Raw genomic sequence first — 115,643 nt, forward strand, 5'->3', positions numbered from 1 at the left:
TCCTTCCCGTCTATGTGTGTAAAATATACTGACACCTAATGGGAGTGTTGAGCACTGCAGCCAATCATCCCATCCCCCAATGTGCAGGGTAGTCAGTCCCAGAAAGAGAGGAGCCGTGCTTTGTGGATAGAGAGGAGCGGTGCTCTTGGGGGGGGGGGGGGAGAGGAGCGTTGCAGAACAGCTGACATATTCATCAAAGGGGTGAAGTCTCCCAGGTGATGTATTTAACTCTTTATGGTCATATTCTGGTGACAACTCAACATTCGGCAATATTCCTTTACTGTCACTCTACCTGATAACACTAAACAGGACAAAGACCGAAGATGGAGCGCAGAGAGCAGAAAAAAACGCTGCAATCCTCTTTTTTTCCGAAACAGAAACTTTTTTTTAATTGTTTTGTTTTCGTTTGTTCTGTGCGCGTTTTTTTTCTGTACTTCACATAATTTGTACAATTTTATTTTTGCCCTCAATGCCACATAACAAACAAACAAAAACAGTATTTTAGGTTTGTTTGAGAACGGAGATGTGTATGGGGGGGGGGGGGGGTAAGTATCAGGGTCAGTAGACGTGTTTGTCAGTATTTGGCTGTCAATGTCCATTTGTGATGATGATCCAATAATGACCCCTAGGCCATGACACCTGACACCCTGTAATGGGCGGAGCCCTTTGTATGTGTCCCAATGTCTGCCATGACAGGACACAAGGATCTCCTGTGATCGGCCGATGTTTTTATTCCCGGCTCCTTGTAGTCAGCTAGAGATGAGCCGAGTTGTGTATTAGAGGGAAATGTTTGGCGATCTCCCCTCTTCCCTCGTGTAATGTGAAGCGGATTGTAGTGGGGGATGGGAGCAGATTGTTTTGTGGGTAGAATGTGTCCCCCCAAGCAGGTAGAAGGCAGAATGGGCCCCCCACTCCGGAGGATGGTTGTGTTTGCAGCCTCTGTGTTCAGCCTCGTGAGCAGCTCCTGACAGCTGGAAGTGACCCCCGATAAGTGACAGTCCAGGGAGCAGATCGGCTCCCCGGTGCACATCGGACATCGTTCTATTTCGGAATAAAATCGGTTTTATATCTACCGGGAAACACATGAAGGGAGAGAATATACTCCAACACTGGAATGACAGCCAGTGGGCGTGTCTGATGTGTAACCAATAGCAGTGCAGGCAGCTTGCTGTGTACCGACCAATAGCAGCGCAGGACGTTTAACATATAACCTCCGGCCAGCACAGGAGGGAAACGTATTTGTCCGATAGACTTTGTGGAGTCATGACGGAGACTGAGAGCGCCCCAGCCGCCGCTCCTCCAGCGGAGGCCGCCGCCAAGAAGAAGCCGGCTAAGAAGGCGTCAGCCGGAGGAGGAGCCAAGAAAGGCATCAAGAAGGCGTCCGGTCCCGGCGTGTCCGAACTCCTCGTCCAAGCCGTGTCCGCTTCCAAGGAGCGCAGCGGGGTGTCCCTGGCCGCCCTGAAGAAGGTCCTGTCCGCCGGAGGATACGATGTGGACAAGAACAAGAGCCGCCTGAAGATCGCCCTCAAGGCGCTGGTGACTAAGGGGAGCCTCGTCCAGGTCAAAGGCCATGGGGCCTCCGGATCGTTCAAGATCAACAAGAAGCCCGACGGCGCCAAGGCGAAGCCCAAGAAATCGGCCGCCGCCAAGAAGAGCAACAAGAAGCCATCGGCTGCGGCCAAGCCCAAGAAACCGGCCGCCAAGTCCCCCAAGAAGAAGGCGGCCGGCAAAGCCCCCACCGCAGCCAAGAGCCCCAAGAAGAAGCCGGCCGCCAAGAGACCGGCAAAGGCTGCAGCCAAGAAGGTGACCAAGAGCCCCAAGAAGAGCAAAGCTGCAGCCAAGCCGAAAAAAGGCGCCAAGAGTCCCGCTAAGGCCAAGCCGGCAGCTAAGAAGGCGGCTAAGCCCAAGAAGGCCGCTCCGAAGAAGAAATAATGGGCGGCGACCTCCTTCATCTCCACCCCCCAAAGGCTCTTCTCAGAGCCCCCCACCTCCTCCCAACAGAGCTCTCCATACATACACCGACCACGAGCCGCATCCTCCCTCCTCCAGTCTCCATCCTCCTCACATTATACACTTGTCCCTTTTAGGTCATCCAATGATTCCTCCGATCCTACAAATGATTACTGGTTGGCCAAAGGAGAGATTTTCCCCCCCCCCCCCCCATACATTTCACAGGCCCGACCCCCCTCCACACACACCTACATCGGTCATATGAGGATTGGAGAACTGTCATTTCCCGCACGCTGTCTATGGGATGGGGGGGGGTAACAATGAACATTTCCCGCACGCTGTCTGTGGGATGGGGGGGGGGTAACAATGAACATTTCCCGCACGCTGTCTGTGGGATGGGGGGGGGGTAACAATGAACATTTCCCGCACGCTGTCTGTGGGATGGGGGGGGGGGGTAACAATGAACATTTCCCGATCGTTCTACAAGGAATTCCCAGCCTTCATTATTATTGCGGCCATTGTGGAAGTTGTACGGAAACGCCATGTAATGATCGGGGACACATCATCCTCTGGACGGGATCTAATGATCGCACCGAGAACATCGTGTTGTGCGGACAATGGACTCCTTCCTATGGATGGATCGCCTCTACAACACAATACAACACGGGGAGCGGCTTCCAGGTGCCATTTGGAGGAAAACAACCGATCTTCGGGCTCTGCGAAAGTTCCGCTACAGTCTGTTATTGGCTGACGGATAAAACGCCGAATGTTCTGATTGGTGGAGAGGAATATTTTTAAATGTCCCGCCCAAATTTCCAGAATGAATTATTTTCTATAGAAAACCGTCCGGGGCGGCACACGGAGAGCAGAAGGAAGAATCCTCCCGGTGTGTCCGTGTGTGCCGCCCCGGCAGAGCGATGTGATCTGTGATGACCCCGATGTAGTATCGGAGGAGGTAATAGAGGACATGACTGACCCCCCCCATAATCACATCTCCGTGTGGAAGGGGCCCATTCGGATGGATCTCATTGTATGTCTCACATTCCATTAGTTATGAGTTGTAGAAACGAATAAAACCAGTAAAGGAATGGCGGTCCCGGGGCGCCGAGAGGAGGATTTCCCCGATAACTTGTATTATAGATTCCAGTCTATCCTATTCATTGTAGTCCGGTAGTGTAGAGCTCTGTGTGGGGGGAGGTTGTAGCTCTGAGAAGAGCCGTTGGTTGGCGGGTTGTGTGGAATGTCTGTTGCGGGGGGTCTAGGCCCTCTCTCCGCGGATGCGGCGTGCCAGCTGGATGTCTTTGGGCATGATGGTGACCCTCTTGGCGTGGATGGCGCAGAGGTTGGTGTCCTCGAAGAGTCCGACGAGATAAGCCTCTGCGGCCTCCTGCAGAGCCATGACGGCGGAGCTCTGGAAGCGCAGGTCGGTCTTGAAGTCCTGGGCGATCTCTCGGACGAGGCGCTGGAAGGGCAGCTTGCGGATGAGCAGCTCGGTGGATTTCTGGTAGCGGCGGATCTCTCGGAGAGCCACGGTGCCGGGCCTGTAGCGGTGAGGCTTCTTCACTCCGCCGGTGGCCGGGGCGCTCTTGCGCGGCGGCTTTGGTGGCCAGCTGCTTGCGGGGAGCTTTCCCTCCGGTGGACTTACGGGCGGTCTGCTTGGTACGAGCCATCTCTACTCCTCTCTTGCCGGGAACTGCGACTGTAACGTGCCTCCGCTCTGCAGAGCAATTTATACACATCTCTTCCCTCTGATTGGAGAACTACGCCACGCCCCTTCTAATGATTGGTTTACATAAAAAGAGCGGAATTTTCAAAAAGCCCGCCAGGATCTGCACGTTATCTCTGTAGGTAGAGAAGCCCGCTGTGTCAGGGGTGGGGGAGGGGAGTTCCTTCACATCATACAATGCTCGGAGCTCTCCTTACTACCAAAGAAGAGAAGATTAATCAGAGATCTGCTAATAATCAGAGATCAGAGACTCCCTGTACAATGTAACAATTACATCCATTGACATCGGACTGGATTCCTCCATAATACAGTGAATGGGATGACAGAAGATCCCCCTCCGATCTCACGGATCCGAGGATTCCTCTGTTCGGGACTAAGAAGCAGAACGTTTGTCGCCCATCTCGGTCCATCCAGCACAATTGTGGACTAACAGGGACAGTCAGAAGGGCTGCAATGTATTGTCTATAGAAGAGCGAGATGACAAGAGACATGACTTGTGTGCGGATCTGGGAGGAGATACAATGTGATTTCTGCCTTTTCTCTCCGAATCCCACTTCCAAGGACAATCCGATCCCGGCGATGACAGTGTGGACTTTGATGGCACAATGACAATCTATCGCTGAGGATGGGAGGAGGCGGACATCTAGTCTGCAGCAATTCATCCCATTCATTTTACAGTTACGAGTTTATTTGTAACAAACATTATTTTATTTATGTGTCTTATATTTTCAGAATGTTTTTTTTTTTTTTAATTCCCGCCAAGATCTGCAGGTTATCTCTGTTAGCAGAATATCCCGATCTCTCTGGGAGCTCCTTACTGCCAGATGGGAAAACATTGATAAGAAAGATGTTTATAATTATATATTCAAACGTCTTATCAATGTAAGAATTGCAATCTCCGAGAGAGGACTATTACTGTCCATAATTCAGTAAATTAGATGACAAAGTAAAAGGGGAGGGAAATAAATCGTCCCAATGCATCTAATCCTCCCCCTCATTTCTGATAACCTTTTTACAATTTATAACCTCCACTTTCCATTCTGTGTATTAATCTGATGCACCTAAAATTAACAGAATGCTGTAATGAAAAAGAGAAAGGAAAAAATAAAGATACATACATATACACAGTGGTGTATTTAGATTTTGTGCTGCCCTAGCCAACACAATATTTAAGCACCCCCCCCCCCCCAAAAAAAAAGAGAGAGAGAGATAAGTGTGTGTATGTATATATGATTCTCTCTCTCCCCTCCCCTTTTCTATATCTTCCCTCTCTTACATCATATGGGACAGCACACAAACACCTTCTCCGAGCCTATTTTTCTCCTCTCTCTGCTCCAGACTGTCCTCTGGTCCCGGCTCGTCAGCTGATGGAGGGAGAGGTACAGGAGCATCGCTCTGCAACTGTCCTCCCCCGCATTGATTCTTCTGCTTTCCAGGCCACTGCAAGGGTAACGGTGCGAACCCTCTGCTGGCAGCCCTGCATGGCTCTGTCTGCCGCTGCCCAAAAGGACCCTTTATCTGGGGGGCGGTGCAGCCCCCTAAAAATTGCCACCCTAAGCAAACGCCTTGTTTGCCTCACAGTAGATACGCCCCTGCATATACAATAGATTGCCAAAAGTATTGGTCTTACCCATCAATTGCTCGTCAATAAACACAAACCTTGGCTAGCCACCTGTTTAATGTCAGCCAGGAGAGTCATCCTAAAAAAGTGGACGTCGCTACCCCCACCGTCAATAGATTTGAAACAAGGCCTCAACAGCCTACTTTGCATAGAACATCTGGATCTTCAAGTCTCTACCTCTCAAACTTTTTAACGGTAAATGGATCAATGACATCACTAAATTGTATCCTACCCCTGCCCTCCCAGCCTACTGGACAGGTTGACAATGTTTCCCTTCAGCTCAGATGATACAAACCTGAGCTACACTACATCTGAGTCAGAGCTCCCTAGTATCTATTCAGACGCCTCGTCCCCATAGAGGGATATATATGCTTCCACTACCTGGTCCCCCTTCACACCAGGCAGGCTCTAGTGATAGGGTAACACTAGGAATGATTCTCTTTCAAATGCTACTGAGGGAACTAATGTCTTTCACACGTTTAACTTAACCAAACATAAGTCATCTGAGATCCTTCTATTCTCTGTGCTCTCTATTCTTTACTTAACTCTCCCTTTTAACACCCCCACCTTCCTTTCTACTCCCTCTTTTACTGCATCTTATCTCCTGTTCCACTAAACGTTCCCCCCCCCCCCCCTTTCCTGGATATTTTAATATCCATTGTCCAGACAGACAAGAGTTAGTTGTATCAACCTTGACTTTCTAAACGTCTCGATATTATATGAATGTTTTTGGTTTACAAAATAGTGGGATGTTAATAATGCTTCAATGATCCAGCACATGTATTATATACTGTCAAAACTCCAATAAAAATCCCCTTAAAAATAAATATTCCACCCATAATCCCCATGCAGATCCATAATAACCACTTATTAGAAATGCATTACGTTTGCTTGGTGTTTGTAATCTTTATTTTTTAAAGGTTCCCAATAAGACTGTTGAAATGTAATGCTTTCCACATCTCATACTATATGAAATCAGTAAATCTATTCCTAGTAATATATGGAGTAATGTTTCCATGATTTCTGTATAATTTCCTATGATGCCATGTTACAGCCGCACATATATCAGTGAAGAGTTAAACATTCGCCTCTACTACGTGTAACAATGTATCAAGCAGAGCAGAAAAGAGAAACAAGAAAATCCTTCCCGTCTATGTGTGTAATATAGTGACACCTAATGGGAGTGTTGAGCATTGCAGCCAATCCTCCCATCCCCCCAATGTGCAGGTTAGTCCGTCCCTAGAACGAATGTCCAGTGTAAGTGTGACGTGTGGGGGACCTCTAGCGGCAATACAATGTGATGACAGCTCAGTGATTGGAATGGTGGGCGGCTCTTAGAAGAGCCTTTGTGTCCTTGTTGGGATGATGGGGCCCCGGGGGGCGGGGGGATTACTTGGCGCTGGTGTACTTGGTGACGGCCTTGGTGCCCTCGGAGACGGCGTGCTTGGCCAGCTCTCCGGGCAGGAGGAGGCGGACGGCGGTCTGGATCTCCCGGGAGGTGATGGTGGAGCGCTTGTTGTAATGAGCCAGGCGGGAAGCTTCGCCGGCGATGCGCTCGAAGATGTCATTGACGAAGGAGTTCATGATGCTCATGGCCTTGGACGAGATGCCGGTGTCGGGGTGGACCTGCTTGAGCACCTTGTACACGTAGATGGCATAACTCTCCTTCCTAGTCTTCCTCCGCTTCTTGCCGTCCTTCTTCTGAGTCTTGGTCACGGATTTCTTGGAGCCCTTCTTGGGCGCCGGCGCAGACTTGGCTGGTTCAGGCATGATCAGGGTTCACCACTGCTTGGCTAGCTGCGGGGAAAGTGTGCTGGAGCCGCCCTCATGTGCTGCTTTTATAGGCGGCCTATGCAAAGGAGCCTCATCCCTCCTCACTCTTCTATTGGAGGAATCGGTCAGGTGATGGAAAGTGACGTCATGCTTCTTTTCCTCGTGCATAGATTGGTGTAGAAACAAGTCTTACCGCTATTAGTTGAATTCAAAAGCAACCAATCCCAGCGTGTGACGTCAGAGCACGGAGTGTATAAAGGAGAGGAAGCGGCTGCTGGGACCTATCTGTGTGTGATTCGTCAGTCATCCAATCATGTCTGGTCGCGGCAAACAAGGAGGCAAGGCTCGGGCTAAGGCCAAGACCCGATCGTCCCGGGCCGGTCTGCAGTTCCCCGTCGGTCGTGTTCACCGTATTCTCCGGAAGGGCAACTATGCCCAGCGGGTCGGGGCCGGAGCTCCCGTCTATCTGGCCGCCGTCCTGGAGTATCTGACGGCTGAGATCCTGGAGCTGGCCGGCAACGCCGCCCGAGACAACAAGAAGACCCGCATCATCCCCCGACACCTCCAGCTGGCTGTCCGCAACGACGAGGAGCTCAACAAGCTGCTGGGCGGCGTCACCATCGCCCAGGGAGGAGTCCTGCCCAACATCCAGGCCGTGCTGCTGCCCAAGAAGACCGAGAGCCACAAGGCCGCCAAGAGCAAGTAATCCCCCCACAGGATTCCCTTCTATCCGCCAACACAACGGCTCTTCTCAGAGCCCCCCACATCTCCATACAAAGGGCGGACATACGGCTTCTATGGACACCAATCCCACACTCCTCTCTATCTCCCGCTTCTATGGGATGGAGTCTCGAGGATAAGTCGGAGATAGGTCAGTGACTGGTTTCCTCCATTCCCTCCATACATATATGCTTCGTACACCAAGTCCTGTGGAGTGATGTCCCCCTCAAGTCGGAGATCCTTTCCTTACGTTGTCGCAACATCTAAAATAACGGATTTTATTTCTAAATATAATTTAATTATAAAATGATATAATGGATTTATCTTGTAGCTATAAAGTGTAATAGAAAATGCTTTCAGTGTGAGACTCTGGGGAAATGACATCTTATTGCAGGGACTGATCTTATCCGCCTTCCTTTAGTTGTGATGAGTTTCTCCTGAAGATCAGAGATCGTTCAATATATACCGAACAACGATCCTCCCGACTGAGGGAACAGATCTCATCACCTCCTTCACACTCCACGTAGAAAAAAAGATGTTTTACTATCTGAAGGAAACGTCTATAACTGTCATTGGATCAAACCTCCCACCGGAATTCTATGTGACGTCAGACAATCCGCCCTCTTACCGCCAAATCCGATACGGAGAACCGACCGCATCCATTTACCGGTTTATCTGGGAAGATCGATCAACCCTTCCATTCATTCCAGGCTCTGCGATCAGACAAAAATCATTATAGGAGCATTACGAATATTCATATATACATTTTTTTTATTTTCCCTCCAATCCCTCAGAATACAAAACCCGACAAGATCTAGTTATTAGTCTGTTGATTTAGTTGTAGAGAAGAGATCAATGAAAAGTCTACAGAACAAGAAAACACTTCCTGCACTAGAAACATCGACACCGAGATCTCCGGATACATTTCTATGGACTTCTCGTAAGACAAACATTACTGGCTGATGGAGACAACGCCCACAGCTGTGATTGGCTTAGAATCCGAATTCTGCCCACCGGGATTGTGTAGATCGTTCCAGAGAAATATTCCGCCCGATTATACCGCCAAATCCGAGCCGGAGAACAAAGGAGATCATCAGATGGGACATTTATCGGCGAACAATCACCAACACTTTCATTCCAAGCAGATTTATCGATTAGTCAGGAATGTCTACAAATGTATTCTGATGATTACTGAATCGCGTGAAACATTTTTGTTTCCATATAATCTCTTATTGGATCCACCACATACTATATGTATTTATTTTAATAATATATAGGATGGAGAAATAAAGTATTGTACTTTTTATTATCAGATCTATATACGATCATGTTTCTGACCGATATTTGTGTCCCTCCTTTAAACATATAATAGTTACAGATTCTTCTCCCCCCATAGCCAGAATATTCATAAAAACCAATGTGAAATGACTGGTAGAAATAAGGAGACTGCCAGAGAAATACGGACAATGTATCCAGAGAGAACATATGACATGTCTGAGGAAATGCAGAAATTCTCTGCAGATGAAGGAATTGCTGTGACCACGCCCCTTTCCGACAGTCTCCCATCAGGTCCACAAGACATATACAAATAAACATGAAGCATCAGGAAAATGTTTTCGTCTTCCTTTTCACAGTAATATTTTACACATGTGACATTATTATAAACAATAGTAACTGGTGATGATGGTTTGTGTTCTGAAATGTGAAAGATGAATGTTTCTGTGTAATCTCCGAGGAAGAAACAGAAAACCATTGAGAAGAATGAAGAGATTTCTCTCCTGGAGATGGATTTCTATTGTCATTAAGGGATCTGAAAAGGGCGGAACGTGGAGAAAGCTTCCAAATGAATCCAATTGTATTGTGTGTAAAGAATGGGTGTGACTCCGCCTCTTCCCAGGAAGGTTCCCATCAGGTCCGCTCATGCTCTATAAAAGGAAGGCGGGCCCAGCCCAGAGCTCAGTCGGTGTTTGTAGCAGAGAAGAATCGTCATGTCTGGTCGCGGTAAAGGAGGGAAGGGTCTGGGGAAAGGCGGCGCCAAGCGCCACAGGAAGGTGCTCCGGGACAACATCCAGGGCATCACCAAACCCGCCATCCGACGTTTGGCCCGCAGAGGGGGAGTCAAGCGCATCTCCGGCCTCATCTATGAGGAGACCCGCGGAGTGCTGAAAGTCTTCCTGGAGAATGTCATCCGCGATGCCGTCACCTACACCGAGCACGCCAAGAGGAAGACCGTCACCGCCATGGATGTCGTCTATGCTCTCAAACGGCAGGGACGCACTCTCTACGGATTCGGAGGATAAATCCTCACAACCCTCCCCCCCCCTTCATCGTCACAAAGGTCCTTCTCAGGGCCGCCCACCTTCTCATACAAAGGGCTGTCTATAGGAAACTATTCATTTCTTCTGTAGTTATACGGCGTTCTGGCAATTGTAGGCAAGGAAGACGTTTTTAGCTGGTTATACACGATACAATCTGATTGTACAATTTGGATGTAATGCGACAAATCTAACATGCTTATATATATTTTAGATATTGTTCTTTTATGTATTAGGTTGTTGGGTCACGAAAACACTTTCCTTGTTCAACAAAAATCGATAAGACTGATCGCAATGTTGTGGCGCTCTCATCTTTCTTAGGACATTGCTGGGGACCTCCAGGGACCCCCCCAGGTGACAGGGCTGCTTTGTAATTACAAACCTCAATCCCGACCTCCAATGTTTCCTCTCCTGCGCTTTCCTAATACATTAGTCTTGTCTCGGATGTTATTTTAGGGGTTCATTTTTTTTTTTTTTCTAGCAATTTCCTGTATTTGTCAGCAGGAGGGACCTAGAGAGTAGAAGAATTTCCCCCTGGCGCCATCTTGTGGTAACATGTAGGTAGATCATCGCCCTTTGGGAAAACATACCTCTGTCCCCATCCTGTGGTTAGGTTTGGCCATAACATCGCCTATTCAGTCATTTCACTGGCGCCACCCTCTGGACAAATACAAGTATAACATCGCTTATTAAGAAATCATTCAGCTCTCTAGCGCCATCCATTTACCCATGCAGGGTAGGTATGTTTCTATTATAATTCCTGGGGTTGGGCTGTAATAAAAAAAAAAAAGTTATCCCTTGTGACAGCAGTAGTCTGTGACAGGTCATCTTTATGGAGGTATCTGGGGTCTATTTGACACCAGACCAGTCCTCTAGTCTTCAATACAATTGATCAAACTCTGATCAGCTGCTTCACTGGCTGGTAAGCAGTCAGTAAACAAAAAGCCAGACCATTGCTTTCAGCAGCCCCTGAACTCTCCCTAATGTTTTCCTATGTGTCCATGTACACATCGTTGTTTACAGTCATTTTTTTTAACCCAGCAAACTTGTGTGCAGGAGTAGATTTTACCAGCCTTGTAAATGCGGTTAACAGCGTTTAGAAGCGTTTTTTGACTGTTCCATGTCCAGATGCTGTCCGGAGCCTTTTTTCATCATTAGAAATGCATTATCAAATCATTAGAAAGTCCCTAACCCTCAAGGGGCGTACAATCTAAGGTCCCTAACTTACATTCATATACAAGGGCCAATTTAGAAAGGATCCAATTAACCTACCAGCATGTCTTTGGGGTTTGGGAGGAAACCGGAGTACCCGGAGAAAACCCACGCAGGCACAGGGAGAACATGCAAACTCCAGGCAGAAGGTGACATGTCTGAGATTCAAACAAATGACCCTAGTACTGCCAGGTGGAAGTGCTAACCATTTAGCCTCTGTGCTGCCCCTGAAATTGTTAATTATTTAATATTATTATGGGCATTTGGGAAGGTCTCCTGAGTTTATCTTTTAAAAACGCTTCTAAACGTTGTATGCAAACGTGGCTAAACTGATGTTTTTTAACCTACGTTCTCCAGTCATTTTCCATCATTCAGAAGAGTTTTCCAAACCCCCCGTGTACATGAGCCATAAATCAGAGGATTATTCCTTATTTCAGATAGTGAAAGTTATTTCTATATACCTTCTGGCCCACTCTGCCAAAAATGGTGGTTCTGGATGGTTCATGTGACCACCTCCTGTTCTAAAAAGACTCCATTGTGTCATGCATCAGTTTAGTGGTGGGCCTTTGGATCCTGGGCCCCACCAACACGGGTTGTGTTATACTGTACCTTGAACTAACTGAGGAAATCTCCCACCATTCCTGCTAAATATAAATATTGTAAGCATCAGCATCGTGATCCATATCATGTGACATAAAACATTTAAACTACCACAATTTTTTCGCTAGGGTATCTGTTGGCATAAAATATATCATGTTTGGGGGGGTTTGTGTAGTCTTCAGGCCTAAAATCATTTTTTAAACATGCAAAAAAATGAAAAAAAACGTCTTGCAGCAAAAAGGTTGAAGAACGACATATTGTGCTGGATATCCGTGTCCTTTTCGCTTCTGCAGACTTCACTCCGCTGGGCAATCAATTTCTCCTCTTATATGTCCATGAATTTGCAAAAAAAAATAATCCCAATAGTGTGATGCCATCAAGTAATACGTTATATAAAAGAAATGCAGTCACATGGGACAAATACATAAAAGCACTTCTCAGCTACTGCCACTCAGCCACCAGTGGAACGCAGGCCATAGACGGGTCGAAAACTGGCCATTTTTTAATTTAAAAAAATATATATATCGGTCGTTTGGCCGACGTTTCCACCAAAGGTAAAAAAAATCGGCCAATTTTTATGTCCCGTCTACGACCGGCATTTAACCCTATAATTACTTCTGTCCCTGCAGAGAGCTCCGCTGTTATATTTTACATTAAAAAGTCTTGCAGTTGCAACAATGTATCAATTTTGGATACAGATGTTTTTATTTGGATACAAATAGATACATTGTTGCAACTGCAAGACTTTTTCATGTAAAATATAATAGCGGACTGGAATTTTTCTTTTTCTTCTTTTTCTTATTCTTTTTCTAGGTCACTGCTCATGCGCAGATTTTTTCCGGAAAAATGATCGGCCGATTTGCCCATCATTGCTGGGAAGATCGGCCACAAATTTTCCAACTTGACTGACAAAAAAAAGGGCCAAAACCTTGAGAAACGGCTGACCAATTAACCCACTAACGGTGCGAAAATCCGATGAATTTTTTTTTGCCAACAAATCAGCCGATTTTCAACCTGTCTATGGCCTGCATAAGGAAGCCGATTGTAGAGTTTAGAGCAGGGGTGGGCAAACTTTTTGACTTGAGGGCCGCAATGGGTTCATATATTGGACCCGGGGGCCGGACCAAGAGTAGATGAATGATGTGTATGTGTCATCCATAGTAAGTATAGTAATATTCCCCCATAGTAAGCATAGTAATTAATCCCCCATATAGTAATTCATCCCCCCTATAGTAATTCATCCCCCATATAGTAATTCATCCCCCATAGTAATTCATCCCCCATATAGTAATTTATCCCCATATAGTAATTTATCCCCCATATAGTAATTCATCCCCCATAGTATTTCATCCCCCATATAGTAATTCATCCCCCCTATAGTAATTCATCCCCCATAGTAATTCATCCCCCCTATAGTAATTCATCCCCCCTATAGTAATTCATCCCCCATATAGTAATTCATCCCCCCTATAGTAATTGATCCCCCATATAGTAATTCACCCCCCATAGTAATTCACCCCCATATAGTAATTCATCCCCCATATAGTAATTCATCCCCCATAGTAATTCACCCCCATATAGTAATTCATCCCCCATAGTATTTCATCCCCCATATAGTAATTCATCCCCCCTATAGTAATTCATCCCCCATATAGTAATTCATCCCCCCTATAGTAATTCATCCCCCATATTAAGTCCCCAAGTCCCCCCTGTGTCAATTCACTTACCTTTGCTCCGCGCATTCCTCTCGCCGTGTTCCCGCGCCGTTCCGGTGTAGCATGAAAATCTGTCTCCTATGAGGATCTGTCCCCCTCGACGTATCTGCGCATGTGCCAGTTTCAGGCATTAGCAGCCGATCGGCGATCTCCGGCACATGCGCAGATACGTCGAGGGGGACAGATCCTCATAGGAGACAGATTTTCATGCTACACCGGTCTTCAGGGCGGACTGTGAGAGGAGCCTAGCGGGAGCCTCGCTCCGCGGGCCGGATTAAAAGGTCCGCCGGGCCGTAGTTTGCCCATTGCTGGTTTAGAGCCAGCCACTCTCCAAGACTTTGTGTCCCAACACAAGCTCCTAGCAGCAAGGAATGCCCGCAGCCGTCTCCGCCCCTATGGGTTTCGTCATTGTAGACTTTGTCAAGGGGATGGCTCAGCGGTGGGTTTAAGCAACATCTATCCTGCAGCTCTCAAAAATATTAACCCTTGCAGCAGTAGAATATTGTAAAATTGACGCAACACGGCCCTGGTTCACATATGTGCGGGTGTTGCCGCTGTGGACCCGCACAAAAATTTGTGCAGCCGCCACACCTGCACAGAGGAATACAGACCCGCGGGTGGGTGCCATTAGTTCTAATGGCACTCCATTTGCACTGGAAAACGCAACCGTACTGGGTACCGAGATTCCCATGAGAGCTGTGTTTTCAGAACAAGTGCAGGGACTTCTTCCCTGCGTGTCACGGGGCACAGGAGTCCATTCAAATGAATGGGCTCTTGTGCCCACGCAAAACACAGCCCACAAGGATGCATATATGTGAACCGGGGATAAAACACAGGAAACCCCAGGAATGAACACTTCATCTAAAGCACATTACACCTCTGCAATTGGGTCATAAGACAAGCCATCAGCATAGTCTCACATCCATGATTGATCAGTGGTCCCTATACACAATTCAAATGTGTCCATCAATCAAGATGTCAATAACACAAATAATTAAAATTAATGGAAAATTACTGCTTTTCCCCATCTACTGCCCCATCCGAACTGACTCTCCCTACCATCAACTGCCTTCCTTCATACTACCTGTTTCCAGCATCAATTGCCCCCTCTGTACTCTCTGTCTTCACCATCAACTGCCTGTCTCCAGCATCAATTGCCCCCTCTGTACTCTGTCCCCTCACCATCAACTGCCTTCCTTTATACTGCCGGTTTCTTTCCTTCATCCAGCACAGCAGACATTGTTGCCCCCAATGTTAGCAGTACAAGGACTATGGTCTCTGGGTGCAGTGTACATGGGGAAAGGGTTCAGGTTCTGTTTAATCTTCCCCCTTTTAGCCCCTCCCACCGGTATGTGAACTCTTGCCACGCCCACTATTTGCTGTATTGTACTGTGCATGCTGCAGACCCTTCATTTATTTACTTTTATTTTCTATCCCACAATATGCCGGGACTTTGATAATCCCAATTATGTCCCATGATGTCACTTTTTAGCTGTAGCCCTGGGGAGATTACACTCTTGTGTGTTATTGAAAATTACATCCAGTATGTGACTGTGGGGGAGGGGACATTAGAGTGTAAGCTCCTCTGGTACAGAGACTGATGTGACTGTGGGGGAGGGGACATTAGAGTGTAAGCTCCTCTGGTACAGAGACTGATGTGACTGTGGGGGAGGGGACATTAGAGTGTAAGCTCCTCTGGTACAGAGACTGATGTGACTGTGGGGGAGGGGACATTAGAGTGTAAGCTCCTCTGGTACAGAGACTGATGTGACTGTGGGGGAGAAGACATTAGAGTGTAAGCTCCTCTGGTACAGAGACTGATGTGAGTGTGAGGAGTGTCTGACAAGAGAAGGGTTAATAGTGCAGCAATATAAATCTTCCCACTAGATGTCGCCATTGTCTGTATCTTGGGCCGGGAACCTTTCTTCTGCAGGAACCAGATATCAGTGTAGAGTTCCCGGGAGGACGGAGATTGGTGGTGAACGGTAAGTTGTGCCGTGTGTCATGGATATTATTATTATTATACAGGATTTATATAGCGCCAACAGTTTTCTCAGCACTTTACAGAATGAAGGCAGACATTCCAGTTACAATACAATTTGGTACAAGAGGAGACAGAGGGCCCGGCTCGTTAGAGCTTACAATCTAATGGGGGGGATACAAAGCATGAAAGGTAAAATCAGAGATTTATAGCTGTGATATTAAAGCAAGGAGCTGCATGGAGTATGTCTGGAAAGATTACCATCTCCATGCGGCTCCTGCTGGTTTGTCATGCTCTCAGCAGCCTTCTCCCTGATATGAGGTTCTATGACTGTTGGGGACTACAAGTCCCAGCATGCACCATCATGCTCCGGCGGTGTGTGGGGGATGCTGAGACCTGTACCTCTGTTAAATCTGGAGAGCCACACATTTGGGAGAAGGAACTACAACCCCCAGCATGTCCTCTCAGACTGTGCCATGCACTAAGGATGTGGCTTGCATGGAACTCTGAGAGTTGTAGTTCCACTGGGGTGCAGTTTTCCAGGTGTATGGATGGGACAGTGAGGTACAACTGACACTTCTAATTGCTGCTTCCACCAGAATATTATACAGGATTTATATTGCTCCAATGGTTTGCTCAGCGCTTTACAATATAACGGCAGACAGTACAGTAACAATACAGTTCAATACAAGAGGGATAGGAGGCCCTGATCCTCGGAGCTTACAATCTAACAGGGAGGGGCTAGTGGTACAAAAGGTAGTAACTGTGGGGGATGGATTGATAGAAGATAGAAGGATAGGCTTCCCTGAAGAGATAGGTTTTCAGAGATTGCGTAAAAGTGAGCAGAGTAGGTGATAAATTGGGGTAGAGAGTTCCAGAGAATTGGGGAAGCTCTGGAGGAGTCCTGGAGACGAGCATGGGAGGAGGAGACAAGGGAGCTAGAGAGCAGGAGGTCTTGCGAGGAGCGGAGAGTACGGTTTGGGTGATATTTAGAGACAAGATTGGTGATGTAATTTGGGGCAGAGTTATAAATGGCTTTATATGTTATTGTTAATGTTTTGAATTTTATTCATTGGGCAACGGGAAGCCAGTGGAGGGATTGGCAGAGAGGGGTGGAGGACACTGAATGGGGGCCAGTGGAGGGATTGGCAGAGAGGGGTGGAGGACACTGAATGGGGGCCAGTGGAGGGATTGGCAGAGAGGGGTGGAGACACTGAGTGGAGGGATTGGCAGAGAGGGGTGGAGGACACCGAGTGGAGGTCACCGAGTGGAGGTCAGTGGAGGGATTAGCAGAGAGGGATGGAGGACACTGAGTGGAGGGATTGGCAGAGAGGGGTGGAGGACACCGAGTGGAGGGATTGGCAGAGAGGGGTGGAGGACACCGAGTGGAGGGATTGGCAGAGAGGGGTGGAGGACACCGAGTGGAGACCAGTGGCGGGATTGGCAGAGAGGGGTGGAGGACACCGAGTGGAGGTCAGTGGAGGGATTAGCAGAGAGGGATGGAGGACACCGAGTGGAGGTCAGTGGAGGGATTAGCAGAGAGGGATGGAGGACACTGAGTGGAGGGTTGGGGGAATCTATGCTTCATTTCAGAATGTAAGTTCATAGGAACACAGACTGCACCCTGGCTGTAGGCAGTGGAACTGGATGCTACCACTGTGCCTCCCCGGGGCAATAAAGCTCCAGGATTGGACGCTCAACGCCTACTGTGCATGTGGCCATACGTTTACGTGGGTCTATGTGGATTTACGTGAGAGGCGGCTCTTGTCCACTGCATGAAGTACAAAACTAAAAGGGCTTTAAGGAGTCCCTGTGTTTCTTGTCCACCTCTCACACCCATTAAGCTCCTGGTCCCTTTGTTTAGCTGCAGGCGTCCGAGATCCCTATGGTCGGGGTCAGTGGCTCCTGAGGGGGAGTAGCCCAGGGAACACTGGTAACATGACATGTCCTCCCTTCCCTTTAGTGACCCCGTTAACACTTTAGTGGCTGGGTTCCCTTCTGTAAAAATCCAAGTTTCAGCGTCTGTAGGCGCAGGCCACATCTGGATCCCAGGTATGTTCCTGTGGTTGGGTGGTGGGTCAGGTTTGTGTCACATGACGTATTGGACTGTTGGGGGACACGGAAGGCTCCAGGGGGTGATGATGGCATGTAAACGTTTGAGCACAACTGTACATTGTAGTAATTTTCATAAAGAATGCAGAGCTGTTCAGTGTTGGGTCCAGGCACATTGATATCCCAGTGTTCAGTGTTGGGTCCAGGCACATTGATATCCCAGTGTTCAGTGTTGGGTCCAGGCACATTGATATCCCAGTGTTCAGTGTTGGGTCCAGGCACATTGATATCCCAGTGTTCAGTGTTGGGTCCAGGCACATTGATATCCCAGTGTTCAGTGTTGGGTCCAGGCACATTGATATCCCAGTGTTCAGTGTTGGGTCCAGGCACATTGATATCCCAGTGTTCAGTGTTGGGTCCAGGCACATTGATATCCCTGTGTTCATTGGATGGTGGAGAGTTATTTCTCAGGGCTTTATTGGTGAAATCTCTTTAGGACCCAGGAAATCTGAGTTCCCATATCTGTACACCCGCTATGCCCATTATGAGGGGTTCCCACCATCCCTGTGCTGAGTTCTCAATCCTGTACACCTGCTGTGCCCATTATGAGGGGTTCCCACCATCCCTGTGCTGAGTTCTCAATCATGTACACCTGCTGTGCCCATTATGAGGGGTCCCCACCATCCCTGTGCTGAGTTCTCAATCCTGTACACCTGCTGTTCCCATTATGAGGGGTTCCCACCATCTCTGTGCTGAGTTTCCGGGTCTGTATACCCGCTGTGCCCATTTTGAGGGGTTACCACCATCCATGTGCTGAGTTCTCAGGTCTGTACTAAGTTCCATCTATGCCTAAAAATCACATTGGGATGGACTGATTCTTTAACCACTCCTGGACCATCCAGTTGTGGGAGGGCGTCTATAGATGTCCTCCCAGAACCACGCCCCCCACAAGCCTGCTGGGATATGCATCTGGTGTGCTTTGATTACAATATGATCAGCTGTGATTGATTCTTTACTGCAAACAGACCGACCAGTTATTGGCTGTCCTTTCCTCACGCACTGTCACAGTGTGAGGAGAGCCGGTAACTGGCAATTTTGAAAGGAAGCAATGATTATCAGTGAACATGTGTCCTATCAGTGAAGTCTCATCAGCACACATCTGTGAAGGAGAAAAATGTATTTGCGTGACCGCGCAATTGTCATTCCAAACATGACAGCGCTGAAAGCTGGAAATTGACCTGGCAGGAAGGGGGTGAAAGTGGTTAAAGTGGTCGTACCCATATGGAAGAAAAGTATATTGAATATGACCAAAATTGTAGTATTTCAAATATATTTCAATAAATATATACAGTCATGGCCGAAATTGTTGGCACCCTTGATATTTTTCCTGAAAATCAAGTATTTCACACAAAAAAGGTATTGCATTAACACATGTTTTGCTATACACATGTTTATTCCCTTTGTATGTATTGGAACAAATATAAAACAGAGGCAGAAAAGCAAATATGACATAATGTCACACAAAACCCCAAAAATGGGCTGGACAAAAGTATTGGCACCCTAACTTAATATTTGGTTGCACACCCTTTGGAAAACATAACTGAAATCAGTCGCTTCCTATAACCATCAATAAGCTTCTGACACCTCTCACCCGGAATTTTGGACCACTCTTCCTTTGCAAACAGCTCCAGGTCTCTCTTATTGGAAGGACACCTTTTCCCAACAGCAATTTTAAGATCTCTCCACAGGTGTTCAATGGGATTTAGATCTGGGCTCATTGCTGGCCACTTCAGAACTCTCCAGCGCTTCTTTGCCATCCATTTCTGAGTGCTTTTTGACGTATGTTTGGGGTCATTGTCCTGCTGGAAGACCCAGGATCTTGGACGCAAACCCAGCTTTCTGACACTGGGCCCTACAGTGCGACCCAAAATCCTTTGGTAATCCTCAGATTTCATGATGCCTTGCACACAGTCAAGGCACCCAGTGCCAGAGGCAGCAAAACAACCCCAAAACATCATTGAACCTCCACCATATTTTACCGTAGGTACTGTGTTTTGTTCTTTGTAGGCCTCATTCCGTTTTCGGTAAACAGTAGAATGATGTGCTTTACCGAAAAGCTCTATCTTGGTCTCATCTGTCCACAAGACGTTTTCCCAGAAGGCTTTTGGCTTACTCAAGTACATTTTGGCAAACTGTAGTCTTGCTTTTTTATGTCTCTGTGTCAGCAGTGGGGTCCTCCTGGGTCTCCTGCCATAGCGTTTCATTTCATTTAAATGTCGACGGATAGTTCGCGCTGACACTGATGCTCCCTGAGCCTGCAGGACAGCTTGAATGTCTTTGGAACATGTTTGGGGCTGCTTATCCACCATCCGGACTATTCTGCGTTGCAATCTTTCATCAATTTTCCTCATCCGTCCACGACCAGGGAGATTAGCTACAGTGCCATGGGTTGCAAACTTCTTGATAATGTTGCGCACTGTGGACAAAGGCAAATCTAGTTCTCTGGAGATGGACTTGTAACCTTGAGATTGTTGATATTTTGCCACAATTTTGGTTCTCAGGTCCTCAGACAGTTCTCGTCTCCTCTTTCTGTTGTCCATGCTTAGTGTGGCACAGACAGACACACAATGCAAAGGTTAAGTGAACGTCTCTCCTTTTTATCTGCTTTCAGGTGTGATTTCTATATTGCCCACACCTGTTACTTGCCCCAGGTGAGTTTACAGGAGCATCACATGCTTGTAACATTCTTATTTATCCGCAGTTGTGAAAGGGTGCCAATACTTTTGTCCAGCCCATTTTTGGAGGTTTGTGTGACATTATGTCGAATTTGCTTTCTTTCCTCCCTTTTTTTGTTTTGTCCCAATACACACAAAGGGAATAAACATGTGTATAGCAAAACATGTGTTAATGCAATACGTTTCGTGAGAAATACATGATTTCCTGGAGAAATATCAAGGGTGCCAACAATTTCGGCCATGACTGTATGTGTGTGCTGCATGTTGAAATACATTTTTATTAAAATAGATGAAAAAAAAGTAAAAATATATTTCAAATATACTGAATGTCTTTAAAAATACAAATCTACATTTTTGGAATGCATTTACAAATATATGTAAAAATATATGTTAAAACAAATCTGAAGAATATATTTCAAAAAATATATATTTTTACAAATATATATTTTTTAATTATATTCTTCAGATTTTTTTTTTTACATATAAAAAAGCCATTTTAACATATATTTGTAAATGCATTCCAAAAATGTAGATTTTTATTTTTAAATATAAAAAAGTCATTTTAACATATATTTTTACATATATTTAAAAATACAAATCTACATTTTTTGAATGTATTTACAAATATATGTTAAAATGACTTTTTTATATGTAAAAAAAAATCTGAAGAATATATTTAAAAAATATATATTTGTAAAAATATATATTTTTTGAAATATATTCTTCAGATGTGTTTTAACATATATTTTTACATATAGTTGTAAATGCATTCCAAAAATGTAGATTTGTATTTTTAAAGACAGTATATTTGAAATGTATTTTTAAAATATTTTTCATATATTTTGTAATAAAAACGTATTTCAACATGCAGTGTATATATCTATTGAAATATATTGGATATGGCCAAAATTGTAGTACTTCAAATATATGGCAATATTATTTGAAGAAAAATATATTTGAAATAGATTTTAAAAATATTCTTCCCAATGTGGGTAAACTCTTCTTTAACCGCCTCCCGTCCACTGTATAAGGAAATGACAGATGGGCTGGAGCGTTTTTGTACTGGAAGGACGTCACATGAGTAGTCTTGTTAGAAATATTCCATGTTCCAGGGCTCCTATCTCCTGGCTGCATCACTCACTGATCCACTGACCTGGAACAGTCATGCAGAAAATCTGAAAAGTGTGAACATTTTTCCAGATTACTTTATCATAATATTGGCTTTACCACTCAGGGATGAAGTATGTAGATATGTATATACACCATGCTGCCAAAATGTGAATCAATGTGAATCAAAATTACTTAACAATTTATAAAAAAAATTAAGAAAAAAAAAATTAAATATATACAGTGGGGATCGAAAGTTTGGGCACCCCAGCTAAAAATTTGTATTAATGTGCATAAAGAAGCCAAGGAAAGATGGAAAAATCTCCAAAAGGCATCAAATTACAGATTAGACATTCTTATAATATGTCAACAAAAGTTAGATTTTATTTCCATCATTTACACTTTCAAAATAACAGAAAACAAAAAATGGCGTCTGCAAAAGTTTGGGCACCCTGCAGAGTTAATATCTTGTACTGCCCCCTTTGGCAAGTATCACAGCTTGTAAACGCTTTTTGTAGCCAGCCAAGAGTCTTTCAATTCTTGTTTGAGGTATCTTTGCCCATTCTTCCTTACAAAAGTCTTCCAGTTCTTTGAGATTTCTGGGCTGTCTGTCACGCACTGCTCTTTTAAGGTCTATCCATAGATTTTCAATTATGTTGAGGTCAGGAGATTGTGAAGGCCATGGCAAAACCTTCAGTTTATGCCTCTTGATGTAATCCCCCGTGGATTTCGAGGTGTGTTTAGGATCATTATCCATTTGTAGAAGCCATCCTCCCTTTAACTTCAGCTTTTTCACAGATGGCATCAAGTTACCATCCAAAATTTGCTGAAATGTTATTGAATCCATTTTTCCTTCTACTCGTGAGATGTTCCCTGTGCCACTGGCTGCAACACAACCCCAAAGCATGATTGATCCAACCCCATGCTTAACAGTTGGACAGAGGCTCTTTTCATTACTTTCTGTGCCCCTTCTTCTCCAAACGTACCTTTGCTCATTCCAGCCAAAAAGTTAAATTTTAACCTCATCAGTCCACAGAACTTGTTTCCAAAATGCATCAGGCTTGTCTGTATGTTCATTTGCAAAGTTCAAACGATGATTTTTGTGGTGAGGACGTAGAAGAGGTTTTCTTCTGATGACTCTTCCATGAAGACCATATTTGTACAAGTATCTCTTTATAGTGGAATAGTGTACCACAACTCCAGTGTCTGCCAGATTTTTCTGGAGGGATCGTGCACTCAAACGTGGGTTTTGAATTGTTTTTCTCACAATCCTGCGAGCTGTTCTGTCTGATATTTTTCTTGGTCTTCCAGATCTTGCTTTAACTTCCACTATTCCTGATGACTGCCATTTCTTAATTACATTCCGAACAGAGGATATTGACATCTGAAAACGCTTTGCTATCTTCTTATAGCCTTCTCCAGCTTTGTGAGCGTCAACTATTTTCAGTTTCAGTTTTCTAGACAACTGCTTAGAAGAACCCATGGTGCTGATTGTTGGGGCAAGGTCAGATGAGTCTGGGCATTTAAAACCTTTGAGATTGACATCATCTGGTCTTCCCAGACGATGATTGAGAACAATCCATGACACTGGCAGGTCTCAGCTTTGCAAAGGGGGCAGTGCATGCTATAAATTCTGCAGGGTGCCCAAACTTTTGCAGACGCCATTTTTTTGTTTTCTGTTATTTTGAAAGTGTAAATGATGGAAATAAAATCTAACTTTTGTTGACATATTATAAGAATGTCTAATCTGTACTTTGATGCCTTTTGGAGATTTTTCCATCTTTCCTTGGCTTCTTTATGCACAATAATACAAATTTTTAGCTGGGGTGCCCAAACTTTCGATCCCCACTGTATATATATATATATATATATATATATATATACACATGTAAGTAAATGAAAAACAAAAGAAATTACAAATAAAGTCTGATGTGTCCGTAAGTCCCATTGAAATAATAGTTGCTTGAAAGCCAAAGGATAGGTGTGCTGGTGCCATTAGTAACAGGAAAAACAGGAGACCACTTCCAGGTGACCCCAGAAGGAGGAGACCACTTCCAGGTGACCCCAGAAGGAGGAGACCACTTCCAGGTGACCCCAGAAGGAGGAGACCACTTCCAGGTGACCCCACATGGATTTACAGTTTTTTTTAGGTGGCGGTGTATTGCATGGAAAGAAATCTCATTCCTGGTAAATGTGAATGGTCAAGTTGGTGACAAGATGCACAGTGGGTCCAACCAAAAAAAGCGCAGTGAGACCTGTCTAGTAATAGAAGGTCCATCCATTGCGGTGAGGTTAAATCCATGCGGGGTCACCTGGAAGTGGTCTCCTGTTTTTTCTGTTACTAATGGCACCAGCACCTGTTCACTTCTCTTTTGGCTTTCAAGCAACTATTAGAATAGGACTTACTGATACATTAGACATAATTTTTGTTTTCTTGTGTTGTCCATTGATATCATTTTTTCTATTTTTTTTTTCCCATTTTCAGTTGTGGCAAATTAAATCATTTTGATTGCCATTTTTGGCAGCACAGTCTATATACACATGTACAGGGCTCACTAATGGGGAAGTTAGACGCATTTAGAAGACTGCAGGAACCGTAATCACTCATCTGTGTTTTTTCTTTATTTTTGGTTTCTTTTGCTTTTTTTTGGTTTTGCCTGTGGCACAGAGTTTTTATTGTTGTTTATTATGATATAGAGGTTTGTTCCACATGATGTTGGTTGTGTCTTCACTCATCTGTGTCTTGTCTTTTCTCTCCAGAGATCGGGCACAGAGACACTATTCCCAGAGCACAGCGGGATTACTGCAACCATCCCCAACTGCAGCGGATACAGGGATTCCATCTCTAGGAATTGGGCACACTGGCACTATACCCAGTGATTGAAGCACAGAGGAAACGGTTATACCGCATGCATGGTGATACGGCCCGCTGGGACTGGTTACATTGACACTATACCCAGTGCTTGGATGGCAACAGGCAAAGTATTATCTACAGGGACTGGTTACATTGCCACTATACCAAGTGATTGCAGCACAGAGGAAACGGAGATCCTGCATGCACGGTGATACTGCCCACTGGGACTGGTTACATTGTCACTATACCCAGTGATTGGAGTGCAGCAGGCAAAGTATTATCTGCAAGGACTGGTCACATTGGCATTATACCCAGCGATCAGAGTACAGCCGGCAGTGATACTACCTTCAGGGACCGGGCACACTGCCACTATACCCAGACAACAGAGCGGGCACAGTGATACTATTTGCAGGGAGCTCACACACTGCCACTATATCCAGGAATCAGAGTTCAGCAGGCAGTTTTCTTTCCTCCAGGGAGCGGACACACTGCCAATATACCCAGGGATTGGCGTACAGCAGGAACACTGATACTACCTCCACTGACTAGGCAAGCTGGCACTATCCCCAGGGACTGGAGTGTAATCAGCACACTGGAAGGATGAAGAGTGATGTGTGTGTATGTTGCCCCTTATTACATATCAGAGATTAGATGATTCAAAGATGGAGGGTGATGGAGATGTTGGGGATGAAATCTGACTAAATCACGGATAGGTGGAATGATCATAAATGTGTCACTTTGGAATTATTTGCCATCTGTGTGATAACCACCCATGGCATCAATAGGGCTTGTTCATATGGGTTTCAGTTGTCACAAGACTGGTGTGTACAGCAGACGTGTGTCTGAATTTCATTTTGCAACAAACTGAACCAAAGTTTTCATCATTTGGAGGTTTGGATGTATTTGAATTTCCAAATTACAGTAGTAACATATTTAAACAAATCTGAAATAACAAAGCAAACATTCATCTGAAATTCAAATTGAATTTGAATCGAATTCTAAAACAAATTTGAAATAGAAACATATTGCTGATTTTCTTTAAATACCATGTGTATTGGTGTTAGAATATAGCCATCTTCTGAAATTCACGTTTTGAAAAGAACAGAATAAAACAGAAAAGCATAGAAAATAAAGGAATAAAATAATAGAAAATATATATATATATAATCTCACAGCAGTGAGTGCCCCCCTCACATTTTTGTAAATATTTGATTCTATCTTTTCATGTGACAACACTGAAGAAATGACACTTTGCTACAATGTGACGTAGTCAGTGTACAGCTTGTATAACATATAAATTTGCTGTCCCCTCAAAATAACTCAACACACCGCCATTAATGTCTAAACCGCTGGCAACAAAAGTAAGTCCACCCCTAAGTGAAAATGTCCAAATTGGGCTCAAAGTGTCAATATTTTGTGTGGCCGCCATTGTTTTCCAGCACTGCCTTAACCCTCTTGGGCATGGAGTTCACCAGAGCTTCACAGGTTGTCACTGGAATCCTCTTCCACTCCTCCATGATAACATCACGGAGCTGGTGGATGTTAGAGATCTTGCGCTCCTCCACCTTCTGTTTGAGGATGTCCCACAGATGCTCAATAGGGTTTAGATCTGGAGACATGCTTGGCCAGCTCATCACCTTTACCCTCAGCTTCTTTAGCAAGGCAGTGGTGGTCTTGGAGGTGTGTTTGGGGTCGTTATCATGTTGGAATACTGCCATGCGGCCCAGTCTCTGAAGGGAGGGGATCATGCTCTGCTTCAGTATGTCACAGTACATGTTGGCATTCATGGTTCCCTCAATGAACTGTAGGTCCCCAGTGCCGGCAACACTCATGCAGCCCCAGACCATGACACTCCCACCACCATGCTTGACTGTAGGCAAGACACGCTTGTCTTTGTACTCCTCACCTGGTTGCCACCACACACGCTTGACACCATCTGAACCGAATCAGTATATCTTGGTGTCATCAGACCAGAGGACATGGTTCCAGCAATTCATGTACTTAGTCTGCTTGTCTTCAGCAAACTGTTTGTGGGCTTTCTTGTGCATCATCTTTAGAAGAGGCTTCCTTCTGGGACGACAGCCGTGCAGACCAATTTGATGCAGTGTGCGGCGTATGGTCTGAGCACTGATAGGCTGACCCCCACCCCTTCAATCTCTGCAATGCTGACAGCACTCATACGCCTATTTCTCAATGACAACCTCTGGATATGACTCTGAGCACATGCCCACAACTTTGGTGGACCATGGCGAGGTCTGTTCTGAGTGGAACCTGTCCTGCTAAACTGTTGTATGGCCTTGGCCACCATGCTGCAGCTCAGTTTCAGGGTCTTGGCAATCTTCTTATAGCCTAGGCCATCTTTATGTAGAGCAACATTTTTTTTTTTTTTTCTTCAGATCCTCAGAGTTCTTTGCCATGAGGTGCCATGTTGGACTTCCAGTGACCATTATTAGAGAGTGAGAGTGATAACACCAAATGTAACACACCTGCTCCCCATTCACATCTGAGACATTGTAACACTAATGAGTCACATGACACCAGGAAGGGAAAATGGCTAATTGGGCCCAATTTGGACCTTGTCACTTAGGGGTGTACTCACTTTTGTTGCCAGTGGCTTAGACATTAATGGCTGTGTGTTGAGTTATTTTGAGGGGACAGCAAATTTCCATGTTATACAAGCTGCACACTGACTACATCACATTGTAGCAAAGTGTCATTTCTTCAGTGTTGTCACATGAAAAGATAAAATATTTACAAAAATGTGAGAGGTGGATTCACTTCTGGGATATACTGTATATATAATGATATATATATTTAGTAAAGCATAGAATAGAAAATAAAAGAATAAAGTAAAACAGAAAAGAAAATAACAGACTAAAATAGAATATAGTTGTCTTCCGAAATTCGAAATAACTTTGTGTCCCCTATGTGATGGCAGGGGGGAGTTTCGGGACAAAAAAAAAAAAAGTTTAAAAAAAAAATTATTACACCCAAGCACATTAAATCCCCCCCCCCAAAAAAAAACAAAACATTTTTTAAGGCCCCCCCAACACATACGCATGTACAAACATAAACGCATTTGTTGGGGGTCCCTACGCATGAAAACTTTGATTGCGCACATGAGTGAGCAATAATTCCAGCACCAGACCTCCTTTGTATAGGCAGCTTATGAAGTGTTGCCTATAGAGAATATAAGGTACTGAAGTTTGTCACCATTTTCAGGGGCATGTACTAATTTAAGGTTTGACACGTTGGGTATCTATTTACTCGACTCAACCTCGTCTTTTATATTTTACCAAACATTTTGGTCATTTATAGGATTTGATTGCCCTATAATACACTTTAGTCTGACTTTTACTGAAATTTTGAATTTCCTAGACCTTTGCAGTAATATTGTGTGACATAAAAAATTGGAATTATCAATAGTTTATTCTCTAGGATGTCTGCTTTCAGAAAATATATCAAGTTTGAGAGTTTTGTGTAATATTTAGGCCTGAAATAATGTTTTTAAATGTGTGCCAAAAATGCCAAAACACGGCTCTAGCAGTGAAAAGGCTCATTAAATCTCAATCAAGTCTCATGGGACTAGCAGTCGATGCCTTAGATCTCACACTGCAGATATACAGCTCCGGGGCACGCCAGAAATTTAAATTGGTTGTGAATGCATTTGTTCATTGAAGAATTTAATTTTGTCGTATTCATTCTGTTGTCTTGAATTGTTTTCAGAATTTGTTTGTATCTTTTGGTATTCATTTCATATATTTGTTGGTCTGGGTGGACTCAAAAAAAACTTTGCAGAAGATTACTATATATTATCAAATAGGACGAATTCAATATTTCCGGGCACTAGTCCAACTTACTAAGAGACATGGCATGAGCTGATTGGACAAGATCGACTGGCGTCATGTGCATCCGAATTAATGATTGGAATGAAATTTAGATTAATTCATTATCCGAATCCAAATTATATATAAAAAAATTGAAAACTGAATTAGTTTCCCAATGGCGGCGAAACTACTATTGCATCATGTGACATCATCCGAATGAAATAAATGCTTTTGTTAATTCTGTTATAACTTCTTTCGGAATCATTGACTTTTTTTTATGATGTCCATTCTGAGATTCATATACATCCCAATCTCCAAAAATGAAATTCTCACCCAAAAAAAAAAACAATCAGAATAAAATATCTACCAGGAAGTGCACTGCTATTTTTCAGGAATCATTCAGACAAAAGGTAGATTTTTCAGAGCACTGTTTAGGCACAATTTCTAGGTGTTCCCTATAAGGAGAGGTTCACATCTATGCAAGGTGCGGTTGATGCATTTGCCAGGTTTTTTTTTGTTAGTTTTTTGGGGGGGGGTTTTGTGGGGGGGGAGGTGATTTATAGGAAAGTATGACAGTTTAGTTCATCTAGTGTGACTTTGATGTGACCAGTAGCATCAATGTAGTGCAAGAACTTTTATGTGTCCAAAGTTGCATTTTTTTTTTTTTTTTTTCTTTGGCTTTATAGGAAAGTATGACCGTTCTGTCATGTAGTGTGACATTGATGCTACTTGAGTGCCAGATATTGTAAAGTCGCATTACATGAAGAGAACTGTCATACTTATTATTAATATTATTATTTTTATTTATTTCAGGTACTTATATAGCGCCGTCAATTTACACAGCACTTTACATATATATTGTACATTCACATCAGTCCCTAACCCTCAAGGGGCGTACAATCTAAGGTCCCTAACTCAGTCATTCACACACATACTAGGGACAATTTAGACAGCAGACAATTAACTTACCAGCATGTCTTTGTAGTGTGGGAGGAAACCGGAGTACCAGGAGGAAACCCATGCAGGCACAGGGAGAACATGCAAACTCCAGGCAGGTGGTGCCATGGTTGGGATTCGAACCAGCGACCCTAGTACTGCCAGGCGGCTAACCATTTAGCCACTGTGCTGCCCTATTCCCATTCGCTAAAAAAAAAAAAAAACTTGTGTTTTTTGTGCGGGTCTATTGAAGTCTATTACATGCAAAATGTAATCTGCTGCAGGGAAAAAATGTTCCTGGCCCTTGCCAAAAAAAATGCTCAAAATGCACAGATGTGAACTAGATCCATTGGAAGCCATGTTAAATGGACTGTTGTGGGTTCCTGTAAAATGCAAAACATAGTAAAAAAAAAAACGCATAGGTGTGAACCAAGGCTAAACTCGCTTCTTGATTTCAGGTCCGCAATCGCTTTTGCACAGCCTCGCTGCACCCATTGCTGAAGGCCTTACAGTAACTGTGTGATACGCAGGCTGCTCAGAAGTCATGTGATCTCTGTGACTCTGGTAATAAGAAGATTTGGCTTTTTTTTTCGGCAGGTCCAGAACACGAATGATTTCAGCACCGTCAGTAAAGTGTCGGCGGCAGCGATGGGCTATTTTGCTGATGAATTCCAGAAATATTTTGTAAGCCGAACGAGCAGAAGATCCCCGCTTATCCACAGGTGAGACGATGAACAATGTACTGGGGAAGGGCGGGCGCTGTCAGCAAAGCGGCATACGGGTAGCTGCCTATGTACGGGTTTTGGGCACACACCCCCCCTTGCTGGCACCTGCAGTAATTGAACACAGAAAATGCCTGTTAGCAAGTCCCAGGCAATGATTCAGGGGCGGGATCCTGCCCATCAGCTATGTCCAATCACAGCCCAGAGCTTTGTATTGGTAAACAACACAGAGCTCTGTATAGAGGGAGCAATCCGTCAGTTTCTCATCCCTGCAAAGTAAATGTAAAACTGAGAGATCTGTTAGTAAAAGCAGCACACATTACACACATTGCACAAAGTTAGGCACATATTTAACCCCTTGATTGCCCTAGATGTTAACCCCTTCCCAGTCAGTGTCATTAGTAAAGTGACAGTGCCTAGTATTATCACCGATCACTGTATTAACCGCTTCCAGACCACCCTATAGTAGAAATCCTGCTACAGGGCGGCACAGGTGCGCAAAATCATGTGTGTATATATACATGAGTTTTCATTTCCAGGTAGGGAGTGCGCGTGCGCCCTACCCGCGCCACCATTTGCGGCTGTCAATCATGATTTGTGGAGCAAGCAGATATTCTGATAGATCTGCAGATGACTTGCATGGCATCAGCAGTCTACTGTTTGCTGGTGAAATGCTTTACAGGCTCCTTTTGGACAAAAATATTTTTTACCTGCAAAGAAATGCATTTATTATTTTTGTCCAAAAGGTGAACTTATCCTTTAATGAATAAAATTAATTCTCTGATTGGATGTATATAATTACGGTATCAACCTAAATAATAAATATACCCTATAGCATAAAGTCACCCCTTCACCCTTGAAAGTGTATCTATATATATATATATATCTTTCTCTAATATGCTACCTTTAACATACAAACTCCCAAAATGTGAAAAGTAATAAATATAAGATCACAAAATGTCCAAAATAAAGCAATAGTGTCCAAAATAAAGTCAATATACAAAAATCACGCACTTTTGTCCTCAAATATGTAGATGATGAGTTTCTGAGCTATCTGGGGCAGTGTGTAAGGGTATCTTGGCTGAGGGAAGCTGATATAGGAGCCGCCATATCTGCTATACATGTGCTACGAAGTACGAAACATTACTGGCAATATTCCCCACTTTAACATGGCGACTATGGTCTTGGCGCCATGTAGAGGAGGGGTATAAGTAGGACCATCCTGTCTGACGAACGCATCCCTTATGATGAAGTCCGACGAAACGCGTCAAGGGAAGTGATGTCAGACACACACGGCAGAACCGGAAGTGGCACAGCAGCCATTTTTGAAATTGGCAAAATCCTTACCAAATACTCATGGATGTTGCCTGGACTACATAGAGGTTTGGTTTATGGAAACATGGCGTTTTTAAAGCTGTTGTGATGTAAGCACAGTATTAAAGTATATTTTAAAGGTGTTTTGTGGTATTACACTATATCCTTCTTTATATGTTGTGTACATCGGTGGAGCTTGTTATCAGGAGGAGTGTGGAGTATTCAGGCTCAACTAACTCAGATGACATCAAGGAGTTACATTTATAAGGCTGTGATGACATCTTAAAGATCTTTTCTCAGGAGGGCGATCTTTGGAATTATATCATACCCTGGTGGTATTAAGGCATGATTCTTATTTTATTTCGGTAAGGGTATTCATTCCTTAGAAGTATACACTGATACTGACACTTGCTGTTTGCAGTTTTCTTTTGCACTGAGAGTGATCGCTGTCACGGTTGATACACAAGTTCACTTTTCACTGATAGTGGTCACGTGTGATTTTTCACACTCTATTATATTTTTACACAGTGTATTATTTATGTATTGTTTTGTTAAGGATAACGCACTACGTACATTTTTTCCTTTTTTGTTTTGTTTTGTTTTTTGAGGTTTACATTGTTCGTGGGAGCCATTTGGAAGGCTCAGGCACCTGGATTTATTTTGGAATCACCATTATATGATTTTTTTGAGGACACAAGTGCGTGATTTTTGTATATTGACTTTATTTTGGACACTATTGCTTTATTTTGGATATTTTGTGATATTTTATTTATTACTTTTCACATTTCGGGAGTTTGTATGTTAACCACTTCCATACCGGGCACTTTACCATCTTTTGGCCCAGGCCATTTTTCAGGTTTCAGCGCTCTCACACTGAATGACAATTGCGCGGTCATACAACATTGTACCCAAACTAAAATTTTATCATTTTCTTCACACAACTAGAACATTCTTTTGGTGGTATTTAATCACCACTGGGATTTTTATTTTTTGCTAAATTAACAAAAAAATACTGAAATAAAAAGTTTTTTTTGTTTCTGTTATAAAAGTTTGCAAATAAATAATTGTTCTTCATAAATTTAGGCTGAGATGTATTCTGCTACATGTCTTTGGTGAAAATAACCCAAATTAGGATGTATTATTTAGTCTGTAGGAAAGTTATAGAGTTCACAAACTATGGTATAGATCTGAGTATTGATCAATCCTGAAGTACTGACAGCCAATCTAAGTTCTTGAGGTCCAAGAATGTCAGAACAGTACAGATATCCCCCAAATGTCAGGACAGTACAGATATCCCCCAAATGTCAGGACGGTACAGATATCCCCCAAATGTCAGAACAGTACAGATATCCCCCAAATGTCAGGATGGTACAGATATCCCCCAAATGTCAGGACGGTACAGATATCCCCCAAATGTCAGGACGATACAGATATCCCCCAAATGTCAGGACGGTACAGATATCCCTCAAATGTCAGGACGATACAGATATCCCCCAAATGTCAGGACGGTACAGATATCCCCCAAATGTCAGGACGATACAGATATCCCCCAAATGTCAGGACGATACAGATATCCCCCAAATGTCAGGACGATACAGATATCCCCCAAATGTCAGGACAGTACAGATATCCCCCCAAATGTCAGGACAGTACAGATATCCCCCCAAATGTCAGGACAGTACAGATATCCCCCCAAATGTCAGGACAGTACAGATATCCCCCAAATGTCAGGACGGTACAGATATCCCCCAAATGTCAGGACAGGACAGATATCCCCCAAATGACCCCCTTTTGCAAAGTAGACAGTCCGACGTACTTCATAAGTGGCATGGTGAGTTTTTTGAAGTTGTATCTTTTTGTCATTTATTGGAAAATTAAAAAATTATTTTCACTATTTTTTTTTTTTTACATACTTTCACCAGTGCAGTACAGTGTCATCATATAACTGATATGGTGGTGATCAGGGACACTGGTGACAGTATTAAAAATATATATATATAAAAAAAATTTAAATTGTTTTTATTTGAATTTTTATTTTTATTTTTTTTCTTCATATTTTACTATGACCAAAGTAGTACAATGTTACCATAGTAACATTGTACTACTTTGGGGAAGTGATCAGTATTTTTTTTTTTTTACACAATTTGCTTATAGCAAAGAATTACTTTGCTATAAGCAAGCATTTTACCTGAATGACATCAATTCATTCAGGTTTTTTTTGGCCACGGCTAATCACATGACACAGCTGGGCTGTGATTGGCCAAGCCTGTGCATGTGATCGCTGTGACCATTCACAGCTAGACACACTAGTATACAATGGATGGCATGAATTAAGCCATCCATTGTATACAACTGTCATGTGACCTGCTGTGATTGGTCACATGGTACTAGCAACGGGGTCGGTACTCAGATCTGTCATTGGCCGTGTCCAAGGTACACGGCCGGTGACAGATCACGCAGCTCTGCAGGCGCGCAAACTGCACATGCCCGAAAGGACGCCATATGGCATCCACCCGGAAAGGTGAGGGTTTTTGTCGGCTGCCATTCGGCCATAGGCCGGGCGGGAAGTGGTTAAAGGTAGCATATTAGATAATTCTCTGATTGGATGAGGTGGAGAGGTGATATCACAATCTCCTCATCCAGTTAAAGACTGCCTTGTATTAATTTAAAAAAAAAAAATTACAATGGGGTTGATTTATTAAAACTGGAGAGTACACAATCTGGTGCATGTGCGCATGGCAGCCAATCTGCTTCTAACTTCAGCTTGTTCAATTAAAGTGGAACTTCACTCTCTCAATCAAATAATAGTAAAAATCATATCATATGTGCTTGTTTTAACCTTTTTTTTTTTTTTCCCTTTTATCTCTTAATTGACTTCCTGGTTGCCATGCCTAGGCAAATGATGTCATAGATTTCAGGAGGGGAGGGATGGTTTTCAGCTCAGCCAATGCCTGAGCTAAGTGCAGATGGATTTCAGGTAGCAACCGCTACATGAATCCTATGCCTTTACTCAATGGCCAGACATGCCAGGTAGTGTTTTTCAAAATAAATTCTTAGCAAAATAAATCATGGAGACACGGATGGATGAAGGAGTTTGCTTTGAATATTAAAAATGAATTCCGTAGCATTTTTGGTTTTTGGATGCAGTGCAGTTCCACTTTAGCTTTGACAAAAACCCTGGAAGCTGATTGGTTTCTATGCAGAGCTGCACCAGATTTTGCACTGATCAGGTTTAGTAAATCAAATCCAATGTGTTCTTCACACATTGATCAGATGTGCATACTTATATTGTGCCAAGCTGAACCAATGTGACTCTGTCATACAGATGATACCTGGAGTTCAGCTTTAAAAGCTTTCAGGATTCCATAGGAATCAGCATAAGGGCCAGTTCTAACTCCATGCGTTTCAGTTGCTTTTTTTTTCTGCATCCAAAACGCACAGAAAGTAGGTTATACGGTTGTCAATGTCATAGTTCACATCAGTGCGTTCCGGTTGCAGAAAAAAAAAGTAAAACATGCTGCATTTTTTTCTGCACAGAACTGCACTGGAACAAGGTAAAACGCACTGGGACGCACCAAAAGCTCACTAGAACACGCGTCCCTATTTATATTGAAAAAAAGAGAGGAAAAAACACACTGGAATGCATGAAAAACACACTGGAACGTGTCAAAACTTCATCAAAAACGCACCGGAATGCACCAAAAACGCATCCGGAACACATCTGGACTGTGTTTCTATAGTGTGAACTGGCCCTAATACATGTATAAAATGAAAGGGGGGGGCTTGGTAAACATGAAATGGTGTATACTATAATACACAGTACTCTAGAGGGCACAAAAGCCTATCACCATTGTCTGTGTCACTTCTCACGGACTTATTGCAAATGCTTCCCAGCATCCTGGAAAATCTGAGCGATTGCTTCAATCGCTCAATGTGCAAAACTGGACTGGGAGGGGCTCTGTAACTTCCACCTACAGGTTGATGGAGATCTAATAATAAAATGGAGTGATGGGCAGATGTCACCTTTTATCCCAACCCTATGACCAATTGCTGCTGTGAATTGTGTACGTGTGCTGAGAATCTGGAAATGTAACTGAACTGGCGGCCTTGTTGGTATGGGGGGATTGGGATTGGCTGGTTCCGTTCAAACACTATAATCTGCTGTTTCCCTTTTTGTCCTGCAGGGGGTACTGTGTTCGCTCGCAGGCCGTCGGTCATTGTATCAAGGAGTTTCTCCGAGACACCGAGGATTGTACACACAGACAGGTGAGTGATCTGCGAGGGAAACGTCTGCCCGAAGCACAAGAAGTCTTCGTATAGTCATCATTTTTTATTCAGTCCGGAACTAAATTCTTCCACAATATCTATATTTGTGTTCTATGGTATTTCATACACATAATCAAGTAAATATTTAAAGCTGGTCTCCAGGCTGATAGAAAATAAACAAATGAATTCAGTGCTGTAATAATTCATCATTAAATGTATTTTTTAAAGTAAGTACCTGATATCCCACAAGAAGTACAAATCAGTTCATGTGCTGATTAGGAGCATGCTGATAGGAGGGGGGAGCAAAGTGATAGAAAGGGTCACCACTGAAGGAGCCGTATGCCCCTTTCCATCCTCCCTCCCCCCCCCCTTCTTGTTAGGCCTCAATTGCCATTTGATAGTCACCTATGTTAGTGATGCCTGACCTTGTATTGTTGGGTATCTTTACTGTGCAATTACTGTACACCTGCAATGACCCATATTCTTACTATTTTGTATTGTTTCATGTTAAAACAATAAAATATTTGAACAAAAAAAAAACTTAAAAATAATTAAAAAATTTAAGAAAAATTTTATTTATATATATATATATATATATATATATATATATATATATATATATATATATATATATATATATATATATATATATATATATATATATATATAATTTTTTTTTTTTTTTTTTTTTTTTTTACACTGTCACTAGTCAGTGTCCCTGATCACCGCCATGCCAGTTATATGATGATTCTGTACTGCACTGGTGACAGTATGTAAAAAAAAAAAAAAAACAGCAAAAATAATTTTTTTTTAATTTTTTCTTTTTCTGAAAAATTATGACAAAAAAATACAACTTCAAAAAACTTGCCATGCCTCTTATGAAGTTGATTTTTGAGATGCAGTTGTAATGTAACTTGGGGCAGAGTTGTGTGCAGGTTTGTAGATTGTAGTTCGTATCTTGAATTCTATTCATTGGGCAAGGGGAAGCCAGTAGAGTGATTGGCTTGGAGGATTATCAGACAGTGAACAGATGGTAAGGTTTGGATGCAGCATTTATGATGGAATGAAGGGAGGATAGCCTGTGTAGAGGTAGGCCAACGAGAATGGGGTAACTTGATGGTGTCATTGATTAAAAAGGGGAGAATTTGGAGATGTTAAAAAGGTGAAGGTGCAAGATTTGGACAATGATTGGATGTGAGGGTGAAAAGGTAGGTCAGAGTCGAAGATTACACCTAACATCCTGGCATTAAGGGTTACGAATTTAATGCGTTCTCGGGGACGCTTCGTATTGTGAAAAATTTGTGGTTTCCCATAGGAATGCATTGAAAACCAATTAATCTGCTCCGGAGATCAGAAAAAAGTAAAAAAAAAAAAAGGAATTTATCTGTTCAAAACTCTTTATAGAGTGCACTTTAAAGGCATAAATACTATACAGGGACATGATTAAAAATGTCCAGAATGGCTCCAAAACTTGATGCAAAAACGGCTCCAACACCTCCACACTCGACGCCACGTGCTACCCACAGACTCCAGCATGCATGGGGCCGGCGCTATAAACCTCCCAGGAGCAATGCATCCTGGGGAAACTTGCTTCGTATTGCAAAAAACATTTGTAAATGCATTGAAAACCAATTAATCCATTACGGAGGTCAGAAAAAAGTAAAAAAAAGTCTTATCTGTTCAAAACTGTTTATAAAGTGCACTTTAACCACTTCCCAACCGGCCGTTCTATATAAATGGTTGGACGGTGGCAGTGCAGGGTCAGGTAGCCGTTTATAAACAGCCTCCCCGCACCCTGCTTGTGCGCTCTCCCTGGGAGCGCACAGCACCACGATCCTGTGCCCGCTGTGTCCTCTGGACACAGTAGAACACCGATCATTGGACGGGATCTCTGTGTGAGGTCCCGATCATGTGATCACTGATTGGCCAATCAGTGATCACATGCAAAGTAGTAAGCAATGATGTCACTTGTGACATCATTGCTTACTACGTGTGAAATTGGTAAATGATCACAGAGGTCACATGGTACAAGGCTATTCACAACAGCCTTGTACCATGTGACAAGCTGTGACCAATCACAGCTCACTCAGTACTTCTCAATGACTGCAAGAATGCAGACAGAAGGAGAAATGATTGCTTTTACATCCTATATGGGTGTAAAAGCAATCAGTGTTAAAAAAAAAAAAATCATCACCCCCCACAAGTAGTACAGTGTCACCATGGTGACACTGGTGACACTGTACTGCTAGGGTGACAGTATGTAAAAAAAAAAAAAAAAAAAATGAATATAAAAAAATAAACATGTAAAAGAAATGTTTAAAAATTATAATTTTTGGTTCTAAACTACTTTGGATTTTTTTTTTTACTAAAAAGATAACGGAATACATTTTGGCCAAGATTTATGATGAAATACTATTTATTTGCAAAATATTATTTAAAAAAACACTTTTTTTCAAAATTTTTGGACATTTTCATTAACATAGCAAAAAAAAATAAAAATACCAGGGGTGAATAAATACCACCAAAATAAAGCTTTATCTGTCTCAAAAAAATGGTAAAAAAATTCATATGGGTACAGTGTTGCATGACCGCACAATTGTCATTCAAAGTGTGATAGCGCTGAAAGCTGAAAATTGGCCTGGACAGGAAGGGGGTATAAAAGTGTCCGGACTTGAAGTGGTTAAAGGCACGGGGCCGGCGCTATAAACCTCTCAGGTGCAATGTGTCCTGGGGAAACTTACTTCGTATTGTGAAAAAAATTTGTAAACCGAGCCATTATTTTCAATGGATTTTCATTTGTAAACCGAGGTACCCCTGTAGTATTAAACCAAACATGTAATAAGTTGCAGCTTACCAACCATTAGATGTGGTGGCTGCATTAGTTTTTTTTGTTTTTTTAGGATTTCTTCCCTATTTTCATCTGGTGATCTGGCCAGTAACACACCTCCTGTATTAGAACACCCCCACTCTGGATGTAGCAGCACAGGGGCACCTTTGTACAGCGGCATTGCCAGTCTGAGGGGAGTGTTAGATGTACTAGCAAATTTAACTAATAATTTAACAAATTGAAGCCAAGCTCCAGCTCACACTTTATAATCCGTTACAGAAAAACATTTTCTTTCCTTTTGGGATAACATGAATAAATCATGATCATTGTAAGCACCTTTCATTGGTATGTGGTTTGTCTCATCCACTGATTCATTCTGCTGGAGAGCTTGTTCTTTTGAAAAACAGACTTGCTGGATGGATTACCAGATGAAAATAGGGGGAGGGGGAGCCTAAAAAGAAAACAAATGCAATCTTGTCTCTAAATATCACCCAAACTGTACTCTCCGTTCCTCGTAAGACCTCCTACTCTCTAGCTCCCTTGTCTCCTCCTCCCATGCTTATCTCCAGGACTTCTCCAGAGCTTCCCCCATCCTCTGGAACTCTCTACCCCAATTTATCAGACTATTGCCTACTCTGCTCACTTTTAGGTGATCTCTGAAAACCCATCTCTTCAGTGAAGCCTATCCTGCCTTCAGCGAATACTGGAATCTTCTACTCTTCCAACCAGTCCATCCCCCACAGTTATTACCTTTTGTACCACTAGCCCCTCCCTCTTAGATTGTAAGCTCCGAGGATCAGGGCCCTCCTATCCCTCTTGTATTGAACTGTATTGTTGCTGTATTGTCTCCCGTTATATTGTAAAGCGCTGAGCAAACTGTTGGCGCTATATAAATCCTGTATAATAATAATAATAATAATATATAAATCCTTTATAATAATAATAATAATATATAAATCCTGTATAATAATATAATAATAATAATAATATATAAATCCCATATAATAATAATATATAAATCCTGTATAATAATAATATATAAATCCCGTATAATAATATATAAATCCTGTATAATAATAATATATAAATCCTGTATAATAAAAATATATAAATCCTGTATAATAATGTATAATAATAATACAGTCATTACATCTAATAAATCGTAAACGTCCAGTATTTTGCTGTATCAGTGCCCCCATGTCCCTATGCCCAGTGTCTCCTGTGTCTATAAGGCGTCTTGCACATGGGACACCTAAAAAGGTCATATTTGTAGGTATTCAGGCATTTTTAGTTTTTTCTTTTCTCTTCTACTGATCTAAATGTACTCCATGGTTTTATTGGGCCTCTACGCAAAGGTATGTAAGTTTGTGCCGCATATAGATTGGTGAAAAAAAAAATCCGTGTTGCAGTATTTTATACACATATATGTGCAAATACACTGGTACACCACACTCCCGTTATTAAAAAAAAAAGCTAAAAGAATTTTTATGCATACGTAATTGCAATTACTCTCACGTTTATTTATTTCAGGTACTTATATAGCGCCGTCAATTTACACAGCACTTTACATATATATTGTACATTCACATCAGTCCCTAGCCCTCAAGGGGCGTACAATCTAAGGTCCCTAACTCACATTCATACATACACATACTAGGGACAATATAGACAGGAGCCAATTAACCTACCTGCATGTCTTTGGAGTGCGGGAGGAAACCGGAGTACCCGGAGGAAACCCACGCAGGCACAGGGAGAACATGCAAACTCCAGGCAGGTGGTGCCGTGGCTGGGATTCGAACTAACGACCTGAGTACTGCCAGACGGAAGTGCTAACCATTTAGCCACTGTGCCGCCCGTGTTCTCTACATCTTCAAGTTTTTTTTCTTCCGGGAATATCTGGCACCATATGCTAGTACCCTGCAGATGTCTATAAAGAGCGATAATATTGCACCTTCCTGTACATACTGCATGCATGCTGTGTCTACTCTCTCTGTACTGTTGATGGACTGTATTGGTGTGATCTCTCCTGCCTTCTGTACAGGTGCTGTCTCTGGGATGTGGATTTGACTCCCTGTATTTCCGGATGTGCGGGAATCTTGGGGTGGAGGGAAGCACATGTTTCTGGGAAGTGGATTTTCCAGCAGTGGTGAAGCGGAAACGTCAGGTGATTGAAGGGACAGAGGACTTGAAGAAGATGCTTGGTGAGAAGTCTGACTACAATGGCTCTGGTGAGGATCATCAGGTCATATCTCTTTGTGCTTTTAATGTTCAGCTAAATTGGAAGAACAAAAAGTGGAATTGTTGCCTGTAGCAGCCAATCAAAATTCTTCTTCTAAATGTTGCATCAAGTAAAAGGTGGTGGGTTTTCATCGGTCACAGCTTCACTTTTCTGTTGACTCTTTCTCCAGTTTCAGTGGATCTGCCTCTTCTTGTCCTCGGTTTATAGTGCATCTCTTTCTTTTCCAGCACCAGGATATTCCGTCCTTCTCTCGGAGGATTACAAGCTCCTCGGTGTGGATCTTGGTGATATTGCTGCCCTGGATTCTGCATTGGATAGTGCTGGGTTGAGATGGAATTGTCCCACTCTTGTACTAGCAGAGGTAGTTCTGTGCTACATGGATCCCACCAGGTAGGTGCAGATACTGAAACTATAGACCCTGGTCATCCTTCACCATCGCACTAAAAGGAATTCTGTAATATTTGTCACTGAAGCCACCATGACTTGAGCTCCGGGAGGGGCTTCTTTCCAGAGACTATGGACCCAGGACTAAGAGAACCCCCTCTTGGGGTTACAAGAAGTCCTTTCCCAATCACTTCCCTAGATATCTGGCTGGCTGGGAATTATACCATGCAATTAGGGCTGGAGGGACCGTTTGTGGGACCCCTTGGCATACTGTGCATAGTGGAACTATTATCCTGGAGCAATGTGTTACGTGCAGGGGGTGATTCCAGCATATGTGAGGTTATGAGTTTATTTTCTGTTACAGGTTTCCTGGTATCTGTTATTGTTTGCTGTAAGTAGGTTTTGGTGATAAGCTTTCACTTTGTTTAATCACCTCCAGGGTTCGGACGACTAGGTGCCAGGAAGGAATCTATTGGTTTTTTTGTGCTTGATTGTTTATTTATGTAATGTATTTTTTTCCTGGGATTTGTAATGTGTGCCAAACCTGTCTAGGGGGAAGGTTTTTGTGTATAAATGCTGTGCTGTTTGGTAATAAAATCAGTCCTTTTTTACTCCCACATTGGCTCTGTCTAAAGCTTGGGGTAAATTTTCTATCTACAGTCCTAACCTAATATACTGGTCTTGTCTGGTAATTATGGAGGTCTGTTCTGAAATTGTTATATTCTGGTTCCAGACTGAAGGAAGCTGTAGTTTGGCGTAGATACCCAGTTGGGGTGTCAGGCAGTCCATTCCAATGTTAATCCCCAAACTATGCCCACCCATAATTGCAGTTGTGCAGATTTCATAGGTAGACCTGGATGAAGAGTTGTATAAATGTCCCTATATTTGTGTATTCTGTACTATAAATCCATTTTAGGGGAAGGTAAATATGTGCTGTATGTTAGGATCAATGTTGGGTTGGGTGAGTATATGATGGGGCCGATTATCTTAGAATAAAGAGTTGGGCTCAATATATACTATAGGGTAGGATTGTAGAGTTCAGGTTGACTTAGGATGAGTATGTGCTATAGGGTTAAAATGATACTAAACACACACTGTTTAACCACTTGCCCTCCAGAGGATTACCCCCCCCCCCCCTTCCCCCCCTGACCAGGCCATTTTTTTGTGACACGGTGTTGCGTTACTTTATCTGACAAGTTTTTTTTTTTTTTTATTAAATGTTTTACTAGGACTTATAGCTGGACTGCGGCAGGCATTCTGACACTGGGGGGAACTGACTTGGTGTCACTGACATCCCCAGTGACACCAATACAGTGATCAGTGCTAATAAAAAGCACTGACACTGTACTAATGGCGCTGGGCAGGAAGGGGTTAACATGGGACGATCAAAGGGTCAACTGTGCGCTGTTTCACTATGAGGCTGTGTTTCACTGTAAGCACACTGCTTTGTATGACTCTGCTATGCTAAATGGTTGCGCGGGTAGGCCCCCTACTCGGAACTGCAAAAAGTGTGTGCGTGTGTTAAATAAATATATAATGTGATTTTGTGCACCCATGCTGCCCTGTAGCAGTATTTCTGCTATAGGGTGGCGCAGAAGCGGTTAATTTACATTATCTCTTCGATTTCTGTATATGAGTGATGGCACTGTAATTATTTTACTTAAAAAAAATCAATATACAGCAGTCACATGACCCAGATCTTTCCCAGCCTGTCTGCAGGTAGTTATAAGCAGGAGGAGCTTCTAGGCGTCTGCTGCTGGTCACATGTTCAAAACAAAAAAAAAGGGATGTAGGCTTCTGGTATGGAGAGTGAGAATTGGGGTTATTAGGGTATGGTGAAGGGTTGGGGTAGAGTTTAGAATTACTATGTGCTGTAAAGTTCTATGCATGCTTTCTCCAGGGTCTCTCTCTCCCCCTCTCTCTCTCTTCCCCTCTCTCTCCCTCTCCCTCCCTCCCCCCATCCCCCCTCCCTCTTCCCATCTCCCCCCCCCCTCTCTCTCCCTCCCCCTCCCTCCCCCCTCCCTCCCCCTCTCTCCCCCCTCCCTCCCCCCTCTCTCCCCCCTCCCTCCCTCTCCCCCTCTCTCTCCCCCTCCCCCCTCTCTCTCCCTCTCTCAAGGGGTCTCCTCCCTTCCCTCCCCCTTTCTCTCTCCCTCTCTCCAGGGGTCTTCCTCCCTTCTCTCTCTCCCTCTCTCCAGGGCCCCCCTCTCTCTCTCCAGCCCCCCCCCCCTCTCTCTCTCTCTCTCTCTCTCTCTCTCTCTCTCTCTCTCTCCAGACAGGGATCTTCCTCTCTTCTCTCCCCCCTCCCTGAGGCCTGTCCCCTTCTTCCCCCCTTCTCTCTCCATCTTCCTCCCTTCTCTCTCCATCTTCCTCCCTTCTCTCTCCATCTCCCCCCCTTCTCTCTCCATCTTCCTCCCTTCTCTCTCCATCTTCCTCTCTTCTCTCTCCATCTTCCTCCCTTCTCTCCCCATCTTCCTCCCTTCTCTCTCCATCTTCCTCCCTTCTCTCTCCATCTTCCCCCCTTCTCTCTCCATCTTCCTCCCTTCTTTCTCCATCTTCCTCCCTTCTCTCTCCATCTTCCTCCCTTCTCTCTCCATCTTCCTCCCTTCTCTCTCCATCTTCCACCCTTCTCTCTCCATCTTCCCCCCTTCTCTCTCCATCTTCCCCCCTTCTCTCTCCATCTTCCTCCCTTCTCTCTCCATCTTCCTCCCTTCTCTCTCCATCTTCCTCCCTTCTCTCTCCATCTTCCTCCCTTCTCTCTCCATCTTCCTCCCTTCTCTCTCCATCTTCCTCCCTTCTCTCTCCATCTTCCTCCCTTCTCTCCCCATCTTTCTCCCTTCTCTCCCCCTCCCTATTCTAGAAGCTTTCACAAATTTGCAGAGTTGATTTCATGTCCAGGGACACCTGGAAGTACTATTGCGGATGGCTGACCAACTACTAGTTGGATAGACTCATGATCTTGAACTCACAAGTTTTGTTATGCTTTTGTTTAACCCCTTCCTGCCCAGAATCCCTTTTTAGAGCTCCTTCACACTAGATTTGGTCTCTGAAGAGCGATCTGTGTTCAGATCACTCTTCAGAGAGCATGTGGCAAGCAGCAAGGAGGTGTTGTATCACCTTCTCACCACCTGCTTTACCCACTTGCCCTCCAGAGGATTTACATCCCCTTCCTGACCAGGCCATTTTTTTTTCGATATGGCGCTGCGTTGCTTCAACTAATAATTGCGTGGTCATGCAACGCGGCACCCAAATTAAATGTATGTCCTTTTTTTCCCACAAATAGAGCTTTCTTTCAGTGGTATTGGATTGCCTAGTGTTTTTTGGGGGTTTTTTTACACTATAAAAAAAGGAAAAAAAGACCGACACTTCTGAGAAAAAAAACATTTTTGTCTTCTTTGGTAAATCCTATAATAGTGCTGCGCATATAACCCTTTATACTCATAATCTCCTACGTACATCAAAAACACGTTACCTCACATCACGTGACTTCCTCAGGAGTTCCTGAGAACGCATGTCTCTGGTGGAGGAGTAACTTTAGGAATATATGTGGACACAAGGAATAAAGAGCACCTGTTTGGCACAGAATCATATACACATGGATAAAACCAAATATGAAGTTGGGGTCATTGCATTCACAATTGTTTAATAATCACATGTTTTTGATGTATGTAGGAGATTGTATATGAGTCTATAGGGTTATATGCATGGCACTATTATATGATATAGCTATTTGTGTGTGGAAACGCATGCAAGTGTCAGCAGCACTAGGATACACAGGAGGTTGGTGATTTTTTTTTTTTTTTACACATTTTTGACTTTTTGCTATAAAACCTGTCCTGTAAAAAAAATTTTAATAATCAAATGTCATCATAAATTTAGGCCAGAATGTATTCTACTACATGTCTTTGCTAAAAAAAAAAAATCTCAATGCATGTAAATTAATTAGCTTACATGAAAGTTACAGCGTTTTGTTATGGCGGTGTATATGTACTGGGATGTTTTGAGGGTTTTTTACTATTAATGGCGGCGATCAGTGACTTATAGCAGGACTGTGGCTGGCATTTTGACACTAGGGGGAACTGACTTGGTGTCACTGACATCTCCAGTGACACCAATACAGTGATCAGTGCTAATAAAAAGCACTGACACTGTACTAATGACACTGGGCAGGAAGGAGTTAACATCTGGGGCGATCAAAGGGTTAACTGTGTGCTGTTTTACTGTGCTGTGTGTTATTCATTGTAAGCACACTGCTATGCATGGCTCTGCTATGCATTGCAGTGTGCAGGAGCTGACAGGGGAGAGAACTATATTGATTACTTACAGTTCTCTCTCTCCATCGGTAATCCTCCTCAGTCACCGGGTACCGTTGAGTAATCACCGTCCGGGACCCAGTGATTGACAGCCTAGGCCGCTAATGACGGCGCGGGTAGGTCATGCACGCCCCCAACCCTAAATGCAAAATCACGTGTGTGTGTATATATACAGTACATGATTTTGTGTGCCTGTGACGCCCTGTGGCAGTATTCCTGCTATAGGGCGGACGGGAAGCAGTTAACCCCTGGAGCACCACATTAGCACACCGCAACCGTATACATTGCATGCAGTTGTGAGGTGCTTGCAGAGCAACCCCATTCACTTGACTAGAACACAGTTATCAGGCACTATGCCCACAGAAAGCAACAGAGGGGATCATTTTTGTCATGGCCATGAAACAAAGAATCACAGTGGCTGCATGTTGCCAACCGTCTGTAAATTTACAGATGGTTTGTAAAAAAAAACAGGCACTCTTCTCCTGTCCATAAATGCGGAGCCCTAAAAAACCCCTTGTCATCAGCTCTGAACTGCACATGCACAGTTATGGAGCCATCCTATTAGAGAATTGCTGAGCTCTGCCTCCGATCAGGCAGCAGGGCAGGTCCGGGTGTGGGCAGGTCCAGGTCCAGGTGTGGGTGGGTCCGGGTGTACAGTGACATCATGGCACTTATCAGGCATGGCTTGTATTAACTCGCTGCACCGCATGAGTTTCGGCTGAACCTGGCAGTTTGCTAATTGGCTGGCTTTGGAACATGCATTTGCAGTTAAGATCCAGCAACAAGGGGATTTTTTTTAAAGCCTTTTCATGCCAGCCACCCCGCCAGTGGTGAAAGGGGCACTCTGCTGGACTCTGCTGTAAGGTGGGACTCTGCGGACTCTGATGTAAGATGAGACTTTGAAGACACATATTTAAGGCGGACTCTGATGTGTAGGGGGCAGGGGCGGACTGACCATTTGGAAACTCAGCACTGCCCGAGGGCACGGGGTCAGTAGGGGGCCCCATGAGATGCCCCTGGTACCTTTTTTCATAGGCTTTTTTGAGTTTGGGCAAGGACACAGGGGCCCCATGATCCCCTATTGCCCGGGAGCCCCATGAGTTGTCAGTCTGCCCCTGATAGGGGGAATACTGTTGACTTTGATATAAGGGAGAACTCTGATGTGAACATGGCACTCATCCTGACTGCTATACATTCTATAAATTTTTTTTCTTTTTTTTTTTTTTATTCCTCCTGACCTATGTACATTATGCTGTACATAGACCTGATCAAGGTGTTCAGTGTCTCAACTGTTGTTGTTGGTTTTAATTAAGTGCTTCTTTAACCTCCCTGGCGGTATTCCCGAGTGTAGCTCGGGGTAAAGTTTCAGTACCACAAGCGGTAACCCCGAGCTACACTCGGGCTTACCATGTGGCGTTGCTCAGGGAGTCCCTCCAGCACTTACCTTGTCCTTCGCTCCCACGATGTGTCCCCTGCAGCGTCCCTGGCCATCTCCTCTGGCCGATGCCGGCATCCGGCTTCTGTGTTCCGGTCCCTGTAACGCTGGGACGTACGGGCACCGGAACCGGCGGCAAATTTGAATTTTTTTTTAAAAAATGTCTTTTTTTTTTTTTTTTTTAAATTATTATTACATAGTAAAACATTGCTGTTTCAATGCATTTCACATACATTTTGTCCCGAGTGCTTTGTCCGGCGCCCTGCCTGCATTTTGTCTGTTCTTTCTGCCTGGAAACTGAGAAACGTCCATGGCGCCAAAAAAGCGTCCTTTTACGGCAAGAGCGGTTTTAGACCGGCTAGAGAACAGCGATAGTAAATCAGAACCACTTGCAGAATTGAGTGATAATGATTGGTGGGGAAATTCATCATCAGACACTGAAAACGATTTTGTGACTTTGCTCAGCGATGTGCAAACTTGGCGCTATATTTCACATTTCACTGTTTTTGGTTTGATTATATTATTGAATTAAATTTATTATTATATTATTTTTTGATTATTTATTAAATTATAATTTATGATTTTGTGTTTCAATTTTTATCATCCCGGGATGTTTACTAGACTCTTGTTCGGACAGATTTCAGTGAGTTATTCCTAAAAATTACAGCCTACAATAAAAAACTACATATTTCCATGCAAAATAATGGTACCGCTTTCAGCACAAAAAATTGGAAAGAATCAGACCGCCGAGGAGGTTAAAGTCTTCACCTTGTATAGAAAATCTGTAAGATGACCTATGACTGGACCACTATACACTAACCCCCCACCCCCCCTTCACTGTACTTGCCTCCCACAATCCTGCTCTGTCAGGCTTCTGCATGCAGCTCCACTAACCAGGGGATTGGGAATCCCTGTGGCTTTCTCTCCTCCCCTTGCAGTGCTGATAGGAAGAGCCATTCATATGACAGTGCTAACCAATTAGAATCTGTCTGGTCCATACTGGCTGCACAATACAGAGAGGAGATTAAGCCACATGGCATGCGGGAACCGGACAGCGCAGGATCATGCCAGGTAAGTAGAGCGGGGATGTTGGGGGGGGGGGGGGTGCAGTGTTACGTCCCCTTACAGATTTTTTATTAAGGTGAATTTACACTTTGAGGTAGACTCGGTAAGGCAGCCCATACATCAGTTATTATTATTTTTTTTGTTCAACCAGCGGGTTGAACAAAAAAAAAATTAAATTCCCACATCCACACATTTGATACCGCCCAGCTAACCAACTGTACTATGTCCTACTGATTTCTATTTCTTTACACTGTCCTGCTGACCTCCCATCCCCTGCCCCAATGACCTTTTTTTTTCTTTACTGCACCCCCACATCAGACCAGCTAGATCCGGCCCTGAGCAGGGCTTAGCCACACCGTGTGTATCAATAACGCACAGCGCACGGCTTGGGAGCGAGCCTGCATAGAAAGTGGCTTGTTATGGGGACACTCAGCAGGGAAGGAGGGAGCCAGAAGAGACAGCAGGGGAAGGAAGTAGGGGACCCAAGAATAGGAGGATCGGGGCTGCTCTTTGCAAAACTATTGCACAGAGCAGGTAGGTATAACATGTTTGTTAAATCAATTGTAATGGGATTTTTTTTTTTTTTTTAACGTTGGTTTAGGGTGAACATGAGCTGTAGGGTTGGGGATGTTGGATTAAGAGGAGTATGAGCTGTAGAGTTGGGGGAAGCATATGCTTTAGGGTTAGGTTTGTAGAGCTAGAGTAGGGTTAGAAATATAAGGAAATATAATCTGTAGGATCTTTTTACTCTGAGTATGTTCTGTAGAGTTGGGGCTGTAGGCTTGACTAGGGTGAGAATGAGCTGTTGGGTCAAGGAGAATGTGTTGTAGGGTTAGGTTTGTAGAGATAGGGTTGGGGTAGGGTAGATTTAACATGAGAGTGGTTGTGTTGTAGACTTAGGATTGCAGGTTTTGCTTCGGGATAGTTTTAGGGACAGCATATGCTATAGAGTCAGGGGGAGGTTTAGATATGAGGTTAGTAAGGGCTTTAGGATTACTGTAGAGTTAAAGTTCACCATTTGCTAAAAAAAATAAATAATTAAATGCACATTTTTTTTTTTATAAAAAAAAAGTGCTTCCCTCTTCTTCTTTTTTTTTTTTTTTGTTTTTTTTTTTTTTTTTATCTAGGAGCCTAGATCAGCAGACCACATCTAGGACTCTTGCAGACCTATCTGTATTTCTGTGTGCTCGTACTTCAAAAGAGCTTGAAGATATACACAGACAAGAAGAGAGAATGAACTACCACAGCACCGACAGGCTGTTGGGACTAGTAGTTTTTCATTCACAGAATTATGTGAAGGAATGGCGTGTCTGGGTGGGCGGAGCCCCGCATGGCCGCATCTTTTTTTGAATTGTGACAGCAGACAAGGGGAGAAGGGTTAGCTGCATCGTTAGCATGTTACATCCTAAATACGGGTATACATTCAAGACTTGATATGGGTTGTAGGGTTAGGATAGAATTCGGATTAGTATGTGCTGTGGCTAGGGGTGTAGGGTTAGGGTAAGTATGTACTTGTAGGTTAGTTAGTTAGTTTGTGCTGTAGGGTTGGGTTAGGCTATGTATTTTCTTTATGGTTAGGTTAGAATGAGTATATGCTGTAGTGTTGGGGTTGTAGGGTTGGTTTTGGGTGAGTGTGTTCTGTAGGGTTGGGGTTGTAGGGTTGGTTTTGGGTGAGTGTGTGCTGTAGGGTTGGGGTTGTAGGGTTGGTTTTGGGTGAGTGTGTGCTGTAGGGTTGGGGTTGTAGGGTTGGTTTTGGGTGAGTGTGTGCTGTAGGGTTGGGGTTGTAGGGTTGGTTTTGGGTGAGTGTGTGCTGTAGGGTTGGTTTTGGGTGAGTGTGTGTTGTAGGGTTGGGGTTGTAGGGTTGGTTTTGGGTGAGTGTGTGCTATAATGTTGGGGTTGTAGGGTTGGTTTTGGGTGAGTGTGTTCTGTAGGGTTGGGGTTGTAGGGTTGGTTTTGGGTGAGTGTGTGCTGTAGGGTTGGGGTTGTAGGGTTGGTTTTGGGTGAGTGTGTGCTGTAGGGTTGGGGTCGTAGGGTTGGTTTTGGGTGAGTGTGTGCTGTAGGGTTGGGGTCGTAGGGTTGGTTTTGGGTGAGTGTGTGCTGTAGGGTTGGGGTCGTAGGGTTGGTTTTGGGTGAGTGTGTGCTGTAGGGTTGGGGTCGTAGGGTTGGTTTTGGGTGAGTGTGTGCTGTAGGGTTGGGGTAATGTGATGTAAAGTGATCCAAACTTATGACACTGAATTAACAATATAGGTCTCCCACAGTACATAAAACTTGGTCAGGGGGCGCATGTGCGGCCAGGGATGATGGCAGACGTGTTCTGCTGAGCTCCGCTCATCCCCGGCCAGGAGTGACTCACCCGCTTCACACTGCTGCTGATCTTCTGCCTCGGGTGAGTCACGTATCACCGAGCACCCGGCCCAGCACCAGGGAGAGGCTTCTATGGGGAAGATAGGGCGCTGGAAGCCCCCCTCCCCGAAGCCTCAGGACCCGCGGCCCTCGCCACTGCGGCGCTTCCTCTATAGGCCGCAATCCCCGGCCTCTAGTATAGACAGAGGTCCGAGGAACGATCCCGGACCTCTAGCGGCCGCGGAGGGTACTGCACCCTGCCTAATTTCAGCACAGCTGCAAACCTCTGCTCCGATCCTTCCACAAATGGGGGATCACGACCCCCAATCGAAAGCAGGAGAGGCTATGGACAACCCTACTCCAGGGTATCTTCCTGCCCCTAGTCCTCAGCCGACAAAGTCGTCCCCTCCGCTCACAATCTCCGCGTTAGACGACAAGCTGCAAATTTTTCTACAAAATATTACCGCTTCCATAGCCGCTGAAGTGGGAAAATTGGCTAATGAGCTCAGAGGGGAAATAGCCCAGATTGGGGACCGCACGGATAAATTGGAAAGTAAGTTTGACGATTTGGTGCAATACGTTCACGTTTTGGAGGAAGACAACGCCTATCTGAAACATTCCATTTCCCAAATGCAACTCCAGCAGGAGGACCTGGAAAACAGGGAACGGCGCCAAAATATCCGTATACGTGGTATGTCCGAATCCGTTGCTGATGCCCAATTGCACCGCCATCTACTGTCCTTTTTCATCGCTACTGCCCCCATGGTTCAAGAAGCAGATTGGCGGATGGATAGGGCTCATCGCTCTCTGGGCCCTAAACCAATTGAGGGAACCAGTCCACGTGACGTTATAGTCCGCTTTCACTACTTCCAAAGTAAAGAAGCCTTACTTTCAGCAGCCCGCCACAAATCTTCCTTGGAGTTTAAAGGTGATAAACTCCAACTCTTCTGTGATCTTTCTCCGATTACTCTTGCTAAGCGGCGTGCTTTGAAGCCGATCACCACACATCTTCAGCATCATCGTGTCCTGTATCGTTGGGGGTTCCCCTTCAAGCTGGTGGTTGTTAGGGACAACACCCATGTTGTTCTCCGAGATCTTCAAGAGGCGGAATCTTTCCTTAAGCAGTTGGGACTCCCACCTCTACTGGATGATATGCCCTCATCGCCGCCTACTCCATCCCGTCCTTATGCCACCCCTTCCAAGATATGGACACCGGTCCGCGGAGGTCGGAGGAGACCCACACGCATACCGCAACGTCCACGCCCTCCCCGATCAAGCGATCCTCCTGCCTGAGGATTTTCAGGGGTGACCTTTTGTGGCGAATCTGGTGCTGTTTTGTTCAGCCATGGCCTTGCTGGGTGCATTTTATTTTATTTTGTTTTTGTTTCTTCTGGCCGGGTTTGACGTCCTCCCGGAAGTGTCGGATGTCGTGCTGCCCCCGATACTGTCTAGCCACTGGCCTAGACGACTTGGGCTTAGCTGACGTTCCCAAGTTTATATCCTCGCGGATACCTGTTCTTCATTGTGTATTTTTTTCTGTTGTGTTTTTTGCATGTTTTATGTTTTCTGTTTTTTTTTTTTTTCTTTTTACTACATCGATGGTACTTCATCCATTTGTCATGCTAATACATGTGGCCCAGTCACTGTTATTTTATAATGGCTTTGAAGTTTCTGTCATATAATGTTAAGGGCCTCAACTCTATTCAAAAAAGGTGGATGGCTTTGAAGGAATTTTGATCCTCAGGAGCAGACATCATTTTTGTCCAAGAGACCCATTTCAAATCTACTGGCTCCTTTCGTTTTGCCTCGAGATTTTTTCCCCGAGCCTACTCGGCCTTTGACCCTTCTGGGAAAGCCGGGGTGGCAATTTTGATTGGGTCACATTGCTCCCTTCGGGTTGTTTCCTCCAAAGTTGACCGACAGGGTCGTTTCATTATTTTGGAGTGTATGTTTGGTGAGACTCCCCTAGTTCTGCTGAATTTATATGCCCCTAACACGGGTCAATTGCAGTTCCTATCCCAAACACTCGCCGAACTGGATTCCATTTCCACTTTGCAGGTGATAGTTGGGGGAGATTTCAATCTGATTCTTTCCCCCCATAAAGACAGGAAGGTTCTTTTTGAGTCCACTCCCTCGAAGTGGCAATGCTCCTCTTCAAAATATTTTCGTAGATTGATTAGGGAGCATCGTCTCTTTGACGCATGGCGGATTAAACATCCTCTCCATAAACAATTCACTTTTTACTCTACTCCTCACCGTAGTTATTCTCGCCTAGACCATTTTTTCGTTTCTGCCCCATTGCTTCCACTTCTGGTTTCTTCTGATATTAATCCCATCACTTGGTCTGACCATGCCTCTTTGACTTTAAACCTTTTTTTCCCCCCTGTTATATCCAAACCCTGTCATTGGCACCTTAATGAGACCTTTCTTTCCACAGACCATCTTAGAGATGAATTGTCGCAGGGACTTGATGCCTACTTCACCCACAATGTTGGCTCCGTAACCTCCTCCTCAACTCTATGGGAGGCCCATAAGGCGGTTTTTCGAGGGCTCTGTATTTCTATGGGTTCTCGTTTAAAAAAGTCCTCGGCGAGTGCTAGGGCTTCCCTCATACAACAGCTATCTTGGGCGGAAGGACGGTTATTGGCTAAGCCGTCTATTCCTGGGCTCCAGAGGGTAACTTCTCTACGGGATCAAGTTAAAGCTCTTGACTCCAGTAAAACTGCTCAATCCCTCCTTTGGGTTAAGCAGAAATTCTACGAATTTTCCAATAAGCCCCATCGTATGTTAGTCAATCGTCTCAAAGCTCAGTCCCCTTCTACGATGCCTGACCTACTAATACAGCCAGATGGAAGCCCCACTTACGACCCTCGGGTTATAGCAACTCTTTTTGGCTCATTTTACGGGAAATTGTACAACTGTTTAACCCCGGACCTGCATCCACCCCTCACACAGTCATTATTTGATAATTTTTTTGACGCATTGTCACTCCCGAGAATCTCACCTTCAGACATTGCCACCCTTAATGCTGACATTACACTAGAGGAATTATTGGACACAATCAAACTTCTCCCTTCTCGTAAAGCTCCGGGACCGGACAGATTGCCCTACTCCTACTATAAAACTTTTATTGGTATTTTGGCACCGCATCTCCTCTCTCTATATCACGATCTTTTTAAGGGAATTATACCCCAGACCGAATTCTCCCGTGCATATATCTCGGTCATCCCTAAACCCGATAAGGACCAGTCTATCGTGGACAACTACGGCCCCATTGCCCTACTCAATTCTGACTACAAGATTTTTACCAAAATTTTGGCTAACCGATTGTCCGGAATCATCTCCAAGATCATACATAGGGACCAAGTGGGCTTTGTACCTGCCAGACATGCCGCAGATAACACTAGGAGAACTATTGATCTGGTTGATCTGGTTAACAGGTCCTCTACCCCTACTGTGTTATTAAGCTTGGACGCTCAAAAAGCTTTCGACCGTTTAAGCTGGCCTTATATGTTCATGGTCTTGGAGAAATTTGGTTTCAAAGGACCATTTGTAGCAGCGCTGAAGGCCCTCTATTCATCCCCCCTCTCGCAGGTCAGATTAGCTTCTTTTCTCTCGCCTCCCTTTCAGATGTCAAACGGTACACGTCAGGGCTGCCCACTCTCTCCTTTACTGTTTATTCTTTGTCTGGAACCTTTGGCCATCGCTATTAGGTCAAACCCGGATATTCGTGGGATACAGTCACATTCCCATGAGTACAAATTATCGTTATTTGCAGATGACATTCTTCTCACGCTTACGAGTCCCCATACTTCTTTACCGATTTTGCATAAGACCTTGAAACAATTTGGGGCTATTTCAGGTTACAAAGTCAATACGTCCAAAACTGAGGCACTCCCAATACATGTCCCGCCTATCGTTCTGTCCTCGCTTCAGGAAGCCTTTCCCTATCGGTGGTGCACACACTCTTTAAAATATTTAGGTACTAATATTTCTCTTTCTTACCAATCCATATACGAGGCCAATTTCCCCCCTTTGTTCATAGCAATTTCTCGCTCTCTGAAACAATGGGATGCCTTGCCCATCTCTTTCCTCGGTCGCATTAATGTTCTAAAAATGACCGTGTTACCCAAACTCTTATATCTGTTTGCGACTCTCCCCGTTCCCGTCCCTATGTCCAAGCTTCACTCCCTTCAGAAATCTTTCCTACACTTTATCTGGCACAATACGCGACACAGGATTGCACGTTCTGTTCTACTCTCTCCGCGTTCTAGGGGAGGTTTGGGAGTGCCGGATATAATCAAGTATTATTATGCGACTCACCTTTGTTTTCTTTTGTCATGGTCCACGCAACACCCTCCCAATACATGGACTGAGATTGAATCTTTACAACTGTCCCCAGTTCATCCATGTTCCCTCCTTTGGTCAACCGCGGCAGTGGATGTCTCTTCCTTCCGTCATCTATTCCTTGGTCCCATGCAATTTTCATTTACGGTATGGCAGAAATGTAAGGCTCAATTTACTCTGGCCTCTGAATGCTCCCCTCTGACAAATATCCTCTATAACCCTAACCTGCCAGACAATATGGCCATATCTCGGATGTCTCTTTGGGTGGTATCTAACCTTTTTCAATTACGTCACTTGGTACATCCGGTGACTCGTAAATTACATTCATTCCCGGATCTCCAGAAAAAAGCTTCTTTACCTCCTCATCACCTATATATATATTTCCAAATACGCCATTTTTTCTCTACTTTATCATCCTCATTGATCCTGGGGAAGCCTACACCCTTCGAACGTTTATGTATGCAGGGCCCCCACCAAAGGGGTATCATCTCCAATACTTATAAAATTCTTCTGGACGCATCCCCTTTATCTAATGAAACTCACCTTTATATGCGTAGGTGGTCTCAGTTTGTACAACGTGATATTGATTTACTAACGTGGAAGAATATTTGGGTAAATGCATCTAAATCTTCTGTCTGTGTGGTTTATAAGGAAAACATTTATAAGATTATGATGTTATGGTACAAAACACCTGAGGTTCTTCATGCTTTCAACCCGAGTGCTTCTCCTGTCTGCTGGCGCTGTGGTAGGGATTCTGGTTCTCTCTATCATATTTTTTGGACTTGTAAATCTATTGTTCCTTTCTGGGAGGAAGTCCGCTCCTTGTTGCAATCAATGCTGCATGCCTCGCTCCCTTTTGACCCTCTGCATTTTTTGCTAGGCTTGCCATTCCCGGGTCTATCTAAACCAGCCAGAAAACTTGCTGCTCATGTGCTGACCGCGGCCAGGAGAAGTATTCCTATGGGTTGGTTATCTTCTACTCCCCCCACACTGCTGACTTTGTACAAACTTATTGCTGAAGTAAGACGGATGGAGTATTTGACTGCCTTACATAATTGTTCATCTGCTGTATTTGAGTTGATTTGGCTCCCGTGGGATTCCTTCATTTCCTCTTTGCCGGCCTGAATCTAAGATCCTGATTGTTTCCGCACTGATTTTGTATGACTCTGTATGACTCTATTGGACTTGATTATGTGTAGTTATGCCATCGATGTTTTTTTCTGTTATGTTTATAAGTTTACTTATTTGAAAACCAATAAAAATTGTTATTACAAAACTTGGTCATGTATTTATTTTAGTAAAGTGAAACCACTAAATACCTATTCTCAGCAGTGGTCATGTGACTGTTTTCTGTGTCCGGCTGAGTGCTGGTTCAGCTTCTAGGAGGAGTTTTCATTCTTCTGAGATCCCTCCATGCAGTCTGCATGACTTATGACCCTTTGTCTGGACTGTGCTGATTTAGCTCTGTACCTCCACTAAAGCCTGTGTACAGGGGTTTCTTCCTCTGATGAAGTGCGTGCGCATGTACCGCGTAAGGAGGAGCCAGGACGTCGTGACGCTACTCCTCCGGAGCCACGTGGAGGCCCGGCGGCCATCTTTGACTCTGGAGGGTTAGTTCACCTCTTCAGTCCTGACATTGTTTTATCTGCATATACATGTTTGCAAACATAGTTTTACCGAATAAATACTTTTTCTGAATACTACACTATGGGCATCCTTTCCTGACTCCCCTGAGGAGTATTTATTTTCAAGCCCGCTTTTTGTGATCATGTTGCTTCACCCAGAGAAGGAAGCCACCCTGTAAACAGGCAGCCTCTTCTGCTCATTCCTTAAAGGGACCTCTGGTTTCCTGGATCCGATTAATTTGCTACCTGAGCATCTGCTGTTTACCATCCTTGAGGGAGAATTACCTTAAAACTTGACCAGACCTATATCTGATGTGGACACTCCTGGATGTGATACTTAATGCGTATAACTAATACACATCTGGTGAGTGCGTATTTCTGCCATTTCTCACGGAGCACCACCATTGAGTTTTTACCAGTCATCTGGCACTTTATAGTATCATGGACTGTTATCTTTACTGAACTTTATTATTATTATTTTTACAGTTACTTGTTACCATTTAGCGCTGCACTATTTTATTTATTCCATTTGTAAGGTTTTATTTGGTTACCTTGAGTGTTTAGCTGCTGACTGGATAGCGCTCACTTTTACATTTTATTGTTACTGTGTCCACATGCTATTATGGGAGGCGGCGCCTCCATCAATCAAGATGTGACATCCAACCACTGTGTACTTTTTAAGTTACTGGCTATGGAGGAGGAGAAAGGGACTGGGCTGTCATTTAGGATCTGTATACAAGCCCTAATGCATGGTGTGAATCTCATGCGACCCAAATAGCTCCGATCATAGAAGAAGTATTTTCTCTAGCAATACACACAAAACAGAGCATGTACAGACTTGTCACCGCTCCTCTGTGCAATCGTCAGATGAACTGAGGACCATAGAAAGAGGGAAGGAACAGAGAACATGAGGATCATCCAACCGTAAATGTTACGAACAATTAGCCCCTTAGGTTCCACAGTGAGTATAACACGGATGCTTTTCTGCATATACAGACTGGTTTTAGTATTATGGGTTTAGTAAAACTTTAAGCTTAGGGTTTGGAGAAATGGTCGGGTTAGAGATATGGATACACTGGGAAAAAAAAAAAATTGTTAAACCGACTATGAGAAGTAATGTCCATTCAATATGGCATGGTGTATCTAAAACCATATGCTTGATAAAGAAGTAGATCTATAAACCGGTGCGTTTCAAGGAAGGTGACTTACAACCAAGGAATATGTACCGTAAGGGTAATATATGATGTGGTGTTTAGGTCAGGTAATGAAATGTGAAATAATTGTATAATGGAAAGGGCCATATTGACATTTTGTCACATGATCTTCTTTTTTTTTTTGCTGCATTTGTTCTGCAGATCAACAAACGTGATTGGCTGGGCAGCAAGACGCTTTCCTCATTCTCGCTTCGTCTTATATGAGCAGTTTTCACCATGTGATCCATTTGGTCAGGTGATGATGAATCACTTTGTGTCGCTAAACTCTGCACTGCGGTCAGTGACTGCGTATCCGTTGCTGGAGGATCAGGAACGCCGCTTCCTGCAAGAGGTCAGAATTGTTCATCGTTGATTTATGTCCCTTCCTGTCTGTAAGAAGCACTTGGTGAAGGATCCATAGCAGAGTGTCCTTTCTCCTGTACATAGGGCTCATTGTACAAAAGACGAAAAAAAATTATTTTCTACTCCAGATTTCCTTAGCAATACAAAAATTCCAAATTTTTGCTCATTGAGCTGCTTGGGCAAACTTTGTTGGGAATGAAATGATCTAATCTACTTTTCATAGTTTAGTTAACTGATTAGTTCAAATCTGTATTTTACTTTTTCATGGAAAAAAATAAAATAACAAGGCCAAATTGAGGCTATATTTTGGTTCAAAAACAACATTCTGGTCTCTGTTTAGGTGCTGTGAAGGCTGCTGGTAGTTTCTTTTTACATCTCCGTTGCCTTGAAGCTGATTGCATATGTCCCATTAGGCAGCCATTACTGTCTAATCTGTTTTGGATTTCAGAGTACAGGTATCATTACTTTATTGGCTGGTTGGTCTGTGCCTCCCCCATTTGCCATCTCTAGGCTCCTCGGTTGTGTCTGTTGGGGGTCCCCTTCCCCTGTTTTGTAAACTGCTTGCACTTACTTTGATGTCTGCTCCCTGTGGGTCTTCACTCACATTGGAAAGATTTTTTTCATGGTTTGGACAAATAATTTATTTATTTTTGTACCCTGTGAATCCCTGAAGAAGCTCAGTTTGAGAAACGTGCTGGGACATTACACCTTCCATTGTGTTCATCATCATTATTCTTTTTGCCATCTGGATATACATTTAATGTTGAACATGGGTATAGAAAGGTGTATGGGGTAGCTTATGTCATAGTCACTTAATGTTCATCCAACATGTCTTTTAAAGGACTGAATGTCCTTCTTTTTAATAATCAATCTTTGGAATAAAATTGTGTTTTTAGATATGTGTATATTTTCTTTCCGAGGGTAAAGGATTAGCACAATTAAAGTCCCATTTACTCTTTTCCTTTGATATTTTATAATCTTAGGGATGTGGCACTGAGGTTATCAAATGTATCCTTTTATCCATATTTTGGCTCAAAAACAGGTCTAGGATAGACCATTACTTTCTGTCCCTAAGCAAAAACCTATATAGTTTTTGTAGTAAAGACCATTTAAAGTCTGTGAGGTCATTGCTTTCATAGCAAAACTGTAGCTATGGCCAGGCACAGGGAAGTCATTTCCTCTGATTGAGCAGCACCTCCGTAACAAACTACAATTCCCATCAAAGTGCTTTAAAGCTTCTGGCCACAATGTTAACACAATCTGAAAGTGTATCTAAACCTAAAAACAAAAATGTAATATATTGCAGCTTATCATTGGCAATGTGGTGGCTGCATTAATTTTCCATTTTCAGGAACATTTTCAGCTAGTAAAGATTATACCTGTTGATTCTACCATAAATGTAGTGTCCTTATCACTTACAACGGCTGAAAAAAGCATAAAGAACCTTATCTTTGTTGTGTAAACTACTGGTCCCTTTAATTCACCATGTATAGGAGATGAGCAAAGGCAGACGTGGTTGAAGTCCAGCTTGTGTGACAACCATGGCTCCTTCCATAAGGAAGCAAATTGAGTGTAGCCACTGTGTTACTAATGTGTTGTAATATATTGCAGCTGACAATTCTAGGTGTTTTTGTTTTTTTGCTGCTATATATTACTGGGTTTGAATTCCAACCATGGCATTACCTGCATGGAGTCTGCATGTTCTCTCTGTGCTGTTGTGTCTTTTCGCCAAGTTCCTTTTGTTTTCCTCCCACACTTCAAGACATATTGATAGGACAATTGTCTCCTGCCTTAGTATGTGTATGTATGTAGGAGATTTATGGTTGGCTAGTTTTGGCACCCAAGCACAATCCCACCTGCTGAGGCTGACCCCCCCCCACCACCACCACCACCACCACCATCTTGTGCCCTGCTGCTCACCGTAGGCATCCTCGCAGCATTCCTGGCCATAGACCTTTATATCCCAAAGAAGGAATGTCCACACAATAGTTAGCTTCTGTGCACTTTACTGATGTTGTTCAGGGAATGGCAAGATAGTCACTTCACAATGGCATACATTCCTGAGTCACTTGACATACACAGTCATTCACATTAAAGTGGACACTCTGCAGTAGTCTCAAGTGAAAGCATGTACAGTACCTTACCTGCCATCTCCCTACAGTATCTCTTCTGTCCAAAGTCATCAGTCCTCACAGGACCATGCTCTCTGTAGATACCAGCTAATTGGGTACACCTCCCCCAGGGAAGCAGCTTCATGCAGGAATCTCTAGCTTGGCCTCAAAAGGCCTTTGCAAACCGCCCTAGCCCCCGCCTCCTTAAGGGACAGAATGTCTCCTCCTGGATACAGGTCCACTGCACCTGGCCTCCTGCCCTGTCAAGAGCCCACGTGTGCTTGTTACATTATCATAGGTTGTGGGGTGTATGGCTCCCATGCCCCAAGTCTTACTGTGTCCCCTCCCCTTGTTTGTGGGTGCTGATTTACCCCTGACATCACTTGTGGAAGGGCTGTACCTAAAAGGGGCCTAACACCTGATGTCACTTCCTACTGTACCAAACACTATTCTGGTACAGAGTCACCTAGTAGCGAAGTGGCTATCTGCATCTGCCTCCATGTATGTGACACAGACCAGAGATTTTAAGCTCCTTGAGGACAGGGACTGGTGATTGTACAATGTATAAAGTGCTGCATACATTGTTGGTGTTATATAAATACCTGTAATAAATGGATACAAAAGTAAACCTTTTTCATATTTGGGTTTAAATTTCACCTTCCCATTTGACTCTAATGCTAAATTTTGGGAAAATGAAGACCGGTCATTGCACTTATCTTTAACTTCTGAAATGTCCTCTCCTCACAGGGCTGGGAGAAATGTCATGTTATGGACATGAATGAATTCTCCACTTTGTGTGTTCCGGACTTGGAAAAATTGTGCATTGAATCTCTGGAGCCATTTGATGAGTTTGAGGTACGGTTTCTGTGTCTGTTAGATGAGTGTGATTTCTGTAGAAATTGAGGATGGCAGATTATTCAAAGGATGAATGTGGAAGGATATCTTTTCTGCACTGGAGATTACTCCTACAATATATGATGTTGTATAGATGTTGTAGTTGATATATAACCATATTCATTATCAGAACAGATAATTCCACCCATCCACTTCTGTATGTGGTATCTACATCTGGTGATTCACAGTTTGTTTCTTTCTAGGATGTTTTCTGTTTTTCTACTACAACCCCCAGCAGAAACATGGGCTTGTACTGCCATAATGGGTGGTCTACAGTTCCAGTAACCCAAAGGGATCTCTGCACCGTGCTTACTACTTGTGTGGAGCTGACACAATAGGTTATGAGTAAGAAATCGTGTGAGACTACCACCAAAGGTAATACAATACACTCACTAGATGTCTAGATTTCAGTATTACCAAAAGGTCAGAAGAGATTCTACAGCCAATAGCTGTGGAAGGAAGCATTCTCTGATCTCAGGGGTTTCTTTTTTGATCAGGTGACTTTACAAGCCCAGTGCCAACAAAAGGACCAAAGTACAATGCATCCAGAAAGTATTCACAGCGCTTAACTTTTGCCACATTTTGTTATGTTACAGCCTTATTCCAAAATGAATTAAATTAATTTTCTACCTCAACATTCTCCAAACAAAACCCCATAATGACAACTTGAAAGAAGTTAGTTTTGAAATTTTTGCAATTTATTAAAAATAAAAAAAAATAAAAAAAAATAAAAAAACATGTACATAAGTGTTCACAGCCTTTGTCATGACACTCAAAATTGAGCTCTGTTGCATCCTGTGTCCACTGATCATTCTTGAGATGTTTCCACAACTTGATTGGTGTCCACCTGTGGGAAATTCAGTTGATTGGAGATGATTAGGAAAGGCATAAACCTGTCTATAGACGGTCCCACAGGTAACAGTGCATGTCAGAGCACAAACCAAGCCATGAAGTCCAAGGAATTGTCCGTAGACCCCCGAGACAGGATTGTATCAAGGCACAGATCTGTGCATTTCTGCAGCATTGAAGGTCCCAATGAGCACAGTGGCCTCCATCATCCGTAAATGGAAGAAGTTTGGAACCACCAGGAATCCTAGAGTGGGCCCCCCCTGCCAAAATGAGCAATCGAGGGAGAAGGTCCTTAGCCAGTGAGGTAACCAAGCACCCGTTGTTCACTCTGAAAGAGCTCCAGCGTTTCTCTGTGGAGAGAGGAGAACCTTCCAGAAGAACAACCATCTCTGCAGCACTTCACCAATCAGGCCTGTATGGTAGAATGTCCAGACAGAAGCCACTCCTCAGTAAAAGGCAAATGGCAGTCCTCCTGGAGATTGCCAAAAGGCACCTGAGGGACTCTCAGACTATGAGAAACAAATCTCTCTGGTCTGATTAAACAAAGATTGAACTTTTTGGCCTGAATGTCCAGCATCATGTCTGGAGGAAACCAGGCACCTCTCACCACCTGGCCAATACCATCCCTGCAGTGAAGCCTGGTGGTGGCAGCATTATGTTGTGGGGATGTTTTTCAGTGGCAGGAACTGGGAGACTAGTCAGGATCGAAGCAAGGATGAATGCAGCAATGTACAGAGACATCCTTGGTGAAAACCTGTTCCAGAGCACTCTGGACCTTAGACTGGGGTGAAGGTTCATCTTTCAACAGGAAGACCCTAAGCACACAGCCCACATAACAAAGGAGTGGCTCCGGGCCAGCTCTGTGAATGTCCTGGAGTGGCCCAGACTTTAACCCGATTGAACATCTCTGGAAAGATCTGAAAATTGGCTATGCACCGACGCTCCCCATCCAACCTGATGGAGCTTGAGAGGTACTGCAAAGAAGAATGGGAGAAATTACCCAAAAATCGGTGTGCCAAGCTTGTAGCATCATATTCAATACGACTTGAGACTGTAATTGGTGCTAAAAGTGCTTCAACAAAGTATTGAGCAAAGGCTGGGAATACTTATGTACATGTGTGTGTTTTTTGTAATTTTTTATTTTTAATAAATTGCAAAGATTTCAAGATTAACTTCTTTCACGTTGTCATTATGGGGTATTGTTTGGAGAATGTTGAGGAATAAAATTAATTGAATCCATTTTGGAATAAGGCTGCAACATGACAAAATGTGGCAAAAGTTAGGCGCTGTGAGTACTTTCTGGATGCACTGTATGGGGCCCCTGATGATGCCCATTAGGTGAAACGCAATGGACAAAGATTATGGACTTAAGACAGACAAAAATATTTGATTTAAATAGATAACCTCATATTCAGGCCCCTTGCATACAGGCATCTATCTGCAGCAGTACATCCTTCTAGGAGCCTTAGTGCAGACTGGTGCTAGCCCCACTTGGACCCTGTGAGGTTTTGGAACCCAGATCTTCTCTATCCTGGAACATTGTCTCTGCAAGCTAAACATCAATACCACTCTGTGCAGAATTTAACCCCAATCAGCTGCAGCCTGCCATAGACTTTGACAGTGTGCTTACAGCAGATCCTGATGCTGCACCCAGCCCTGCTGAGCACACTGCAGATAGATGGCCACATACACAAAGGGCATCAGTGTTTTACCTTAGTTTTCTTACATGGTTCCTTCTGTAGGGGATTTAGACTTGTGAAGCTTGTAAAAGCTCTTCTGACCTCTTGGTAACTATGAGGTCTAGCAGTCTCGAAAGGGTGTTTCATTACAATTGGTGGTGGTCTCACTCCTTATGAGGAGCTGGCACAAAAGGTTCCCAGCATACACATTGTGTTAATGCCATTGCTAGATCTTTATACAAGATTATTATTATTATACAGGATTTATGTATGTCTGATGGTATGTATTCAACTCTAAAACTCAAGCCGAGAATGAATGTTGGGAAGTTGGTGCACTGTGCCGTATAATTTGTCATATATTCACAGTTCTCCACAAACTGATAGTTAGACCCCCATCTCTAATACTGGAGCTGATCTGGTACGTGATCTGTCTTCATTTTTCCACAGGAGCTCCACCTCAAGTGTTCTCATTACTTTATCTTGGTGGCTTCTCAAGGAACTCTAGCTGACTGTACAGCCCTGCGACCTGTCTGCGATAATCACATAGGTATGATGGAGTGCATGAACAGTGTGGCAACTTGTATGAACTGATCCAACTTCCCGACCATCACATAATACACTAGTCACATGCTAGGAGGGTCAATTACACTGCTTTGAGTGTCCTCCACGAAGGAAAAACTAACATTTTTGCATGTGGTCCCATCCGTCCCGTTTCTCATTGGATGTCTGTTTGTGATCCTGCCTGTCCTGTCACTTGCTGGGTTCCTTGTATGTGACCCCACCAGTCGTCGGCCAGACCCCTGCATGCAAGTCGCACCGGCCATCAGCTGGACTCAGCGTGCGAGTCCCACCGGCCATCAGACAGATTTCTGTGTGTGATCATCGTTCGCAGCTCAGGGATCTGATTGTAATCGTGAGTCTCCTTTTTTTGTTTTCTTTTTGTAGAATTCTCAGTGCTTCCAGCTCCAGAGTTCTGTGGCTCTCTCTCTGTGAAATCTCTAAATACTTCTGTCTGCGGTCTACGTCGTTTTGGTCACCGCTCCTGTTTAGTGTGTTCCCAGGTCATCATTTCTGCTGGTGGGTTTGGGGAAGGAGATGGCAAGCACCGAAGATTGGACAACATACACCTTTTATTACGGGAAGATGATTCCTGGGGGCGAGAGATGAACACAGACCAATGGGGTAATCACTTTTTTATTACATGTTATTGCTTGGTGGCTCGTATCAATAGCGTCATTTTAAGATACTTTCAGAAGATCATTCAGAATTCATTGATAAGTGTATTTGATTTGCAGGTGACCTTCTGACTTGCTTCCTTCCCATAGACCCACCCCTTCCGTTCATTGAATTTCAGTTCCTTTAACCACTTACCTACCGGGCACTTTTACCCCCTTCGTGCCCAGGCCAATTTTCAGCTTTCAGCATTGTCGCACTTTGACAATTGTGCAGTCATGCAACACTGTATCCATATGAAATTTGTATCATTTCTTTTCACATAAACAGAGCTTTCTTTTGATGGTATTTAATCGCCACTGGGTGTTTTTATTTTTTGCACTATAAACAAAAAAAGTGCCAACAAATTGAAAAAAACAAGTTTTTCTTTGTTTTCTATTATAAAATTTAGCAAACAGGTAATTTTTCTCCTTCACTGATGTGCGTTGAAGAGGCAGCACTGATAGGCAGCACTAATGGGCTTTGATAGGCAGCACTAATGGGTACTGATGGGCACTGATAGGCAGCACTGATGAGGTGGCACTTATAGGCTGCACTGATAGGCAGCACTAATGGGCAATGATAGGCAACACTAATGGGCACTGATAGGCAGCACTGATGGGCACTGATGAGGTGGCACTTATAGGCTGCACTGATAGGCAGCACTAATGGGCACTGACGAGGTGGCACTTATAGGCTGCACTGATAGGCAGCATTAATGGGCAACGATAGGCAGCACACATGGGTACTGATAGGCAGCACTGATGAGGTGGCACGTATAGGCTGCACTGATAGGCAGCGCTGACTGGCGGCAGTTATGGGGGGCACTGGTGGGAGGCACTGCTGGGCACTGATCAGGGCACTGATCATCAGTGCCGATCTCTTCTATGACAATTGCTGGTTATCGTCAGTACTTTCCTCAACCTGTGACAGCGTGAGGAAATTGCTGCCAATAACCGGCAACTGTATTTACTCCATGATCTGCTGTGTCATCGTACACAGCTGATCATGTGGTAAAAGGCCGCTGTGATTGATCTTGTACCTCATTACCGTAGGACACAGCGGTCATGGAAATCGTTGGGGGTGCATTCCGGGAGGACAACATATGAGGCCCTCTCAGAACAGGACAACTGCGGTGTAGCCGTCATTCGGCTATAGTGCGGTTGGCAAGAGAATATTAACCACTTGCCAACCGTGCTATAGCCGAATGACGGCTACACCGCAGTTGTCCAGTTCATGGAGAGCGTCATATGATGTCCTCTCGCACGCCCCCAGCAGCACGCACCTGGCGATCTCCGTGTCCATAGGACACAGCGGTCTTTTACCACGTCATCAGCTGTGTCCAATGACACAGCAGATCACCGGGTAAATGCAGTTGCCGGTCATCAGCTGCACTTTCCTGACGCTGTCACAGCTTGAGGAGAGTACTGCCGATAACCGGCAATTGTCAGAAAACAGATGGACACTGATGATCAGTGCCCACCAGTGCCGCCCACCTGTGCACCCCATCAGTGCCACCCAGCAGTGCCGCCAGTCAGGAGGAGAGGAAGATTTCCCAAGGGGGAATTTTTCAGGCAGGATTTGTGGCTCCGAGGGGGCATTTTGGAGGGGAGGGGGGGGGGGGGGGGGGGTGGTTAGTGGAGGGGGAATTTGTACTGCAAGAGGGAAATTGATGCTTAGGGGGGATTTGTGCTTGCTGAGGGGATGGGGGGGCTCACAACCTGCTGACCGCTTAACTCTACCTTTAAAACTACATTTGAGGACTTGTTTAACAGGTACAGTGTGTTTTTTGTTTTTTTGTTTTTTTTCCGCACCACACTAAAATACGTTGCCTTTTGCAATTGCACGCAAGTGCCATTATTTCATAATGACATCCTCACACATCCACCAATTGCATGCATGCTTTTGCCCACTAAAACGCATAATGCCACAGTACCATGCATTTTGGTGGGGCTCAGTTTAAAAATCATGCCAGCCCCTTTTTTGCATGTTTCACTAGCATAGAGCAGCCTAATTAAAAATGGAACACGCAACAAAATTGCTCGCGCTCATATGCACCACCTCGTGTAAGCAACCCCTCAAATTTTTAGGTCTGTGTCCCATGAATTGGGAATCACGGGTAACGGATTTGTGGTTGTATCCCGGTTAGGGATCGGGCTCACATTTATATTTATTAATCCTAACTCTTACTTTATTATCATTATTTATAGGTCACAAGTTTTGGTCCAATTTTAGGACTTTGTGTGTGTTATTCACTTTTTAGTCACCATTTATGGTATATATGTTTTGTATATATCATTTCTCGGGACCGGACCAATGTATAGTTTGGCACATAGGATCACCATAGGGCGAGACTAGGAGATGTTAAGGGAGGAGCAACAAATCATCAAAATTCAGTGGGAGGAAACGTTCCACCCAGGGGGTCCAGATCGACAGAAACTTGGGGGCAGAGTCCATAATAGTGGCTTACACTTTGGCGTGAATCGGACTCTCTCTCTTCATTGGCTGAGACAGCAGCGGGAGTCATTGACTCCCGCTGCTGTCAATCATAGCCAGTAAGCCAAAGAGAAGAGAGAGGGGGTGGGGCCGAGCTCAGGTGCCCCCATAGCAAGCTGCTTGTTGTGGGGGCATCTGACAGGAGGGAGGGCCCAGGAGCTCCAGCAGGGTACCCAAGATGAGGAGCATCTGGGCTGCTCTGTGTAAAACCATTACACAGAGCAGAGACGTATAACATGTTTGTTGTGGGTGGGTTGATTGGAGCTCCTGTCGCCAAGGTTGGCACAACCAACTATTCGGTTTATGGGGCAATTACTTTTTCACATAGGGCAAAGCAGGTTTGTACAGCTTTTTTACCTTACAAAATTCAGTTTTTAAATTATTTAATTTATTTACTCGGGTTACCTTTTTGTAATATTAAAATTAGTTTGATGAACTGAATCATTTAAGTGTGACAAATATGCAAATAAATCAGGCCTGCTGGAAGCATTTCCAAACAACCAAAGAGTTCCAGCAGATAGCGACATCTACCCGTTGTCTTGACATTGACCTTGATGTCCCTTCCTAACTGACTGAAACGTATGAAATACACCACATACAGAACCCACGCATTGCAACGTTGGCCTTCCACTCCTTTTTCCTACGTAACAAACTGACCATATCTTAAGAAGCCCATACTGCAATACATGGGGCGGCATATGTCCCCCCCTCCCTTCTATATCCTTTAGGATGGCTCAGGTGTCAGCCACGAATCCACCTCTCTGACACGTCTCCTCATTCCCCTCTATCAAAACTTTCCTATGACTCTATCTCTGCATTTTTACTGTTCTTTCTGCCTGGAAACTCAGAAACGTCCATGGCGTCCAAAAAGCGTCCCTTTACGTCAAAAGCGGTTTTAGACCGGCTAGAGAACAGCGATAGTAAATCAGAACCACTTGGAGAATTGAGTGATAATGATTCGTGGGGGAAATTTGTCATCAGACACTGAAAACAATTTTGCGACTTTGCTCAGCGATGTGCGAATTTGCCTCTGTATTTCAAATTTCAGTGTTTTTGGTTTGATTATATTATTGAATAAAATTTATTATTATTATATTATTATTTTTTATGAGTATTTATTAAATTATAATTTATGATTTCGTGTTTCAAATTTTATCATATCCGGGATGTTTAACAGACTCTTGTTCTGACAGATTTCAGTGAGTTATTCCTAAAAATTCTAGCTGCAGTGGCCTCTCACCTCCACTCTATGACCCTACAGGGCCACAAAGCATTCTGTAAATCACCTCGAGATCCTCCAATTCAGTGACTTTTAAGATAGGAAGACATCACATGAACCAGGACAGTATTCATCCAGACCAGTAAGCAAACGGAAAGCACTCTCCTCCGATGTCCCAACCGCTCATAAGCTCATAAATGAGGAGATAAACACAGTCCTCATAGCATATTACCGCTTTATTAGCAGATAGGCAGTATATATCCAAAGAAAGGAGATAATCCACTTACATGGCAACAGCTTGTATCACAATATGCTGGGTGTACAGCAAGATCACAAAGGTGCACCAAGATGGCGTCGCGCCGGAAGTACGTCACCACGCCAATGCCGTCGACGCGTTGCGTCACGTGACTCGTGACTTCATCAGGACAGCGTGATTGGCCAGCAGTACTTCCTTATAAAGGCCTGAAACCGCACCCATCCAAACTACAATGGGCGGTGCGATCGCGGCCATATTCTAATGGTCCAATTTACAAACAGCCTGTGCAGCCATATTACTGTGGTCCAGTGTGGGCAGACCTTCTCCCATTAGGTCTGGCGATCCAAATAGGATGACACAGCTTGGATGGAAAGCACCACACGACCATCTTTTATGTTGATACCATCTAACAGTTGTATAAGGTGTTTAGTGTCTCTCAGATAGGCCTTAGTTTTAATGACCAGGGGTTGAAGGAAAATGTCGATGTATTGACCCATCCTAGACATAACAGATTGTATCCCATTAACAATGGGTCGCCCTGGTGGATTCAAGGGGTCTTTATGCATCTTCGGTAGGGTATAGATAATTGGTAATCTGCATACATCCGGAACCAATCATTTTCGGCTGTACCATAATCAAGACCCCTCTGGTCTTAAATTCTGGGGAGTTGAAAAATATAAGAAATATTGGAGCGGGTCCCATAAAGTGAGATCGTTAAGTCAGACAGAATCTAAATACATTTTCCTTATGGATACATTTGCCCCAATGGGACTCAATATTGAGTTCGATCTAAATTGCTTTATCAGTGATCGATAAATTCTTTATGTCAATTTTATGTGTGTTATGGTATTTGAAGTAAAGAGTTCATGCATGATTACAAAGGAGCGTCTTTATTACTATATATTTTTTTATATTTTTATTTGTTTTTATACTACTTTAGTTCATACTTTCTTGTATGATATTCATTTATACAGGGCATGTTATATATATATATATTCTATGGACATGCTCACTTTAATCTTATTATTAAAGTATGTGGTTTTTCCACATCTAATTTTTAATATTAGTTTTTTTATGGTTTATGTGTCCACTAGTGAGAGGTATTGGTCGTGTGGTGCTTTCCATCCAAGCTGTGTCATCCTATTTGGATCGCCAGACCTAATGGGAGAAGGTCTGCCCACACTGGACCACAGTAATATGGCTGCACAGGCTGTTTGTAAATTGGACCATTAGAATATGGCCGCGATCGCACCGCCCATTGTAGTTTGGATGGGTGCGGTTTCAGGCCTTTATAAGGAAGTACTGCTGGCCAATCACGCTGTCCTGATGAAGTCACGAGTCACGTGACGCAACGCGTCGACGGCATTGGCGTGGTGACGTACTTCCGGCGCGACGCCATCTTGGTGCACCTTTGTGATCTTGCTGTACACCCAGCATATTGTGATACAAGCTGTTGCCATGTAAGTGGATTATCTCCTTTCTTTGGATATATACTGCCTATCTGCTAATAAAGCGGTAATATGCTATGAGGACTGTGTTTATCTCCTCATTTATGAGCTTATGAGCGGTTGGGATATCGGAGGAGAGTGCTTTCCGTTTGCTTACTGGTCTGGATGAATACTGTCCTGGTTCATGTGATGTCTTCCTATCTTAAAAGTCACTGAATTGGAGGATCTCGAGGTGATTTACAGAATGCTTTGTGGCCCTGTAGGGTCATAGAGTGGAGGTGAGAGGCCACTGCAGCTAGACTGCCTGGGATCACGTTTGGAGTGTGCTGTGATTCACCTGCACTTCTTTATATATACGAACTATGGACACGTTATCCTGCACTTAAACCACTGTTATTTGTCCATTGAGGGTTATTGGTTCTAGTGTATTCCCCTGTGGATTTGGGTCATATATATTTATATATATTCATTTATATCAATTCTGTTTAGATATTAGTATCTTTAGCGCTGCATCAACTTTTATATTTTATGTATATTGCCTTTGCTTGGTATGGGATAGATGCTGGCTGCTTTTTAGTTTGTTCTACGGTTTACCATAAGAGCGCAGGAGGATATATATCTATGTGATTTGTTTATTCTTCTTACCAGTTCACTTCCTGCTGCAAATTATGGATATATTTGGTTTTATTGATAGTAGACCCATTAATATTGAAGAGGTTTTTTCCAAACCTCCTAATGATCCTAATAGTGACCTAGACACCCAATTTAGGAGACTGGGTCACCTTATGGAGAAAAAAGTCACCACTTGGTGGGATATGATTACACATGAGAGATACCTCAAGGATAAATTAGTCCCTAGGCGTCTTAGATGGGATGTTCCCATCAGTGATGGGTTATTAGACACAGAAGATAAAGATGAGTGGTTTAACTTTTTCCAAGAAAGAGGGTTGGAACTGGTCAAATTCCTCCTTAAGAGGAAACAAAAGAAAATGAAACATCTGGAAACTTTGATTTCTGATATTAAGTGCAAACTAGACCCCCTCAAGGATAATCCAGAGGTTATCAATCTTACTAATAGACTATATAAAGACTTGGAGAAGGTAGACCAGGAGGTAAAATGCAGGAAAATTAAGAAGTATCATAGAGATCTGAATGATTTCCATAAAGATCAGGTCTTCAAGTGGCAAAATATCATTGCTGAGACTGAAGCAGCATCTATTAGTACCACACCAGTGAAGGAAATTAGATTCAATACCAATCCTGGACCATTGAAATCTCCCAATAATGGTCATAAACCTCCTTATAATTATTCTTCTAATCGTCCTATGAACTATTCCCCCAAAAAAGGTTGGCAACCACGCAGTGGGGGACAGCCTAAGAAAAAGCCTTATAAAAAGGGGAAACAATGGAAAAATACCAATTACACACAAGGAAATCACTATCAGCAACCTTATCAGGATTATGCTAGACGTGATTATAATGTACCACAGAGATACAATCACTATCCAAATGAAGCCCCATCCCGACCATATTACGGACCCTCACAAGGCAGAAGCCCTGTATCTTCACATGGCAGAAGCCCTGGTCCGTACTATGGTCAGAGGAATTATCACCACCCCTATACCAGCAGTCCTATATCTACACATAATAGATATGAACCTTTGAGAACACAACATATTGAGTCTCAACAGAATGAAGGTTTTTTAGAGAGGGGCAGAGCCAATCTCAGCCCAGTCCGGAGAAGTTTCGACAGAGGAGGGGATGTAGAGGGGGTTGGAAGGCCAAAAAGAAAAAGAGAGTTGTAGGGGAAGGGGTGTTCAATCTCAGCCCAGTCACACTCACCACTGAAGAACTGTTGGTGTTAGACAAAGGCCTTAAATACGCTCCCCCCATAGCTGCGAATGGATTTAATGTATATATAGATACTCTCAAATATGTTAGAAAACTTAATATTAAGAAATACTTCCATAGTCTGCCAGGAGCCAAGAATGTGATATCTAATGCGAGTAGTGATGTTTTTGCCCATACGGGATTAAGGAATAAATCTCTATTTAATCCTCAAATAACTAACAATAATCAGTTAGAGGTTTTCAAAAAAATGGTCACTAGTGACATGAAAAAACTTAAACCTGGGAAAGTAAGGCAAAACAAAGCATTATATATTGGACAGAAGAGGTTGTCCAAAAGGGATAATATAGTTATCAGACCTGCTGATAAGGGGGGGAGCATAGTGATACTTTCCAAAGAGTATTACGAGAAAGAACTGGAGTCACAATTAGAGGACACCAGTACATACCTCCCCTTACCAAAAGATCCGACCAGTCAATATAGAAAAGAGCTTGTCACATTGGTCAAGAAAGGAAAGGATAACAAGATACTAAATAAAAAAGAAGCCCTATATTTGGTTCCGGATGTATGCAGATTACCAATTATCTATACCCTACCGAAGATGCATAAAGACCCCTTGAATCCACCAGGGCGACCCATTGTTAATGGGATACAATCTGTTATGTCTAGGATGGGTCAATACATCGACATTTTCCTTCAACCCCTGGTCATTAAAACTAAGGCCTATCTGAGAGACACTAAACACCTTATACAACTGTTAGATGGTATCAACATAAAAGATGGTATTCTGCTTGCGAGTGCAGATGTCTCTGCTTTATATACCATCATTGATCATAAAGATGCAGTGGACTCAGTAGGCTGGGGCATTAGAGTATTTGGTGACCTTCAATGGCCACAGAGGAAATTCATTTTGGAAAGTCTTGAGTACTGTCTCTCCCATAACTACTTTTGGTATAAAAAACAGTTTTACAACCAAATGAAAGGAGTAGCTATGGGGGCTAGGTTTGCTCCCAGTGTGGCCAACTTGTTCATGGCCCACTGGGAGGAGGAGGCAGTGTATCAGAACCCCCCTAGACAATTACGTCTTTATAAAAGATTTATTGACGATGTTATCATTATTTGGGATGGATTGGAATCTGATTTATTGTCCTTTCTAAATCAGTTAAATAATAATGATAAATGTATCAAGCTCTCGTGGGAAATAAGTGGTACCTCTATTAATTATCTGGATTTGTGCATCTCGGTGAGGGATAATAATCTCCATACCAAAACTTTTTTCAAAAAAGTAGATCGGAATGGATATATTCCATTAGATAGTTGCCATTTCCCTCCTTGGCTGATGAATATCCCGAAAGGACAGCTGGTCAGACTTAGAAGGAATTGCTCAGATGTTAAGGAATACTATGAGCAAGCTAACATTATGGAAGAAAGATTTTGCAGTAAAGGGTACTCTAGAGAAACAATTAACAATAAAATCGTAGAAGTGGGAACTATGACGAGGAGTAACCTCCTTATAGATAAACCCAAATTAGCAGACTCGGGGGACCATACAGCAATTATTTTGGACTTTACCAGTAACTACAAACAGATAGAAAATGTTTTTAGACGTTATTGGCCGATTTTAAAAACCGATCCCATTCTCTCAAAATTGCTACCGGTTACACCCAAGTTTATATATAGGAAGGCTCCTTCCCTTAGGTCCAAATTGGTACGTAGTGTACTGAACCCCCCCATTAAAAGTCTCAAAACTACGTTTCTTGATCAAAAAGGGTTTTTCCCGTGTAAGATCTGTTATGCGTGTAGAGCTACAAGGGGTTCGAACACTAGATTGAGCTCCTTTACAGCCACTAGCAATGGTAGGTCCTTTCAGATCAGGGATTTTATATCTTGTAGGACGGAGGGGGTGGTTTATGTTCTCCAATGTGGATGTGGTTTGCAATATGTGGGAAGGACCAAAAGACCCTTATGGGTCCGGCTGAGAGAACATGTCCAGAATATTAAAAAGGGTTTCCCGAAACACTGTCTATCCAATCATTTTCGGCTGTACCATAATCAAGACCCCTCTGGTCTTAAATTCTGGGGAGTTGAAAAATATAAGAAATATTGGAGAGGGTCCCATAAAGTGAGATCGTTAAGTCAGACAGAATCTAAATACATTTTCCTTATGGATACATTTGCCCCAATGGGACTCAATATTGAGTTCGATCTAAATTGCTTTATCAGTGATCGATAAATTCTTTATGTCAATTTTATGTGTGTTATGGTATTTGAAGTAAAGAGTTCATGCATGATTACAAAGGAGCGTCTTTATTACTATATATTTTTTTATATTTTTATTTGTTTTTATACTACAAGCTGTTGCCATGTAAGTGGATTATCTCCTTTCTTTGGATATATACTGCCTATCTGCTAATAAAGCGGTAATATGCTATGAGGACTGTGTTTATCTCCTCATTTATGAGCTTATGAGCGGTTGGGACATCGGAGGAGAGTGCTTTCCGTTTGCTTACTGGTCTGGATGAATACTGTCCTGGTTCATGTGATGTCTTCCTATCTTAAAAGTCACTGAATTGGAGGATCTCGAGGTGATTTACAGAATGCTTTGTGGCCCTGTAGGGTCATAGAGTGGAGGTGAGAGGCCACTGCAGCTAGACTGCCTGGGATCACGTTTGGAGTGTGCGGTGATTCACCTGCACTTCTTTATATATACGAACTATGGACACGTTATCCTGCACTTAAACCACTGTTATTTGTCCATTGAGGGTTATTGGTTCTAGTGTATTCCCCTGTGGATTTGGGTCATATATATTTATATATATTCATTTATATCAATTCTGTTTAGATATTAGTATCTTTAGCGCTGCATCAACTTTTATATTTTATGTATATTGCCTTTGCTTGGTATGGGATAGATGCTGGCTGCTTTTTAGTTTGTTCTACGGTTTACCATAAGAGCGCAGGAGGATATATATCTATGTGATTCCTAAAAATTACAGCCTACAATAAAAAACTACATATTTCCATGCAAAAAAATGGTACCGCTTTCAGCACAAAAAATCGGAAAGAATCAGACCGCCAAGGAAGTTAACCAGGAAAATTATTGACCGAACAGTGACTGCATGCTATCAGCATCCAAGGGTGCTGTGGCTCCCTGAAAAACCTAGCCAGGAGTGGAGATTCCCATTTAGCGTGAATGGGGGAATTTATTGTTTTTTTGCAAGCGGAACAAGATAAAATAATATATTACCACCTTTAGGTTTGTGTGAAATGTCATACAATGTCTGGCATTTAAAACTCCAGGAGCTAAGGAATGGGAATGTATGGTGGCTACCAAATGGCATGACTTGGCATCTTATGTAGTATTCCAATGTGTTTTAGCTGAGGGTTCCCTGCGTGTGCACACTATACAGTGCCGTCTCCATCTGATATAATTTGTGCTGCACCATAGTGTTGGCCTAAATTTTTTATCTACTGACCTATGTGAAAGGATTGTATCAATTCTCCTGAAGAATGTTTCTTCTCTGTCTCTGTAGATGGACGTCTCCTGCACTCTCTTACACCTCTCATCGGCGGTCATGTTTTAGTTTTGGGTGGTCGATTCTCTCCTTCTAGACCGGCCAATGGAGCCCATATTTTGCAGTATGATGAGGTGACCCAGAGCATGATGATCACACCAAGAGATCTCCATCCTGAACTGCATCGCTGGAGACACACTGCAATCGAGGTGTCCCTCTGCGGTAATGTCTTAGCATTGTGTATCCACATTTCAGCGTATCTGTGGGATTTTCTTCTAGGCTCTCTGCATTGTTCTACCAGTCAGTATGCTTTAGGGGTGATGGTATAGATGCGTCTCTGCAGAGGCCAAGAGGAGTACATCTGTGAATTGCTTTTTCAAGGTCATATCTCAAGCTGATCATTTAAAAGTTGAACCCCATCCAAGAAGCACAAAATATTATTTGCAGATACTTGCTGACCATTGTTTTGCTATTAAACATATCCCTTATACTTATGTTTAGGGCAGCACCTGTATTGTGCAACAGGGGCCACTGTTTTCTCCTTACGGAAAAATGGCTACCAGTTTCATTTCTTTCCTCTGAAGCTTAAAGAGGAACTTCAGTCTCCTTTTGTGTGGTCCACAACCTTCCGGCACCACCATTAGGGTGCATGTACAGACATGTCAAAGGGCTTTGCCCAGCCGATGGGTCCTGGAAGAGCCCTATGGCACAACTTTTCTGTGTGGAACACAAAGCTCTGAAGAACAATCAGGACGGGGGAGACACCGACCGTCATTCTCACCTAGATGAGAAGCAGCTCAAAAATAATTTTTAGTGTATATAAAAAAAAAACAGTAAATCCATTTGTAAGAGAGGGAGGGGGGAGGGAGCAGGGCAGTGAGAGAGTTGGGTTAGGGTGAAGGTCCACTTTAAACCAGACTTCCTTCTGTGCATGGATACATCCTGCACACCACTAAGTCGCAACTTGTCCAGCCATTGATTGGCAGATATGCAAATACACTCATTCAAATAGCCCTGAGCATTGCCCACATAGGCCTCATTGATACAATCAAATGAATCACGATGTGGTAAGTGTGTTGCAATAAAAATGCACCTAGATGGATGTGGACAGCTGCAAATGGGAAGCCTGCAGAAAGTAAGGACAGTCCAGTAGTGGCTGAAGCCTCTCTGGGGGTGTTCAGAAGTAATCACACAACCAGCTCCAGGATTGTTCCTTAAGGCCGGTAATCGCTGACTGTGCATTTACATCTGAATAGCAGCAGACACGTGTTCTCGCTGTCCATCTGTTATTCCTTTGTAAAGGCTCAATGTAGTTCCCATTTTCCCCAATTTTTTGTTTTTTTTTATCCTCGCCTAAAAGAATGACACATCCTGCTCCTAAAGTCTCCCGGGATATCACATCACATACCCCAGGAGGCTGCGGGAGCAGGGACACATTGGAGGGCGGACTTGGAGGCCAACTGCAAGAACGTGGAAGAGAGCGCTAGCTCTCAGGAACATAGGAAGGGAATGCGCAGCTTGGCAGCCCATATAAAAAGCGCCACACGTGTGACGTATCCTCACGAACAATAGAATGAGAGCAATAGGTCAATAATTCACTGTGAATTCTAAAATTATCTGTAAAAGCTTTTAAAGCATTGCCTAAAGAGAATTTTAGGTACCGTAGTATTTTGTGATTCCACAGCTGTGCACAATTTCAAGACTTGACACTTTTTGATATCCATTTACTCGATGCAACCCAATATTTTGTATTTTACCAAAAATTGGGTATAATATCGTGTGTACTAAAATTCATTTTTACTGAAACTGCATTTGCTAAATAGCTGCACAAATATTGTATGATATAAACCATTGCAATTACCACTATCTTATTTTCTAGGGTCTCTGCTTTCAGAAATTATTTACTTTCTTGGGGGTTTATCGTAAATTCTAGCAAAAAAATTAAGATTTTACTGTGCGCAAATAATTGCCCTGGTAGCCAAGTGGTTAAAGTAGATGTGAACCGTCATTGGATGACCATTAGATTGCTAAAGCATTTCTTCCAGCATGACTGTTTCTCTGTATGCAAAGCCAGTTCCATAAAGATATGATATCCTCCACACCAAACTGGGCACACCAAGTGTTCTTGCTCTGAGCCCTGACCTCAACCCTACTGAACACCTTTGGGATGGACTAAAAGGCCAATTGTGCACCAGGTCTTCTCATCCAACATCAATACCTGGCCTCACAAATGGGCACAAATTTTCAGACACTCCAATACAGGTCTTTTTCAGAAGAGTGGAGGCTGTTCTAACCACAAGTTGGAAGGGCAATTCCATATTAATCTATTCTGTAAGTGACCACCTTGAATGTTGTCCAAAAGTCACTATATTGCACCTAATGCAGATAATTATTATATTATTATATTTCTGCCACTTTCCTTCCAAGCACAAAACATTAATGATATGGTATCGCCCTACTCCAGTGACCACAAGCGGCACATACTTTAGATAATGTTATCAATAAACCTCCACTAACATTCATATATGGTGTCATTCTTTGTCTTCACCATTACCGCTGTAACAAAAATAGTACAAAAAATATATATAAATATACAGTAACTATAATTCAGAATTGTGACATTCCATATACTCCAAAAAATATATAAAATAAGTCCCGTGATATAAAGAAAACCAAAAGTCCAGTGTTGAGATAAAAATAAAAGTCCAGTGTTGAAATGAATTCAAGTGATGAAAAGAATATATACGTGTTGAAAATCTGTGCTGTGGGGGGCGTGGTCTGCCGCGGCTGGATGATGGCCGCTTAGAGTGAGAGCTCCCGCCGGCCGGATCCCTCTACACCGCCTTACGGAGGAGCGGGGTGAGTGAGTGCTGTCTCACTATGGGGAAGTCGGACCGGACATCAGCCGGTGCCCGATCACGATCCCCACGGAGCCAGGGAACGCAGGGGCGGCATATACAGGAGCTCTTCCGCTCCCAGCAGCAGAGGGAAAGGCCGCAGTCATCTCCTTCTCCCTCTGCATCCCCCTCGCCCCCTCCCTCTGCTGCCACTGATATAACAGCTCCCTCCTGCTCTGCCTTGTCGGCTGCTCCGGACACAGTGCCACACCATGACATCCATCCTGCATCCCAATCCCTGTCCTTAAGGGATCTTCATGCAGTGGCAGCAGACATCAAGGCCACCCTGTCTGCCACGCTCACTAATGCCCTAGGAGATTTAAGGGAGGATATAAGGGCCATGGGCTCACGCATGGAGCAGGTGGAATCCACCTCCAGGCAAAACAAATCTGCCATTTTAGACATACACCAAAAATCAGTGAGGCACACTTCTACTATCAGAGAACTTTGCAGACATGTTGAGGATCTAGACAACCGTGGCCGCAGACATAACATTAGAATACGTGGTCTCCCAGAATCAGTGGAAACTAACGATATCCCCAAAGCGGTAATGGCCATATTTAATGACCTCCTTGGTCGCCCGCCAGCAACCCCAATTGACATCGAACGTGTACACAGAGCGACCCGCCCTAGGAGGGGAGACGCAGACCCACCCAGGGATGTCATTTGTTGCCTTGTAAGTTTCCCGCTCAAAGAGGATATCCTCAGATGTGCTAGAGACAGAAGGCATCTTTCATATGAAGGCGCAGACTTACAACTGTTTCAAGACTTATCCAGCATTACCCTACAACAACGCCGTGCATTACGTCCCCTTCTGGACATGCTCCGATCACGTAACATCACTTATAGATGGAGGTTTCCGTTCTGCCTCTCTGTACAAGCTAACGGACAATCATGCAACCTGAGATCCCCTGAAGAATTGCCATTGTTTTGTTCCTCCCTGGACATACCTTTGATTGACCTACCTGACTGGTACAGCTCCATAAGATTGCCACCAGTTCAGGGCCCGGGATCGGTGGACAGTGCTATGGATTGGCATGCTCAATCTAACCGTAGAGGTCGGATGCCTCCGACGACTCCTCCGAGACTCCCCACAGGGGGCGCAACAGCCATCCTCAGCCCGACGGCCTCTCCTGCACATAGGAAGCCGCGGCGCGAAATCTAATAGTCCGGAATCCCCACACAGCAATACCTTTCCGGCGCATGTTTTCGCCAGGTTTCTATATTTTGCCAATTCCACGAACGCTTTCTTACAGTTTTGCCACGAAAGTTCCAGTTACCTCTTTGTGCACTGATCAATGCCTGTTGAACTTACACTTTGCGACACATACCTCTTCTCCACCAGGATGGCATCCTCTGCTCTACAGAACTTACATACAGTTATGGCCCTGTATACACTTAAAGGGCCTCCTCACTTCTCCCTACATGATATGGGAACGGACATTGACCGTATGCAAACCGGTTTCACCCCCCACATTGGGGAACAGTTTTTTTTTGGATCCATCCAGGTCATCGCTCAAACACACTCAGCTTCCTTTGGCAGTCTCTCCGCCCCCCGCTGTTTCTTGACCTGCGCCTCTTCACAGCCTCCTGGGCCCTCTGACCATCCGTCTGCATTCTGGAAGACTTCCATCCTTCAGCTCCGTCCTTATGGTATTAAATGAGCTTCACTCTTACGTCCCTGAAGATGTCCTGCGGCCTGCAAGAGACTGCTCGGTATTACGCTGTTCGCTCCCCCTACACCTTGGACTGCCCGGCACATCTTGGTCCTTCGGATGACGCCTCTGCCTGATCTGTAATGTATTCTCTTTGTGGGATTGTGTCAGTGACCTAATTTCTCTCTTGGGGGGCGGTTTGAGGGGATATGGTTACTGTATGCTGGGATGGGCAGTAGCGTTATAGGGGTTGGTAGCGGCAATTACTGTACATGGAGTTTGGCTGTGTGGATGAGCATCGCCTCCCTCTGCCACTAGATAGTTCACCCGGATTTGAGTCCTCCTTTTTTCTCTCCGGGTTGTCCTTACCTATTACTTTGACTGACGAGGTTAACCTGAGGACTATCACGCCCTCGATTACCCTCGTACACATCCGCCTTTCGCCTCCTCGTCCCCTTTACTATGCTGAACTGGGAGAGGTGATGCCCGCCCCCCCTGCTACTCGGAGGATTCAGAGGTCATTTTGTTCTATGGGTGTGTGGGTTTTTTTTTTTTTTTTTTTTTTTTTTTTATTATATGTTCTTGTAGGTGTATGTGTACATGTATGTATATGTGTATATATATATATGCATATCAGCTAGCTCATTTCAGATTATAAGCTTGCATGCCTGGTTTTGATCCTAAGAAGCTTAGTCGCTCACCGGTGGTTGCTTAGGGGTTTCTGTGTGTTAAGCCTGTTATGACACGATTTCACATGTTTTGCTGTTGATGTCTAATTTTCCTTACGCCTTATGATACGGTTTGCCTGTAATATTTGTGAGGGCCCCTCACTACTCTACTCATAATGCTGAGTCCCTAACCGGTCTTGATCTCACACTAGTATAGGCTATCCTGGTTTGTAAGCGTCCGCGCACTTTTTCTACACATAGTGTACTGTTGCTCCTCGTTTTGCGGCCCCCCAGTCATATTGCGCCTATGCCCCTTCTCCCAGTTCTCACCCTTTGAGCGTTACGTTACATTTCTTTCCCCACAGAGGACAGGTGGTCATTTTCTGGTTATTTAATCTATAGGACTCCCGACACTATTTGCACCCTTCGTACCCCGCATCCTTCCTTTTTCCCTCTACATCATTGCTCACAGAGGGATGCCGGCCGGCAATGGTTCACTTCCTAGTTCTACGTCGACTTTGACCCCCACACAGTGAGCTCAGTGAGCTTATACTGATTCCTCTATTCGGCTACTATTATTATATCTTTTCTGGTCTCTCTCCCTTTTTTTTCTCGCGCTTCTCTCTTTTTCTTCCTGAACTTCCTTTCCCTTTTTTTTTTTTTCTCACGTGGAACAGCGGGTCTGTTCCCCAAGCCGTCTATTACCTACTTTCCTCTTTTTCCTTTTCTTGTTCTCATACGTCTGTTTTCTTTTTCTTTCTCCTTCTACTTCCCCCCCCCCCTTTTTTTTTTTTTTTTCCCCTTCTCCCCTCCTCCTTCCCCCCCCCTCTTGATCCGTAGTACACCGTTACATCTGACTTAGAAGACACTAGATAGCAATCATGCTCTCTTCCACCTCAATGGCGGGTCATTTGTCTTTGAAAATCCTCTCACTAAATGTAAAGGGATTGAACACACCGGAAAAACGTTCCATGCTTCTCTCCTATTTACACAAACAGAAAGCAGATGTGGTCTTTCTGCAAGAGACGCACTTTCGACAAGACTCCATTCCCAAGTTATATAATTTCCACTTTCCTACGGTCCTCCATGCCACTAACCCTCTAGCTAAATCAAAGGGGGTGGCCATATTGTTCGCCAGGCACCTTCCGTTCCAAATAACAGATTCCCTGGCGGACCCCGAAGGTAGATATTTGCTTATAAAGGGAGTCTTTGCCAACAGACCAATCACACTTGCTAACGTATATGCGCCCAATATTAAACAGGTCCCTTTTATACGTTCACTTACCTCCACTTTAGCGGCTTTTCAATCAGGGATGCTGATACTGGGAGGTGATTTGAATGTACCTTTGAGCCCCCTGATAGATTCCTCTTCGGGATGTTCTTTTTTGCCTTACAAGGCTCTGAAGCAAATACGCATACAACTTCAGCTCTTGCAACTACACGACTCCTGGCGTATCCTCAACCCTACCGTCAAAGACTACACTTTTTTCTCTCCGCCACACAACAAATACTCTAGGATAGACTACTTTTTTCTGTCGCAATCAGATCTTCCATTCCTCCATGCTGCTACCATAGAACCGATGACTCTCTCAGATCACCATCCCATCACTATGTCTCTACGGTTCCCCACTGCTCACTCACGCTCAACATATTGGCGTCTGGATGCTTCCCTTCTAGCGGACGCTGCTATTGAACAAGAGATCCGCTCTAAGTTGATTGAATATTTCTCTTTGAATAGCTCATCGGACACCTCTCCCCTCACGCAGTGGGAAGCTCATAAGTGTGTTATACGGGGTATCCTCATGGCTACTGCGTCGAGACGTAGGAGAGCCAAGCAGGAGCGCCTGAGACTCCTCACAGACAGGATTCACTCCTTGGAGAGAGCGCATAAGCGGACTCTGGCTGCGTCGACCCTTGCAGACCTTACGAATACTCGCTCACAACTTCTTACGGAATTGGGTAAGGTTGTTAGGAAAAAATACATTCTTTCTCAAAAACTGTACTACGAATTCGCAAATAAGAGCGGGAAATTTCTAGCTAGAGCGCTTCGTGAGAAACGAGCCAGCATGACGGTACATAAAATCAAGGGCTCTGATGGCACCGAGGCTACATCTGACCCCGATATTGCCTCCCACTTTGAACGCTTCTATAGAGATTTATACAATCTTTCTCCGGAACGTCCCCCTATACATACAGACAGGTCCAGAACCTCCTTGATCTCCGAATTCCTTCGTCTTTACGGTCCTGCGGCCCTCTCCGAAGATCTGGTTCAGGCTATGGAAGGGGACCTGACCCTAACTGAGCTTCAGTCCGCGACAAAACAGATGAAACCGGGTAAGAGTCCGGGCCCTGATGGTTTTACAGTAGCTTACTATAAATCTTTCCTGGATATCCTGAGTGTCCCATTTCTTTTGGCTTTCAATACTCTCTCTCATCCTTCCCGATCGCAAAACCGCCTTTTGGAGGCTCACATCACAGTTATCCCTAAGAGTGGGAAAGATACCACACAGGTCTCTAATTACAGACCCATTTCCTTGCTGAATGTGGACATCAAGTTATTTGCGAAGATCATCGCTAATCGTCTTCTTCCCCTGCTCCCCTCCCTGATTGACCTAGACCAAGTGGGTTTTGTCCCTGGGAGAGAAGCAAGGGACAATACCATTAAGGCCCTTAACCTTAACCATTGGCTCCATAAGTCTAACTCTCCTGGTTTTTTTCTCTCCCTGGATGCAGAAAAGGCCTTCGATAGGATTGCGTGGGACTTCTTGAAGGCATCTCTAGTAGCACTGGGTTTAGGTGAGAAGATGCTTAACTTCATAATGGCCCTATACTCCGATCCGACAGCTCGAGTGAGGGTGAACGGTCATTTATCGAATTCCTTTCATCTAAGGAATGGCACACGGCAAGGATGCCCCCTCTCTCCGCTCCTGTTTGTTCTCTCCCTTGAACCTTTGCTACGGAAAATTCGCTCAAATTCCGATATCAAGGGGATTAGGGTAGTGGACAAAGACTACAAGCTCGCAGCCTACGCAGACGATATTCTCCTATTTCTTGCTGATCCTCACATCACCTTGCCCAACCTACTGAAGGATTTTGCCCTCTTCAGATTCTTATCGAATTTTAAAATTAACTTCTCCAAGTCGGCTGCCCTTAACATTACCCTGCCTGTTGAGCTTGTCTCCTCCTGTGAGCTCCAATTCCCATTCCATTGGGAAAAGGAATCCTTAACCTATCTCGGTATTCAGCTTACCCGTAATCTGGACGACCTCTATGTGAAAAATTTCCTTCCCGCTCTGCGCTCTCTGCAGGAAGACCTTAATAAATGGCATCGTCCTTCCTTCTCTTGGTTTGGAAGGGCAGCAATAATCAAAATGAATATACTTCCTCGCCTTCTATATCTCTTCCAAACATTGCCAATTCATTTACCCCTTGTCTTTTTTATATCGTGCAAAAGACTTTGCTCATCATTCCTATGGCATCATAAGCGTCCGCGCATTGCTTTCTCCCAAATGACCCTTCCTAAGCTTAGAGGTGGAATTGGCTTCCCTGACCTTCACCGCTACTACTGGGCATGTCACCTTTCCCGGGTAGTTGATTGGCACGTTCACACTGCCTCCAAGGACTGGATATATATAGAAGATGCGTGCTCACCCTTACCCCTGGCATCGATTCCTTGGCTTCTGCCGCAGCACACGCCTCATACCCTTCTCACTCACCCTTTGGTGGGGCCTACCTTAAAAACTTTTCGCTTGGCTTGTAAATTTGCATCCATCTCCGAAACACCCAACCCGTTAACCTCTATTCGTCTCAATCCTGCTTTCCCTCCAGGAATGCACAAGGACTTCTTACTGAAATTTTGGCCGCATAAACAGATCTTGGTGAAACATTTTCTCCACAAAGGCAAGGTGAAAACACTCAGAGAACTGACTGAAAGTCTTGGTGTCCGCGATTTCCCTTTTTGGGTATATTTTCAGATTAGACACTATCTGCTTTCACAGAAACCCCCGTTCGACTGGGGCCGTTCTCTTACCCCTTTTGAAACTATCTGCGCTAAAGCTGAACCACGAAAGCACCTGATCTCGGAGATCTATCCCCTCCTACTGGAGAATCGGACTTATGACTCCCTCCCATCATGTCGAGCGTGGAATAGAGATCTTGAAACTAACCTATTGGACTTAGACTGGGACCGGGTATTTAAGCATTCTCATAAATGCTCCCTCAACGTCTCGACTCAGGAAAATGGCTACAAAATAGCCTCGAGATGGTACCGAACCCCTTGGAAAATTCATCGGTTCAACCCCGCTTTCCCCAACAGTTGTTGGAGATGTGGGACCTCAGATGGATCATTCCTTCACATCTGGTGGTCTTGCTCTGTTCTGCAACCGTTTTGGCAAGAAGTACACAGGCTAGTGGTGTCTGTAACTACCTTGCCTGTGGATTTCTCTCCGGCTCAATTCCTCCTTCATCACTCTTCCCTTTCCGGGGGGCAGTATTTCAAATCCTTAGCTATGCACATGATCAATGCAGCCAGACTCTGCATCCCTGTTCTGTGGGGTTCCACACGCCCTCCTTCTATACGCGATTGGCTCACCCGAGTGGGTAAAACGGCAGTTATGGAAGAACTGATTGCGACTGCACTTGATACCCCTACGAAATTTTCCCACACTTGGGCCTGCTGGACTCATTTCCTGACCACCCCTGCATATCAGTCTCTTATGGACCAACCTGTTTGACTTGACTTAGGTTCCCTACTGTTGTAACTCAGTTGTATTTGACCCGATGGTGGTCAACATACTCCTCCTCCTTCGTGTACATCCCACATTTATTTGCAACTAATGTTAATTTAGACTTCTACCGCACCTGATATGACCCGTATTGATGATCCAATAATTTTTGCAGTCACCCCCTCCCTCACTCCCTTCTACCCATATGTTTCCCTCCCCCCCCCCCCCCTTTTTTTTTTTTTTTTCTTCTCTTCCCCTTTTCTTTCTCTTTCTTTCCTTCGCGCTTCTCTCCTTCCTCTTTTTTTTCTCCTCTCTTATGCTTGTACAAGCTCCAGATAATTATTCCGCAGAGCATTAGGCATGATGTCAACATCTTATCTCCTTTCCCATTAGCGATTTCCATGACAATCTACTCCCATATACGCTCTCCGCCACCTCCACTATCTCAAACCTGTAGTTTGGACTTCTGCTTAGATATTGTACGCACCTTCCTTTCCTCCATAGCACCATACTTTGAGACATTACTGTGGAATGCCTGGTGCCTCCTTGCTCTATTCGTTTGACAAGCACACTGGAATATTGCAGGCACAACCTTGTCGTGGTTTTACTCATCCAATTTGTTCATTTCTGCATTGGATTTCATGCTCTTCTGTATGATATATGTTTTGCCACATGACCTATGTTCAACCCGTTTGAAATTTTATTCTGTCGTGTATCAATCTGTGTGTTTTGTTTTCAATAAACACCTCTTTTTTGGAAAATCTGTGCTGTGCCCGCCATGCACCCCCACTCAGGTGTGCACTCACCAGAGAACAGCCTTTTTATAGCATAATCAAGAGGATACCCACTGCTAGGACCAGGAGGTTCCTCCAAGAATGACCCTTTTAAGAATGGTTTTCAGGATCATAACAAAACACTCCACTCCACCATGACATGGAAAGAGAAGAAAAATATCCGCTCCAATCGTAGATTACCCAGGGTAAACAACTTTATTAATCCAAGTATTGCACTTACAATAATAAAAACTTCAACAAGCCCAATAAATCCCTCTTGTTAGTCACGCAGATACCGTACGGTGCTCTCACCACCTCCGGAAAATTGCAAGGGGTATGAATACTTTTTCAAGGCACTGTATTGTATATGAGAAGTGACTTTGAAATGTTTGTGTATAGGGTGTTTGATTAGGCAGTGATTTTGCTGTTCAATCCAACCTCAATAAAATAGATATAAAAAAGGGTGTAACGAGCGCTGGATAGTTTTAGAACAAAAGTATGCAAGCAGCTAGCATGAAAGGCAAGCCTCCAAAACGCCTCGTGGGATAACAGTCACAAATACAAAACATGCAGCGCTAGAGTAAAAAGGTCTGTCTCACGATGAAGTGTGACCACCTGGATCGATATAAACGCAGCTAGCATAAAAGTAATGGTCTTATGCAACAAATACTATAACATTCTCCTGGTTAGAAAGGTGTAAATGGTGACATAGGTGTCAAAGTCAATATATCATTGGAGTGACAAAAATAAATCTGTGACATCTGTGGTAGGAAGTGTGGCTGTAGAATGCACTAACCAGATAGCGCAGATAATAGCGCATTGGAGTAAAATGACCTACTCCTGGTCAATGGATCAGGAAACCTGCCGGAGTGGTGGTCGTCTCTGTTGTGGTCACCAGAAACATCTGCGTCCTCTCCTGTTGTGGTAATACCAGGTATCCAGTGGAATAAACGCTCATCCAGTGTGTAGTGGAATCCTTTAGTGTCAGCGACCTCCAGGGGTGCGGTATGCGCTCAAGGAACAGGAATCACCTTCAGGGAATAAACAAATCCAAAGATGGCCGCCCGTATCAAGGTGTGGACCATGTGGGTAGTAGTGGTTGGTGAAGTAGCATCTCCCTAACGCGTTTCGTGGCAAGTGCACGTTATCAAAGGGAGTGGGCTACTGTCAGAGGCCACCTATTTATGGTATGAAGCCTACGGCCACATTACTCTGAATGCGCCCAATCCAACCTCAATATTTGCATTAAATAACTACGTCCTTTTCATCCATGTTTAGGACAGCAATACGTCTTTGTGTTTGGAGGTCGCTCTGTACCATCTGCCCCCCTGCAGGAAGACAGCCTCTTTCTCCAAGCAGATGAGCTGCGATGGATTCAGGTAGGTGTGGAAGTGCTGAGAACAGATGCAAATGACAAAGCTTGCTCTATGGAGTTTATTTACTAAAGGCTCATGTGCGGTTTGCTTTGTCGGGAAATTTTCACTTTGTAGGGACATTTTTTTTTCTTAGCTTAGTAAATAAGGTGTATATATAAATAGTGTTGCGCTAACTCATATATACATATTAGTCCATAAAAAGTTCAAATGTGATTGTTCAATCAAAATATGAAATATAAATTAGAAAAAATCAATAAAGTCCTTGAATGGTGAAAAATCAATACGATGTGCACCAGACAAATGAAGTCTTTTCAAAAAACACAGTGCTCCACCTTGACTTAGTGTTCCTCCACCTAAAAATATTTATAGATGACCGCTCACCTCATTGCGTGTACTTATAAATGAATACAGGTCAACCAAGCATGGTAATTCCAAAAAGATGCTTTAGATGACAGTGGAGAGCTGATGACAGGCACCCCTTAAATGACAGTATATTCAGGTGAAACTCAAAAAATTAGATTATTGTGCAAAAGTTCATTTATTTCAGTGCAGCAACTTAAAAGGTGAAACTAATATATGAGATAGACTCATTACATGCAAAGCAAGATAGTTCAAGCCGTGATTTGTCATCATTGTGATGATTATGGCTTGCAGCTCATGAAAACCCCAAATCCACAATCTCAGAAAATGAGAATATTACATGCAATCAATAAAACAAGGATTGTACATAGAACAATATCGGTCCTCTGATAGGACTCTTCTCAGCTTAACGCCACATGCAGAAAGAACAGAGGACGTCTCCCATAGTGTAATACTGTTTAATTTCAGATAAAATTTGTTCCAGTGTGTCACTCGCATGATAGAGGCAGTAACAGATCGATTTAAAATTTAAAACTCCCACTTCATAAAAAACCGGCAATGACATCACTAGGCTCCACCCCACGTGTTGCACCACCAACCATGAGGCTTCGTCAGGGAAAGCCCTCCCAGTAACGTTCACACGCTTAAATGCATCTAGGTAACCATGACTCCTGTTCCTGTTCCGCTCCATAGAGCCTGCTACATCTTTGGATGTCACATTAAACATGGAACAAAGACTTAACATAATTTAAACAACCTATTTACATTAGGTTTATTATACATTCAAAAAGATCAATAATATGAAGAATGAAAAACTTTTATAAAGGGTTGAAAAAAATCTTATTATCCTGTACAGCCCCATCTAGTGGTCATAACCTATATCACCACCAAACTAACAAATTCCATATACCGTATTTTCCGGCATATAAGATGACTTTTTACCCCTTGAAAATCTTCTCAAAAGTCGGGGGTCGTATTATATGCCGGTATGCAGCATGCTGACACTTTTTAGGGGGGGAAGGCGCGGTGCCGCCACCGCCCCCCTCCCCCCCTTCCAGCGGAAGGGACATTAAGTACAGGGGTGGGCAGTTCTGTTATTTTGAAAGTGTAAATGATGGAAATAAAATCTAACTTTTGTTGACATATTATAAGAATGTCTAATCTGTAATTTGATGCCTTTTGGAGATTTTCCGTCTTTCCTTGGCTTCTTTATGCACATTAATACAAATTTTTAGCTGGGGTGCCCAAACTTTCGATATATATTATAGATAGATATTTTTATATATATCTCTATCTATTTTGTACCTTTGCGCACTTACAAAGAAATGAAGGGTCTACAGTTTTTATCATAGCTGTATTTTAAATGATAGAGCCCGAATATCAACCAAAAATCCAGAAAAAACACATGATATAAATGTTATAAATTGAGTTGCAGTTCAGTGAGTAAAATAAGTATTTGATCCCCAAGCATAACATGACTTAGTTGGTGGAGAAACCCTTGTTGGCAAGCACAGAGGCAAGACTTTTCTTGTAGTTGGTCACCAGGTTTGCACACATCTCAGGAGGGATTTTGGTCCACTCTTCTTTACAGATCTTCTCTAAATCCTTAAGGTTTCTTGGCTGTTGCTTGGCAACTTGAAATTTCAGCTCCCTCCATAAATGTTCTATTTGATTAAGGTCTGGTGACTGGCTAGACCACTCCGTGACCTTAATATGCTTCTTCTTGAGCCACTCCTTTGTTGCCTTAGCTGTATGTTTTGAGTCATTTCCATGCTGGAAGACCCATCCACAACCCATCTTCAGTGTTCTGGCTGAGGGAAGAAGGTTCTCATCCAAGATTTTACAATACATAGCCCCGTCCAATGGTCCCTCAATGCTGTAAAGTCGGCCTGTACCTTTAGCAGAAAAACAGCCCCAAAGCATAATGCTTCCACCTCTATGCTTGACTGTAGGGATGGTGTTCTTAGGGTCATAGTCAGCATTTTTCTTCCTCCAAACATGGTGAGTCGAGTTAATGCTAAAGAGCTCAGTTTGGTCTCATCTGACCACAGCACCTTCTCCTAATCCTTCTCTGAATCAATTAGATGTTCATTGACAAACTTCGGATGGGCCTATATGTGCCTTCTTGAGGAGGGAGACCTTGCGGGCGCTGCAGGATTTCAATCCATGGCAGCATAGTGTGTTACCAATGGTTTGTTTGGTGACTATGGTCCCAACTGCCTTTGAGATCATTCACAAGCTCCCCCCACGTAGTTCTCGGCTGATCCCTCACTTTTCTAATGATCATCCTTACCTCATGAGGTTAAAACTTGCATGGAGCTCCAGACCGAGGGGGATTGATGGTTATTTTATATTTATTCCATTTGCAAATAATTGTTCCAACAGTTGTCTCCTTCCCAAGCTTCTTGCTGATGGTCTTATAGCCCATTCCAGCCTTGTGCAGGTCTACAATCCTTGTCCCTGACCTCCTTTGACAGCTCATTGGTCTTGCTCATGTGGTGAGGTTTGAAGGAGATTCTGTGGACAGGTGTCTTTTATACACATAACGAGTTGTCATTAGGAGCACCTTCTTAAATTGACAGGAGTAATCTGTGTACCACATGAGAACATAGCCAGTCTGTGGGAGACAAAATTATTGTTGCTTGGTAGGGGATCAAATACTTATTATTACTCCCTGAACTGCAACTCGGTTTTGTAACATTTTAACACATTTTTACATGTACGAGAGAATCGCCAGAATTGGCCTGGGTGGGAAGCAGTTAATAAATGTTTTGTAAACCAGAAAAAAAGTGACATTTTTATAATTGTTTGTTCAAATTTCTAATAATTAGGTCAAATTGGTGGGTTTTTTTTCAACCACAGTGGCAGTAAAAATCAAAGGAAAAGGATGGAAATTTTTTTTTCTCAAAGAAATTTTTAACAATGAATGTGGTTTCTGTTCAATAAAGTCCATTCACGTGAAAATTGAATGTTAAAAGCAAACCTTTGAATGGCATTCATCATATTATCAAATGTACTGATGAGAATTTTTGTACAAATGTTCATTTGAACATTTGTTTGAAAAAAGCCCAGTGTATGGCCTTCTTTACCTGGGTGGTCTGTGTGGGGGGGGGGTTGCCTTACAGATGACTTTAAAGATTGGTGCATGCCTATGTGTCATGCTACTCATCTCCTGTGAGCCCAGCCTATTTACATTCCCTCTCCCAGTCCCAGGCTGGGCTCATGGTACTCCCGGAGTGAGCGGTGCTCCCTACGTCATTAAATGAGAGCCACTCAGTCTCTCCCCACTGAAATACCCACCCTCACCACTGTTGGAAGAAGTAGAAGAGTCGTGAACGATGCCACAGGGCTGGAAAAAAGACTTAAAGAAAAAATAATCTCAATAGGATTAAAAATGTAAAAACTGATGGGTGGGGGAATCCTGGAACTCTTCGTCAAAGAAGTCTGTGAATGCTAAACCAGACACTACCCCATAACAGAACACCATTCTGGAAGTGATGGATGTCTGTGCCCCCTGTAATGCACCATCTATCCTTTCTCAGTTCCCAGGTCCCTGCTAAGTCATGCATGGAGTTAGGGGTCAATGGAATAAACTCCTTTACAGCTCTGAAGCTCTCTGGCTTTCAAAAATTCCGGAAGTGTCAGATACTGTACCTGTGTCCTGTTCTACACATCATTTGTACTTTTCTCCAGTCCCTAAGTTCCTGCTAAGTCCTGCAATGACCTATGGGTTGGTGGAAGGGCAAGCCTAACCTAAAAATGTGATCAGTGATGCTTCTCCGAACACTTGTATGATAATGACTTGTTTGGTTTTGCAGGTCCGGGTTATAGGCTTGGCTCCTCCTTGGTGTCATAGTCACAGCTGTTCTGGATGGAGGGGTTCAGCTGTTCTATCTGGGGGTCTCCTTGAATCTGGTCTTCCCACAGGATCAGTTTACATCTTACATCCACGACAAACTCATTTTGAATGGGAGAAGCTGGAGACGTGCCCCCCTCTCACTCCCAGGTAATGGGGGTTCTATAGATTCCCCTCCTGATGTCCTGAGTGCTATGTTATAATAAATTATAAATATCTGTCATTATATTGCTCAGTCTAAAAGGGTGAGAGGGGTGATTTTGGCAAAATGTTTGTGAAGTAGAAACTCTCGATTTTGCTGATTAACTGTTGTGGTTAAAATTTGCTTGGAAAAAAAGCTTGTTTTTTTTTTCCAATTTAGAGTGTGTGTGTGCGGGTGTATTTTTGGGTCTTATTTTATTTTAAAGGTGGGATTTTTGTTTTTTGTCTTTTGTGTTTGCATTTTTTTGAAGGTGAGTTTTGTGGGTGTATTAAGGGCATTTTTTTATGCATTTAGTAGTACCTTTTTATCTGAAGGATGTGTTTTTGGGGGGTTTTGGTGTTTTTGTTTTATTTTTTTTCTTTTAAGGGTTTTTTTAATGGATGGTGTTTTTAGTGTATTTAGGCTCATTTAGTTTATCATTTGGTATTCTTTTTATGTGTTATTATATAGGATTTATATAGCGTCAACAGTTTGCTCAGCGCTTTACGTTATACTGGGAGACAATACAGTTCAATACAAGAGGGATTTGAGGGCCCTGCTCCTTGGAGCTTACAATCTAGGAGGGAGGGGTTAGTGGTACAATAGGTAATAACTGTGGGGGATGGAGTGGTTGGAAGAGTAGAGGATTTCAGTATTAGCAGAGGGCGCGATAGGCTTCTCTGAAGAGATGGGTTTTCAGTGATCGCCTAAAAGTGAGCAGAGTAGGCGATAGTCTGATAGATTGGGGTAGGAAGTTCCAGAGGATCGGGGGAAGCCCTGGAGGAGTCCTGGAGATGAGCATGGGAGGAGGAGACAAGGGAGCTAGAGAGTAGGAGGTCTTGTGAGGAGCGGAGAGTACGGTTTGGGTGATATTTAGAGACAAGATCGGTTATATAATTTGGGGCAGTGTTATGAACGGCTTTGTATGTCAGTGTTAGTGTTTCGCATTTTATTCGTTGGGCAACTGGAAGACAGTGGAGGGATTGGCAGAGAGAGATGTGTTTTTTCTTCTTAAAAAAAAAAAAAAAACCCGGGGGCCTTTTTGGCATACAATCGGCTATTTAAAGTCCATAGAACCCTTAAAAACCACCAAAATCCACCTTTTTTATTTTTGTCTTTTCTGTTGACACCAATACATTTTTGCTGTAAACTCCTGACTTTTCACCAAAATTTCTGAAAATTGGCCATTCTCATTTTTGTTTAACCCTGGTATCATCTATCCTATCTCTGATAATATTCCATAAAGTAGTATTCATTGTTTCCATATGAGTGCATCCTGGAATTGTTATAGGTACCTGAATCATTTGGGTTACCTTCCCAGACCACCTTTCTCTTTCCTTTCTATCTCTGTCTTTTTTTAGTGTATCTTGTATGGTTAGGAAATAAAATAAAATTTATTTTGTAAAAATGCAACCTTAAATATATGATAAAATGGATTACACTGCCTACAATCTAATATTTCCTATATGGCCAAAAGTTTGTGGATACCTGACATCAAACCTACTCATATGGCCTAAGGTATGTGGACACCCTTCAAATGGTTTCATGTGTTTCTGCTGAAGAGTACTGTAAATGCTAGGGCATATGAAGATAGTGTAGACTCTTCCAAACTGGTGCTAACAGTCTGGGGAGTGTCCTTTTTCTTTTTTTAGTGTGACTGTGCCCTGTGCACACAGCCAGCTCCATAAAGACATGGTTTGACCGGTTTGGTGTGGAGGAACGCCAGTAGGGTTGAGGTTAGGGCTCTCTACAGGACACTTAACACCTCTGGGAGCAACTGGACCAATGAATGCCGAATGGGCACAAATTCCCACAGACACTCAAATCTTGTGGATTGCCTTCCCAGGTGAGCAAAGGCCATTCTAGCTACAAAGGGAGGAGGTGTAGGGGGTGGCAATTAAATTTCAAGGCCCATGGTCTTACAATGAGATGTACATCAAGCTCATTAGGTTGTGAGGGTCAAGTGTACACACACACTCACACTCACACTCACACACACACTCACACACACACTCTTTAGAAAATTAGCAGTGACATCATCACTGTGTTGTACATGCCTGTGGAGAGAGCAGGGCTGTGGGAGGGATCCAGAAAGTAACACCCACTACAGGCTACCTGCAGAAAACTACAGGAGAGGCGGAGATCAGACCAGTCACCCTGCACAAGGAGGGAAAACAGCAGTGAGCGGTCTTTATTACAGGAAATTCCCGCACAAAGGTAAAGTCTCACACAGGATTACTGCACAGATCTGGATAAAGTACACAAAGCTCACCAAAAGATTCAAGGAACAATACACGTGACAAATGTACATAGTCAGTATCTGCATATCCCAAACTTCAGCTTTAGGAAACATAGGATATACTAATGGTAACGATCTGGTACAATGGTACCTTTTTATAAAGAGAGGAGAAAAGTAATGAGGTGGATTTTGCACTGATCCAGTCAGCCTTATCACATGAATGGTGCATACCATAAATCTGTGAAGTAAAACAAGAGGAAGAGCACCAACCTTGCGCATTACCTCAGTAACCAAATTTATTTAGTAAAAGAATGGTACTCACAAACAGCGAATAAAAACAGGCATGTAAGTCCTGCCAGGAACTTCAAAGGCAAGAGGCCAGTGCAAATCCCATCATGGGGGTGGACACTCAGTACATCTGACGCGTTTCGAAGGTCATGCCTTCTTCCTCAGAGCTCTGAGGAAGAAGGCATGACCTTCGAAACGCGTCAGAAGTACTGAGTGTCCACCCCCATGATGGGATTTGCACTGGCCTCTTGCCTTTTGAAGTCCCTGGCAGGACTTACATGCCTGTTTTTATTCGCTGTTTGTGAGTACCATTCTTTTACTAAATAAATTTGGTTACTGAGGTAATGCGCAAGGTTGGTGCGCTTCCTCTTGTTTTACTTCACAGTTCTGTTCGGGCTTCCCCAGGCTTGGTTTGGAGCTACACGACCTTGTATGCCCCGGTGGTTGTTTTGTTGGGATGTGATCTACTCACCACCGGCCTGGGTCCCGGAGCATAATTGCATACCATAAATCACCTTACTGAGGACAAATCAAGATGGACTTTCGCTGAAGTGGGTACTAAAGTTAGCGCTTTGCTCTGTTTATAAACCATACTTAATTTGTCCAAATATTCACTACCTTCTCCTCAGGTACGCTCACACCTCACACGTGATTGGCGATAAGCTGCTTCTGGTAGGAGGGGTTTGGATTCACAGACGAGGAGTACCAGGGTTGGCTGTAGTCGATCTGAAGAGTGGACAAGTCAGCGAATTTCAGCTTGACACTGTAAGTGACTGAGGGCTGCTATTTCTCCACAAAACACACACATGGATGATTCCTTACAACTAAAAAAATACGAGCTCACACATGATCTTGTTGACCAGAGCTTGCAATCCTGATACTTGTTGAGGTCTCCACCCTCTCCTCCTCACTTTTCTCTATAAGCCTGACCATCTGCATCTACCCTCCCCATCATTAACTATATTTGACCACACTTTGCCCCTATCCTCTGCACCCTTTCCTATAAGCCTTCAAACTCTACCATCTACCTTTTCTGCCATATTTTCTATGTGGGAAAGGTAGATGGTAGAGTGTGCAGGTTTATAGTGACAATGAGGGAGAATATGGAGGCTTATGGGTAACTCTGCCCCCTATCCTTTCATCCCTTCCCCCATAAACATTCACTCTCTGCCCTCTATTCTTCTCACCAATCCTCACAAGCCTCTACCTTCTGCCTCCAACCTTCCTCCCAAGGCCTGCTATGCTTCCCCATAAGCTCTGCTGCCTGCCCCTAACCCTACCCCTTTTCTATTAGCTTACGATGCCTGCCTCTAACCTTACTAAACATTTAATTTAACTGTCTGTCCCTAATTATCCTCTCCCTTCCCCATAAGCTTGCACTCTTTTCCCCCCAGTCCTCACACGTTCATCATTAATTTTCAGTCTCCTATTCTTACCACTAATCACCATAAACTTGTGCCCTTTGCCCACATCCAGCCCTCCTCATCCCTCTTATATAAGCCTCCAAACTCCACTCTCAACCCCCCTCGAATTTTCACTATAATCCTCTGCCCTCTGTCCTCCTCATCCTTTCCCATAAGTCTCCACCTTCTGTCCACAACCCTCCTTACCCCTACTTTATAAGCTTCTGCACACCTTCCCCATAACCCTTTACTATTTGCTCCCTTTTCATTCTCACCCTAATAAGCCTTGACTCCATTAAGATGGTTGCTGCTCTTAAATTTTGTATTTCTTTTGAAAGCCATAGTGTACAATTTACAAATACAGTGAGTTGATGCATTTCAGCCTACATAACTTTAGTCATGACTAAAACCACGTAGGGTGAAACGCGTCAACTCGCTGTATTTGTAAATTGTATGGCTTTCAGAATAAATGAAAGCTTTTAAGAACAGCAGCAGATCAATTTAATGGAGTATCGTATACAGCGGAGCAGCTGTGGATCAGACACCTGTAAGCGCTTTGGATGTGGGATTGAATGGGTAGCAGCACCAATATTTGTTTTATGCTACTAATAAGCCTTGACCCTTTTCCCTCCTTGCTCTTTCCCCCATTACCCTCTTATCTGCCATACATTATAGTTTTTAAGTGTAATACTGTGTTTTTACTCACAGATTTCATTGGCATGGCCGCTAATGCTGCACGGTCACAGTTCTGTTCTTCAAGATTCAAAGCAGATTGTTATTTTGGGCGGAGGTGGAACCTGCTTCTCATTTGGAACTCATCTTAATGCACAGCCTGTAGCGGTGGATCTTGGCGCAGATGGGCAGGCAGGTCTAACAAGTGTGCTGATGTCATCAAGCTGAAATCTGCAGACTGCACAGGCATGTGTTGGTTATACAGACTGCCAAAGGTTCACGGGTTAAGAGGAGGGATGTTGTAAGAGTGGAGACATGGCTGTTGATCCATTTTACCAAAGTGCTGAAGACTGACCAGACTCAACTGGAAGAGTGACATCACTGAAACAAGAAAGTCCACTTTTTGCTCTTTCCTCAACTTTCCCTAACAGAGCCATGGTAAAAGGAGAAACATTAGGTTTTCTCTGAGCTTGGGTATAGAGTAAAATATTTTCTTTCTTATAAACTCGGGGGACACAAAAAGTCTTAAACCTATGGGCTATACTGCCACCAACAGAAGGGTTTAGTAATTGCAAGCAAAAAAAAATGTAGGCCTGCCAAGGATAATCTTTTCTGCAACCAGCATGCCTAAGACAGTGGGTGTCTTTTCTTTAGCTTTGTTTTTTCGAAGACTCACCTTTTGGATTTTTCTAGCAATTTTTTCTTCAGTTAGGATTCTTCTCTACACTGCTGCTGGAACTTTCCCAGTGATTACCGTCCTCAGACTATCATTTTGACTGTACCAAATCCAAACACTGCTGGAGTGAATGTTATGTCATTAACCTGGAAATCAGGGCCGGTGCAAGCATAAGCCTTAGTGCACCAGGATAGGGGCTTCAGTAAAACCAGAATCCACAGACACTGTCTGAGGATCCAGATTCTTTAAATAACAGTCTTCTGTTCCCTACATGTGGTGGGGGGAAGTGGTGCCCCTGAATACCGGAGCCCCAGCCTCAGCAGCAATTGGTCCTCTTTGTCACAGGATGGCACAGATCAGTCATTTCCAGGAGCCAATGTAGTCTCTGCCTCAGCAGATTCCTGGCTCTGGAGGAATACACAGTCCCAGTATCTGAGCGGCTTTAGTGTTTGTCCAGGTGTCCTCCTGTCACCCTGCCTCTCCTCCTGTCACAATGCCCAGATACCCCTCTCCTTTCACAATGCCCTCCTGTCACAGTGGCGCGAGAATGGTGGAAGGGGTTGGCGGGGGGTGAATAAATGCATCTTCACCTACGTAGGCAAAAATTCTTGCACTGGCCCTGCTAGAAATGACCCTCAGCACTAGGTTTCCTGTGCTTTCCAGACTGCTTTCTGGCAACCATCATTGACTCTGCTCTTGCCTGGTTTCTGAGGGCCCATCTGGAGAATACGCCAGTATGGCCCTCACATTTTGCGACCAAATTCCCTATTTGCCCACCAATTTGAGATGGAGAGGGTTAGATTGTTGCCATCATTTCGCTGGGTGAAGTGCCATGTGCATGAACAGTGCTCTTTTTCCTGCTATACAGTTTCATGAAAGTACTGTATTTCCCCATTGCTGCTCCTGCTGCAAAGACCCACATGGAATCTGCTACTAGCTGTTTTGAGGCCTTGTTTCTTCCCCATGTGGGACAGTCCTGCTGTATCGGTGAAGCACACTGGCAGCAGAAGACAGCATGACTGCAGATGTTAGCTGTCATTAGATGATAGCAGCCCCGACCAGGGTCCCCTTTATTGGAAACTTCCTTGGTTTTATCGGGTGTGGCTGACATATTTACTATGGTCATGCAAGACTTTATTACCCAGTTATTTTCTGGCTCTGATCTCAGAGACCACGTGCACTCCTGCACCCTTTTTAGCAGATTCTGTATATGATTTAAAGTGATACTAAACACACAGTTTTATTTTGTTTCTCTTTCTGTATATGAATGATGACACTGTAGTTATTTTTAATTAACAAAAAAACAAATATATATATATATGTACCTTTTTTCCTCATTGATATACAGCTGTCACATGACCCAGTTCTCTCCCAACCTGTCTGCAGAGAAACCTAAGCAGGAAGAGCTTCTAGTCCTCTGCTGCTGGTCACATGTTCAAAATTAAACCAAGTCCATTGATATTATTTCTTTTTACTCTGTATTCCAAAGGCTGTTTTTTAATTGTCATACAAATATTTAATCAATATTTAATAATTTAATATTGTAATCAAATCTTTATTATTTTTTACAATAACATGGTGTGGGCAGATTTCTGCCACTCAGTCAGTCTGTGTCAAGCCCATCCAGCCTGTGTCTTAGAAAAACAGGCAGGTAAAGCCTTCATCAATCAATATGTAATATCCCTCCCCCATTGTCTTTAGCTAATTAGTGGGCATGGAGGAGGGAGGGATAGGGCTGTCATATACCACTGTGTATATGCCCACATGTGTGACTCTACAGTCACATGGGCTGCTCAGATGTGATAAGGGGTAAACGCTCAGCATAGAAACACATGGGGATTTTGCAGAGCAGTGTTGGCAACATCTGAACATGCTCAGTTTTCCAACTGCATTGGGGACATGGACAGAAGAGGAAGATGGAGAACAGCAGGTTCAACCAGGTTTTTTGCAGAACACAGAAAATTCACGCCATAGTGACTGATTGAGTGTGGACAGCTTACAGCTTGTAATACAACATTTATTGTTTGTGTATTTTATTTTATTTTTTGTGAGTTCAGTGACACTTTAACTATGGCCTTTGCGGCTTCTGAGCCACTGGCTTCACTTATAGCCTTGGCTGATGAGCTTACTTACCCCTGAGGAAAAGCAGTCTACAGCTATAAAAACAGCAAATGAAAGGAGACTTTTTTGGTTCTTATTTATGTGTTGCGCACCACCCTGAAGCTAGAGAGTCGGCCTGTTTCTTCTACCAGCACTGTTTGCACATTAGACATCCTATATGAACCAAGGCTGTAAACAGACTTGCTCTTTGCACCTGTTTATCTAAGCACTTGCTGGCCTTGTATCAGATGTAGAGAGGATTTTGTTCAGAAGTGGATCTTGTCCTCACTGTGGATCTGGCCGTGACTCACCTTAACAAGGTGACTACTATACCAGTGGAGAATGCACTTGCCTTTAAGTACCCAGGCAATAATCAGTTGGTATCCCTTTCCAAAGGTCTGTTCTTGCCTGCGGCTCCCATTTTATACCCTATTCTTGCTGGGTTTTTTTTTTGTCAACCCATGGCTGGCCTAGTCAAATTGGCTTAAAAGGGACCTACCCAATGTCACAGTAGATCCTCAGCCTCATCTATTGCCAGCTTCTGATGTGAAGTCCATCAGGTGGTTCTTTAAGCTGCAGGCAACCCCTATTTCTGTGTACCTTGGGCTCGTTGGTGTTTTTTGTGTTGCGCTTTCCTCAGCAGACTGCTTTTGGACATCCCAAAGCTTGAAGATGCTCTGTGACCCCCCAATGGACAAGAGAGAATATAGATTTGTGTAATCAGTGTAAATTCATTTCCTTGGAGTACATTTAGAGGCACTGACCCCACCTTTTTGCATTTATGATCCTGCGATACTATTTTTTTATAAACCTGAGGTATGCTGAGAGTAGGAGATGTTATACTCCGGCTAGACTACCTTCTTTTTTGGCCAGTGTCTAATCCTTTTGTAGACGACAGTATAATTTGTAGGTTTAAGGCTTTATGTATCCCTCAATGGACTCAAAGGATCGGGTGTACGAAAATTTTATTTTTTTAAAGAAGCACTGCAAACAAAAAATTGTACTTTATAATAAAAACTATACCAAAAATATATGTTGGGTGTCTGTATTACATTGATGCATTAGAATTAGATTTGTAAATGTTATGTGGATCCTGGGGGAAAAAAATGGGACAGACCGTAACTTGTTGATCTCCAGCTGAAGAGACTCAAAAACATTAGAGCCTGAGAGTCACCAGTCCTTGTAAGGAGCATATTTCCATGAGTAATCGAGACAAGCGAAAAGATTTTGGCAAAACAAATTTTGCATCTTCCTTATTGGCAGAACTCTTTATTTCTCTCATTGAGCTGCTTAGGTAGAATCTGCATGGGGAAAAGATCTCCTTTTAGAGGATGTAGCTTTTTTTATGTACCGTATTTTTCGCTCCATATGACGCACCTGACTGTCAGGGATCTCCTCGATCCCTGCCGCGATGGTCCCGGCGCAGGCGCACTGCTCCACCCAGTACACGGGCACTAGGTCCCGGCCGGCCGCGGCGTTCAAGTTCGCGCATGCGCAGTAGAAGCCGCGGCCGCCCGCTGGGCACCAATGGCAGCGCAGGGCGGGATATTTAAAGGTCCCTGAGCTGTCATTTCGTTGCCTTCTGGTCTTACCTGCTTCCTGTGATCCTGTACCTGTGCCTAGTAAGTTATTGACCCGGATTGCTCTTGACCTTGCTGATTTCTCCTGCCCAGACCCTTGCTTGCCTGACCTCTCTCCCTGGATGCCCCTTATTAGATCTGATCTCCTGCTGCTGACCTGGCGTGTGGCCCGACGATTCTCTGCCTGCTCCCTTGTACCTTACCGTCCTCTACATTACCGACTCGGCCTGTCTGACTACGCACTTGCTCAGCCATCCATCCATCCCATCGGGGTCACCCGACCTCCTCACATCTGGCTCTCCCTGGTTGGGGCCCCTGGCGAACACCCCTACCACTGACAGGTGTGCTCAGTAGAGGCGACCTGGTCTCGGGGTACTACAAGTCCGTCCCCACCATCAGGGGCCCTGGTGAACAAGTACCCTGGGGCTTAGACTCCGCGCTCTGGGCACGCCTGACCAGTGGAGTGCTAGTGGTGTCGCTCGGCGGTCCCTTACACTGACCATAAGACGCACCTAGGTTTTAGAGGCGAAAAACAAGAAAAAAAAATATTCTGAACCAATGGACTGCAGACACAGTACAGGAGATGACCAGAGACTGCGGACACAGTACAGGAGATGACCAGAGACTGCGGACACAGTACAGGGGATGACCAGAGACTGCGGACACAGTGCAGGAGATGACCAAAGACTGCGGACACAGTGCAGGGGATGACCAGAGACTGCGGACACAGTGCAGGGGATGACCAGAGACTGCGGACACAGTGCAGGGGATGACCAGAGACTGCAGACAGTGCAGGGGATGACCAGAGACTGCAGACAGTGCAGGGGATGACCAGAGACTGCGGACACAGTGCAGGGGATGACCAGAGACTGCAGACAGTGCAGGGGATGACCAGAGACTGCGGACACAGTGCAGGGGATGACCAGAGACTGCAGACAGTGCAGGGAATGACCAGAGACTGCAGACAGTGCAGGGGATGACCAGAAACTGCAGACAGTGCAGGGGATGACCAGAAACTGCAGACAGTGCAGGGGATGACCAGAGACTGCAGACAGTGCAGGGGATGACCAGAGACTGCAGACAGTGCAGGGAATGACCAGAGACTGCAGACAGTGCAGGGAATGACCAGAGACTGCTGACATTTGGGGAGGGAGGGGGAGCGGGTACCTGAATTTGACAGGTACCCGCTCCCACTTCCGCGGAGTTGTCCTTCCCTCTTCTTCACGGGCCGGCTTCTGTGACAGCCGGGTGCCCACTGCGCATCCGTGAGAAGCGCTGCGCTTTGTGAATGGCCCGGCGCCTTCTGGGACCTGTCATGTGTCCCAGAAGACACCGGATCATTCACAAAGCGCAGCGCTTCTCACGGATGCGCAGTGGACACCCGGCTGTCACAGAAGCCAGCGCGGGAAGACTGTGCAGCGCTGGAGCGAGGAACAGGTAAGGCCCTGCAGGAGACAACAGCTGAGCGGCCGGCCCGGTATTCTGACATGGTGGCGGCAGAAGTACCGGACCGGCCGCTTTATATTCGCTCCATAAGACGCACTGACATTTTCCCCCCTTTTTGGGGGGGGGAAAAGTGCGTCTTATGGAGCGAAAATACGGTATTTAGGATAATTACGTTTATTTTATTGAATGGTGTCTGTAATTGCATTTTTTTTACTATACAAGAACATTAAAGCAAAACGTCTTTATACAGTGAGGAACAGAAGTATTTGAACCCCCTGCAATTTTGCAAGTTCTCCCACTTAGAAATCATGGAGGGGTCTGAAATTCACATTGTAGGTGCATCCCCGCTCTGAGAGACAGAATTTAAAAAAAAATTCAGGAAATCACATTGTATGATTTTTAAAGAATTTATTTGTCTTGCACTGCTGAACATAAGTATTTGAACACCTAAAAAACGGCAAGAATTCTGGCTCTCAAAGACCTGTTACTGTGCCTTTAAAAAGTCCACCTCTACTCCACTCATTAATCTAACTTAGTAGCACCTGTCTGAGCTCTTTAAAGACACCTGTCCACTCCACAGTCAGTCAGACGCCAACTACTACCATGGGCAAGACCAAAGAGCTGTCAAAAGACACCACAGACAAAATTGTGGACCTCCACAAGGCTGGAAAGGGCTACGGGGCAATTGCCAAGCAGCTTGGTGAAAATAGATCAACTGTTGGAGCAATTGTTAGAAAATGGAAGAGGCTAAAGACGACTGTCAGTCTCCCTTGGATTGGGGCTCCATGCAAGATCTCACCTTGTGGGGTATCACTGATGATAAGAAAGGAGAGGAATCAGCCCAGAACTACAAGGGAGGAGCTGGTCAATGACATGAAGAGAGCTGGGACCACAGTTTCAAAGGTCACTGTCGGTAGAACACTACGCCGTCATGGTTTCAAATCATGCATTGCATGGAAGGTTCCCCTGCTCAAGTCATCACATGTCCAGGCCCGTCTGAAGTTTGCCAGTGACCATCTGGATGATCCAGAGGAGGCATGGGAGAAAGTCATGTGGTCAGAGGAGACCAAAGTAGAACTTTTTGGTCTAAACTTCACTCGTTGTGTTTGGAGGAAAAAGAAGGATGAGTTGCATCCCAAGAACACCATCCCTACTGTGAAGCATGGGGGTGGTAACATCATGCTTTGGGGGTGCTTTTCTGCGAAGGGGAGAGGACGACTGCACTGTATTAAGGAGAGGATGAATGGGGCCATTTATTGTGAGATTTTGAGCAACAACCTCCTTCCCTCAGTCAGAGCATTGAAGATGGGTCATGGCTGGGTCTTCCAACATGACAACGACCCGAAGCACACAGCCAGGATAACCAAGGAGTGGCTCCGTAAGAAGAAGCATATCAAGGTTCTGGAGTGGCCTAGCCAGTCTCCAGCCCTAAATCCAATAGAACATCTTTGGAGGGAGCTGAAACTCTGTGTTGCTCAGCGACAGCCCCGAAACCTGACAGATCTAGAGGAGATCTGTGTGGAGGAGTGGGCCAAAATCCCTGTTGCAGTGCAAACCTGGTCAGGAACTACAGGAAATGTCTGACCTCTGTAATTGCAAACAAAGGCTTCTGTACCAAATATTAACACGGATTTTCTCAGGGGTTCAAATACTTACGTTCAGCAGTGCAAGACAAATACATTCTTTAAAAATCATACAATGTGATTTCCTGATTTTTTTTTTTTTTTTAATTCTGTCTCTCAGAGTGGGAATGCACCTACAATGTGAATGTCAGACCCTTCCATGATTTCTAAGTGGGAGAACTTGCAAAATTGCAGGGTGTTCAAATACTTCTGTTCCTCACTGTATGCCCTGTTGCTGGTTTCCTAACTTCACTGAATGTCATTCATCTTCTGGTTCACTCAGTAGTTGCTCTGAAATAGCTTGTTAATTTTCAAACCAAACTGTTAATTCTCTTTAGTTTCCTGTTTCTAAGACCTGTGGCTGCTATGCCTCCTATTCCCCAAGCCACTGGTCTTGACTCATCCCTTCTGAAGTTCTTTCTCCTGGAAGCAGGGATGTAATTCATCCCCAGTGATGTAATTCAGTGGTGGGTGGACTCAGAATCTGACACATTCAACATGTACTGGCCTAGTGTACTCGCCCACATTCACTACAATTCCTTGTGGTTGATGGGAACTGTAGTTTCCTTTTGCTGCAGAGAGAGAAGAGAGGATATAATGTAATCCCTGTTGTTACACATCCAACTTGGCAGATCAGATGCTGTTATTTTCAGGAAGTCATCATTCTAAACATAAGTTAGACGTTTCTCCTAAATGGTAACAATTTTCAAAATTTTATTAGCTGTTAGTGCTTTGTGTAAAGGGGTGTACTAATGGGTGATTTGTTTGCCTATCCTGGAGTTGTTCTTTAAGGATAGTTGAAAGGAACTTGCTTAACCCCAGAAACCATTTTATAAAGCCCATACCACCAAAAAGCACTTTAATTTGGTTTTCGCTATTGATTGCAGTGCATTATGCTAAAATCTTCTGATTTTGCACTGAAATTTGGGGAAATGAAAGCTCTCAATTTCACGTAATGAATAAATATTTTGAGCATTTTTGCAGCTCCGTTTTCTGCTTGGTTATGCTGTTGGTTCTGAATCCTCCAAACCCTAAACCAAAATTATTCTTCCGTTTGCTCCAACAGGGAGAATGTTCTTTCTTGATCTCTAAAGGCAATCAGACAATGCCTGGATCAACAATCTACAGTTCTGTTCAGTAGCGTATCATCCATGTGTGCAGTGCACATGGGCCTGTAGCTTCAGCCATCATCCTGGTATAACCATATAAACCTGGCGTTGTTATATGATGTCCACTCAAGGAAAATGGTTAACAGAAATTTTGTAAGCTATGTTTTATTTTATGTGTGCGAATAATGATTTTGGGGTATTTTTAGTGAAAACCGTAATTTTAAAAACATTTCTGCAACTATTGTGGTGATTGTGTTGGGGGTCAGTCTTTTTCCCAGTACAATCCCCTAGGTCAGTGGTGGGCAACCTTTTTTTTTCAACTGAGCCAAATCTCGCCAAAACCACGATTGAAATTTATTTTGAGAGCCACATTTTTAAAACTGAAAATACATCCCCCATATAGTAATTCATCCCCCATATAGTAATTCATCCCCCATATAGTAATTCATCCCCCATATAGTAATTCATCCCCCATAGTAATTCATCCCCATATAGTAATTCATCCCCCATATAGTAATTCATCCCCCATAGTAATTCAATCCCCATATAGTAATTCATCCCCCATAGTAATTAATCCCCCATATAGTAATTCATCCCCCATAGTAATTCATCCCCCATAGTAATTCATCCCCCATAGTAATTAATCCCCCATATAGTAATTCATCCCCCATAGTAATTCATCCCCCATATAGTAATTCATCCCCCATAGTAATTCATCTCCCATATAGTAATTCATCCCCTATATAGTAATTCTTCCCCCCTATAGTAATTCATCCCCCATATAGTAATTCATTCCCCATATTGTGTCAATTCACTTACCTTTGCTCCGCGCGTTCCTCTTGCCGTGTTCCCGCGCCGTTCCGGTCTTCAGGGCGGACTGTGAGAGGAGAGGAGTTCGTCACGCTGCCCCGCCTACATCCTGACAGCCAATGTTTGTCCGCCGGGCCGTAGTTTGCTCATTGCTGGGCTAGCTGCAGAGTCCTGACTTTTGGGGCGGCCGCCCGAGAGGAGGGAGGGGAGCTGGCGCCCGGCACACAGAAGAGCCGCATAAAAGTGTGTAAAGAGCCGCGGCTTGCCAACCACTGCCCTAGGTCAGTCTGACTGACCTGGGGGGGATTGTACTGGGGGACAGACTGGCCTGGGGGGGGTTTATACTAGGAGACAGGCTGACCAGGAGAAGGATTATTTTGGGGGACAGACTGACCTGGGGGATTGTACAGGGATACAGACTGACGAGGGGGAGGTGGAAGGATTATACTGTGGACAGAATAACCTGGGGGGAACTGACCTTGTTTGATTTAACCATGCCCATTAAGCCCCTCCCACCACCAATGTGGCCACTCCTACTGTTACTCTTATTGCCATGATCAACTGTGCCTCAGATCTTTTACAATCCTACCAATACTCCTTGCACAATGAAAACCATGTACATGCTTGGCTGTGGCACACTAGACACATCATATTTTTGTGTTGGGTTTTTTTTTTTTCAAGCAATGGGGCCCAACTTATGATCTTGCACACAGGCCCACTCATTTCATAAAACGCTTCTAGTTATGTTTTCCACACCAGGTGCTGGTAATTGAGTTAGCTAGACCCAGCTTCTGTGTAATATTTGTCCTCGATCTTTCCTGCTTTTACAGTAAAGAACCTTTTTAGTTTTTAAAGGTCAAACCTCTTTTCATGCAGTTGCAAAGAGTGCTTCCATGGGGTGGATTTACTAAAGGCAAAAAGGCTGTGGAGTTGCACTTTTTTTTCCCCAGAGCTTAGTGAATGTGGTGAAATTCCTTATTTCTCTCATCCAATCATGTGCCAGCAAGCATGCATTATTTTTTTTAATTTTCCTTGCACCTGATCGGGCGTTCTTCACAAAATTAAGCTTCATCACATTCACTAAGCTCTGGAGAAAATTTGTGCAACTGCACAGTCTATTTTTGCTTTAGAAAATCAAGTCTGTCTTTTGGAGGACTGAATTGATGACACGCATGGCTTGTTGTGGTCTGTAGCTGTGCAAAGGTTAACATATTCACGATCATGACTTACTAATGTTTTATAGTGACACAATTCTGTGTTTCTTTCATAATTCAAAAAGTATATTGAAAGCTTTATAAGCTGCAAGTTGCCATTACTTTCTGTTATTAAAGTTCAAGTCCAACTTTGTTTTTTTTATTTTTTTTTGGTTATAGAGAATGGAGCCCCAGCAACAGCAGATAAAGAGTACTGGTACTCATTTACAAGATAGTTGTTAATTATGTGACTCAAAGGTAGCAGTACAGCCATTCAGCCAGCATTGTTGGATATTTAAATTTGTTTTGTACCATTTAACCAAAACTAGTACACTCTATAAAGGGATATGCTTTGTTCATATTTCATGTCTGAGGTTTACAACCAAACAAGGTCTACACAGTTTCATTAACTTAAAACAGAGGTTTTAGTTGCTTACATTTGCAAATATATGTGAAAGCCACACTTCCTTGTCAAGGCACCTCTGTGAGGTAGAACGCTATTTCAAGAGAGCTCCTATTTGGGGACATATGCAATATCCCAAGATGGGTGCTTCCTTAGAATAGAGTTAGGAGACATACATCACAGCGGGTGCCTGCCTTGATAAGGCAGTGTGGCTTCTATATCTTCAAATGTATGCAACTAAAACATTTTTTTTCTGTAAATTGTTGAAATAGTGTAGATTTTGCTGAGCAGCTTAGAAGTATGCTGGGAAAATGCTGTATGAACAAATTATGTAGATGCTTCTGTTTGATATGTACACAAAAATAATTTGAATTATGTGCAGTGTAGGGTTGTCACATATGTGAGGATAAGCAACTGGATGCAGAGATGCAGGAGAGGGGCGGGATGACTGGTTGCAGAGACGCAGGAGAGGGGCGGGATGACTGGTTGCGGAGACGCAGGAGAGGGGCGGGATGACTGGTTGCGGAGACGCAGGAGAGGGGCGGGATGACTGATTGCGGAGACGCAGGAAGAGGGGCGGGATGACTGGTTGCGGAGACGCAGGAGAGGGGCGGGATGACTGGTAGCGGAGACGCAGGAGAGGGGCGGGATGACTGGTTGTGGAGACGCAGGAGAGGGGCGGGATGACTGGTTGCGGAGACGCAGGAAGAGGGGCGGGATGACTGGTTGCGGAGACGCAGGAGAGGGGCGGGATGACTGGTTGCGGAGACGCAGGAGAGGGGCGGGATGACCGGTTGCAGAGTCGCAGGAGAGGCGCGGGATGACCGGTTGCAGAGTCGCAGGAGAGGCGCGGGATGACCGGTTGCAGAGTCGCAGGAGAGGGGCGGGATGACCGGTTGCAGAGTCGCAGGAGAGGCACGGGATGACCGGTTGCAGAGTCGCAGGAGAGGCACGGGATGACCGGTTGCAGAGACGCAGGAGAGGGGTGGTGTCAGGGATCCGGGTATGACCAGAAATGTGTAGACTGACACAAGGAAGTAACAGGCTTCAGGAGTGATATAATCACAATATAATTTATTATTAGCCACCCAAATATACAAACGCACAGTAAACAAACCAACCTTCCACTAATCTTAGTATGTGCAGGAACACAGGCATAGCCAGGGCTGGAGAGGTGGAATGGTCAGGCCGGCCATATGGTTCTGTTAACAACCATCTGGTGGTACCTCTAGCAGTCCTCAGGACAGGATTCCCCAGGGCACGGAGTCTAAGTCCCAGTCTGCTTGTTCACCAGGGCCCCTGATGGTGGGCATGGACTTTGAGCAGACAGAGACCAGGTCGCGGTCCCTGAGTGCACCCACCCGTGGTAGAGGGAGCCGCCAGAGGTATATTCTGGAGAAGAGCCTGACGTGAAGAGGCGGATGGGTCCGTGCAGGATGGTTGGATGGATGGCTGAGCAGAAGCGTGGTCAGACAGGCCGGGTCGGTAACGGTGGGGACAGCGTGGTACAGAGCAGGAGGCAAAGAGTAAACGGGTCACAAGCCAAGGTACAGAAACAGGAGGTCAAACAGCATAGGAGTAGGCAGAAGAATAGTCAGGGACGAGCCAGGAGTCAGAGCAGGAGATGGTCAACAGGAATCAGGATCAGGCAGGGTCGGCAACAAGATAACTTCTCTCAGGAACAGATGCACAGGGAACAAGATACAGGGGCTCATGGGAAACAAACACCAAGGCACTGATCACAGGCCTGGTCCTGCTTCCAGCCTCAGGTGATGGCTTGATTGCAGGAGTGAGATTCTGGCTGCTGAGAGCACCCGCTGGCCAGCCTTGGTACTGCAGCCCACAAGGCAGGTGAGTCCCACCACAATTGGCGAGTCCATTCCTGACAGGTGGGATGACCGGTTGCAGAGACGCAGGAGATGGGCGAGATGACTGGTTGCAGAGAGGCAGGAGAGGAGGCGGGATGACTGGTTGCAGAGACGCAGGAGATGGGCGGGATGACTGGTTGCAGAGAGGCAGGAGAGGGGCAGGATGACTGGTTGCAGAGATGCAGGAGAGGGGTGGGATGACTGGTTGCAGAGATGCAGGAGAGGGGCGGGATGACTGGTTGCAGAGACGCAGAAGATGGGCGGGATGACCGGTTGCAGAGACGCAGGAGAGGGGCGGGATGACCGGTTGCAGAGACGCAGGAGAGGGGCGAGATGACTGGTTGCAGAGACGCAGGAGAGGGGCAGGATGACCGGTTGCAGAGACGCAGGAGATGGGTGGGATGACTGGTTGCAGAGACACAGGAGAGGCGCGGGATGACTGGTTGCAGAGATGCAGGAGAGGGGCGAGATGACTAGTTGCAGAGACGCAGGAGAGGGGCGAGATGACTGGTTGCTGAGGTGCAGGAGAGGAGAAGGTGACAGGAGGAGGCTTATACTTCTTTGGCCAACAGGGCCACAGTTATTTGTATTTTTTTTTAATACTATGTAGAATTCAATCTTGGGCACCCAGGTGAGAAAAGATGTGATGTGCATAGCCAGGGCTATTTTTTACTTGGAGAATAGGTGCAGAAACTCTACCTCCCCCCACTCCAAGGATTGGAAGGGTGTGGGGGGGGGTTGAGGCCAGCCCTCTGCGTGTGTGTGGCCAGATTGCACTAACAGAGTGCAGGGTTGAGGAGTGTGCTACATATGGAGTGCAGAGTTGAAGAGCACGCTTTGTACAGATTGCAGGGTTGAAGAGCACGCTTTGTACAGAGTGCAGAGTTGAAGAGGACGCTTTGTACAGAGTGCAGAGTTGAAGAGCACGCTTTGTACAGAGTGCAGGGTTGAAGAGCACGCTTTGTACAGAGTGCAGAGTTGAAGAGCACGCTTTGTACAGAGTGCAGAGTTGAAGAGCACGCTTTGTACAGATTGCAGGGTTGAAGAGCACGCTTTGTACAGAGTGCAGAGTTGAAGAGCACGCTTTGTACAGAGTGCAGAGTTGAAGAGCACGCTTTGTACAGATTGCAGGGTTGAAGAGCACGCTTTGTACAGAGTGCAGAGTTGAAGAGGACGCTTTGTACAGAGTGCAGAGTTGAAGAGCACGCTTTGTACAGAGTGCAGGGTTGAAGAGCACGCTTTGTACAGAGTGCAGAGTTGAAGAGCACGCTTTGTACAGAGTGCAGGGTTGAAGAGCACGCTTTGTACAGAGTGCAGGGTTGAAGAGCACGCTTTGTACAGAGTGCAGGGTTGAAGAGCACGCTTTGTACAGAGTGCAGGGTTGAAGAGCACGCTTTGTACAGAGTGCAGAGTTGAAGAGCACGCTTTGTACAGAGTGCAGGGTTGAAGAGCACGCTTTGTACAGAGTGCAGGGTTGAAGAGCACGCTTTGTACAGAGTGCAGAGTTGAAGAGCACGCTTTGTACAGAGTGCAGGGTTGAAGAGCACGCTTTGTACAGAGTGCAGGGTTGAAGAGCACGCTTTGTACAGAGTGCAGGGTTGAAGAGCACGCTTTGTACAGAGTGCAGGGTTGAAGGGTGTGTTACATGCAGAGCGTAGAGCTAAGGAATGCTCAACAAAGTGAAGGGTTGAGGGGCATGCTGTGTACAGAGTGCAGGGTCAAAGGGTGCGCTATGTACAGAGTGAAGGGTTGAAGCGTGCACTACATACAGAATGCAAGATTGAAGGGTGCATTTTGTACAGAGTACAGGGTTGAGGGGTGTGCTGTGTACCCCCCAGTTATCTGCCCAAATTCCATTACAGAGCTCTCTTCCTGCCACACATCCTGTTCCATCACCAAGAATGCATCGGAGAGTGGGAGTGCTGAAGAAGAGCAGCTACAACTTACAGTATGTCTATGCAAAATAATCCAATAAGCAAAAATAAGTGACTACCCAAACATATTATAACCTATGTAAAAAAATATCAAATATAGTATAAATAAAGTCCCATACACCTAAAGTCCAAAAAAAAGTCCAAAATCTTTAAAAGTGATCTCTTAATTTATCTTTATCCCCGGATTGGATTGGTGACACGTTCCAAATAAACTTCCGGTACCTCAAAAAAACAAAAAACTCAACATAGTGTGTTACCCTAAACAAAATGTGTATATTATGTGCCACACGTGTAACATGCAAAAAGAACACTAAAAGTGTCACAGCAATCGTGAAATCCTCAGGGTATGATTAAAGTAAACCACTTCACTGCACACAATAGATGGAGTGCATAATTACCCCCTTTCAAGATAAAGTCAGCATAGAGTCCATATTTAAAGATGAAAATGTCTCCACACATGGATCAGATAACGTCTCCTGCCTTTTCCACAGACCTCATAAAATAGACCAGGGATCAGCGTATATATAAAAATATAACAAATTTTATTGTAGCAACTTACACTTTAGGTTAGACGAGTACAGCTTCCATACACTAGGAACGTCCCATATGTAGAGCCCACTCCTTCGTGGTGGCTGTTAACAGCCTCTTAGTCTTACTGCCGAGAGAGCCAGGTAACCATGGGAGTCTTAGGGGTAGGAACTACCGCGTGTTCCCGAATCCAAGATGGCCGTCCCGGCACTTCCGGAAAGCGTCAATGCGTCACAACGTCACGTGCCCCGGACGCGTTTCGTCACATCCGGACTTTTTCAACAGGGATACGGACGTGTGCCCTCACTTGCCTTAAATATCTGCTAACTGGCAAGTAAACTCCAGACGCGGCCATCTTACTTTCTGGAAAATACAGCACATATCTCCATGCTTCCCCGGCATATACTGACTAACAGAAAGGGCACAGACAATTAGCCCCCCCATATGCCTTGGTCCAGCAGGAGCATATAACTGTATGACCATCATAAGGTGGACAGCAAGTCACAAACGGCCATATACACCAATAATACCAAATACAAACTAAAAACGGACAATTTAAAACCGATACATTAAAATTATGGAATTATATTCTGACTATTCCTCACCTATCCTTCAAACTTGAGCTTTTATTAATCTCCCTATATAGATATAGGACCAGTACAATAAAATTAAAATTAAAATTAAACCTAAAAATAAATAAAATAAGAGTAAATATACAAAATGAAAATAAAAATAAAAATAAAAATAAAAATAAAATAAAATGAAAATAAAATAAAAATAAAAATAAAAAATAAAAATAAAAATAAAAATAAAATAAAAATAAAAATAGAAATAAAAATAAAAATAAAAATAAAAATAAGAATAAAATAAAATAAGAATAAAATTAAAATAAAACAATTAATACAGATCTTAGAATCATATAATCCCATATATCTTCCCATCCCTCATAGTGGAGAAACCATAGATCCCACCTTTTTATTAACTCATCTTTCCCTAATTTCCCCACTTAATGATCAGAGATGTAACAGTTCAAGTCTAGCTCGACATTGAGACCTCTGGGTTTCAAGGTATTTAACTTATAAATCCAGAAGGTCTCATTCCGAGAAATCTCTTGCACTTTGTTGCACCCCCTCCAATGGGTATCCAGGATATCAATACCACAGAATTTTATCAGATTTGGATCAGAGTTGTGAAAATCCCGAAAATGTTTGGATACATTATGTTCTTTCTTCCCTTTTATTATATTACCTACATGTTCTTTCAATCTGACTTTGAGCTCCCTTTTTGTTCTGCCAACATATTGAATTTTACAAGGGCATTCAAGTAAATAGGTTACATATTTCATATTACAAGTAATGAAACTCTTGATAACAAATGTCTCCCCCGTGACTGAGGATGTGAAGGTAGTAATTTTTTGATATTATATTTGATATTTTTTTACATAGGTTATAATATGTTTGGGTAGTCACTTATTTTTGCTTATTGGATTATTTTGTTTGTACTTCAGGGGAAGGACTGTTAAGCAATTTCAGGGTTGGTAGAGGAAGAAAGTGCTATTTTTGACTGATTTATCTACACCAGGGGGTGATAGTGGGTGAGCACTGTATTAATAGGTTAAAGGAAGATGGAAATGTTTAATTATTTAGACTCAAGGACTATCAATATAGAGGAAGTTTTTTCTGCCACTAAAGTAGCAAAAGATGAGAATTTAGAATTTTTAGTGAAAAGAGTCCAATATACTATGGAAAAGAAAGTACAGTTATGGTGGGATATTCTCACCTTTGAAAAATATTTAACTGAGGGAATTACTCCCAGAAGATTGAGATGGGATCTGGGCCCTAATGATGGTTTAGAAGATCCCGACTCTATGATAGAATGGAAAAACTTTTTCCATACTTGTGAAAGACAATTGATGAATCTACTGTTGGAGAGAAAAAGGAGGAAGTTGGGGGTAATAGAATCCAAATTAAATGATTTTAAGAATAAAATGGAGACCTTTACGGACAATAAAGAATATACTGACCTATGTAAGGTAGTACATGAGCATTTAAATAAAAAGGATGTAGAAACCAAAAAGAAAAAACAGAAAAAATTCGTTAGGGATATGGAGGATTACCGCAATAATTCCATATATAAATGGCAAGGAATAGTGGAATCAAATCCTAGATCTAATGTATCATCCCCTGCCGTATCAGTAAAAGGTGCGGGTGGAAAGAGGGAGATGCCCCCTCCCCCGGTTAATAATAAGGGTCAAGTCCCGATCCCTAAAAAAGCAGAGGGACCAGACCGTGGATCTGGTAATAATAATAAAAATTCCCATCCCAAACCTTCTAACCCACCGTATCAGGGTTATAATATTCCCACCCAGAACAGATTTCAACCACTTTCAGGGTGGAATAATGGGTATTATAATAGTCCTAGAAACTTTAGAGGGAGAGGTGGCCCTCATCAAAATAATTATTTTCAGAGGAATCCAAGAGGCAGGCCTCCGGGCCCCCCTCAGAGGGAACCTTTCTATCCCCAACAATGGGGAAATCAGGGCTATTGGAATCCCCCGTACAGAAGGGAGGGAGACTACGGTCCCTATCAGAACAAAGAGGAAGAAGCCCAATTATACCATCAGAGAGTAGAGGAGTATGCCCCCCAGGAAGAAAATTCAAACAAAAGGAAAAGAAAAGAAACGTAGGTGAAGGGATTTATAATTTAAGTTCGTCAGATCTTACGGCAGATGAGATTAAGTTATTGGATAAGGGTTTGAAATTTGCCCCGAAGGAAAATCTTAATAAGTTTGGAACTTTTATTGACATTAATAAATTTATTAGAAAGTTAAATATTAAAAAATATTTCTCTTCTCTTCCCGGTCCCACTACTGCAGCGAATGATGTGAGTAGGTTAAGTTTTGTTCATAGTAATCTTAAAAATAGATCTACTTTTAATCCTATTAATCAGAGGAATCAATTTATCGAAGTCTTTAAACGCATGACTATTGACGATTTATACGAATTTGAATATCAAAAGGTGAAAGAAGAAAAATCTTTATATCAGGGTTTGAACACTCTAAAGAATAGGAAAGATATTGTCATCAGACCAGCGGATAAAGGGGGAGGGGTGGTCGTGATGGATAGAATACAGTATGAGGACGAGTTAACAAATATTCTAAAGGACACTATTACTTATTGTAAGATTCTAACAAATCCGACATTAAAGTTTAAAAAAGAGTTAAAGAAAATTATCAATATTGCGAGAGAAGACCATATTTTGGATGAGAAAGAAGCTAGATTCTTGGTTCCATCATCTTGTAGGATCCCTTTTATTTATATTCTCCCGAAGATCCACAAAAGCCTTACGAACCCTCCAGGAAGACCTATCATTAACGGAATTGGTTCGGTACATTCCAGAATAGGTCAATATGTGGACTTTTTCCTACAACCTATTGTGAAACAGATGCCCTCTTACACCAAGGATAGTCAGGATATAATAGATATGCTAGAAGGTATGGAGGTGAATGAGAACACTCTGTTGGTCACAATTGATGTTAATTCACTCTATACCAGTATTGAACATGTAGATGGCTTGGAAGCCATAAAGTGGGGTCTACAGAAATTTTCTGAACTCCATAAGAAACAAAGAAAATTGGTGTTACAATTATTAGATTTTAGTATGAGGAGTAATTATTTCTGGTATAGAGGGGAATTCTTTATTCAGCGTAAAGGTGTAGCGATGGGGGCAAAGTTTGCCCCCAGTTTGGCCAATATTTTTTTGGCCAAATGGGAGGATTCTGAAATCTTTGGAAAAAATTGGATGGGCCTAAAAGTTTGGAGGCGTTTTATTGACGATATTTTGGTGGTATGGGATGGGACTGAATCAGACTTCAACATCTTCCTAAATCACATTATTATGAACAAATATGGTCTGGGTTTCACTTATAATAAGAGTACGGATTGGGTTAATTTTCTGGATTTGCATATGTTCAAATTTGAAAATAAATTGTGTTTCAAGACTTTCTTTAAAGACACCGATAGGAATGGGTATATCCCAACTAGCAGCTGCCATCATCCTCTGTGGATCCAAGGGATTCCGAAAGGCCAATTTACCCGTATTATGAGGAATTGTTCCAGATTGGAAGATTACATTGTGCAATCGGATTTAATAAAAAAACGCTTTGAGTTAAAAGGTTATGATCCTATACAATTAGAAA

The 115,643-nt window shown here is 43.8% G+C and overlaps 6 protein-coding genes across 6 annotated transcripts; 4 read left to right on the plus strand and 2 right to left on the minus strand.

Annotated features, from left to right (window-relative positions):
* The first annotated feature begins 1,252 nt into the window (after window positions 1-1,252).
* On the plus strand, window positions 1,253-1,987 carry LOC149449512 (uncharacterized). The gene has a single exon (XM_089693131.1). The coding sequence runs from the start codon at window positions 1,264-1,266 to the stop codon at window positions 1,930-1,932; it is 669 nt and encodes a 222-aa protein (XP_089549257.1). The 5' UTR covers window positions 1,253-1,263; the 3' UTR covers window positions 1,933-1,987.
* Window positions 1,988-3,155: 1,168 nt separating this feature from the next.
* On the minus strand, window positions 3,156-3,633 carry LOC149449513 (histone H3-like). The gene is given in 2 exon segments (XM_089693132.1): window positions 3,156-3,541; window positions 3,543-3,633. Coding segments are annotated over 2 exon segments (411 nt in total). The 5' UTR covers window positions 3,621-3,633; the 3' UTR covers window positions 3,156-3,208.
* A 2,988-nt stretch (window positions 3,634-6,621) lies between these two features.
* On the minus strand, window positions 6,622-7,085 carry LOC149449514 (histone H2B 1.1-like). The gene has a single exon (XM_089693133.1). It carries the CDS (start codon window positions 7,065-7,067, stop codon window positions 6,687-6,689), a length of 381 nt encoding a protein of 126 aa, XP_089549259.1. The 5' UTR covers window positions 7,068-7,085; the 3' UTR covers window positions 6,622-6,686.
* Window positions 7,086-7,360: 275 nt separating this feature from the next.
* LOC149449515 (histone H2A type 2-B-like) lies at window positions 7,361-7,834 on the plus strand. The gene has a single exon (XM_089693134.1). The coding sequence runs from the start codon at window positions 7,384-7,386 to the stop codon at window positions 7,774-7,776; it is 393 nt and encodes a 130-aa protein (XP_089549260.1). The 5' UTR covers window positions 7,361-7,383; the 3' UTR covers window positions 7,777-7,834.
* A 1,939-nt stretch (window positions 7,835-9,773) lies between these two features.
* On the plus strand, window positions 9,774-10,090 carry LOC149449516 (histone H4). Its single transcript, XM_089693135.1, has one exon. The coding sequence runs from the start codon at window positions 9,779-9,781 to the stop codon at window positions 10,088-10,090; it is 312 nt and encodes a 103-aa protein (XP_089549261.1). The 5' UTR covers window positions 9,774-9,778.
* A 5,495-nt stretch (window positions 10,091-15,585) lies between these two features.
* On the plus strand, window positions 15,586-99,983 carry LOC149449517 (tRNA wybutosine-synthesizing protein 4-like). Its single transcript, XM_089693140.1, has 15 exons — window positions 15,586-15,617; window positions 24,268-24,979; window positions 29,722-29,846; window positions 35,345-35,426; window positions 40,295-40,481; window positions 40,720-40,882; window positions 57,357-57,546; window positions 60,416-60,523; window positions 63,538-63,637; window positions 64,036-64,272; window positions 75,103-75,306; window positions 87,080-87,180; window positions 91,356-91,543; window positions 94,731-94,866; window positions 96,213-99,983. The coding sequence occupies exons 2-15, from the start codon at window positions 24,962-24,964 to the stop codon at window positions 96,402-96,404; spliced, it is 2,031 nt and encodes a 676-aa protein (XP_089549266.1). The 5' UTR covers window positions 15,586-15,617; window positions 24,268-24,961; the 3' UTR covers window positions 96,405-99,983.
* Window positions 99,984-115,643: the final 15,660 nt, after the last annotated feature.

The sequence above is a fragment of the Staurois parvus genome, unplaced genomic scaffold (genome assembly GCF_062004578.1).
Source record: "Staurois parvus isolate SC_StPar_1 unplaced genomic scaffold, SC_StPar_1.0 ptg000615l, whole genome shotgun sequence".
Lineage (NCBI taxonomy): Eukaryota > Metazoa > Chordata > Amphibia > Anura > Ranidae > Staurois > Staurois parvus.

Bases quoted from the DNA above. Each gene is read 5' to 3' on its own strand.
- LOC149449512 (XM_089693131.1), top strand. From the start codon at position 1,264: ATGACGGAGACTGAGAGCGCCCCAGCCGCCGCTCCTCCAGCGGAGGCC.
- LOC149449514 (XM_089693133.1), bottom strand. From the start codon at position 7,067: ATGCCTGAACCAGCCAAGTCTGCGCCGGCGCCCAAGAAGGGCTCCAAG.
- LOC149449515 (XM_089693134.1), top strand. From the start codon at position 7,384: ATGTCTGGTCGCGGCAAACAAGGAGGCAAGGCTCGGGCTAAGGCCAAG.
- LOC149449516 (XM_089693135.1), top strand. From the start codon at position 9,779: ATGTCTGGTCGCGGTAAAGGAGGGAAGGGTCTGGGGAAAGGCGGCGCC.
- LOC149449517 (XM_089693140.1), top strand. The intron at 29,847-35,344 runs GTGAGACGATGA...TTTGTCCTGCAG, and splicing joins AGATCCCCGCTTATCCACAG to GGGGTACTGTGTTCGCTCGC. The intron at 63,638-64,035 runs GTATGATGGAGT...TTCTTTTTGTAG, and splicing joins TGTCTGCGATAATCACATAG to AATTCTCAGTGCTTCCAGCT.